Genomic DNA, 144,179 nt, shown 5'->3' with positions numbered 1-144,179 from the left:
AGTACTTGAACATAGGAAACTAGCAAATGTAAGTCCCTTACTATTGTTACATACTTAGGTTTTTATAATCAGTCTGACATTTTAAAGTGTTACTAGTGCTCTTTTATTAATAATGTTAGTTTTATTAATGTACATTTTAAAATTTCAAATGTGTAGCTGCTAGTTTGTTATAATAATTACAGGGAATTTAACAGAGCTATCTGTACCAGGCATTGTCCCAGGTATTTCACATGTATTATTTTATTTAACACTCATGACAATCCTGTGAGGGAGGTACTGTTTTCTCCCCATTTTACACATGAGTGTACTAAAGCTTGGGGAGCTCAGTAACTTGCCTCAGGTTTGGTAAATAGATTGGTAAGTAACAGAGGCAGTTAGACCTATCAGACATCAAAATTCAGGCTCTGAACCTGGAGACTGTCCTTTTTCCTCAGTATGCCAGACAGTGGATAATATTTATTAATTTGCTTATGTAAAGTGTCACTTAATCTTCTGAATAACCCTGAGAAGTAGGTCTTATCCTCTTTTAGCAGACTAGAAAACCAAAACTTAGTGGAGTTAAATAATGATACTAAGAAACTGAGGCTAGCAAGTGACAGAAACAGAATCTCGTGATAATGACCCCAAACCTGTATTTTTTAACCATTTCACAGAGATTTTAATACACTTTATTTGTTTGTTTGAATGATAAATTTAGTTTATTTTTTGCTTAATCTTTAAAGCTTTCTTGTTTCCTTTTTTCTTGTTTTTGTTTTCTTTGCTCTTTCATACTCTAGTATATAAAAGGTATATTCCTTTTTTTAATTTTGTTAACAGTTACCTTAAATTTTCCCAAAGTTATCTTTGGATCAACATTCTTCAACTTCTCAGACTAAAAGAATAAAAAGGTATGTTTTTAATCTCCTCCTCTATGGGGATACTCTATACCCCCCTGCTATTTCAGCACTCGGTTCTCAATCTTTATTATAATAATCTAATAATATAGTCTAATTTATATTTTTATTATACTCGTATTTATTAATTTGGGATTAAATATATTAATTATTAATAACAACGATACTAAATATTAAGTTTATTAAAATAAATTATTATTTTTGCACAAAACATATTTTCAAAAAACTAATTTAACACATGTATTCAGTTATACAGAAGATTTACAACAACTCTTTACGTGTCTCATTAAGCTAGTTCCAGCTACACAACAGTCATCTTTTAGATATTATTCTTAACATGAGCTCTGAGCTTCATCTTTGAGCAATCATATCGTAACTCTAGGTCCAGGGCCATCTGATTTTTATACTCTTGTAGATTTCTTTTATCTCTGGCCAGATATTTATAAGATTGCTTTTCCTTGACATTTAGTTCCATGTTTCTTTCTTTTTTTTTTTTTTTTCTGGAAAGTTTGAAAAAGGGTTTCTCTTAAATCATTTTTCCAGGATCATAATGGAATCTTTCAATATGCCTACACTAGTCTTTTTAGCTCATCTACAAGAATTATATTTATTTCTTTTGTTCCACTATTCCTCTCATGAACATAAAGTATCCATTTGTTGAATCTTTATTCCTTGTCTTCTAAATATTATCTTCTTGCCATCATTTTTATCAAATTTATTTTTTATTTCTACATTCTGAGAGAGTGTATCTTCAGTGATTTGATTTTCTGTAATGCTAAATCATCACTTTTCCCCTCCAATGCTGACTTTAATTCTATTTAATTTTTAGTGTACTTGCAATCCTTTTTAATGTAAGCTCTCTCCATTTTCATTTCACCCTTTTGTCTTTTCACCACTGCCTTTTCCCCTTTAAAGTTTTGGTTGCTATTCCACAGAAACTGTGCAGGGAGGCATAGTTTATTCTAAATCTCACAATAGATAGTTTTTAGAGGTGTGGCTTTCCTCAAAGATTTCACAAGTCTATTCTCTTCCTTTATTCTATGTCCTTTTGCCATTAGCTCCGTGTTGGTCGTGGGTTTGATTCTCACTCTTTCTTCATCGTTGGTAAGAAAATATTGTTTGCCCTTGACCAAGTTCTTGGAACGCAAAAGCAGTTACCAAATTCCAGCCCAACTCTAAGTCTCTTGCTGCTACTCGCGTGGAGCACTCTCTGTTCTACTGAGGTAGTGTTCCCTGCTACATCTGCCTGGTACTCTGGTTCTCTGGTTCTCTGGGTTGATGAAGACAAGTTACAATTTACAGAACACACTGCCAGGCCTTTTCACCTTCCTGCCATCTTCCTGGAGACCATATCTCTCAGCATGCCTGGCCACCAGCAGATACCCTGAACTTCTTTACCATTAGTTTCTAAGAGTGGCTCTCTCTGGCCTTTCATAGGAAGTTGATAAGGGAAGGGGAGGGGAAAAAAAGGACCTGCTGCCTCAAAAATCAGCAGCCAGGCAGCAGACCAATGGCTCTGAAATTTTAGTTACATCAGAATCACCTACAGGTCAAATTCCTAGAATCAGAGTGGAAGGTGCTTGCCAGAGGCTGTGGGGAAAGGAAAATGAGGAGTTCCTAGTCAGTAGGCATAAAGTCTCAGTTAAGCAAGATGAATAAGCTCTGGAGATCTCCTCTACAGCGGTGTCCCTTCAGTGAACAATAGTGTACTGAACACTTAATATTTTGTGAAAAGGGTAGATCTCCCATTAAGTGTCCTTACCATAATAAAATAAAATTTAATAAAGGTAAAAGAAAATAACACCAGAAAAAAAGAAAGAAAGAAAAGGTAGGTTCCTGGGTTAGGAGATAGAGAAGTGGGGAAGAGGAAAAGGAAGCAAAGAGATTACTAAAAAACAGGGGCTTGGAGAAAAGAAAAAGAACTTAAAGAGGACCAGAAGTGACAAAATTCCTCCTAGTTAACTTTGAAGATGTGGACAATAGCGTGCCCTAAAAGTAGGAAACTCAGACCCCACACCCACCCTTAAAAGGAGCCACAGGATGAAGCAAATGGGTTATATATAGACTCTTTTCTAGAATACCTTCCAAAAACACACTGTCTACCACACTGAATACTGTGGAGTACTGGTTCTCCACTCTAGCAGCAATTAGAGTTATCTAAGGATTTTTTTAAAATGAACATACAAAAAAGAAACCCACTTGATTTCCAAGACCACGATTCAACGCCAATATTGTTTAGAAATTTTTCAAGTGATTTTAATGTGAAGTCATGGTTTAGAGCTAGTAATGAGAAATTTAGGAAAAACCAAATCTGAAATCAGGAACTTTTTGATTATTCTTTTGTATGTTTAAGTGAATAGGAAGTTCTTTTGGGAATTAACTGTACCATTGTCTCCAACAATAAAGATTATGTTTAAATTAGGAAGTTAGTTGGAACATTTCTCCACAGGCCATTTTTCAGGCATTGTATGGTGGGTTCATATCTATAAATCAGGGTAGTCTCTCCTTACTCTCTGAGTTCACCAGCTCAGAGCTGATTGCTGGTCATTTGTAAAGCTTCCTGGAGCATGCCTTCTGGACAAGTTATAAGTATAGCATTATTGTCTCTCTTGTTCTACCACATAATGGAGTGTACATTTAATGATGTGTAAACAGAGTAGCTGAAATGTAAATGCTAATTTACAGAAGCAAAACTCATTTTGTTTTCCTCTTCTTAACACTTGCATGTCTACAATAATAACAAAGCTTAAGGTGATGGGTGGAGATTCGATACTGTACTAAGAAAGCTCTTTTGCTATTGTAAATTTTAAACAGGTGAGGTTGCAGAATGCTAGAACGACTGTCTAAAAGATCCTTAAAAATGTCATAAAACTATCGAAGAACATATATGTAGGGTATATAAATAACTTCTTTAAATCAAAAAGAAAAAACTCAATAGAAAAAATGTCCAAGTGATTGAAACACATCCTTCTGAATAACAAATAGATACTCAACTCCACTAGCCTGCAAGGAAATGAAAGTTCAAAACACAGTGAGGTACCTATACACTTCAACAAGGATGATTAAAATTAAATATACAAGCAATATCAAATGTTACAACTTATTCTCATGCACTGCTAGTGGGGGTGCAAGCTGATACAACCACTCTGTAAAACTGTTAGAAAACGAAACATACATACCATCTATGATCTGGTAATAGCCTCCCCTGTGACACAGCAATATGAAATCCCTCTAATCCAACAATTTCACTCCTAAGAATTTCTCCAGCAGAAAACTTTGTTTTGACATGAACAAGAATGGTCATAGCCACACTCCTCACAATAGCAAAAACCTGGAAATGACCCAAATATCCATCCAGAGTAGGATAGATGAATGTATTGTGTGTATACATATAATGGAATATTATTACAACAATAAAGAACTAGTTACAAACTTCATATAATAATGTAGGTAAATCTTAAAAACAAAATAATGAGTGAAAGAAACCGTATACAAAAAATCAGATATACCGTATGATTTCAGTTATATGAAGTTCAAAAACAGGCAAAACTAGTCTACAATGTCAGGATAGTGCTTGCCTAGGGTAAGCAGGTGGCATTGTGACGACGAGAAAGTAAAAGGGATTTCTGAGGTATGGCCATGTTCAATTTCTTGATGTAGGGGTAGTTGTGTTAATTGAACTTGTTTTGTAATAAGCAAGTTGTACACTAACAATTAATATATTCTATTCTACACATATTATTCTGCAATAAATAGATTTTTTTAAGTAAAATGAAATTCAGGACAAATTTATTTCATAACTGAATTATGAAAGGCTAATTCATTTACAGTGCAGAGATCAGGGATAGGGGGTAACTTCTCTTGATAAATTAAAACAGTCTAAAAGTTTCTAAAACTGGAGTCCTAATTACTTTATTTAACCAACTTTGGTCAATATTTAATATCAATGTATTTAGACAACCCTGTAAACTAGGCGCTAGGGTTTTCCTTAGGTCAGAGATGAGAAACCAAGGTAAAATAAGGTAAAATAACTTGCTCAGGACCAGGAGTGGTGGACTGGGTGTTAAATCCAGGAAGTCTGGCTTGGGATGTTGAGTGGGAGACATTTTAATGACTTCATCAATGGTTCTCAAGTGCTTTAGTTAGAACCCCTTTACACTCTTAAAAACCACTGAAGATGTTAAAGAGTTTTTGTCTATGCATGTTTATCAGCATTTACAATATTAAAATTAAAGCAGAAAAAATTTGAGTCTAAGTGCTCACAACTGCACATTTCATTAATCCTCAAAAAAAGGTGATGTCATCACACATCATGTAGCCTCCAGAAAATCCCGCTGTATCCACCGTGTACATGGGAGAGAATTAGAATGAAAAAGTCAGATAATGTCCTGGTATTATCATGGAAAAGAGGTTTTATTTCACATACTCTGGGAGATGATCCACTATTCTATACTGGGCTACCTCGCTATTAGTGAGAAGAAAGTCAACATCTAGTGACCAGAAAGATTCCACATGCTGTTTATCACACCCACAATTTAGATTTCACAATATAAAATTAAGTCCATATTTTTAGAAATGCAAGACAGAATCAGAAAATATGTACTTGAATTTTAACACTACCATTTGCTAGTGAGGTAGCATTGGGAAAATTATTTCATCTCTCTGAGCCTCTGTTCCTTCAACTATACACATTTAATTCTAACAACAGTTATAGGAGCTAGAATTAAATGGTATACAAGTAAGTAAAAATGTCCACCACAGTGTCCAACACACAGTAGAAGCTCCATAAACATTAGTGAAATTTCGATGGGTCATTTTACTCCCATGTGGAATGAACAAAGAAAAATAAAACTGTAAGCAAGAGCCTATCTGATTGCAATTCTTTCAACTTTTTTACCTGGTTTTATGTGTCCTAGAAAGCAATAGCTCTAAAGAACTACTTTTTTTTTTTTTTTTTTTTTTTTTTTTGGTTCTTCCACCTTTGCTGAAATTTATCCAACACTCTTACTAGTAAACTTAAGTTGCCATCTCAATGCTGGAAACCCCAGGTGTCTCCAATTATCTGAAAGACTATAATGGAATTCTCTAAGCAAGTCTCCTGTACTTTATTTTTTTAATCCATAACTACATGTTTTAAGCATAATTAGAAAGATGTATGCATAAGATGGGAAGGTAATATATAATATTGTGGAACCAAATAAACAGTGAAAAGTCTTGGAACTCATTTATTTAAATTATGACTGGGCAAACTTTTTTGTAAAGGACCAGAAAGTAAATTTTTTAGGCTTTGTGGGCCATATCACCTGTTGCAATTACTTAAGTATGCCATAGCACAAAAGCAGCTATAGACATATGTAAATAAATGGGCACAGCTGGGTTCTAATAAAACTTTATTTACAAAAATGGTGGTGGCCCACACTTGGCCCACAGGTTCTAATTTGCTGACCCCTGCTTTAAATGATAAAGCCAAAAGTAAAATGATTTTTATAAAGTAATGATAATAAAATATATGACAATCATACATATTTTATATCTTATACTAAATAATTATCTCTGGACTCTTTGGGGCTTATTTTTTAATGATCTGATAAAATATCCAGACAATTTAATTCAAAACAACTTGGGACTCACATGTTGGAGCGCCTTTCTTCCAGCCTTGGACTCATTAAGGACTTGTTTCTCCTTGACCTAAACTCAGACAACGCCACAAGGAAAAGACACCGTATTTCTATTCATCTTCTAGTTTTATCACAGCTGTACCATTCCTGTCAGCAAAACTCCAGGGCTGTCAGCATTTTCATTATAATGCTAGCATCTCAGGAGGTTATAAATCTGCCTAGGATAGCCTGAGCTAAAACTTGGCATGACAGTTTCCAAACCAAATTTTTCTCAAAAATGAACAAGCTGGCTCAACAAAAAAATAAGTTCATATTGAAAGCTAGGTCAAAAATTATCTCTGTAAAGTTCAGAACAAGTTTTGGTTGTGAAGATTCTCCCATAACTCAACTTAACAAACTTTTATTGAGTTCCTCCCATAGCTACCCTCTGTCATTTTATCTGCCCCACTTTAAGTACTTCCCTTGGGGAACTGCATCTCCCCTAATCCATATCAGCCTCTAATGGAGCTGTCAATCAAGGGGATTTGCCTTACCCTCCCCCCCAGAAAGGTTCACATGACTGCAGTGAGCCAATCAGATGATTTCACCTTCCTAGATACAGAATTATTTCAAGGACAGTTTGGGACTGTTTCCTCTTTCAAGGTTATTACAAATTCTAGGAACAAGAGAACCACTCTTCTTTCTTACTATTGTAAAGTGGCCACATGAACCCTGAGCTTCTGTACGGGAAAAATTTGAGGGACTCTGGGACATCACATTGATGATATCCACTAGGCAGGTGGATCCAGGATGAAGCTATGGATTTGGGAGTCATTAGTGTGCTTCAAAAAACAGTATGAAGCAACTTCTTGGATCCCCCAATTCTTTGGAACATAGTTTAAGATAACTAAAAAGTCAAAGGTAAAAAAAACTCAACAAATATACTCCTATTATTTGCTTCATTCTGGGCTAGTTGCTAGGGATATACATAGGAATGAGAATGTTGTATAGTACTAATAAGGGGATACAAACTCAATGCACTTATTGTTGAGTACTCCCGGTCCCTTAAGATTTAGGTAATATGATGTTCAGTCCCTATAGCATGACCCATGGAAGTTCAAGGCTCTCCTGAAAATTTCAGTGGGGTCCCAGAGCCCAACAGTCTCTTTTAATACAGAAAACCTCCTCATCAGAACTGGGAGTCTCATACATTTTTACATCCCAAGCATTGAACACTGTAGATCCCAGTTATTCTAACCTGAAAAAGTACAGTGCACACATTTAGTCAACCGACATTTATCAAGAGCCTACTATGTGAAAGAAATTGGAGATTTGAAGATCAAAGAAAATATATTTGCTGATCACCAAGGATTTACTGTCTAGAATGGGAGACAGGTTATAAACATATATTTATAGCTGACTGTTCTAATAGAGCTCTGAACTAGTCTTCATAAAACAAGAAAAAAGGGGGGGAGCACTAAGCTTTTCTTGACAATGTCAGAGAAATATTATTTTCCAGAAATTAATGAGTTACCAGTCTGTAGTCAGTGCTATGATGGGCAGTGTGAAGGCTACGAAAGAAGTAATATGCTCTATTTTTGTCCCTGATGAGTATATCATCCCCATTTGTCCGCAGAGTGATAACATTTTCTGCAAGGCTATAGAGAGTGTTGCAACTCAATGAAAAGGGCATTAATGATGCCAAAGATGAGGTAAGCTTTCTGGGGGAGGAGACGTCTTCAGTTGTATATTGAAATTTTGTTTTGATTTGGACAGGAGTTGAATGTGAAACAACTGGCTTCCCAGATGAAGGAAAGAAGTAGAGGAAGATAGAACAAGAAAAATACAGCCAGTGTATGCCTGCAAAAGTAAAGACATTAATCTTTCTGTAGTGAAAGGAATCAATAGACAATAATGAAGAAGAGTGTGAACATAGCTAGCTGAAGTCACAGCTTGTGAGTTGGACAGATGAGATAAGATTTAATGCATGCAACTTTGTAAATGAAGCATTCCATGCAACAACATACCTCAGGGGAGAATTCTGTAATTCCAACTTGGGATACACTTTGTGGTAAAACATTGATATTAAGTGAATGCAGCACATTCTGAGATGGCAGAGCATCAGGAATTGCTTTTTTCCAGTTATTGGGAGACAAAATGATCCAACACTGTTCTTCTTTCCACAGTAAAGGCCAGTTATGTGTTTTTTTTAATAAATATTTTAAACCACTTGGAGAAATATTTTTACCTTCCTCTAGAAATATGAAAGAAGATCAGAATCCCAGAATCCTGAGAAGTATCTTTGATATCACATTTATTAATTAATCCCTTTCACACCTAAAATCACCCTTCCAAAGCCTGAAATCTTCAATGACAGTCTTTCAATTAGTTGGCACCCTAAGATTTATAACTTTATAGTTCATTGGAATCTTTTTTATTTTTAATTCCATATTGTGGTTTTGAAGTATATTGTTCAGATGTTCCCTGGGTAATTATGTTTTAAAAAGCACTTTAAAATCAAATGAATTGAATAAAACCTGATGTAACAGTATAAAGCATTAATGTATATAAATTGGAGCTATATGAACCTGTACATATTCTTCACTTTCAAGAGTTAGGAAGCATTGCCATGTCATTCTGTATTCAATGGTATAATTTTGACACTTTGGGTTCTTGAAGTCAACAAGTATATAAAAATCCACTGAAGAGATCCTAAAAACAATATAAGTAAAGTCCCCCCAACTTTCTGATTCTATTTTCTAAGGTTTTTAATGAGATTTTCATGTGGAAATCCATTACAGTTCTCCTAAAATTTCTGTATGTCATATTTTCCCCTTACTGTTCTCATCTGAAAAAGCTTGCTAACTTTTTTAAAGGAAATTTAATTGGGTTTATTTTGTTTCCAAGACTGTGTGACTTTTACTCCAAATCTGATCATCTTCTAGGTAGATTCAAATTGATTTTTCTGTCCTCTTTAACTTTTCCTGCTGGACATGACAAGCTGACATCTCCAGATGTCTCTGGCTGACATCTCCATTATTTTCACACGATTTACAACACTTAAGATTCTAAATGATCTGTTCAAAAATTAGATTTTTCTTCTTTACAAGCAAAATTTTTCACATAGCCTGGAGCCCAAATAAACAAATCCCTCTGGGAGGCTGTTTTTTCCTTAGTTCTACCATTTAAGACAATTCAACCGATATGCTTACAAAAATAAACCAGGTGCCATGAACAAATGAAAGATTCTTCATATTATAAAATCAATAATGCAAACACAATGAAAAATGGCAAATTACAGGGTCCCAGTGATGGAAAAAAATAAAAAACAATGAGGCCTGTGGCAAAATCAATTCTCCTGCCCCATCCGAGTGGAACAACTGCTGCTGAGAGCTGGTTTATCATTTCTATGCAAGCATATCCAGCATTCCCAGATTTTCTCATTTTTCAAAAAATGATGCAATTCAGTGGTTTATAAAAAATCTCTTGATTTATTTTTGTTTTGACAACCACGTCAGAGATGCTACTGTTGCCACCCAATAGCCACACACTGTACCATTTCCCTTCCCAAAGATTGGAAAAGCAAGGTACTTACTTTCCCAGACTTCCTGCTTCCAGAAATGGCCATGTGATCAGTTCTGGATTTTGAGGTGTACAGAAAAAGTGTTCTGGAAAGCTTTTTTCCTGTCCTGATAAAAGAAGAGAAGAATGTGAAAAGAAATCGTATTTACTGTTCTGGCTATTACCCAACCTTTTTCTCAGTTATGGTCACTTATGTGATGTGATGCCAAAAGGTGTAGCAGACATTTTACAACCATGAGGAAAAGGACAAGAGAATCATGGAGATGCCAACCTAGAGCTCTGTCTTAGTCTGCTCAGACTCCCATAACAAAATACTATAGACTGTGTAGCTTAACAGAAATTTATTTCTCACCATTCTGGAGGCTAGAAAGTCCAAGATCAAGGTTCCAGAGAGGTGGTTTCATTCTGAGCCCTCTTTTCTTGGCTTGATGGTGACTGTCATCTTGCTGTGTGCTCACATGACCTCTTCTTTGTGTGCATGCCAGAGAGAGAGAGAGGATAACCTCTCTGATGTCTCTTCTTATAAGGGCACTAATCCATTATGAGGGCGCCAACCTCGTGATCTCATCTTACCCTAATTATTCCCAAAGGTCTCATCACCAAATACCACCATGTTGGGGGTTAGGGCTTTATCATATGAATTTGGGAGAAACACAAACAGTTAGTTCATATCAAGTTCTGACACCATTGAGTCTCTGATAGAACTCTGGAAACATCTACCTCCACTCTGTGTTATAGGAGATAATAAAGTACATTTATTATTTAAGCCACTATTAAGTAGGTAGTTGGTAAACACAGCCAAATATATATATATATATTCTTAACTGATATTTTTTAAATTTTAGTTAAATATTGTATAGAATTTGTTTATAATCCATTGTCTTAACAGCAATCAAGAATGTCTTCACTATTAACTAGGATTTTTATTTAAGGATTCAAAGTCTGACATCCTCCAAAAAGGCCTGCCACAAACTCCATGACTCTTCATGTCCAGCCTTCTATTATACTTAATGTCAGCATCACCTGCTTAGAACTTGTTTGGTAATTGTGTTATGGGCGGGTAATTATAAGACGTTGGACAGTGAGTTCCTTTATACCAATTCCTTTGGGAAGGAGACATGAGTTACAATGAATGAAGAATCTTTAACTACAATGTCCAGTTTAAGTGAATGGCTCCCTAACTTTGAGGGAGAAAGGTACACCCCTGTGAGAATCTAATAAAAGATTTGGGATTTTTCCTTAGAAAAAAATACACTTACATGCCTCATCACCCTGAGTCCTGAGTATACTTCCAAGAGTTTTATAGACACCCTAAATCATTCTCTGGATGCCCAAATTAAGAACCAATTATTTCAAGGCTGATTTAGAAAGTGATTTATTAAAGTCAGACCTAAAAATTGCGATAGGGGGACTGACAGCAGAATCAGAAATGACTGCTTTTGGAATAAGGAATAACCATCCTCTGTAAAGAAGAGGCCCTTTGGCCATTTAAGATGAGCTTTAGATCTTTATGAAGACCTGTTATCTGTCTTTGGATACAAATACAGCCTCCAAAGGCAAATCTTACATTACTTGACCCTCTCCACCTAGATGATAACATTATACATGGCACAACTAGGCAGAAATAAGCCAACATGAGATGGCATTTAGCGAAAAGGTAGGGGAGAGGGCTCTTGGTTTGACCCAATCTGGGCACCAGACTCTTGACATATAATAATCACTGGGCAATGTCTCCAATAAGCCTCTATCTAGAAGGATTCTTTAACCTGGACTCTAAGTAAAATTTTAATGTTACCAATTTATCACAACTAGTTTTTTCTCTGAATCTCTAGGCCTAAAATGTGTACTTCTATGTCGATTTGTCTTAAATAAATAGCAAGAATTTTATCCTAGCGTTGGTAAAGCAAGACTCTGCTCAGTGAAACCAAGGATTCTGATGGGCAAAGTTCCAAACTCATCTTGGCACAGCTGACCAGGCGAACAGTATGCAATTTGGTGATAATTTGAGCATTTTCTTTTTTGAAAGCATATGATTCACAACAGTGTTTATCTAGTTTTATCTCTCTTGAATCTCAAATACTTTTTCAAAGTAAGGAATATTTTGCAGCCTTATTAAAAAATGGGAAAGCTGGTCACTTAAGTTCATATATATATATAAACTTACATTAGTCCTAAAATTTCCTGAAGGAAAAACATGTAAATTCAGAAATGTCTTCAAATATCTGGACACCACTTCTGCTTGAGTTTACCAAGTTTTACTCTAAGTATTTTGAGTTTGGCTAGTGGTGAGCAATTGCCTCTTTCAGATAAAGCCAAAAAAAAAAAAAAAAATCTGGATATTGTTACCCAATGAAGGGAATAGCTTCAGTGAAACTTTCTAAATAGGAGGGCACCTTAATCATAGCATCCACTTTCTGTGGCTTTTGCTGAGAAAAGAAACTTCAAAAAAAAATTACTACATCAATTTGGTTTAAGTTGTTTTTTACACTAAGTGTTAAAGACCTTTTGGAGTCATGTATAAACCAATGAGCACAAGAGAAAATGCTGAGTGACCCAGAGGAAAACTATGCACTTTTTTCTTTTTCTTATGTCTTTCAGTTGTTTGGAAGCAAAAAGAAAAAAATAGTTTTAAAAATAATTTGTTAAAGCCATACAATTTAACATGATATGTCAGATATAATGTAGAACGTTTCCAGTAAATTTCTCATAGACCTTGGGCATCCAATAGTAATGCCTTCAGACAAGCTCAGTCCTCATCTGATTTGTCCTGAGGACACACAGAAGTTTTAGAAAAGGAGAGTGGAAACCTAGAGTTTGAGATATCCTCAGTTGGAATAGCAGTTAATGACATTCTGTGAGCTTTTCACTACGAAAGCCAGTAAAAATCCTCAGATTTACCCAACAATGGGTTCAAGTGAAGACAACATTGATAAAAAACATTTCAAGAAATTTTGCTCTGTATTTTCATTTCTGCTCTGTGAATTATTATTATCCATGCTTGTCATTGTTTCCCCAGAATCTAAATCGTTTTCTCATAACATGTATTGGCTGGTTTATAAAACCTAAAATCCATTAGATTTTGCTCTATAACAAACCATGGCAAAATGCAGTGGTTTGAAACAACCCTTTATTGTGAATCTCTAGTCTGCAGTCATCTAGATGGTTTGACTGATCTGAGCCAGGCTGGTCTGGTCTTGGCTAAGCTCTTTCATATATCTCAGCCTTTGCCTAGGAAATTGGAATGACTGCACTCTGGTCCACACAGCATCTCATCCTACATCTGGCTCTCCCGGCCTGTGCCCATGGTAGCTGGGAGGGTTCCAGGAGAAAGAGGGAAAGCACATAAGGTCCCTTGAGGCCAGGCCCTTAACTCACACACAGTCACTTTGCGATATTCTATCTGCCAAGGAAAGTCACAAACCCAGACCACGTTCAATTTGAAGAAACAGACTTTGCTTCTCCATGGCTGAAGCTGCAAAGTCTCCTTTTGCAAAGGGAAGGCAAAGAGGGAGAGGTGACAAATGGTAATTATTTTCTGCAGTCTGCCACAGACATAGGCAATCCTTCTAAGCAAGAATGTCTCTCTGTATGGAGTTTAATTTAGAACGAGAAGAAGAATTCTTTCCAATATCAAAGGGTCTTCACAAATCTAAGCACATTAGATAAAGCTAGGCTTTCATTTACCCACATCACTAGTTTTTCCCTCTGAGCTCTATTGCCAGACACTCCCACTCCCATCAAACAATCTTTCAGTTCGTACCCAGGAAGGAGAGTTTGGAGGACAGTGTTTGTTGAAAAGTAATTTAGGCAGCCTCCAGCCTGGAATGCATTCACTGAACTGGAAGATTCGGGAGCTACAAAAATAAATGCTTGACGGACAAATGAATACTTGGCTCCTTCTAACGGAGGGGGCTAGAGAGCAGAGGAACTGGCAGAAAAGGTCAGTACAGGAACAGAGGCACCAGAGACTATTTCCCAAGGTACCACCCACATCACAGAGGGCTCACAAAGGTACTACCAAGTCCCTGGAGGTTTGAAGCCCTCGGAGCCAAAGGAGGAGGAGAGAGAAGGCTCCTGACAAAAGGAAGCACAATATCAGTAAAAACCAAAGACAGAAAAATGGGGGGGACAAAAACCTAAGAGACAATAGAAATCTGAAAGACCCAAAATAAAATGCCTTGAGTTTTAACAAAGTTCAAAAGTAATAGTCTATCTGGAAAATAAATCGCTTACATGTATGCCAATTTCCCTGATGACATGTATATAATATCTGGATAAATAACAGCACAAATAAATAGATCATTGACCTTTAAAGGGTTTGCTTCCAAGCTGTGGATTATCCAGTCCTCTTGTTTTTTTCTCATTCTATTTCCTTTAGCCTAGGGTACTTTTTCAGGTAAATGGAGATGTACAAAAATGTAATAATGGAAGGTGATAGAGGATCATAAAAACTATGGACTGCTACATAACAGAAACTTTATAAATATTAAATAGTACCATTGTAACAGCCCAGAGAGAAAGGTATCATTGTGTCCTTTTGACAAGTTCAGAACTTCAGAATTAAAACAGTAAACTAAATTTCACAGGATCTCACGTCTTAGATGTACTGAATTCACATCCACTTCTGCCTAACTTCAAAGGCCAGTCGGTCATCATGGTTCCTGAGAACCCTGTGTCCAGTTAAAGGTTTTTGAGTATTGAACATCTCAGACCAGGGTGATCAGTTGAGCTGCCAAAATTAATTCATGTCCTGAGTTAATAATAGATCCTAGGTTTGAAACAGCTCTGTTGCCTTTTGCTCTGGGACTTTCCCAGTCCCAAAGGGAAAACTTTAGTGAGTTCACTTATTTATTCATTTCCCTATTGCTTTTTGAGCAGCTGCTTTGTTCCAGGTTGTGTTCCAGGTTGTGTGCAAAGGACACAGTGTGAATAACACAGAGTTCCCGGCCCTGGTGGAACTTACTATCCAGTAGTCACAAGATAAACGCTGGATTTGGAGGAAGCCTGAAACATAAGGCAAAGGAAAGTTTGGGGATTCAATCACTCACATTAGTCTTACTTTTCCCTTCTCTCGTTTCATTGATGTTTTGCTCTTTCTTATTCTAGTCACCCCATTCACAGAGCTTCATCACTGCAGCACTTTCTCCAGTATTATTCAATGACCCAAAAAGAACTGATTGAACTCCTGCTCCCCACGTTTGGGACTTTTTTCTATAATTAAAGTATTGAAAAACACAGAAGACAACAGCTCTGAAGCTTTTAAAAAGTCCTGAGTACATTGACTATCGTCACAGCAATCACCAAATCCCTCTAGTATGGTAGTAAAACTCTCTGTCAGGAATTTTCCCCATACGGTGCTTACTGAAATATCTCCTTTTGCAGAAGTAGTTTGATGTCTGCTTTTCCTTAGGACTGTGCCAAAATGTCAGCTGGAAGTTATGCTAGGGTAGTATGTCCAGAAAGCAAAGCTTGAGACCAAGGCTGGGGTATAGATGGTTTTATGGGCAGTAGGTTGTCCCAGAAAGCGGAGTGAGAGAATGGGGAAGGCAAGGCAGGAGAGTGAGAAAAGACAATAGAACTGCATGCTAGTGTGCTGGGTACCTCTGCAGGCAGCTGGAGCTTACTGCTGCTGAGGAGCCCCTGTAGAACTATGTGGACCAGACTGGTCTCACCAGGGCACAAGAAGCCTAGGACATGAATGCACTGACTCCCACCAGCCTTGAAGGCAGGACTGCTCCTATCAGATATTAACATCCCTACACTTCCAGGTCATCTCTGTGTAAGGCTAAACAGCCTTCTTTGGATTCAGGAAAGGTCCTCTTAAAGCAGCAAGAGTTCTATTGCCAGGCACTCCACACTTCATGAAGAATGCTGGTAACTCAATGGAACTTTGGCTAACAGGGTGCAGGGCAGTGCATCATAAGCATTTGCTAGAAGTAATGTTACTGGTTGGAAAGATAGATAAATACTATCTGGCACCTTGTAGTTTACAAAGCGCTCTTCACATATATCATTTTATTTCGTTCTCATAGTGGCCATAGTATGAGATAGTGCTGCTATTATTATTACAATGTCCTCATGAAGGTCTTTTTATTTTTTCACTTTCAGATAATTTTTACTTTTCAATTACAGTTGCCATATAGTATAATATTGGTTTCAGCTGTACACCTCAGTGATTAGACATTACATAACTTATTAAAAGATCATCCCAATAAATCTTGCACCCATCTGACACCACACATAGTCATTAGAATAGTATTGGCTATATTCCCTGTACTGTACTTTACACCCCCATGACTATTCTGTAACAACAAATTTGTTAATCCATTCACCTTTTCCACCCATCCCCTCAACCCCATCTCATCTGGCAACCATCAAAATGTTCTCTCTATGAGTCTGTTTCTGTTCTGCTTGTTCATTTATTTTGTTTAGATTTAATTGTTGATACACATTTATTGCCATTTTGTTGTCCATAATTTTGAACTTTTTCTTAACTAAGTCCCTTTAAATTTCATATAAAAATAGTTTGGTGGTATAGAACTCCTTTAGCTTTTTCTTATCTGGGAAGCTCTGTATCTATCCTTCGATTCTAAATGAGAACTTTACTGGGTAGAGTAATTTGGGTTGTAGGTCCTTGCTTTTCATCACTTGGAAAATTTCTTGCCAATCCCTTCTAGCCTGCAATTTGTGTTGAGAAATCAGATTACAGTACTATGGGAGCTCCCTTGTAGGTAACTAACTGCTTTTCTCTTGCTGCTTTTGAGATTTACTCTTTGATTTTAAGCTTTGATGTTTTAATTATGATGTCTCTTGGTGTGGGCCTCTTTGGGTTCATCTTGTTTAGGACTCTCTGTGCTTCTTGGACTTGTATGTCTATCCTCTTCACCAAGTTAGGAAAGTTTCCCATCATTAATTTTTCAAACAGGTTTTCAATTTCTTGCTCTCTCCTCCTTCTAGAACCTCCATGATGCAAATATTGGTACACTTGAAGTTGTCCCAGAGGCCCCTTACACTATCCTCTTTTTTTTTTTTTTTTTACTTTTATTTGTTTGTTTTTGCTCTTCTGATTGGGTGTTTTGTTTTGTTTTGTTTTTCCTTGCATTTCAAAGTGCTGAATTGATTCTTGGTTTTATCCACTCTATTGTTGATTCTTCATAAATTATTCTTCATTTAAGTTAGAGTATCCTTTATTTGTGACTGGTCCTTTTTTATGCTACTGAGGTTCTCACTAAGTTCATTGAGCATCCTTATAACCAGTGTTTTAAATTCTGCACCTGATAGATCGCTTGTCTCCATTTTATTTAGTTATTTTTCTGGAGTTTTGTTCTATTCTTTCATTTAGGACATGTTTCTTTGTCTCCTCATTTTGTCAGCTCCCCTGTGTTTGATTCTATGTATTGGGTAGAGCTGCTACATCTCCCTGGCTTGATAAGTGGCCTAATACAATAGATGCCCTGTAGGGTCAAGTGGCACAGCCTCCCCTGTCACCTAAGCTGGGCACACAAGGTATTCCCCCTCTTGTGAGCTGAGTACACCCTCCTCTTGTAGTTGAATCTTGATTGTTAATGGTACATCAGTGGGAGGGATTTATCTCCAGCCTGATCAGCTGCAAGGACTTACTATGACCACAGACCACCAACTTCCAACCACTGTGGAAAATGAGCTATGCAAGGACCTACCCCTACAGAGCAGGACTTACTTCAATGGGGCTCTTGTGCCCACTGAGTCTGCCCCTTGAGTGTGTTGCTTATGGAGGTGATTCAATGATGATGCTTTGACATGGTCTGAAGCTGGCCACTGGCTGTGCTGACTCTGGGGCCTCCCAGGAGATGCAGAACAACATCAGCCATCTCCTATGTTCCATACAGGGCTGCCTAACATGAGCCGCAACGGGATCTGTAGATGGCTGTTACTTGTACTGGGTTTAGAGGTGCTCAGGGGAAGCCAAGCTATGAACCAGGGCTAGCTACTGCTAGTGCCAGGCCTGAAGTCACTTAGCAAGAGGTGTGGACCATGCTGAGGCCAAATGCTGCTTGTCTGAGAGATTTTGGGGAGATATGAATTATGAGCCAAGACAGGACTTTCATATGGAAAAGCCACTGGAAATAGCTTGGGTGGGTCCAAACTTGGGTGGTGAAGGGCCTCATGGAATCACCAGGGTGGGGCAAACAATACGAGTGAGGTTGATGGAGCCTCTCAGATATGGTGCCCACCTGCTGGCTCTGTACGGGGACAGCTCATCTAAGTAATAATGGCTTTCTGCCAGCACTTTCCTCTGGAGAAAGCTTCCCCAGCCCCAGCTCTTGCCTGATGCCAGACAATTCCGTTCCTCCCTGTATGTCCCTGGTGCCTTCAAGATGCTGCCCTTGTGCTGGAGCTCAAAGGGAGTGAGTCCGAGTAAGTCTATGCATAGATCTTTTAAGAGGAACTGCCTGGGACTCTAGAAGCCTCTGTCTCACTCAGCCTCAATCCATGCTGAATTTTATAGCCAGAAGTTATGGGGACTTCTCTTCCTGGCACTGGAACCCTGGGATGGGGACCTGCTATGGGACTGGGACCCCTCACTCCTCATGTAGGACCTCTGCTACCAAAATATGCCTCCCAATTTTATCTGACATGCATGGGTGTGGGACTAGCCTTATCTGGCATCTCCACCCCTCCTACCAGTCTCAATGTGGAGTCTTCTTTAAATCCCTAGTTGTAGGACTTCCATTCAGCCAAATTTCAGGCAATTCTGAACAATAGTTGTTCTGCAGTTTAGTTGTAATTTTGATGTGCTTGTGATAAATTCTGATAAGAGAAGTTGACAAAGGTAAGACTATCTCATCTGAGAGTTCCAGTCTGCTTCTTTAAGTTAGAATTGACTTAATCAAAATGTCTTCATTTGAATAATAAATACACCCTACACCTTCTGACTTTGAAATGCTAAACAAGGTTTTTAATTTTCAAATTATTTCAGAACTTCAAATGCCAGGCCTCATAATTTATATTTTTCTTATCTTCCAATACATAAACCAGAACTATAGAGTCCAAGAAATAATTAACAAGTTCCAGCTTATCTTAAAATAGCCCCCAATATAGCTCATATGGCAATTTCAGCAATATGAATGTTTATCATTCATGCCAAAAATCCTCCATAGAAATCTGTTGCTGAAAACATTATGTGGTGACATTCCCATCTGTGGAGATGCTTGTTTTTCTCTGTTTCATGCCAGAGTATTTAATACCATCATCATAATAAATTGCTGTTTTTTCTGCCCTCTTCATACAATTATTCGTGTTAGTACCTGAAAAAAATCTTGAGACCTTAAGAATAACTCTAGCAAGAACATTAATAGAATCACTCCCACATTTAATTCTTCTGATCTTTGCTTTTTCAAAAAGTAGGCAGCTAACTATATCTTTTATAAAATGTCACTGTGCATTTTAAAATATTTCACATGTTATTGTTATCCTTTGCCTTATCTGTAGCCAAGTCTTACTCAGCAAAGTTTGTACTTTGGTAATACAAACAATCACAATTTCATTTGCTTTGCCTATTGACAAATAGACACAGATGCGCTATGACACTCTGACACATCTAGTCATTGAAAATAGAGAAGATGAATTAATTAACCTACAGAATGTGAATTTATTGCAAAAAGCAGTAAAATTTCAGTAAAATTGCTGGGGGGAAAGTCATATACAGTCTCTAGGCCTGTCTACCTGCCATAAAAATAAAATAAAATTATTCCTGGTTCTTCTTAATAATAAAATATATTTGTTACTATTCTAAATTCTTTCTATCAAATGGTTTAGATTTCCACCAAAAGAGAAATATATCCATGCCACAATTTTCAATTTCTTGCATTTAATTACTTCCTATTGCTCCCCTTTGATGTATTTTGCAAGCCACATCAGAGCCAAAGAGCCTCCTACCAACTTCCTCTCAAAATTTATAAAAGGGTTTACAGTCTCTTCATCCTTTGATATCAGAAAGGTTCAGTCTACAAAACCAGGAGGATTAATGGGCCACTTATTAAGAAATTATTCATAACTAAGTTCTAAGTCAACACACCAAGTCTGACAGGTTTGTACTTGCCTCTAATATATTTGCCCATCTTCATATAAATGTTTCACCATGTAACCAAGAAAATAACTTGTTAAAATGTTCAAAGGACTAACTGGTTTTTATTTTAGACCAAGCTAATGAGAAACAGCCATTTTTCCACAATATGCATGAAAACTTCAACCATTGCTTGAAAAAAGGCACATTTGGATCCTCTGGTGTACCACAAATCTTTCTGGGACAAAGAAGCTTCCAATACTGTTGTTAAGAATCGTTTTTCACAAAAAAAGTATGAAACAGAAGTTATTCCCCAATCATTGCAAAAACAAGGATTGGAATTGCCCTCCAGAGAGTATAGCAATGGGTCACCAGTCTGTATTCTTCGTGTGATCATAAGATATTCTTCTTGAAACCACCTATTCTAGTCAGAAATTACACTTTCTACAATCATATTTCTAATACTTTCTAAGAAATTAAAATTTCTGGCAAGAAAAAACATATAGAACCCCATTAGTAGAGTCAAAAACTTCCCTATTGAGAAGCTCTATGGAGGAGATGGACAACCATTTAAAGGATTAAAAATGATTTTGCAGGTCAAATTTTATGAAAGCAGATACTGAGACCGAGCTTGGGGTGTAAGATGTTTATGGAGGCTCAATACATGCGAAGGGAAGGAAAAAGAGAAAGCACAAATGGGTAGAGGGAGAAGTTAAGCTAAGATGTAAGCCAAACAAAGCCTAGGCTGACTGGGTATGAAGCTTCAGGGCAAGAATAGTCCTTCAGAGTTTTTCTGCTTCAAACAGAAATCATCAGGCCTTCCCTACTTCACTCAGCACTGGGGGGCCAGGTCTCCAGGGGAAGGGTATGACCTGGGTGAATGGAAGGAGATGTGAAGGGGTATAACTCTCTGCAGCTGAGGCAGACCTTAAAGAGCTAAGAGCTGACCATACTGTCAGGAAATAAGTTCTTCCTTAAAGGCTCCATGGCAGATCTCCATGTCTACCATGGGTGGCAAATGATGAGCAGATCTGCTTTATAACGATTACCCCAGAGGGAAGGACTGTTGCAATAGTGCAGGTGAGAGCTGATAAGTTTTGCTCTTCCTTCTTCCCTTCTCCACAGTTTTACTTTTTCCTACTTGAAATCAGGGAAAACTGGGCAGAGGAGCATGCTGGTGGAATGAAGACACGATGTGCCAACTTTGCTTTTAATGTTTTTCTCCCACACACCCACACACCTCTTATTAAATTGTACTTGCATCATTTTCTGTGGTTCATCTGGCACCGTACATACATGATTGCATTAGTTTGATCCTCCCAGTGAATCTACATAACTAGATTATAACAGAAACAAGCCAGATTGCATTGGCTTGCTGCTCCCACCCGCATGGTGTAAGACCCCAGGGCATGGTCCAGTCTGCATACACTCATGGTCCCTCAGAGTAGCCTCACGTGTCTTCAGAAACAAACCCTTCCTCTCACCGCCTCCACCAGGCACCACTCCCTCGTTGACTATCACTCTCTTCTTGCCTTCCTTTGTCTTTTTCCTCCTTTAAACTTCCCATTTCTATAGCATCAGACAGTTTTAAAGCAGGGAAGTAGCCTACCCAACTTTTCCTGCCTTAAGTTGTTTCTTTTGTGTCTCCTCCATGGTCTCTAATACTAGCCAGGAAAGTGTAATGCATCTATAGGAATTGCATGGATTGGCTGTATTTCTTCTAATAAGGAACCAGTGTGAACCTCTTACTACCAGGCAAGGGTGTCCCCAGAGGAACGTCCTCTGCTTGTGAGGCTGTTGTCCCCAAGCATAGCTTCCACCTTGCAGCTCTGAAAGGGCTGGTTCAGGAGACATCACTGGTGGCTCCATATAAGATGACATTCCCTTAGAAGACACTAAATGGACCTCCTTTCACTGGTGGTTGCCAGAGAAGGGGGAAGGGGTTTGGGGAACGGGGTGAAAGAGGTGGAGGGATTAAGAAATACAAACTGGCAGTTAAAAAAATTGTCATGAGGATATAAAGTAGAGCATAGGGAATGTAGTCAGTAAAACTGAGATAACTGTGGTTGGTGTCAGATGGGTACTAGATTTATGAGGGGCAACACTTTATAAAGTATATGATTGTCTAATCACTGTACTGTATACCTGAAACTGACACAAAATAATATTGAAAAGTAAACAATAATTGAAAAATGAAAATAAATAATAAATAAAGGGACCTCCTTCAGATCTCCTGGGAAGAGGTATTAGAAGGGAAATGAGTGTGTTCCCTGTTGTATTAGGACCTCCAGCTCCCAAGAGAATCTTTGCCTGACTCCAACAAGGGGTTAGGGATGCACAATTACTCCAAAGAGTAACTATTACTAAAGCACAAAGAACAGAGACGTGTGCCTATCACAGTGTAGTATGTTTGACTATTATATTAGTTAGGGTTCTCCAGATTAACAGAACCAATAGGACACTGGAGAGAGACTTTTAAGGAATAAATGCATGTAATTGTGGAGGCTGGCAAGTCCAAAATCAACATGATAGGCTGTTAAGCTGGAAACCCAGGGGAGAATGGCAATTTGAGTTTAAAATCAGTCTGCTGGCAGAATTTCCTTCTCATTGGGGGAAGTCATTTTTTGCCTTAATGCACACAACTGATTTGGATGAGACACACTCATGTTGTGAAAGATAATCTGCTTTAGTCAAAGTCTATTGATGTAAATAATAATCTTATCTTTAAAAATACTTCACAGAAACATCTAGAATAATGTTTGACCAAATCTGGGTACAGTGGCCTAGCCAAGTTGATACACAAAATTAACCATCACTACTACTGAGATATAAAAGATATACCAAAATAATCCCATTCATATTTTTACTTTAATTTTCATAGGTAGAAAGTCAATGTAAAAGTTATCATGTTTCCATACAAAGTTGTGCTTCGTTTTTTGTTTTTTGTTTTTAGTCATTATATCAAGTTAGAGTCCTTAAATGCAAGCAACAGAAACTGATTCTGCTTGTCTTAATCAAAAGATAATTTATTGAAAGGGCATAAAGAGATGACAGAAACTTGAAAGACTAGGCCTACAAAATGGAAGGGAGCCAAGGTAGCTGCAGAGGTTAGACAACCAGAAGACCACAGCCATTGCAAGACAATGCAACTGCCCACCCCTAAATGTAGCTGCCCGACCACTGGGCGCTGTCACCACTAACCATGAATATTTAATTATTTAGTGTTGATATCATTACCTCTGTGCCATTCAACAGAGATCTAAAGTCACAGGGAAACATTAGCTTGCCCAAGCCTGAGTCATATGTGTAATCTAGCCTCAACTACAAGTGGAGAAAATATTGAAACTTCTTGGCTTCCCTGATGGGCGGTAGCATCCTGCATTCAACAAGATTGACAGCATAGTATATTCCCACAAAATGAGAAGAAAGTTCAGAGTATTATTGCCAAAAAGTAAAAAATAAATATGAAACCAGAAGCACCAGGTCTACTTACCTAATCTATTCTCAATTTGTATGCCTCCTCTTTTCTATTCTGAAAAGGCTCTAGGAGAGCATGGAGATTCCAAAGGGATTCCAATTGGGTGGCTGTGAGCCAGCACACCTGTCTCTCATTTCTGTTCCTCTATTGCTACCCATTCTTAATAAGCGTCTTGGGTAAATGTCTCCCAATATTCTAATTCCTCAGTCATGAATATTATCTAGAAACATTTTCTATCCATGGGTGGAAACAAAATGACTTTTTTCTATGTCTTGATAGCCATCTCTATATCATATAAACAGAAGGATTCACCTTACCAGGTATACTTACTTTTAAATAGGGGTTTTTATTTTAATTAACAGTACTGAATGTTCCCCAATATGTCAGGAACAGTGCTAGAGAGTTTCACATTGAAAGTTAGCTCCTAAAAAAACCCAAAGGAAGTGTTGAAGGGAAGTGAAAAACAAACTTCACCAAAACGTACAGGATTCCCTAGCTGTGGGAGGCTTGACTGGACGGTTTGCTGATTGACGGAGCTAACAGGGTCCCCAGGTAGACCTGACTATTCAACCTATAATCGCTACTCTCTCATGACCACTCTATTTCTGTTCTCGTATCTCACTCAGAATTTTTATTTATTTTAAGGTCAAAAAAATTGTATGTATTTTTCAATGGAGTCAACTTATTCAAAAATATAAGTTTATAAGTTTCTTTTATGGTATGGTTAGAAGTTGTTCCTTTAGCTTGTGAAAACACAACAAAAAAATATTGCATTTGTATTAGCACTATTTTGGATGTCACTCAGTTTTTAAATCAGCCAACTTTTATTTTAGAGGTTCAAGAATAAAAATTTTAAAATGGATTGTTGTTAACTTGAAAATTGTAGAAATTATATCACTTTTACTTATTAAGTAGATTTTTTTTTAATTCAGTCCAAGGTAAACACAGAGATCTCTAGTTCTTTTTGCTAATGATTGCTATAATTAAACAAGATCTTATACTTAGTACTGATACAGGTAAGCCTGGGTCTTTTAAATTCTGTATTTGATTATTTTATACTCAGAAAACTCAATATGGAATTAAAACATTTTTGAGAAAAGTTCTCTCTAGATGTGATGTATTTTAACTACCATTTTAAATAGTTGGTTTGCATAAGGAAATGTAAGGTGATTTATCTAAGTTAAAAATTAGCTAAATTGTTGAATGATTTGGGATTTAAAAAATTCCTATGCCTATTAAATTATGGAGGAAGTTGGGCACAGTGTGATAATTACTAGCAGTTCTATTTCCTCTACCTTTTAACTGGTTGTAAAGGGGAAAAATCTATAATTGATTTTTGTGTACTATGTTGCAAAAAAAGTTTCATCCCCAGATCATATTGCTTAGCTCTAGGCTAGAGTTAATTGGCAGTGAATGCAGAAATATTATTTGCTGGAAATTAACTCTCATTTAGATGTTTCTCTGAATACTTCCTGACTTTGGAGGTGAAAGAAACTTTCAAACAGACCCTCTACGACCCTTAACAGTCAAGGGGATTATTTAAAAGAGCCCATCTGCTTGTATAGTCCAATGAGAGAAAGTCAGAATTTCTTTATATTTGGTGCCACAGTGTCCCATAGACTAAGCAAGATGATGAAATATTTACTAAACCATGAAATGCTAGGAGGGAAGGAAGGAAGGAAGGAAGGAAGGAAGGAAGGAAGGAAGGAAGGAAGGAAGGAAGGGAGGGAGGGAGGGAGGGAGGGAGGAAGGAAGGAAGGAAGGAAGGAAGGAAGGGAGGGAGGAATAGTCTGAGGAATCTACTAGACTGTCTTCACACTGTTACCTTTGTGCTCAAGTCTTCCACTGAAGCTAGAGGTGACAAGAGCTGAAATACTGTCACCAGTATGTCCCTCTTCCTCACTTGGAAGTCATGTCTTCTTTTAAATTGACCTAAGCCAGATTATCTGTTCAACAGTTGTTCAAGACTTTGCATGTAAATACCAATAGTTTCCACTTTTTAAAGATAGGTGAAGACTTTCTGTTTCCTTTCTCCCATCCTCTCTGCCAGATTGTAGGTTTCAATGAAAGTAAATCTTAGGCCAGATTCCACCACTCATACAAATATTGGTTAATAAGTACAAACAATAACAACAAACAAATTCACGCAACTTGTGTAGTCATATTAAAGTTACCCAAACATTTTTAACTATCTGACTCTGGTCACAAGTCAGCACTGCATTTGCCAATACGATCTGCTCAGCTCCCTTTTTCCTTCTCCTAAGATAATGAACAATGTCCCAGTTAGTGGTTGCTCTGTCATACAGAGTCTCAGAGTTGTAACAATCAAGAGCAGACCCTCAAGAGCAGGACATATATAATGAGTAAAAAATAAACCTTTGTTGTTTTAAGCTACTGAGATTATAGGGGTTACTTGTTACTGCATCATAACCTAGCTATCTTGACTGATACACAGTTGTTATCGTAAACTCAGAGGTCCCATATTTGTCCTTTTGTCATTCCTGCAGGTATTTTAAATGAACGCTGCACTCTAAAATAAATGCAATAACATTATTACAGTATGGTCAACTAATCTTCTAAACTCATATCCAACTGAGGGAGGGCCAGAAGTGGGGATGAGTTAAATATTATATCTAGAGAACTATTCTGAAGTTAAGTGGATAAGTTCACCAGGTTTTGACTCATTGATGCAATGAAAAGATGCCTATACAATCATTTTTGCCAACCACATTATCTTAAAAACCATTCGCTCAATCAATGAAAAAGTATTTCTAACATTCCTTATGCTAAATAGTGAACCCTGTCATGCAGTCTCAAAAAGCCATTGCCATTTCTGAAGTTTGGATTTCCAATTAGGGTATCTTCAAATATAAATTAACCTCTTTTAAGGTATAAATTAAAGTTAATCTACATGTACACATAAATAAAAACCCATAGTGAAGTATTATAAAACTCCAAGGACACACCTCCTACCATGATCCTCAACCCCCCTTTAGAATGCCTACTTATATCTAAAGGGTTAATTCAGATGCTCTACCAGCTTCTTGGAGGCACTGGAACTCCAGGTGTACTATCTTGATACCATAGGGTAGGATACCAGGTATCAGAAACAAGCTGCTTTAAAAACAGGTATTGTAAAACATGTTAAATATGACCTCTGGGACAGTCAAAAAAAGTCTTTACCTTGCGTCCTAGTCCCTACCAGTGTCATTGGTTGGGATCTCTTCCAGGTCTCAGTGGATCTTCTAGATGTGAGGGAAGATGGTTTCTTTGCTCAACACCCTCCCATCCCTACTCTAGTCAGTGCTGCAATCAGTCATGCTTACTTCTTGCCAAAGTTAGCCTGTGCATCTGGGTTTGCACCTTTAAATTTACTCACTTTATTTTCCAAGTATCAATGGATATTTTTAAACAGATAATTATTGTTTAAACAGGACTCTTTTCAAAAGGATGGACAAGATGGAGATGAATCTAAGGGGTAGCAGAATACTCTAGGGCTATTTACAGTGGAGAGTTTCTACCATCCATAAGCCTAAAGGGCTGGGGAAGGCAGAGGATATAGGAAACGAGAGACAAGACTCTGGGAGAGGGTGCTTGACAAGAGCTGTACTCTATGCTAGAACGATCCAACCAACTTGCAACAGCCCCATAGGAAGAAGGCTGTAAGGAGGAAGATAACTAGCTTTATTCTTCAGTATCCTGCTGCTATGTCCTGTTGGCAAATCCAATCAGAAACAAGAGGGCATGGGAGCCCAGTGATGTAATCCAGACAGGTGAGCATCCCAGAGGAAAGAAGGGGAAAGGCATCTGGAGAGGTAAATGCAAAATATCCAGCTACTTCACAGGAAATAGGCTTGCCCCAGGAGGCCAAACTAAAACCCACCCATCACTGCAATCAAGGTAACAGACAACTCCAACACTTCCTAAAGTTTTCTCGTGTCCCTTGTGTTTTGTTTTCTGGTTTTGTGAGAATAACACTTAAGATGAGATCTACCCTCTTAACAAGTTTATCAGAGCATAATATAGTATTGTTGACTGGAGGCAGCTCAGATTTTCTCTTAAGCAAGTATATATGCCAAGGATATTAAGAGATGGTATACTGCCAGCAGACCAAACAGCATTCTGTCTGCTTAAAAAAAAAAAAGATTTAACTAGTTTATTTATTAATTTAAAAAGAGAGGAAGGGAGGAAAGACAGAGAGGGAGAGAAATGTCGATGAGGAGAGAAACATCAATTGGTTACCTCTTGCACACACCCCAGTCAATTTTACCAAGCAGTGATACTTTCTAATTTATTTATTTATTTTTTTTAAAAAAGAGTATGTTTATTAAAATAGGCTATTTACAAAGATGTGAACAAAGGCTTAGGGTAACCATGCTATCTCCCTGGGGTAGTAATAATGGAAGAACTGTGACCATCCCACAGCCAAAAGGCAAGGGAAAGGAGCAGTTAGTAGAACCCAAAAGAAGAAATTCACACAGAGGTCACCTTCAGTGGGCAGACATGGAAACACAGCCAGCTTGACTTGACCCTGCTCCGCGTCCGATACTTTCTAATTTAAATTGATTGTTTCAAAACTACTATCAATAATCAAGCTTTCTATCAGAACTAAAATATAAATAATATATTTTTCAAATTTTATTTAAGAAATTAAACTTATTTAATTCAATATCATTATTTCTACATGTATTGCATCATCTTGTCAGCAAGATATTCATTCTATAGATAAAAGAATCTCAACTTACAGTCCAAATCATGTTAATAATTTATTAAAAATTAATTGCCTGTTTTGAATTTAAGTAGATATTTCTCCAAAGAAAATATTATAATAGCCAATAAGCATATAAAAAGATGCTCAACATCATTAGTCCTTAAGAAAATGAAATTAAAACCACAGCGAGATACCACTTCATATCCTTTAGGAAGAATAACAGTATGGGCAAAAAAAATAACAAGTGTAGATAAAGGCAACTCTTGTGCATTGTTAGTAGAAATATAAAACAGCACAGGTACTATGGAAAACAGTTTTACAGTTCTTCAAAAAGTTAAACACAGAATTACCATATGATCTGGCATGCCACTTCCAGGTGTATACACAAAAGAATTAAAAGCAGAGATTCAAACAGATATGTACAACAATGTTCACTGCAGCATTATTCACAACAGCCAAAAGGTAGAGAAAACCCAGTGTCCATCAACACACGAATAAACAAAATATGATATATACATACAGTAGAATACTTCTCAGCCTTAAAAAGGAGTGAAATTCTGATAAATGCTACAATATGGATGAACTTTGAAAACATTATGCTAAGTGAAATAAGCTGACACAAAAGAACATATTGTGTGACTCCACTTAGATGTGTGGTTTAGTCAGTCTGGACTTTTTTTTAACAAAATACCATAGACTGAGTGGCTTAAACAACAGAAATGTATTTCTTATAGCTCTGAAAGTTGAGAAGTCTGAGATCAGGGTGCCTGCATGGTTGCACTCAGGTGAGAACCCTCTTCCTGGTTTGCAGACTGCCAACTCCTTACTTCTTGCTATGTTCTCACATGATGGAAAGAGAGATCATCCCTCTCATGTCTCTTCTTATAAGGACACTAATCCCATCCATGAAGATTCCATCCTCATGGCCTAATTACCTACCCAAGGCCCTACCTCCAAATGCCATCCCATTGGAGATTAGGACTTCAACTTATGGACTTGGGGAAGATAAAATCATTCAGTCCATAGCTGTGTGGTACCTAGAATAGTCAAATTCATCAAGACTTAAAGTAGAACAGAGGTTACCAGGAGCTGGGGGTAGAGGGGAAGAGGAAGTTGCTGCTTAATGGGTATAGAGTTTCTATTGGGGATAATTTTTAAATTCTAGAAATAGACAGTGGCAATGGCTGCACAACATTATGAACATAGTTAATGCCACTGAAGTGATGAAACAAGAGTGGTTACATTGGTAAAATTTTGTGTTATGTATATTTTATCACAATGAAAAAAACTCACTGATGTTTAGATCCTCTAGATCACTGCTGCCCACCCACTCCCAGTTAGTGCTAATAACAGAGAGATATTAAACATATACAATTAAACAGTTTTCTGAGTTGTGAAAGAATATACAAAATTGTCATAACAGTCATTACATTATGTTGTCACAGGTATTATACTGTATAATAACATAGAGTTTAAATAACAAGATAAGTCATGGAAAACTGTATTAGTCCTTTCATTGATGAAAGATGTCTAAAAGCCCACAAGCTTAAGAAGCGGGGAAGGACATTATTGAACCATTCAAAGAAAGTCTACAAATCTGACCTCAAGAGACCCATAGGAATTTTAAGATGACTTTAAATCTCAGCACAAACTATTATATGGCTGAAATCATGCAACACTTCATAAACACGACAGCATCTAGTAGAACCCACATCCCTCTTCTAGTCCAACAGAAAAACAAAACGGTAAACCTTAGTCACGCTCCACAGTTTACCTGCAATGGGAACTCTAAGAAGAAGACGTTTTCACTTAGTCTAATTAGACCCCTTCGAAAAAGCTTCAGCTAAAAATGTGCCAGAAAAAGTGCATATATGTCAGTTTCCAGTTCCCTGTGTTGACTTCAAGAGCAGCAGTGCTCCATTCCATTAAGGTACTGGAAAGCTCTACCTGAATCATGCTGGGTTTACAAAACCACAGTGCTCGGACCAAGATCACACTTTCTTTGAGTTGCTTGAGCTACAGTTTAGTTCAGCAGCCTACATTTTGATGGGAATGACCAATGATTGGATTGATCTGAAAAAAGCAAAACTGACTTAGGTGATCAATGCTCAACCTTCCAGTTCTCCCACAGTTCTAGCATATTTTAAGTCTATTATTGCAAAATTGCTAAAAGAGACAGCTCTTCCAATCTAAAGACTATTAATTTGAAACTATGAATACCCACAGTTGTAAGTTTATGATGATTGTCTACTTCTTTGTTTAATAAGATATTAACAATTGTCAATTAAGCTTTAATGATAGTATTAAAATGCAGACCAGGATAATTCATATGCTTTTTCATGGCTTGGAAATAGAACTTTTGTTCTCGAGAACAAAATCTATTAAAACAAACTTCAAGCATAAATTGACTACAGAACAAAATCCATTAGCACAGTCTCTGTGTATAAATCAAAACAGAGTAACTTGCATGGAACTGATAATAATTAACTCACACTTGCATAAGGCGTTAAAATTTACAAAGTGTTTTAACACACATTTCTTCAATTCATCCTCATTAACACGTTGTTTTATGTACTGTAAGCTGAATATTCAAATTTCTCTTTATACAATCTAAAACAAAACGTAATGCAAATAGTAGTGACTCTAAGAGTGAACTGAGAACTGCTCTGAATTTATAAAAGAAATTGTCTCACAATTATTTTCTTAAAAAAAAAGCAACAATTTTCTTTAGAAACAAATTATAATGTTTAAATGATTCTTGGGCCTAAATTACATTTTTGGGCCACTCAACAACATTACATTATATAGGTAAAGTTTAAACACAAAATTAGAAATGAATAGTAGCTATAAGACTAATCAACCATAACCACATAAAGACAAACAAATAAGGCTGAATATCTGCTTTTCAAAATAAATGTGAATTAACCTTAAACTATTTTTAAAAGGATTTTAGTTCTTAAATTAGTTTGCTCTCCTTATGTTTGTTTTTGAGGACTGTGTGTCTCAAACATATAAAGTGATAATTAAAATATTTAAAAGAATATTTAAAATATGACACACTCAAAATTGAGATAAGCAAGTCCAACGGGCAAGCAGAAATGTACAATAATTAGCAAAGCATCAGAAGAGCCTATGATTCTCTGCATACATAAGTAAGCAGAGGATTCTGGGAATTTTTCTCCATTTGAGGGACAGGTTGGCTTTGGATTTCTATACTTCTGGAAAAGAGAAACAATAGATGCCAACCTTCGCCTGTGGCTGCTAATTAAAGAGGCAGATGAACGCTCACACCATGATACAACAAGATCATAAGCCAAGCCACCCCCTGACTTGATGACTGATTCTGCAACAGCCTCATCAGTAATTAATAAGGGACAAGAGCCGAAACCACCAATATGAGACATGGTTCTGGGTCAAGGCCCTGGGGGTGGTCAGGTGGGAGGTAGGTGAATTTAACTTCGAAATTGCTAAGCAGGGGAAAATGACTATAGAGAAAGATATAACCTTCAATATACAATGACCATGCAAACACTTAAGACCAAAATACATAAGTGAAAATGCAGCTAAAAGATTCTGTAAGTCAGAACATAATTTATGCCAGACAAATTGCCTGGTATGCTCGAGAGGTAAATAAAGGAATAATACTTATAAAAATAAACAAAAAAACATAAATCCAAAGCAATTAATAATAAAATAAGACCAGATGATGGGAAATAAAATTTTGTAAAATTCAACTTATATGTACTAAAATTAGAACATGGTAAGTAGACAAGATGAAGTTCCAGTTGGACCCAAACGGAAAAAGGAATTAATAAATTGAAAGGCAGTATAAAGAATTCACTCAGAATGTAGCAAAGAGAGACAAAGGTATTTTAAAGATACCTATATCTATATGGATAAAAAGAAAAAGAGAGTGAAAGTGAGAGATGAGAGACTCAAATACCTAATAGTAACACCACAAGAATAGAATAGAAAACATGGTGGGAAGTGACATTCTCAAAGACAACTGTTCAGATGTTGCAGAATCGATGATATAAACAAGAATATGCCAATAAATTTTTAAAGCTTGATAAATTGAATACTTTTCAAGAACAACATGCAAATACAAAAAATTGGCACACAAAAAAATAGAATACCTGAATAAATAGCCATTGAAAAAAATGAATTACTTTTTTAAAACCTTTACCAAAAGATGACCCTAATCCTCCACAATTTTATAGGCACATTTATTCTATCATCAAGGAACAGATCAATTCTCTCACACAACATGTTAGGTAAACAAAAAGACATTATCATGCTTTAGTAATTAAAACAGTATGGTACTCATACAGGAATAGAAAAAAGTACCAATGAAACAAACGAAAGCTCAAGAACAGAGATGTCTGCTTATTGACACTTGGTATATGACAGAGATGTCCCAATAAATCAGTAGAGAAATGGTGGGCTAATTAATAAATGTTCTAAGATAATAACCATTAAAAAAAACTAGTTCTCCATATGTGAGAAATAAGTCTCCTATTTTGTGCCATACCTAAAATACATTTCAGGTGCATTAAATATCACAATGAAAAAATAACTTTAAATTTAAAACCTGCAAAAGTTCATACAGGGTAACATTTTCATGATGTTGAGTAGAGTCTAAATTAATGATCAAATTTATTTTAAAATCTGCCAAGTTAAAACTTCAAGGTGTCTGTGTCTGAAACAGCATCACTTAAAAAAAGTTAAAACATGACATCGAGTGGAAGAAGAATTTAAAAGGTCAATACCTAGAATATCAAAGGAAGTCCTTTAATCAGTAAGAAAGAAACCACCCAGTGGCAAAGGATATGAACAATTGGTAGAGAATCACATATTTGAAAGGAAGCTCAGGCTCACTGATAGTGAGGGTCGTAAAAATTAAAACAGCAACAAGAGGCCACTCCATAGCAGAAAGTAACAAGTCTGATAATACCAGATATTGGAGGACAAGAGAAAATACACAAATTCTCATACACACTGCTGATAGAAGGGAATATCGGTCGGCAGCCATCCGTCTCGAGAGACGATGGTGTAGCTTCTTAAGAGTCTATCTGCACCGCCGAGAATGGCTGTGCAGTCCGACTCGGGAGTGACATGGTATCTGTCTCCTCCCGTGTTGAATCGACATCTTGCGATGACGCTGGAGTGTCCTCTCCAGTGAAGCTGAAGCTACAGAGCCTGGGCAGGGTGATATGGAGGGTCTGCTGTTGCCCATGCAGCAGACCCCCCCTCTCTTCGCAGCTGAAGGGCCCAAGGGAAAGACGGAGTCAATACAGCTTGGCTTCAGGTGCGCCGCAGGAGTTGCCGGTGTTGACTACAACGTCAAACCGCCTTAGGGACTCCGGCTCCGGATTTTCTGTCGGGGTTTACTCCCTTAGCCTTGCAATGACTAACAAACAAAAGCAAAAATCTTGGCAGCACTTAGTAAAACTGAAGATATGATTGCCTTATCAAGTATCCCTAGATATGTGCGTTGACATTTCTTGCACATATGCACAAGAAGACACAGAAAGCATGTAGATGTGCATACACACATATGTGTACATGAGCTTTTCAACCCATTCCACCCTTGGTCCCTGAATGTCAGCTGTTCCGTACGTACAAACATGGATGTTCATTGCAAAATGCCTTATAATAGTAAAAATCAAAACAGAAACCATCTAGATATTGAATATTGGAAAAGCGACAATTTGCCATTGTTCAATAATAATATGGAATACTATAGAGCAAGAGCAATTTAAATGAATGAACAAGAACTAAGTATTGTAATATATAAATCTGGAAAATAAAGGTGAGAGAAAGAAGTCTAGCTGAAGAAATACACATACAGTTTAATTTCGTATTTTTTTCAATAATTTTTATCAGAAAACTCCAAAACAAAGCTAATTGTCTAAAAGCTGGCTGATTAAAAGAGAACAGAATTCTTAGGTTCACAAATAATAGCAATAAAAATTGTTCGAACTTTCAGGGCAAGTGTTATTTTTAAATAAAAATAAACAACATTCGATGATAAATTAATAGAGTCTGTGCTCGGTGAAAAATGACTGTGCATCGACTAGAAAATGCTGAGGTGAGGCACAAAGTGACAAACTATTTTCTTAGAAATTAATTAAATCTGTTCAGCCAACTATAAAAAACTGACATGTCGCTATATAATTTCAAGGTTTGATATTCTAGTCCTTCAATAAAAATCATCCTTTGTTTTTTAAAATGTGTTCCAACACCTGTGGAGCTGCAGAAAGAACACCTAATAGCCATCACTAGCCAGATCCTGGGTCTGCCACGTGCCAGCCTTTGCCTCACCTAAGTCCCATCCAGGTACAAGGGGCTCTTCAAGCCCTGAGGCCTGTGTCAGTTCTAACCAAGGTTTCTTGTATATTAACAGTCCAAGAAACCATTGTCCAGTGGGCTCTAAGCTTCATCTTACTGCCCTAAGCAATCTGGCTTTCCAAACTACTCCATACTTGGTCCCTAACGCTCAACTGTTCCATATACACATTACAGCCCTACCTGCCCCATGAGCAGGTGCGTCACATGCTGGCGTGGTTAGCTATTTCTCTAGCCCTACTCTCCTAACCACAAAGGCTCTGAGCCTTCTTATTCCAAGGTGATTCTTCACCCCAAGACTGACGCTATATGGAGGCTCTTCCAGGACTGGGCATTCTCCCCTGGTTTCAGTATAAACTTTTATTTTTTTTGCTGTAGCCTGGTCCTCTGTTTCAAATACTTCCCATTGTCTTAAGTAAACTTCCCTTCCTTGCCTCCACCCTTTGGACACCCTAATCCAGTCCTTCCCATAGTATAGCCCCTTAGCAGGCAAGCCAAGCTGTGGGTACAGTTCGTATGGTGGTACCAGGGGAGAGAGGAAAATGGAGGACTCTCCTTTTCCCCCAAAATTCAGCTCATCACCCCAGCCTCAAACTTGTAATTAAGTTTCCATTCCGGTTTCCTTATTCGCTTTCCAATTTCCCTTTCTGGAGGAAAAGCCCTACTTTGCAAAATTAATAACAACTGCTGCTTAAATCTATTGAGGTTGAGTCAGGAAAACGGAAGCTACTTTGTATATTTCAGGTAGAAGTATTTTAATACCAGGATTTAGAGGTTTACACACCTGTTGGAAGAGCGAGGGAAGAGAGGATTGGGAAGAAGAGACAAAAAGTTTCCTCTTTGTTCGGCCTGAAGCACTGATGGAGGTGACTCTTTGCAGCTTACCGGAAAGCGCTGGGGATCTTGCCGTCCATGTTACCAGCTGCAACTGCCTCCAAAGAATGGGATCTTCTCTGAGTTTCCGAATTTAACCCAAGCGTTTCTCTTCAAAACACCCTAACCCAGACCTAAGCAGAAACGGTGAGCCTGGGAAATGCAGGCCCCAGCTTCTTCCCCAGCACATGGAGACCTTGCAAGGTGGTAGTATAGATGCAGATTTGACAGCAGACAAACCAGTACACTAACCCTTTACCGAAGGCTTGGAACATACCAGGCAGTGTGCTAAATTATATCATCTAGTCCTCATAATAAATTGTGACATGGGCACGCTCCATTAACAAAAGGAGAAACAAAATGCAAAAAGGTGAAGAAATACACCCAAGGTTGTACAGCTAAAAAAAAAAAAAAAAAAAAAAAAATTAATTAAAATTTGAACCTAAGTCACCAGACTATAAAATCTCCTCATTTAACCACCATGCTGTATTTCCATGAACCCTATCCTTTTGGTTAAGATCCTTCAAATAAACTCATCCCTGATAGAATTCTCCACCACTAGTTGAATTTACATCTTAGGCCTCTGGTTGGGGTCCTATTTCATATGATAAACCTTCTAGAAACAAGGTGGTACTTCCCAGTTGACCCAGTTTTTTGGCCGACTGAAGTTTTCTAGAACAAAGACTTTCTAGGACCAAGAAATGCAAACCAGGTAAGACATGCATTGGCCACCTCTTTTGGCCACTGAAAGTTAGACTGTGGGCTACTTCTCTCAAGACCAACTCTCATTTCCATCCAAGTTCATCTAGACCTAGGCTTGCTCCTTTCCTCACTTTCTACCCTGACCCACTAGCCCAAGTTCCCAGCATCCTTCAGGGTTGAACTGTGCATGTTATAATACTCCAGGACTCCAGCAAGCCAATTCTGTCACTCTTCTTTGTCTCTAACAGGAATTCTTGAAGCTCTCGACCACAAATGTACTGGGAACACACTTCCCAATTTAAGTTAGATAACAGGCCTAAAATGGCACAAAAATTTTCAGTAGCTATTATTGCCTACAGAATAATATAGACACTCTCAAGGCATTCACAGCCATTACCAGTGGCTCAAACCTACCTCTTTAATTTTACAGCCCACTGTTTTCCTGAATATTGCTCATGTCAAAATTCATCTAGTTACCATTTCTCTAAAAGAACCAGTGTGAACCTGCCTCTATACCTGTATTCAAGCTGCTCTTTCCACTGAGAATTCTTTTTTTTAATTCCTCATTTACCCCTCAATAAATTACAGCCCGATTCTCATGGGACATCTCAAATGGTACCTAACAAAAATTATACTTGTCAAAAACAAACACCACACCATGCTTGTATCCTGGTTATTGAGGTGAGCATGTTATATTTTCTATCAAACTAAAAATCATTGAGGGCAAGGTGTATTTATCTTAATGATGTCCCCTACTCACATATTTAAAGATACCTCTAGGGGTCTAAACTATGAAAAATGATCAACAAAAAAATTTTCAAATTTAATTTAGAAGTTGAAGGAAAGTCAATAAAACTGTTACCTAACAAATTAGGACATTTCTATTTTTCCCAGATTGGAAAAGACATAGTTTATACAATAGATTTTGTATTTTATACAATAATTTCTAGCTATATTAAACAGAGACTTCAAATGATGTAAATATAAGGAAATTGAATAAGATACTACCAAAGGGAAAATTCATGAGGGGAAATAAAATCTAGTCTCCAATTACCAATGGATTTTAACTATTGTCCTATTCCAAGGTTGGAGACCCATGAGGAGTCAATACAGGTTACAGATTCTGACCATTTATCTGATTATTTTCCATTTGTAAGAGTTATTTTCAGTCCATTAAAACATTCATTCAAACCTTTGGGGTTTCCCCTTCCTCCCTTCCTAAAAGTATTTCCTTCCATATGTTAAATGAGTAACAGAGGCTTCTGTTGGATCCTGCCAAAACATACTAATGGCTGAGGCTAGAGCAAATAGCATCTCCTGCATCACGGAAATACATGACTATCAAACATCTAGAGAGAATAATAGCCTAATAATATAGGATGTTTTGAAGACTGGAGACACTGGGAAGCCTTAAGGCCCAGACACTAAAGGTTTATGGTAGAAATCTTTGCTTTCAACTGAAGGAGAAAATTTAGACTGGAGGCATAAATGTATCTCCAGCCCAGTAGAAGTAGACACCAATTGGGATGAGGTTAATAAAATGAAAGCCTGAAGAGGGCTTGGTCAGAGATAGGAAAACTGAATATTAAGATTTCTACCACATTAGAGGCAATTATCTGTAAACCAAGAGGTAAAGATAGAAGCTACAGAACTTAAGCTAGCAGTAGCCATGCATAATCCAAAGGTCTGGAAGCCAAACCTTGAACATAGAGGTGATAAGAGTCTTAGGTGTCAGGGATCAGGAACAAGCCAAGCATTTGAAACACAATAAGGTCAAACCAGAGGTAAGAAACACAATAGGACTTCAATGGCCAATGTAGATATAAACATAAAATTATGAATGTCTTATTGGCTGAAATATTGGTATCAAGAATAAGAATGCAAGCATATGATTTGTGAAACCAACAGGACATATATCTGTACCTGATACTCTCTTAGTTCTCTATGCATTTTACCTATTGTGAATTATTCTAAGTTCACAGATAAATGAAGAAAGTAATTAAACTAGCTGGAGCCCAGGACCATTCTAGATACAGATGAGTTCTGTTGGCAGCAGAAAGAGGAGTAGACGAACTGGGTTTGGCACAGGGTATATTCCAAAGATGGTCAACACAATATCTCCCATCAAATATGCTGTTCTGCAATGTGACCTTGCCATTTCCCCCACCAAGAAGTGAAGTCCCATTATCCTACCTGAACTTGGCCTAAGTGACTTGCTTGACCTATAAAAGATGGCAGAGAAGTGACACTCTGGGACTTTCAAGACAGGATCATAAGTCTTACAGCTTCCCTCTGGGCCTCTGAGAAGTCACACCTGGGTTGCTCCCTCTGCAAACTGCTGCTACGCTGAGGGCACTTAGGAGGGTGGCCCCAGCAAAGCTCTCAGCACTCAGCATCCATTGCAGCTGTGTGCCATTCCAATTCAACTGAACCTTCAGATAAATGCAACCTCAGCCTCTGTTTGACTTCAATTGCTTGAGAAGACCTCAGGCTAAGCCCAGGCCACCCACAAAACTGTGAGATAATAATAAATTGATGTTTTAAGCCATGTGTTTTGAGTGCAGCTTGTTATATAGCAGTAGATAATCAGTACCTGGAGTTACAGGAATGATTTTGAAAATTACTTCTATCTATAGCTAGTAATGGTGGGCTGTGTCATTTATATCACCACCTGTAGCAGTTGCAGAAATTCACTCAGGTCACCGCGCCCCAGTTTTTTTGGATGTTCAATAAAAAGTTTGGTGGAGGAAGAATTTCCAGTTTAAAACAAGATTAGGGGTTTTCTGGGGGGAGTTGATTTGCAGTGACCCCATAATACCTATTGCCTGGAACTGAGATTTGGCTAGAACTTGAAACTATTTAACACGGGAATCAGTCTACATGAAAAGGCTGGATGGAGACGTAAATCAGACCTTTCTCCAATAATTAATACCAGTGACCATGCTGCTTGTTACGCTGTTGCATCTCCTCCTCAATTATTACAGGTGCCCACCTGTCCCACTCACCTCCAGTCCTTCAATTGTTCAGCCCCTGTGAATGCAGGGACACTGCACAGAACAAAGGAATTCTCAGTTTACAGTCAATTCTCAATTATCTAAGGCGTATGGAAGTACGGTTCAATCCAATAGAGCTATGCTTAAATGTTGGCTTCATTGACATTTGGGCACATCTGGAAATTCGATCTGTTTAATTATGATTCTGCTAACATCACAACTAAGGTCTTGAAATCTAAATATTGAATCAGAATTACCTGTCATGAAAGTTTGGGCTAGATGATGGGAGGAAAAAAGCAAACATTTATAGGTTGTCTTTTGTGTATACATTGCTTGAAACACATTATCTGATTTAATCCCCGCAGATACTCTATCAGGTATTCTTCTCTTTATTTTACAGAAAAAAAATATTAAGGCTCCAAGTTCAACTTAAATTTGCTCCCTTCCCCTATTTTGCTGCTTAACATTAGAATTAGGGGTATAGATTCTAGAATCAAATGCTTTTGGAATTAATCCTCTGTTTTTAGCATGATTTGTTTCTATTAGAATTGGTTTTCTTATGTAGAGTTCTCCTCTGTTCCTTCATAAAGCACTTTCTCTATAATTTAGTTTTCTGAAAAGTTATATTTTTCTTAAATGACCTAGCGTCTACATTCTCTAACTCACAACTTCACCTAACTGCTAAACACCTACTCACTAAACACCTACCCTTAGAGGTAAAACAGGCAACCATTTAACTCAAAGAGTAGCAGCAGCATGCACTAAAACAGAGTGGGAAATAGAAAGAACACAAATCATTGTAAAAGGTACAGTGACCACATCACCTAGAAATGTTCAACATTTGCTCCTTGTTCTCAAAGCTACAATTCTACCTGTCATAGTGTCCTGAGTTTTGCTTGGAAAACATGGTCACCCTCTGTATAAAGGGGGAAAATAGTCTTAGCATAACGGTAGCGACTATGAGGGGCCCTTTGGTGGCACCGATTAAAGCATGCATGCCATCAGTACACCCTTTTGTCAAATATGGGCTTTCAATGTAGATACACAGTAATTTGCCAATTTTACTTCATATTTTACATGCAGCACAGGATGGAAATATAATTGTTTGCACTGCAACTTGTAATTTCTACCTATTAAAAATCTTAGCGGTTATGAGTTCTCTATTAACTAAGGGACCTTAACCCCAGGCAGATGGTTCTAATTCTCTTTCAGTAGTGTTTTGTTGGCCTGGTTGCCAACTGGCAGCTGGAATTAAACAAAGAATCAAGTTGCATTCTACAGTGTGACAATCTTATGGGAACACTAAGAGGTAAATAAAAAATTAGTCTACAGCCTCTCAGATAATGAAATCATAAAAGCACTTGCAGGCATCACGTAAGATGCAGCAACAGAATGCAGAGTGTTGTAAATCAGAGAGCACGCAGACTATGCTGAAGATTAAGTAATGACATTGCACAAATTAACTTCAGCAATCATCCTTGAGGAATACATTTTACTAGAGTAATATCAATCTCAGCACAGGGGGAGAAAAACATAACAGCCAAGATCAAAACAGAATCTACAGCAAACAGAAGTTCTAAAATGTAAGGGAAAGGAAGATAATATTAGACCTAATCTCTTAATCTAAAGGGAACTTAGATTAAAAGAAATTAAATCTATCTTCAACTGATAACTACTCAGCTAGAATTGTATGGCAACCCACAGAAACCAATTAAAAAAACAAGTAAAAATAGAAAATTATTTGATATGGCAATAAAATAAATATGGAAAAAGTAAAATGTTTGAAAAATTAGGGAAAGCCATGTAGAAAATAATATTCCCTGAAGAAAATTATGAAGGACATGTTTAGCTAGATGCATGATAGATTGAGCTGATAGGGGTTCACCTTCCCATTAAAAACTGTAAAAGTTCCAAACGTGGGTGAAAATAGCTCTACCTGAGCAGCCTGGAATGATTTGGACCCAAATATAGGCTCTAGGGGATGACTAGCCTGAATAGGTTTCAGAATGGGAAGAGCGATGCTAAAACTAGGACTCCTGCAGAGAACCAGAAACAAGTCCCAGGCATCTAGTCTGCATAATAGAAACTAGAAAAACTACTTCTGCGGAAGGCAAAGTGTCAAGGAAACTTACCTTCTGGGTGGGAAAAAAGAATGTCTGAAAGAAATTTAAAAACTCAAGCTTGCCCTACATGCAAAGATAGAGTCAAGAGATAATAATATGTGAGACACAAGAACAGAATGGTAATGTTCTGAATAATTAAGTGAAAATGGCAAATTATGAGATTGTCTATAGTTATCTGCACAATATTACATACACAACCATATATAATAGATAACACATAATATATAACATTGTCTATATATTATAAATATACACAGTTTTTAAAATACTCATCAGATATACACAAAAATATCAACAGTGGCTTTTTCTGGGTAGGAGAGTTACGGGAGATTTTTATTTTGTATATATATGTTATTCTCTGCTTTTCAGTTTCCATAATAAATTAAACTGCATTTTTATAATCAGAAAACAATTATTTTAAAATTAAAATGCAACTTCTCCAATGAGGGAGGCATTCTCTCTGTTCATCTTGCCTGTGTGAATGATGATTCAAATAGGTTTTAATCACATCAGAGGAGGTTACCAACGTAGTGGAGTCTTGGGTGGCTGGAAGGGAACTGTCTTCTTTACAAATTTGCAAAGACTTTTAAAACAGTCCTTCCCAAAGCAAAACACAACCGCACATTTCTAATAAGAGCAATTTGCTTTTGATGATGAGTTTCTACCAAAATAATTGAGACATTATTCAGAATCTTCAAAAGCAAAAGCACAAACGATAATAACAGCAAAACACATTAAATAAAAAGGATGAAATACAAAACTAAACAAGGTCATCTCATCAAAATCAAGAAATCGATGTTGAAAATGTCTCGGCTCTCATTAAAGGCATTTATTTTTTTAATAATAGTTTTGATTTGAGGATGCTAATACCAAAATGACTTTATTTTCCTCTCTTAATGGTCCTATTATGAATTATCATGTTTGGGTAGCTCCAAGATGCTCATTTGATTGTCTGCTAAGAAGAGTGTGACTGGTGAGAGAGAGAGAACCTGTATTATTTACAATAATCAAAAGAAATAAAATAGACTATATGCTTATAATTAATAACTATATATATATATACTTTTTTTTTTTTTCCTATGATCATGGTATAAGCTAAGTTAGGTTTAAGCAAGTTCTGGCCCTCTCTTCCGGCTCTTCTCTCCTTCCCAAATGTTTCTCCCACTGCATGCTAAAGTGGCCAGAATACACCCTGAGGTCTTGAAGGCATTTACTTTATCAAGAGGCTTTCATTATTTAAAAGCAAACACTCCCTGAGCTAAATTCAGTTCAGCCCTTGACAAGCTGCAATCATCTGAGAGTAAGAAATGACCAGCAAGAACACACCAGACGAGGGGACTGTTTGCCAAAGACATTTGGGAAGCAAAAGGAGAATAAAAGGATTAAAAAGCAAGCACTGCTAGCTACCCATGTACACAGGATGAATATAATCATCAAATGCTAGGGGAGCGGGCTGTGAAGGGATGATGTATTTTTCCAGTCAAGGAAGAATCCCCTTTATCCCACTCACAACCTGAGAGGAGCGGTTCCTCTTTCAACCACAAGGTGGGGCTCTCTTTATGCTCTCCAAGATAAGATTCCATACTAGGAGCTGAAACAGTGGGGGGCTTGTATAGAAACACCACGTATAAACCATGCTCCTCTTGTCAATTCAGTTTTAAATAGAACTCACTGCTATGAGCCACTCAACCCAAGTATAAAGACTTCTGTCCAAGGAAAACGCTTCGTTACTGATGTGGCATCTCTATGGGCAAAGTCCCTGGCTGCCTACCCCTTGGTTCAAATCTGCTCATCTTAGTCTTCCTTTTTCCGTTCAAAAGCATGTTCACATTATCCTCTTGTGGCATTAACACATGAAAATGAACAACAAGAAGTTTCTCCAGTAAGCTGTTTCCCCAGCAAGATCATTTTGATACTTTTTTCTTCTGTACCTCATATCCAAAGGAGAGAAAAATTTGAGACATGGGATGTGGGGCTGTATAAATATATAGCATATTATTTAAATGCTTCAGTTTTCAGAGAAGCTGAGAGATAAATGGCATGTCTATAATTATCCCTCCACTATCGATAAGCTTGAAGTTACTGTCTGTTCTCAAAGGTAGAGAAAATTTAAAAAGTTTTTTTTATTACATTTCTGAAGTTGCATATTCAGTTATTTGCTGTATCATGGAATCCTAGATACAGAAGGTATCTTGATCTTATTTGTATGAGTGAAAGTTTTCAGTTAATCTATTTTATTGGGATATAAGAAGACCACCAAGAAAAGCCAGACCACTAAGAAAATCCAGACTCTTTGAGGGTCACAAAAACTTTCTGCTAAAATTACAAGCCACTGATGTTATGATACTAGATTCAGCTTACCTTCCTATCAATTACTTTCTTTCCAACAACATTTCCTATCAATGTATTTATATTTATTCACTCAACAGACATTCATTCATTAAACAGAATGAGGTGTGGGCATAGTGCCAGCCACAAGAAAGAAATAAGGCATGGTTCTGGGTCTCCACAAAAGAATTCACAAGCAGACAGATAGAGACACACAACAAAGCATCTCAATAAAATATCATGTGTCTAATAGTATTGAACATAGGCTGCTTGGGGGAATCACAGAAAAGGGAAAGCCCAACTTAGCATGGAAGAAGAGTTCAAGAAATATTTCTCAGATGAAACAGCTTCTGAGTTATCTTAAACAATGAGCAGAAGTTACCTCTACCCACTGTAAATATATTCAAATCCAACAGCTCTCAGCAAAGCCACCTCTACCAACCAAGTCGAGCATCCATCTGCCTGGATTTTTGGCAATAGCCTCCTAACTGGTATCCCTGCTGCAAACCCTTGCTCCTACAGCAGCCAGAGCAAGCCTCTTGATGTCACCCTTCCAATGGCTTTCCTACATTTTGAAACCACAGTGTCTATATGATATGGTATCTAGCTTCCTACTGAGCCTCATTTCCTATTAGGGTTCCCCTGGCTAACTGTTCTCCATCTACACTTACACCCTTGACAATCTTCAAATACACCAAGAAATATACTTTAAGGCCTCTGTACTTGCTGTTCTCTCTGCCTAGAAATATTCTAATGTCTTATTCACTTCATTTGGGTCTCTGCTCAAATGTCACCTCCTTGGAGAGGAAGCCCTCCATGACCATGACCATGACCATATCATCAAAAATAATACTTTCTATTCCCCTACTAGGCTTCCTTTTTCTTTGTATTATCTAACATTATATGTACATATCCATTGTGTATCTTCTCTCTAGAATGTATGTCCTATGGCAGCAACATTTTACTTAGTTCACTGCTGTATCCCCAGCACCTGCAGCAACTCCTGTACTCAGTAGGCACTGGATAGACATTTGGTAAATAAATAATTCAATTGTATAGCACCACGATTCCAAAAACAAAAACAAACAAACAAACAAAACACAAAAACAGTGGATTCGGAAGTTGTTTACATGACAGGCCCATTCTCTTAAGCTCAATAGTTTGTCCTAGTGGAGCTAAATAGTTTGTTCCAGCTAACAACGTGAAACCAAACTAAAAAAGACCACTTTCAAAGTGAGTATCAATGGGATGAGGTGTTAATTTTATGAAAATCTTTGGAAAAAGTATTGTCAAAAATCAGAGCTGCAATACTAAAACTTTCAAATCCTACAAGTTCTAAGTGATTGCAAGGCCTATGTCCACTTGGGGACAGATGTTCAGCCACCCCAGTTTGATGTCACACCCTAAAGAACGGGTTTTGTGATGGACAAGAGTTCCTAGAGAAACTATACCGACCATCCTCTGTAAGAAGGTATGAAGAACTTTCAACACACAGAGGCAAGAGTTTTTAAAATGGCAACCAAGGTGCCATTCTGTATTCAGAGGTTGTGGGTTGTGGGAACTATACTGTATTTTTTTTTAAATTTGTTGTCCACTTTCAAACATTCAATTTTATATCAAAATCCGTATTTTCTATTATCTCTTAAAAATATGAAAGCTTTAGTAACATATAGCAGTCAGCTGAAGTCAATTACTTTGCTCCTTTCAGATGGGGTAGGCACTCTGCAGCTTGCCATCATGCTTAACATGACTTCTTTATTCCCTCAAGTGGGTTCTCTCATTTATTTGACCTGGATGGGCCATGTAGATATTTACTTCATGATTCCTGGCCTTAAACTTGATTGGTTACTTGTCCCAGAGTCAAAAAGTTCATAAGAGGCAGAAATAATGGCCATGAAGAACTACCAGCTATTAAAATGACACAAGCCATTGTAGAAATGTAGAGCTCAAAGAGACCCAGTTGGCTTCATTATTACACGTGAGGGAACAGAGGTCCAGGTGAGTCAAACATTGAACAGAACAAAGATTGGATCTTCTGATGCCTAACACGGGTCTTATACCTCCCACCAAGTGGCTACTGAAACAGGTATTTGCAGGTTGGCAAACATTGCCATGAACCCTGATCAGTGTCATGGCTACTCAGTGGCCCCATCCCTAATGTTGTGAAAGCATTTTTAAAACCTGAATATTAAGAAACAATAGCATTTCTAAGTATCTAAGGGCAATTAAGAAAAATCCATGGAATAAAATTCTCATGAGTCAAGGACAGGATCTGGGGAACTAAAGTTGGCCTGGATCAGGGATGAGAAAATTCTTCTGGTAAAAGGCCAGGGAGTAAATATTTTAAGTTTTGTGAGCCATATGGTCTCTATGGCAATGACTCAACTCTGCTGTCGCAGGAGAAAAGCAGCCCCAGACAACATATAAATAAATAGATGTTATGCCATTCCAATAAAACTTTATTTATGGACACTGAAAGTTGAATTTTGTATAATTTTTATGTCATGAAATAATAATCTTCTTTGAATTTCTTTTGAACCACTTAAAAGTGGGGAAATAATTCTTAGCTCACAGACCTTAGTAAGACAGACAGATAGGCAGGATTTGGCCTGTGGGCCACAGTTTGCCTAACGCTGGCCTGGGTCATAAGGGTGGATGGATAATAAAAGCAGCCATTCCTGCTTGTCTTGGTGTCCCTGGGTTTCATTCAGTTTGAATATAAGAGCTCTTCTCCAGCCAGATCGGCCTGACTTTTTAATAGCAGTGTTTGAGTTGGATTACAGAATTAACTTTCTACCGTTGACTCATATTCTCTTGTTCTGTCTTCATAATGATCCTGTAAGTTTTTTTTTTATAATCTGTAACAAAAAAATGAACAAATCTGAAATATAATATATATTTTTGTACAAATTATAATGACAATAACAGGAGAAAAATTCACTCAAAATATCTACCACAGGAAAAGAATATCTGACATTTGCTTTATAGTCCTCTGCTCTTTTTTTCATATGTATGCAAAGTTTTACTGAATTGGCATCATAGTGTGAATTAAAAGGTATATTTCAGTTTTTCAAATAATGATCTCTGCATTACACTGTTTTACTAAATAGGCCTCCTGATGAATATTTAAGATTCTGTGTAATACACCATTATTCACTTAATCTTTTCTCATTTGTTGGAAATTGAGGAAGTTTACAATTATTTGCCATGATCAATAATGATGTAATGACTGTCCTTATTCACTTTACTTTTATGAGTATTTCCTTAGGAAATTCCCAAAAAGTGAAATTAACAAATAAGAGAATAATACTACTACTTGCCTATTAATAGGCTTCAGAAATTTCTTTCAAAAAAGTTACACCAAAGCCACCAGTAATGCATGGATATACCAAAGCAGAGTTGTCATTAGCACAGAGTTAAAAGAATGAGCCACAGAGCAACTCAACTCTGTCACTGAGTGTGAATTTAGAAAAGTCACTTCTGCTTTGTTTTAATTTCCCCATCTGTCAAGAAAGGAAGATAATCTATGCTTTCTCTGAAGATCAAAAAAGATAATCTATGTAAAAGTGAGCCATACTGAGCAATTTCCAAAACTAACAAAGATGTCATGATAATAACGTTGATGATGACAATGATGACGATGATGACAGTGACAATGAAGGTGATGATGATATGCTGAGCTTCAGTTTATTTGCAAAGAACAGAGGTTCAGATCTCTAAGTGGCTTACCCAATGCCACATAATTGGGAAATAGCACTTCAGACACTAATTCATGCTTTTTGTTGTTTGTCTTTGATGGCACCCAAGGATCTTTTTGGGCTTTGAACATACAAATAGTTTTGATTTGCTGCTCATTCTCAATATAATCATGTGCAGATTGACTTTGAAGTCCCAGGTATCTGCCAATCTGTTCCTCCTGGATCTGAGGACAATATTTGACCATCTCTAACCTGCTGCATAAATCCAGAGGTGACACATTTTTTTCTTTATATTTTTAAAGTTAAACAAGTAACAGATGATATTATACAACATAATATTTGTGTCTTCAGGCCCTCATATCAGCCTAGTTGCCAAACTTGCCACAACGGCCCCTTTCCCTTCTGACAGTATTTAGCTTGCTATTTAAAGTAGGAGTAGACATGAGTTAATTTATATTCACAATCTTTTATCCACACTCTGATACTTCAAGGTTAATGAAATCAGTGCTCCTGAAACTGAGAATTAATATCCAAGAAGAATTCATATCTGAACAAATTTATTACTTCCTTCTCTTTATTTCTTCTTTTATAAAGTCAGTATCCCTAATAAAGGTCAAAATTATAGAGCCAATAGCAATCACAGGAATTTTGATGAAACCTATTATCTTTGTCTATATTCTATAATTTCTTCTGAATGTGCTAAAAATTATGTCCCTGATATTTACAAAATTTACACTCCATGCTTTGTACTCAACAAAAATTGGCTACTTAATTTAGAAAAAAACGACAGACTTTGGCAACCAGGATGTTTGGGTTTTCATTAATTCATATCTGCAGTCACTGTGTCAGCATTAATTAAGAATCTACTATGTATAGAGTACAAAACTTCTTCTAACTAGTCATTTCAAATACTGTATCAAGGCGTCTGGGTTCACTACCTTTATAAATACCTCTAACAGATGTTTGCTATAACTTCCAAAATACTGCAGAGAAATTCCAAAGAAATGGAAACGCTATTATATATAGGTCTTATTGGTCTCATTCTTAAATAAATAAGTATAGGATTGTATTCCTCTTCTGCACCACTCTGAGAATTTACTACACTGGATTTAGAAAAGTTTACAAGTATAAAATAAAGAGAACTAAGTCAGGTCTACTTGTTGACTTAAAAACATAATTAGAAATAAAACATGACTTTGAAAACACAAAAAATTTCGTTTATGCTCAATTAATTTGTTTGTTAAAATAAAACTAACTTAGCCAAGGTGGCATCATTTCTGTAGAAGAAAGGATTTGCAAGCAGTTCTGAAAAGCTATATTAACTACCAAGCTTTTGGCACCATCCTGTGGCCATTTAGATTCATCCATGAAAAACTAAAGTAAGTTCTGCATAGCCAGTGTATTCTCGCAACTCCACAAAAGTCATAGCCAATATCTGAAAATAAACGGCACACACTCAAGAGTGTTTCAATCAAATCCGTTTTCTGTCTGACAGAGGATAAAACATTATTATAACCAAATTATTGTCTGACTTATAAACTTAGTCAGCCTATTTTGAAACCAATTATTGTCAAGCCCTATAGAATTTCCTGGCTAGCTGGCCCCTTATAATTTTCTGTCTTTCCCTACCACCAACACCCTTGTCCAGCCACTTATGTCTGACTTGCAGCTGATCTGTCTCCAAGTGTCCTGAGTCAATTTGCCTGCATACACTTCCGATTCCCCTCAATTCATTCTCCACTCTGCTGCCACAGTAATTTGTATTAATACAAAACTGATCACGTTGTTTCTAAGCCCTGCCTAAAACCCTTCATTAATGTCCCACGTCTCCTTAAAAAATACCGCAATGCTAACATAGCAAGCCACACAGCACTGTCCAGTACGGGAGCCTCCAGTCACAGGTGATTATTGAGGACTTGGATGTGGCTCATGCCAGTTAGACGTGCTGTTACTGTAAAATACACCCCAGACTTTGAAGGCTTAAACATATAAAAGGATGTCAATTATCTCATTAATAATTTCATAGGCATTACATGTTGAAATGATAATACTTGGGATACAAAGAGTTAAACACAATATATTATTCAATTTATTTTCACCTGTTTCTTTTTACTTTTATAATGTGAACCGAGAACCTGGAGATACAATGAAGGAAACAGGAAAAGTTCCTTTCCTTATGGAGCTTACCGACTCTTAGGGGAAATGTATGAGATAAACAACATACATCAAGTGTAACAGAGAGACACATTCTAGGGAGATGGGGGACATGAGGCACCAGGGGGCTGAATTTTAGGGATGCAATTTTAGGCAAGGCATCACTGAGGAGGTGATTTGTAAGTCCTGGAGAAAGTGAGGGAAAACACCCAGAGGAAAATCATTACAAGCAGAGAAAATAGCAAGGGCAAAGGCTGAAGCAAGAGCAGTCCTTGTTGACTTAAGCAATAGCAAAGAGGTCAGAGTGTCTTAAGCTCCGTGAACAGGGCAGAAGGGGAGAAGTGGAGGCCAGAGAAATGAAAAGAGCCAGATCATTGAGATTCTTACAGCATAGGACATTAGCTGAGGGAGATGGGAAACTGCCAGAGATCTTAAATACCACATTGATGCTGATACAGAAATTTTTATCTCCAGCCCCAACTCTTTCCTGACTCAAACTTGTATACCCAACCATTTACAATCTTCCCTTGGTTGTCTAAAAGCTCTTTCAGACATTACCTATTTAAAGCTCATTCCTGATATGGCATCCCCAAGACCGGCTCCTCTTCCAGGAGGCCTTGCCTTGCTAGATTACAGCCACGTAAACACATTTAGTACCTAAATAAAAGTAATTTGCAGTAAAAGACTTCCAATTTCAGCTTCAATATGTACAATGATTGGAAGTTGTCACTCCCATCTTACCTCAAGAAAAACCTGAACAAACTGAAAATCAATGACTTTTCTTGGAACCATTAGAGAACTGATACAGAAGGGCAAATAGCACCCTGAAATCTAGAGAGGCAGGTGTGTACAGAGTTAAAGCCACAGTCTACTTACCTGGAGCAGAAGCCACGAGTCAAAAACTGGTAGCTACGGATTCCACATGGTTACTACAATTAGATTGTGAATTTGGCTCCCAGGCACCTGGCAGGTGTCAAAGGCTTTTGCAAGTAAGAAATGAAACGCAGAAGTAAAACATTTACACAAGCCTTGAAACCTAAAAGGCAGGCTGGACTACACATAAAAATGAAGAACTTCTGTACATCAAAAGGAAAATAAAGTTCAAAGACAGCTAGGAAATTGGAAGGAATTATTTGCAGAATAGGTAACAAGAGGCCAGTTTTTGTAAACAGCACCCACTAGTCATTTTTAAGACAACCCAGTATATTGAAGTGTAAGCAGGCACTTTGAAAGAAATATGTATATTGGAGAATGTCTGGTAGAATGAGAAACAACATTTTAAGAGGTAAGTAACATTCAGTGTTAATAGGGATATGAAGAAAAAGGCACTATAAAACAGCATTGATTGGTAGATATATATATATATATATATTGGTAAACATTTCTTGGAGGAAACTTTGACATTATTTGCCAAAATTTTAAATATGTAGGCTTTTTGAGCCAGAAATTATACTTCTAGAAATGTATTTAGAGGGTATATAAAAGTAACTGTATGAGCAAGTTCTTGTAAAATTTTTTCCAATACAGAAAAGTTGGAAACAATCTAATCTTCACCATTAGGAGCTGATATGGATAGGGTGTACATTCAGTCAGGTTCTATGCAATTGATAAAAGCACTGTTATAACTCATCTCTTGTCTTAGAAGAACCTTCATGGTTTATACTTAAATAACAAAAGCATGATAAATATTGAGAGTCTTACCTCAAAATAAAGTATCCTATTTATTTATTCAAGACTCTTTGTTTAAGCCCCACAATACAGTTTTACAGTTTTCTTCCAAATGTTTTTTTTTACCTTTTTTATTAGTTTATTTACGGATATTTTATGGGTTTTGATGCAAATATGAACGGATATATTCTTTCATTATACTTTCTATATAAATTTCTAATAGCTTATATAAAACAATGTTTTTATATAAAATATCTGTTCAGTTTTGTATATTAATTCATAATTAGACACCTTATTTTTTTTAGTAGCTTGATAGCTATATTTACCCATCTATTTCTTATGTTTCCTTCTCCAGACTCCAAGAGAAGCTGTTCAATATAAATGCAGTTCAGGGGAATTTTACTACTAAATGCCTGAAAAAAAACAGTAGGGAACCATAAATTGCAGATATTTAGAAATAAAACAGTTTTACAAAATCAAGTAAGTAACTATGTTGCCTCTGAACTAAAGTTGCAACAATCTTTCTCTGTCAAGAAAGTGGTGTTCACGTTTTTTTTTTTTTTTTTTTTTTTTTAGGCAAGTAGCTTATTTTCCAAATGAAACTTTGGGCAGAAACACAAAATGTAACAGTGAGTTCCTCTGATTGATGCGGTGTGGCAGGGGCTGGGGGCAGGAGCTGCGGCGTCCTGGGTAAAAGAGAAAACCTTCAAATCCCTGAGACTTCCTCAAAACAATGCGCTGAGCACAGTCTGCAAAGCCCCACAGCTTCCTGCTCTTCCTCCCCTTTCATTCCCAAGAACTGTGCTTAAAATGATTTTGTTCCCCAGTCCCATACTGCTCTCTAAAATTTATGTTTCTCTTCCATCACATAAATTAATCTTTTTCAATGCATGGGGTCCCCAAGACAAGTTTTGGGCATATATATGGGATATTTGCTCACAGTCCCAATGGAATGTTCCATGATCATCTTTTTCTGGAATTGGATTTGGCTTCAAGGAACCAGAAAACAAAACAAACAAACAAAAATATGCATGATGATTCTTCATTTTAAAAGATATTTAACCAATTCTTAAGAATTCCTACCAGTTGCATCACAATGGTTAAAATTCCATTTTTTTAACCAATTTATCAACGTACCAACTTATCAAAAGTACGTCCACAGTTGCTTGAGGAGAGAGAGCCTCTGCACAAGTCAGGAAAATAAAATAAAATCAAAACTGGAAAGGAAGCAAGAAACTTTTCAAACTGTCTAGACCGGGAATAGTGCTCTACAGCAGCAGGCTTCCACAGGAAACCGTGCCTTTTACAAATCATTCTTCAGGCTCGATTTACATAATTGGCTGTGCTGAGAGGTCAGCTGTCTGGCAAGCACTCATAAACTTGGCTCCTCTGGTCCTGTGTTAGGCAGAGCGGCCAGCTGTGCTTTGAAACTTCTCTTACTAGCCTAGCCTGCTTCTAAGTGTGCTTGCACAGAATCCCATCTGGTGGTATACAGGGTAATTTTAATCGCAGGCCCCCATTTGGTAAGCAGATGAGATAATGCATCAGAAGTTTTCCACATGACAAAATAGCATCTCCTAGCATTATACTTTTTGATTAACTGACTAGGCTAAACGACTTTGTTTTTGAGAAAAAGCCTTTCGGTTGACATTTTGTCTTATGGCAGAAGGAGCTGTCATGCTCTGAGAGATCACACTGACCAGAAGGCTTTCATGAAAGTAAACTCTGTCAGCTGTCAGAGACTCTATAGTAAGTACAGTATGGCACAGGGGTTAAATGAGTATCTTGGAAAACTGCTCTGCCACGATTGGAAGAAAGAGAATAAATACACAGTTGAGGAAAATTATAGCTATCCAGTCTCACATTATTTAATCAGCTTAGCCAAGACTGAATACACTAATCATTTCACCCTTAACATGTCCTGCTTTCACTTCTCTTTCTTGAAAATTTATTGTACTCCAATCCCCAGGCCCAGTTTTCTGTCCAGGTTTAGGTCTGGTCTTATAAGCTACAGGACGCGATATAACCAAATGGTGCATATGTCATGTCAGTTACAGCGATGTCCATTTCTTTCTGTCCACAAAACTCTCCCATCGATTCTGAATACACTGCACCCTTGTTTTATGCAGCAAATATTATTGATAAAAAAATCTGATATCATTCTGATTTTCTTGCCTATGTAGGTAATCCATTTTTTAAATCACTGGTAGCCTTTAGGACTTTCTTTTTATCCCTGGTGTTTTGGGGTTTTACTACCATGTGTGAGGTCTGTTGTCTTGGTTCGTTTTTTGCATGTGCACTTCTGATGGCTCCAGCACCATTCATTGAGAAGATTATCCCTTTTCTATTGAATTGTCTTTGTTCCATTGTCACAGATCCGTGAGGATCTATTTCTGAGTCCTATTCTGTTCATTACTCCACATCAACTGATGTGTTTATTCTTTCACTAACATGTTACCAGTTTGCCCTGTAAAAAAGGCTTTACCAATATGTATACTCTGGCCAGCACTGCTTTACACTGACCTTTTCCCCACATTCTCATCAACACAATGTTATCTGTGTTGTAAAATTTTTTCAATCTACTATACTCACTCCCCCAAATATCTTTCTTTTTATTAAATGCCTCTTATCCTTTAATATATTGGGTAGTATTTTTAATGATTTACAAGTAGTGTTTTCGTATCCAGGACATTGACCTTTTGTTACTGATGTTGCTGGTAGTTCCCTTCAGCTTCCTAATTATCTTTAACTCTTTTGTTGTATAGAATTTCTTCATTTTTATGTAGTCACCCTGTCTTTTAGTTTTTATGACTTGTGTAAACATTTTACATCAGAGTTGCATTTCTAACTTAGAAAAAAAGTCTTGGACACCTGCCAGGTGCCTAAGAGTCAAATTCTCCGTTTAATTGTGGCAACATGTGAAACCTGTGGTTTACATATTTCATTTGAAAGTTTTGCTTTCTCATCTCAACATTCTAGTTTTCTCAGTGTTATCTAATATCCAGTTTAGCTAACATATTTAATGCCACCTCAATAAAAGTTTGTGTCTTACAGGAAACATATTCCAGAATGAAAAATAAGTGGGTAAAAATAACATACGTTCCATTCTTAAGTATATACCCAGAAGAATTGAAACCAGGTGTTCAAACACAAACTTGTACACAAATGTTCATAGCAGTACTATTCATGAGAGCCAAAAGGTGGAAAGAACCCAAATGTTCAGGAAATTGTGAATAAACAAAATGTGGTATATCATACATTGGAATAGTAGTCATTTGTTACTAGGAATGAAATACTAACACATGCTACAACCTAATGAACCTTGAAAACATTGTAAAGAAAGCCAGACACAGAAGTTCACATCTTTTATGACACCATTTATATGAAATATTGAGAATAAGTAAAACCATAGTGACAGAAAACAGATTAGTAGTCGCCAGGGACTGTGGGAACAGAATAATGGAGACTGGACATGTAATATGAGGTTTCCTTATGGGATGATCAAAATGTTTTGGAACTAGATTGAGGACAACATTTGGTTGTACAACATTTGTGAATATATTAAATGTCACTGAACTGTATACTTTAAATGGTTAAGTTTATAGTACATAATTTTTACCTGTTTTTTAAAGCACAAATGTATCAATAAACATTTCTTTCTATGGTAGGGATCTTAGCCCCTACCTACTGCAAATGATTGCTATAGTATTTACGTGATATGTAGTAAGTTAAAGCGTCATCCAAATATATCATAATCATGATTATTTTCCTTCCTGGGACAGATTTTTGCCTTCCTTTCAAAGCCTCTCAGCTGTGGTTTGTCATTTGTAAATCTGTTAGGCCAGCAAATAGCTTGATTTTCACTACTGCTCTGCTTGAATTTCAATCTAAGGAAGGTCATGGTTAAAATTCTAGCCCATCTCTGTCTTTGCTCCAATTGGGACCAGGCAGCTGGTGTTCCTGCTGAGTGGGTTACCAACTACATGGGCCTAAAAGAGCACAATCGTGAACCCCTTTCTTAAGGGCAGAATTCACTTCAGTGTTCCACCAGAGAGTGCTGCTCTTTCATTTTCTTATTAAAAATTAAATTTTTCTGAGCACCAGCTATATGCTAGTCACTATTTCAGGTACTTGGGGGTACATTCACCAACTAACCAAAGATGCCAGCCCTTGTGGAGCTTACCTTCTGTAAAGGTAGAGAGAGAAATAAATAATAAACCTACTAAATAAGTGAATTTTATAGTATGTTATAAGGTGATGAAATATTATGGAAAATAGCAAAGGTAAGGAGCAAGAAGAGTGTAAGAGAGTGACATTTTTAATAGGTGATCAGGCTAAGCCCCTTTGTAAGAGCCGCATGTAAATGTAGATATTATGGAAAGAACAGTTAGGCCTCTTAAAATCTAACACTCATGGAAAGGTGCTTCAGGCAGACCTTCGGCACATGTCCTAAGGCAGGAGCCTATTAGAACCTCAAGCAAGGAGACCAGTGTAGTGTAAAGGAGAGAAGATGGAAATGAGGTCAGAAAGGTAGAGGGGAGAACAGATCACATTTTGTCCTTTCAGGCAATTGTAAGGACTTTGATTCTTAAAATGAGGGCAATGAGGGCAATGAGGAGCCATGGCAAGCTTCTGAGCAGAGGCCTTGACTGTATCCTATTTGCCTTCTCATTGTCTCAGGGGGATTTCCCTCAATGACTGGCTCAGCATGTCACCTCCCGAATCAGATGCTTCTTGTGCACATTTCAGAATCTTCTTAACCTCACCTCCTACATTAGCCATTGCTGCAGTTGTTAATTCTTTTGAAAGCTTTGAACTTCTTTGTGCTGGAGCAAATGAATCACACCTATAGCTCTTGCTTTCTGCCTGGGGATTCCTTTGAAGCTAACCTATGTTATCTTCAAAATTGCCTGGAATTCATGCAGTCTTGATCCAGACTACAGGGGAGTTTACATCAAGGAGGCCATCCTTGACCATGGGGTTCAGAAGTCAATGAGTAAATGTGCCCTTCTTGAATCCTCCACAAGAAAAGTTCTTAGATGCATTTCATAAGTCTTCTCACAAAGTTTCTCTAGACCCAACATGAGATGCCCCTAGGACTGGGCCAACTCAATGATGCAACCTTGTATTGACTTTCTTTGTTTCTTATTTCATTCCTTCATCCTGTACCTCTGCTCCTTGGAATCATATTCCCAAATAAACCACTTCACATAAACTTATATCTCAAATTCTGCTTTAGGGGAAATCCAGCCTAAGACACCACTCTACATTTTCAAATTGTGACTTTATTCCTTCAGAGCGGAGCCTGCTAGAACATGGTACCTGCATTGAATCTCACAAATTACCACCTCATCTGGCCTAGATTGACAGCCAGTTCTACTCTGGCTGCCCATCAGCTCCTTCCAGTTCCCAGTTACCTTCCACTCCCTCCTGGCCTCCTCAGTTCCCTATAGCTAGAATCGGAAAATGAACCTGAAAAATTGATGGCCAACAGATTGTGAAAGACAGGGATGCCATGGGCAGAATGTATAGGTACAAGAGATTTACTGGATTTTTTAATCAGGGGAGTGATATGACCACATTTTAGAAAAATAACAAATAGCAATGTAGAGGGTATATAGGAGGAAGAAAGTCTGAAGCCATGAAGATAAGAAACAAAGAAAGTTAAGAAATATTCGTTGATGATTGTTGTTTCCTCTTCAAAATAGGTCACCTGACAGTAAGGCTGGGTATATGGGTAGAGCCAGTGCCTGGGGGATTGGTAGATATGCCCCTCTATGAGGTCCATCTGTGGAGGGTTGGGTTGACCTGGGCTGAGGACTGGCATGGTAGGTGTAGCAGAAGGATCAACAGATGAGAGAACTTGATATGAGGAATGTGGTTGAAGGGATAGATCATGGGACTCAGGTTTAATAGGAAAGGCAAACATGCCAGAAGGCAGAACTGGTAGTCAGAAAGAATCAGTCAAAAAGGCATGGGTTGGAGCAAATGACATGATAATATACATGGAAAACCCTATAGGCTCTGTGAAAAAACTACTCGACCTAACAAGTGAATTTGGCAAAATAGCAGGATACAAAATCAATATTCAGAAATCAAAGGCATTTCTATACACCAAGAATAAAATATCAGAGCTAAAAACTAGAAAAGAATCCCATTTACTATAGCAACAAGAAAAATAAAGTACCTAGGAATAAATTTAACCGAAGAGGTAAAAAAGACCTGTACTCGGAAAACTACATAACCCTGAAGAAAGAAAGTAAGGAAGATACAAATAAATGGAAGCATATACCATGTTCATGGACAGGAAGAATCAACATCATTAAAATGTCCATACTACCCAAAGCAATTTATAGATTCAATGCAATCCCTATTAAAATATCAGCAACGTATTTCACAGACCTAGAACAAATACTTCAAAAATTTATATGGAACCAAAAAAGAGCCTGAATAGCCACAGCAATCTTGAGACAGAAGAACGCAATAGGAGGAATCACAATACCTGATACCAAACTATACTACAAGGCCACTGTAATCAAACAGCCTGGTACTGGCATAAGAACAGACATATAGATCAATGGAACAGAATAGAGAGCCCAGAAATAAACCCAGGCCTCTATAGTCAACTAACATTTGACAAAGGGGGAAGAAACATAAAATGGAATGAGAAGAACCTCTTCAACAAATGGTGCTGGGAGAACTGGACAGGGAAGTGCAAAAAAATGAAACTAGACCACCAACTTACGCCACACACCAGAATAAACTCAAGATGGTTCAAAGACTTAAATGTAAGGTGTGACACCATAAAAAATCCTAAGGAAAACATAGGCAGGAAAATTTCAGATATCCTACGTAACAATATTTTCACTGATACATCTCCTAAGGCAAGGGAAATAAAGGAAAAAATAAACAAATGGGACTACATCAAACTAAAGAGCTTCTGCTCAACAAAAGAAAACATCAGCAAGATGAAGAGGGAACCAACGATATGGGAAAGCATATTTGCCAATGATACATCAGATAAGGAATTGATCTCCAAAATATATAAAGAACTTACATATCTCAACACAAAGAAGACAGAGAGCCAATGGGAAAGGACCTGAACAAACACTTCTCCAAGGAGGACATACAGAGGGTCCATAGGCATATGAAAGAATGCTCAACATCACTAGCCCTCAGAGAGATGCAAATAAAAACCACAATGAGATACCGCTTTAGAGAATGGCCATCATCAACCAATCAACAAACAACAAGTGCTGGCGAGGATGTGAAGAAAAGGGAACCCTAGTGCACTGTTGGTGGGAATGCAGACTGGTGCAGTCACTATGGAAAACAGTATGGAATTTCCTCAAAAAACTAAAAATGGAATTGACTTTTGAACCAATGATTCCACTGCTAGGATTATACCTGAAGAATCCCGAAACACCAATTCAAAAGAACTTATGCACCCCTATGTTCATAGCAGCGCTGTTTACAATAGCCAAGTGCTGGAAACAACCCAAGTGCCCATCTGTATGAGTGGATCAAAGAACTGTGGTACATTTACACAATGAAATACTATGCAGCAGAAAGAAAGAAGGAACTCCTGCCATTTGCGACAACATGGATGGAACTAGAGAGAATTATGCTTAGCGAAATAAGCCAGGCAATGAAAGAAAAATACCATATGCTATCACCCAATACAGGAGACTAATGAACAACACAAACAAATGAAAAAAAATGAACAAGAAACAGAGTAACAGTTATCAGGGGGGAGGGAGGGAAGGGGATATGTAGGGGAAGGGTTTAGCAAAGGAACTAATATGAATAACCCATGAACATGGACAATTGGGTTGGGATGGACTGTGGGAGAAGAGGTGGCTGGGTGGGGGGTAGCAATGAGGAAAAAAGTGGGACAATTGCAATAGAAAAACAATAAAAATAAAAATTAATAAAAAATAAATTTTTTTTTTAAAGTCATGGGTTGGAGAAGGGGAAAGGAAGTGAAACTTTAAGATATCCATCTTACTCCTTTATTACAATTCTGAGTGGAAGGCTTGATATTTAATACATGGATACTAATCACTCAAGTAAGGTTTGGGGATTATCTGTGGATTTCAAGGATAATTGGACTAAACATGCAATGAAATTCAATCCTGCCTAATTTATGAGAACTAATTATCTCATTTTAAAGTCTAAAGTCAGAAAGGACAAAAACTTTCTATTAATTCAGCATAAATATTAATATGGGCCCATGGCACAGGGCTAGAAAAAAGAAGTTAGAGTCATGTGCCTAAATCTATATAAAATAATACACAATGTGGTCAGAAACTACAGGGTTGACAAGACTGATTAAAAATATGAGTAAATTAAACAATCTTTTAAGCCAACTTAAAAAATAAATTTGATTTATCAATTTGCTCATTTTCCTTGTCCTTAGTAATGTAACTTCTCCATCTTATTTCTGTTACTGAACACACCATTATTCATATTCCTTTTTTCCATTGAAAATATTTTCATCTATATGAAAAATAAATAGCCAAGGTAAATACAAAAAGCCAAGATAGAAATAAAGTCTAGAAACAGCTAAGGAGGTTTTATTTGTTTGTTTTGTTCTTTTACTTTTATTTAATTATAATGGATGTACATTATCACTTCAGCTAATTATACTTATTATTTTGAAAAAATCCAGAAAAATATATCAAGACTTCAAAAATGGCAAATAAATATATGTTCCAATAAATAATAAATAGCTAAATCACAATGTATCAGTTTTCTGTTACTATATTAATACTGTGTAGCAAACAACTACAAATTCTCACTCACATACAAAAACAAGCATTTAGTGTTCACATATCTGTGGGTTGACTGATGATCTTGCTGGGTTAACTCAAGCATCTGTGGGTTGGGTGGGTGGGTGTCTCTGATTTGTCAGAGCTTTATTGAGTCAGCTTAACTGGATAATTCTGCTTTCACTGTCCTGAAAACAGCAGACTAGCTAGGAATATCCTTCTCAGGGCAATGGCAGAAGCTCAATGTCAAAAACGCTTTTCAAACCTCTGCTTGTATTATATTCCTAACATCCCATTGGCCAAAACAAATCATCTGAGCCTAGGGGTGGAACATGACATCCTGCTCACAGTGAGACAGTGCTGAAAAGTTATATGGCAAAGGACACAGAACAATGAGTGATGAGGCCATTGGTGGAGTTCACTATACCCAATCCTAACAATTTACCCAAGGAAATACTTTAACATGATAGAAAACAAGAATGTTCAACATACAGATTATAGTAAGACATGTAAATATCTATGAATAGGAGCTTTTTAAGCACATCATGATATTAGAAAATGAAAATATATGCAACTACTACAGTTGATGTCAATTCCTTTCTTCTGTAATTAAAAGATACCAATTACATATTGTGAAGTGAGGAGGAAAAAAAGCAACTTACAAAACAGAATAAGTGATATGAACTCACTTGTGTAAAATACATACATACGTATGCATGAGAAACACTTGAAACAATATAATCTGTAGTTTTCTTTGAATTGTAGAGTTTCGGCTGCTTGTTTCTTTCTCTGTATTACTTGAATTTTTTATAACGTACAAGTATTACTTTTACAGAAGCAATAAAGTACTTGGAAAAAGTAATGGGTAAAAAACTTATCTTTAGGATTAAATAAAGGGAAAAATGGGCCTTTCCTCTTAACTTAATTCCTGACTCATTATCAAGAATTAGACTGGAAGTCCTAGTTTTTATCCACAGCAAAGTCAGTAAATATTTCTTCAAAAACAAATTTTATTTTCTTACTAAACTGTATGAGAAACACAAATATGCTTGCTATGTTATGCTTTATACTTTTTTTGTATGTCTTGTTTCATAATAAATATTTTTGAAAATTTTTAAGCCAAACTTGTTTTGCAACACCATGTATTTCTATTACAAAAGCAATTTTTTATTAGTGCTGAGTTTCTCAATGTCCAATAAGGAAGATGTTTAAACTTAAGATTATTTGTAATCATTTTCTGGAAGTCTCTAAGAAATAATCACTCTTTTAATAAAGCAATCATTTATTGAGTTCTTACCATAAACAATGCACTATATCAAGGGCCGCAGGAGGGTTCGGGGGTTGTTGTTGTTTTTAATGTACATGACAAAGAGTCTATCCTCAAAGAGCCAAAAGCTTCATATTTTGAAGAATATTCTCTAAGCAGGAAATGTTATGAAGAATTTCTGCCTCTAAGAGTATCTAAATGTCAAAACGACATTTCATGGAGAAGATCCATTTCATCTGTGGGACTCTCCTGTTCTCATATTAAACGCGAGTGGTTTGAAACAACTACAGTGTTGCTTTGAGCTCATGCTTCTAGTGGCTTGAAACTTTGCTCCCAAAACTGTAGAAAGTCAATAGCCATCTTTGATTGTGCCCCCAAAACAAGAGTCCTGGCCACAGAGTACCAGAAAGAATGTATAGTAAAGAAAAAAATGAAAACAGTGATAATTAACCAGCAAGCTTGATACTTAACCCCAAATTGGCCAGTGTACCAAGGTGACTATTCCTTAAAACTGCTTAAAAGTTCATGAGGATGATTTGTTGTCAAACAAGTCTAATGTATATACTTTCATCTTGGCTTAGTAGGATCATGCACACAGATTTAGCTGCCACATTTTTTCACTCATTGTCCTCCATTTTCTACCAAGAGCAGTGATTCCAGCTTTCTGTGTGTTAACATGTGCTGCAACAGCTTGGTATCATTATCAAGCAATTTATTGCAGCCAGACTTTCTATAGATTGATGAATTGGTGATACATCCATTTTAGTTTGTGAATAGCAAATATGTGTTTCTTTACTCTAAACTCCTGTAGTTCATTTTTCAATACAATTGCACTTATATGTTGATTTACAATTTAAATTATTTTCTCTCAGGTCTTGCCTTCCCTCATTGACTGTATATTCCTTCAAGGCAAGAACAGCATCTATTAATTATTAATAAGCTTTAGAATGCCTACTGCGCTGTCTGGTAAAGAGTAAGCTCTCAATAAATGGTTTCTAAATTCTAATTCTCCTTTTATCTCTGAGCAATAAAAAAGGAATCTGATGAGATAAAATTGAAAGAACACTGAACTTTACAGACATGTAGTGGACACTGTTGGCTATCAACCCCACAGTGGCCTCCCAATACTGTCATCTTTTACAGAGAACCCTGGCTCCAAGGAGAAACTAAAAATACCAGATAGTTACTCTTGTAGCCTTCCTTGCAGCTAGAAAATTAACCAAGTTCTTGACAATGAAATATATGAAGCCATCTTCAAAGAATTCTTTCTTTGAAAGATGTAGCTCCTGGTTAAAGAGCGAGGAGAAGGAAAGAATGTAAAAGAGGGGGTGGGGAGACATGCAGAGAGAGAGAAAGAGAGGGAGAGGAAGTCAGGGGAGAAGGAGGGAGGGGGAAGGGAGAAGCAGAGGGGAGAGACTGGCAGGGATGGAGGAAAGAAGGAAAAAGAGAAGAAAGAGAGGGGAAGGGAGGAGAAAAGAGAGAGAGGGTGTCTCTCCCTGCTTCGGATTGATGCTGTCTGAGGAGATGGGACATTTGGAGCTGCCAGTCATCCTGTGGTCTGGAGAGAAAGGTCCAGAGAATTAAAGAGACAGCAACCTAGCTCCCTGAACTAACCTAGAACCACTTGCTTCCAGTTTTCTTTATCTGTGAGGTTCTTAAACATCTTTTTTGTTTAAGCCACTATTAGCCAGGCACCCTGTCATGCAAATCCCAAAGCAACCTTTGTGATATAGAAGACTTATATTTCAGTCACAGATCTGCCACTTACTCTCTGTATGACCTTAGAAAAACTTCTTAATATCTCTGATTCTCCACTTCTCCATCGTGGCCTTCCTCACAGGGATGGTATAATGAACGGAGAAACATTGAAGATAGTAAATGGCTATGAAAATTAATTTAATTACAAGTCAAAGCTACAAAAAGCCTCCCGTCTTTCAATTATTGTTGACAGATCATGTTCTCATGTTTCAAAATCAACAAGTTAAAAAAAGCATACCATACAGACAAATTTAAAACTTTTGAAGAACAGATACAATTAAGTTTCTCATATGTCTAAATCACCCTGGGGAACACAATTTTCATTGAGTTAGAGCTGACATTTGTTTTTTACTAACTTTTGGCATCTGAATACAGAAACGACCTAGTTTTTTTTCTATCATGTCAACTTTTTAAGGTACAGGATACCCTCCCTTTGCCCTCAAAATCATACAGAATGTACATGCAAAGGAAAATAAAGAAAAAATTACCTGTTTATTTAGAGTTACTTTATTCATATAAGGATTATATATTGTTACTGTAAGTCAAATTGTGTACAAGTAGTAAAGTTCTGCTACCAAACATATGTATTAAGGTATTTTATCTTTTTGAACAACAGGCTAGGAAATGCCAAAAGGAGATACTTGAAACAGTCTCCTTCAGTTGGCAAAGCTTTCACAAATTGCTTCATGACACCCAGTTTTATGTGCAGAGGTGGGAATATAATGTTCTTTCTGTCAACAAGTGGCTCATGTAGAATGTTTGGATCACCAGGTTTGAGGTCAGATCTTGGAGGCCAATTTAACTCCACCCAATGCTTCTCATGAGCTCTGCTGTCCCACATACACAGAAAACAGGGATACTTGGTGTATCCACGTCACTGACCAAGAAGGAAGCAGACCATTTGAAGGTCAACACAGATGATCCAATTGTGCTTGTGATATTGCAACAGATCAATGACTCTCTTTATGTCTTCATATTCTTCACAAAAACAAACTTAACACCTGACTGGGACTGCACCAAATACATGCCATTGTGGAGGAGGACACGCTTCAAGCTCTGCTTTGAGCTATCAATGAAGAGTCGCCATTCAGTTGCGTTATAGATTGGAATTCCCAATTCCTCCATTAAACCATGTATGTTATGGCAATACACAAAGCCACTGTCACTTCGAAAGTACTACAGAAATGTGCCTTTTCTTGATTGAAAGTAGAATGCCTTCACTCCTTTTTCAAGCAAGTTTTTCTCATGCAATCTTGATGCTAGGAGTTCTGAAGCCTTTTTGGATAGTCCCAAATCTCATACCAAATCATTCAACTCATGCTCATCAAATCCTTTATGACTGAGTTATCTCAATTTCAAAATCTTCATCGTTGCTGTCACTTAGTTCTTCATCATATTCCTGTTTTCCAAAAGAGGGTAGTTCAATGAAAACTGGCACTGGGATATCAGCTGAACGAAGCACTGGGTGTATAACTGATGGTAGACTAGGATACTCTATTTTACATTTATTTTTCTTCTTATATCCTGACATTTTCACTGTTCAAAAGTAACAGTCACTTGAATGATCTCTGGGCTCTCACCAAACCATAGGTATACCAAATGGCAATTTATCACATGTTCCCTTTGTCCACATCCGTAAACTCTCGACACACTGCTTGCACACCTTGTGAGGGGCCCAAGACTTATCTTGACCACCAAGTTTTACTTTAAAATATGCAAAATAGGCTTGCCTGACAAATGCGCTGATGTTTGTCCTTTGACTGGGAATGGTGAAACTGCCACAGATATAATAAAATGAATCAGGGTTGTTTAGGCACTTATAATGAGGAATAGCAGAGGCAGACATGATCTGAAGGAAAGGAAATAAGTACATATGTAAATTGAAAAAATTATTTCTGCTAACTCCTTGTATACAGACAAGAACTCAGACTACACTTCAGAATACGATTCACTATATAGAATGGCACACAACCTCTCATCACACTATCTCATGTGTAACTGAATAGACAAATATGAACATGTCTCTGGTCTCCAAGGTCATCCCCCACCCCTCCTCACTTAAGGGAGGTTTGCTCTCAGCCAATAGGAGAGCACTAGTGCTTTCCTTGATCCAGGCTTGATCCAGCCTAGAGTGGTCGCATTAAGATAAGCTCTACATACAGAAAAAAACTTGGCGTGATAGAAGAAAACTAACTGCAGTTTTGAAATCAGCATGCCTATTTAAGTCTAAAACAGCTGAAAATTTGAACTCAACAGGAATTATGTTAAAAATTGTTCCCCTGTGTTATCTTCCTTTCAAAGAGAACTCCCACAGCCTCGTTTGACCAATTCCAAGAATTCGTTTTTTTATGCAATGCTACATCATGATTTCAAGTAATTTTATTCTTCTTAAAAATTTTGAAAATTGACCACGAGACATTTTTCTAGAAAACATTTGTAACAAATCTAGACTAATTACAGGATAAATCCAAAGGCTGTTTTCTATGACAGGCTGTAAATGAACTTACTGTGGGTAATGGCCCAGTCACTTACCATAGCATATAATTATTCAGCATTTACAGCTAAGGACTCTCTGTGCTTTTGACAAATGAAACCATGCAAATGCTATACAAGACTTGAGGCAGAGCAAATGGTTCTAGGAAAGCATAAATGCTTTATTTTCAGGTTGCCTAGTCTACAATTTAGGATGATTTGGTCTTCTAAGTTGCACACATTTGTGCACGTGAACACTAGCCTGTTTAAATTCAAACAAGCACCCTCTAGTGTGGCTCAGTGGACTGGGCATCATCCTGCAAAGCAAAAGGTCACGGGTTTGATGCCCAGTCAGGGCACATGCCTGGGTTGTGGGCCAGCTGGGGGCATGCGAGAGGCAACCAATCCATGCTTCTCGCCCTCTCTTTCTCTTTCCCCTCCCCCTCGCTAAAAAGAAAGAAAGAAAATATCAAAAAAAAAAAAAAAATTCAAACAAGCAGAGGCATATTACCCAAAAATCCCAATTAATTCCTTTTCCCATTATCCTGAACAGCTATTTCACAACTTCACCATTTTCCTTAGGTTTGCTACTTGTGCATGCCACCTTCTTCTGTCATTTTTCCGTGGACAACTCTAATCTTCCTTCATAGAGAAATGGAAGCACTCTATTTTCCTAAATCGGTTTCCTCCTTCAGACTTTGACCTTTATCCATCCTTTTTGACCCTCTGCCTAAGTCTAGTTCTAGTCACCTCCCACCATTTTCAGAATTTGCTCTATTAATTCACAGCCCCTTGTATATTTAACGTTTCTTTTCCATGTCAGCATATAAATGCATTCAAATTTCTGTTAATTGAAAACCATATACATCCAGTTATTGCTACTGCTGGCTTTCTTTGCATCCATTTTAAGCAATCTACCCTCTTTACTCCATTAAAACTGCCCTAAGATCATCAGACACCTTTTCTTGGAAAATACAATGGAGACTGTTCTATCTTTATGCTATTGTTTCTCAGCAACACTTAAGAGTTGAAAATCTTTCTACCACTCACTTCGTGACACCAATGACTCTACTGATTTCTTCTGTTTTGCCTGCTTTTAACAATCCCTTTGTAGCTTTTCCCCCCTTTGCCTGTTATTTAAATGTTGTTGCTTCTGAAGTTTCAATCACCTACCTCCTTGGTTTTCCAGGTGTAGTCCATGGACCAGTAGCATCTCGGAGTTTGATGGATATTCAGAATCTTGGGCTTCACCCCAGAATTTCTGGTAATTAATGTGCACGTTCAGGTTCGAGAAGTGTTGCTTTCTACTTGCCTCTTCTCATTCTACACATTTTCCCTGGGGGATTTGATCCAGTCATGACTTTTATCCCTACCCATAGACTAAGGACTCTCAGATGTGCACCTCCAGCCCAGGTGTCTCTCCTGAGCTTCATCTACATATATAAAATTTTCCACTGGACATCTCTATTGTTTGCACAGTAAGCATAACAAATTGAGTATATCTCACGAGCATATTTGATTCTACCTGTTCATGGAAGGGGGAGCTCATGGCAGAGGAATAATCATAAAAGACCTCATGTTCAAGTTGGGGTTGAACTTGACCTGAGCTTACAAGGCTGGGGAGGACTGGATTCAGATAAAGGGAAAGTGATGTGAGCATGAAGCACATTTTGTCTTAATAATTGATATGTAACTCTTTTTCACAAGGCATTAACTGTTTGGGGGTTCTTCAGCTGGTGTGTGAATTTAATCTAGATCTCTTGGTCTCTATCCTTTTCAAATTTCACTCATTGAACAGCTACTTATTGAGTCCTCACTGTATTTCAGGCACTATTTTAGATGCTGGAGATAGTGCAATGAACAAAACAAAAAAATACTGCACTAACATTCTTAAGAGAAATATTTGTTTTCTCCCCCTTAATGAGTCACTTAAAAACAGATTGTTATGCAAGTCAAATCCTTTTGTGATCACCTCTCTTTCAAGCTCCAAGGCTCAGGAAGAACCTGCAAAACATCACAGGAAATACTTGAAGGCAAAGGCTTTATATGGGTAAAACTTACAAGCAAGGCCTGATTCCTTCATGTTCCCATTATCCCTACAAAAAGGTTTGATTAGCCCCAAAATGACTGATGCATTTATTCAGTGCTTATATATACCCTGACATGACAAAGAATAATAACACCTCTGCCCTTCAACGGGGACATAAGGTAGTGTGGATGAAACAGTGCAAATCCACACCCACGTCTGAGAAACTTTTCCCAAGTAGGTTAATAGGTTTATCAGTGCAGAGAAAAACACTATGAAACATTCTGTTACATCTCTTATTTTATGAAGACTTCACTTGTGATAAATTCTCCATTGTTTTGATAAACTAATTAAAACCATCACCAAATCTCAACTGCCATAGTAACACATGCTCACTAATGTGAACGTTAGTTTGCTAGAGTACACTTATAAGTAGAAAAAATATTGGTAACAAAACACTACACCACAGAAAAATTTACAGTGGAATTATAGATGAATGGCAAGAGTGAAAACTTCTCCTGACACTTTAATAAACTGATATTTCCCTCAAACCCCAAAGATCACAACCTTGATTATGTTTGATAATTGTGAAGATTTAAACTGTAAGTCGCCCGACTTATCTCTTTACATTTCACTTTTTATATTATATTTTAGTGCTGATAAAACAAAACAGGGGAGGAAAAAGTAGAACTTCGATATAAAACCTCTTACCTCTATATTTGATTTTAATCCCGTTATTATAGAAATATACAATAGTGCCAGTAGCTTTCTTTATCTTAGATTGATTTTATTAGCTGTCACATTAGCTGCCATTGTAAAATTATTGTGCCTCCTGAAGACTAAAATTTTAGACAAAGATCACTGACAAATTTATTTATGGTTCACTGATTCCTCGAAGAAAATAGATTTTCTACCCCACTAAAATTAATTACCATTGTTACAGAAATTGGAATGCATCCGACAGCTTGAACAGAAAACAATATGTGCTTTGCATTCCTTTCATTGTCTCAGTAATCACATCCTCCAAAATCAATTCGTGTTCTATAATCTTTCTGAAGAAATAACTACCGACGCTAAATGCTTACTGTGGAAAAGTCATGGGATTTGTATATCCCTCAGTCACAAAAATTTCATGAACTGTGGCAATAATACATCCAAAACCCTTCCTAGGGCCTCCTGATGGAAGGAGTAAGCTTCCTTGCCCCTTGACTTTGGAAACCCATGTGCTTTGCTTTGGCCAGTGAAACAGGCCACCTGAAAACCTTCAAATGTACTTACACATTAATCTTATGCTATTGCGCTTAGGTCTTTGCCACAAGCAAAGCATACCTTGGGTAGACGCTGCCTCCTTGGTGTGGAGCAAAGCAGCCCAGACAACTCACAGGGGAACGAGCCAAAAACAAATGTTTACAGTCATATGCAATTGAAATTGTGTGATTTTTACACAGCAGACATTGACTGAATTATTGATAAACTGAATTAGAAGAGGAGAAGAAGAAGGCAAGAAGGAGAATAGAAATTTTGAAGGCAGGAAACCAGCGAAGAGGTGATGGAGTCACCATCTTAATCCAGGTTTATTCAACACATGGATTTTCTGGAGAGAAATCATTCAGGGTGTTTGTTTCTTCACTGAGCATTACAAGCATTAATCCAAGCACATCTTGTTTACTGCATGCATGTGTGTTTGTATGTGTGTGTGCGCACGTGTGTGTGTGTGTGTAAATACATTTGTTTAATAGTAGGTGCTGATTGTAGCTAACCATTAGGAGGAACTTTGCATTATTTTTGTAACTATAACACGGGTGTTTACTCAAGAACTGCCCCCCATCCCCCCTGTCTGTGAAATGGAGATTAACATTCTGAGATGCCTCAAAGGGTTTTGTTTTCTAGGGTTTTTGGCCTTCCTTTCTTTCCAAAGAATAATGGAAAAAAATAATTGAAAGCATTTAAGAAGCACAAAGTGATATAAACACTAAATAATAATTACTTGTGATAATTGAAATGAGAATTGCTTTGCCAAGAATCTTGAGTTGGATTATAGCCTCATTATTTGTGAAGAATAGCTAATAAGAATCTTCATTAAAATTTCTAATTTTCTACTGACTGATTCTTTACCAGATCAATATTATTAGCAAATCTGTATTAACTGTCAAGAAACAGAATGATATTCAGGGCAACCAGCTTAATTTTGTTCTGGGACATGGTTGACCAAGCTAGTCAGAAGTCACATAGATGTTGCAGTTAGATAAAGAAAAAAAAATCTTTTTCTGTGATAGATTAAGCTTTACAAAGATACTGGGCTGGGGCCTCTAGTTAGTTAATTGGAAGGTTAACTGATGTGCTATCTGTACTCCGTCGTCGTCGTCGGCAGCCGTCCGTCTCAAGAGATGATGGTGTAGCTTCTTAAGAGTCTATGTGCACCGCCGAGAATGGCTGTGCAGTCCGACTCGGGAGTGACACGGTATCTGTCTCCTCCCGTGTTAAATTGACATCTTGCGATGACGCTGGAGTGTCCTCTCCAGTGAAGCTGAAGCTACAGAGCCTGGGCAGGGTGATCTGTACTACTACAATTCCAAAAGACTTATTGCTGATTTACTTATGAACGCTAGTGACAATAATCACCATAATAACAGCTCTGACTTACTTAACAACTACTATGCACCAGGCCTTTTAAACATATTATCATATCCCCAATACCTATTAGGCACTGTTCCTTATATAATACATAATAGCTGCCAATAAATGCTTAATGAATAAATACTTATAAGGTAAGTATTGTTAACTCCTTACAGATTAGAAAAACAGGAGCAAAGACTTACTTTAGTAAGTGATGAAGCCAGAATTTAAAGAAGCTTTTTCTGAATCCAAAGTCTAGTCTCTTTTTATTGAGTCTCACTCCTTTCCAGCGTAGACGCAAAGAACAGAATGTAAACCAAGAGAATCTTTCCTCTTTAAACATTTCTGGCCTAAACCAGGGTAGCGAAGTTACCTGCTGCAACCTGAGTTCAGCTGGGTCCAGCCATCCCGTGCAAGGTAAGGTGGAGGGTCATGGACCATATATGCTCCTCTCTAATTCCCCGGAGGCTATGCCCTCTAGAAATCAGTTTGAAGCAAAGTATCCTGGTGCTTCCAAGCAGAGCCCACCCAGTAGGGCTCCCAGCTTCATCCCTTCCCAAGTCCTTCTAATCAGTCTGCACCCTGCAAAAGTACTGACCTGCGCTTGTTCTTTCTATTCTGTGAAGTTGCCCATTACTCAGCTCCGGGAAAAGACATGGGAAAACTGTAGCTTCCAGAGTCCCTTAATCTTCCTGTATAATTTTCCTCTTATCTGCTTGACTGCCCAGCACACTGCCCTCATCGCCTTAGCTCACGATATTCCTCTCCAGTGTTTGCTATAGTAGCATGAGCTTAAAATTGGGAGCCAGAAATCCCGGCTCTGCCATTTATGAACTGACTTTAAGAATGTTTCAAAATTATTGCAAGCCTTGGTTTCTTCATCAATAAAGTGAGGAAGAACTGAAACAGAAAAACGAAACAAAAAATAAAAATAAAAGAATAAAAAACAGTGTACTTTAATTCAGGTCTTTGAAATTTCATGGAAGCTTTCATTAATCCAGAAACTTCAGATAGAATATCGTGACAAGTGTGGGTGGAAGGAGAGTAATTTTGTATAGCAAGACCTTTCTCTATGACCTGAAGATCATATGCCCTGGGAGGCCGCCAGATCCACCTCCTCCTACATCAGCCCTGAATCATAGCTCTTAAAGAGACAGAAGCAATCAAACTTCAGTGAGGGCAAGGATTTTTATCTGATTCATTGATATAGACTAAGGACCCAGCATAGAGTCAGTGCTCAGTAAATATTTGTTGAATGAATGAAGAGAGAAATTGCCATAAATAACCAAACTTAGAGCCATTCCACCCACTGGGGAACTAATGAACCTAGCAGTTTAAACCGGGTATCTGATGGATTTGAGTGGCAGTTCTGGTTCTGTACCCTGCTATGTGAGCTTGGGTAGAAGCCAAACTTTCCTAGGCCTGACTTTCACCACCTGAAAGTGGAAATAATAACAGCACCTATCTTCTTAAGGTTGTTTTAAGGATTCAATGAGATAATACATGGGAAACACTAAACGCAGTACCTAGCACATAGACAGATTGCCTAGGAGGAAGAAAGGCAAAAGGTATTGGAAAGGTGTGGCCACCTGAGTCAGAAGCCTTTGGGTTCACAGAATGCATCTGTGTTCTCTTGTCAGGTATAAGTGACAGCAGTTCAGTCACTCACTCAATACATGGGTTTTAGGCGCCTCCTACGTGCCAGGCATTGACTTAGACAAATGGGCTGGGTGCTTCCACGAACAGAACAAAGAACCCAACCATCAGAAAACTTACCTTCTACCGGGAACAAATAGAAAGCAAGCAGCAGACATTATAAATAATTACATTATAAAGCCTGTTAGAAGGTGAGTCGTCGGCAGCCGTCCGTCTCGAGAGACGATGGTGTAGCTTCTTAAGAGTCTATCTGCACCGCCGAGAATGGCTGTGCAGTCCGACTCGGGAGTGACATCGTATCTGTCTCCTCCCGTGTTGAATCGACATCTTGCGATGACGCTGAAGCTACAGAGCCTGGGCAGGGTGATATGGAGGGTCTGCTGTTGCCCATGCAGCAGACCCCCCCTCTCTTCGCAGCTGAAGGGTCCAAGGGAAAGACGGAGTCAATACAGCTTGGCTTCAGGTGCGCCGCAGGAGTTGCCGGTGTTGACTACAACGTCAAACCGCCTTAGGGACTCCGGCTCCGGATTTTCTGTCGGGGTTTACTCCCTTAGCCTTTCCCCTGAAGAGGTATGCCGCAAGGCAGCGGAGGTTTTTTGGAGTCAGAGTTTTCCTTCTCTGATGTGCCCTGACTGGAAGATCGAACCAGCGACACTTAGCTCGCAGGCCGACGCTCAATCCACTGAGCTAAACCAGCCAGGGCCAGAAGGTGAGTAAAGCCTTGGGAAATTAACAAGTAGAGCTGAGAGAGAGCAATTGGGGCAGTGTTGAGGTGGGGGGCAGAATGCAGTGTTTAATTAGAATGATCAAGCTAGGGGTTCTTTAAAAGGCGGCATTCGAACAAGTACTAGAAGGAGGTGAGGGAATTGGTCATGTAGCTCCCTGGGGAGAGAGCACTGGAGGCAAAGGGAACAGCAGTCAGAGCGAAGGCCCTCCGGAGGAATATGACAGATACATGAAGGTCTGCAAAGAGATGACCAGGATTAGAGTAAAGTGAGCAGAAGTGAGTGCGGGTTATTTAGAGCATTATAGGGCTTCCATACTTACTCTGAATAGTACAGGAACAATAGGAGGATTTTAAGTAGAGGAGTCACACAGGCTTGGGTTTTAAAAAGGTTATTCTGGCTACTGGGTTGAGAACAGGTTGCAGGGAAGCCAGTGCAAAGGCGCAGAGAGGCCTGTTCAGAGGTTAGTGCAGTGATGTAGGAGGGAGATGGCAGTGACATGGACCAACGTGGCAGGAACCTGGAAGATGGTTAGGTGAATAGATCCCAGATGTATTTTAAGGTGATTAGAAGAGTGAGAAGCCAGGGTTTGCCCGCAGTAAAGGTCTGCTAATCTGCCATCTATTTATAGTTGCCATGATGCCCAATTAGTAAAGATAAATTTGAATAATTCCACAATACTGTTCTGCATAGACTTTTCTCCTGTTCAAAAGGCATCTCCTCCAATGCTGACTTTCATTCATAATTAGCAAACTATAAAACTCAGTTTATCTGCTAACACCAAAAACTATAGTTGTTATGTGCTGCTTCGTGAAGGCACATACCACCCCAGAAGGGTGTATGTTCATGTGAACTTGGATCAAGTCAAGTCTCCAGTTTTAACCATCAATTTCTAGGCAACACAATGGGTAGAGGAAATGTTAAAAGACACCATAGAGTTGCAGCCAGCAAAATACAGATGGGGAAAATTCTATGGGACAAATGACCTATTTCTTTAACAGAAAAATTGCAAAGGGAAAAGAGAGGAAAGAGGACTGATTGCTTTAGATTAAAAATGACTTCAGAGCTACCGCTGCAAATGTGTTTACATCATTTTGATCCTCTCTTTATATAAATCCATTTTATGTATTTATTTTTATTGGAGTGACATTAGTTAATAAAATTATGTAGGTTTCAGGGGTACAATCCTATAATACATTATCTGTATATTGTATTGTATGTTCACCACCAAAAGTCAAGTCTCCTTCCATCACCATTTATCCCTCTTTTACCCTCTCCTTCCTCCCCTCACCTCCCTTTCCTTCTGGCAGCCACCTTACTTTTGCCTGTCTATGAGGGTTTGTTTTGTGTTTTTTGTTTTTTTGCTTAATCTCTTCACCTTTTTCATCCAGCATCCTCTTATCCCTCCCTTCTGACCGCTGTCAGTCTGTTCTCTGTGTCTACAAATCTGTTTCTATTTTATTTGTTAGTTTATTTTGTTCATTAGGTTCCACATATAAGTGAAACTATATCCATTTTTTAAATTTATGAGACATTTGAGAAAATGCAAACACCAATCAGATATTTGATATTAACATATTATTGTTCATGGTTTTTAGGTATGAAAATAGATCATGACTTTGTTTTTAAAAGAGACAGTCTCCCTGTGTTTTAGAACAGGAGTTGGCAAACATTTTCTATAAAGGGTCAGATAGTAAATATTTTAAGCTTGTGGACCATATGATCCATCACAACTACTCCATGCCATCACTGCAGGGCAAAAGCAACCATACGTAATAAGTAAATGAATGGGCACAGCTCTTACTGAGGAAGAAAGACTTTTCCTCTACTCTCTTAGATTCAGTTATTGAGGGCCCGGACACTGTTCTCCAATGCCTTTAGCTCAAAATAATTGTTATGCCACGGTGGCATAGTCTGGACCCCTTCACTGTGTTTGAATATAACTTTATTTGTAAAACAGACATTGGTCCATAATTTGCTACTTCTATTTTAGAGACACATACTAGATTATTTAACAATGAAATAACATGATGTCTGAACTCTGTTTTAAAATATAAAGTTAGAGTAAGGGAAGTTATTGGCATTTAGATAACACAAGGTTGGCCATGAATGGATAACTGCTGATGATGAGTACTTGCGGGTTTATTATACTTTTCTATTTTTTAGTCTGTTTGCAGTTTTTCATCATAAAATGGTTTTGAGTGTTTCTTCTTGTGATTGATTTCTAGTTTCATAGTATTGTGGTTAGAGATGATGCTTGATATGATATCCATCTTCTTAAATTTACTGAAAATTGTTTGTGTCCTAACATATGGTCTATCATAGAAAACGTTCCATGTGTACTTGAAAAGGGTGTATATTCTGCTGATTAGGGGTGAAAAACTCTGAAGATATCGATTAAATCCATTTGATATTGTGTGTCACTGTCTCCTTGTTGATTTTCTGTCTGGAAGAGCTATCCATTGAAGTCAATGGGTGTTAAAATCCCTGACTACGACTGTATTTCTGTCAATCTCTCCCTGTATGTCCATCAAGATTTGCTTCACATAGTTAGGTATTCCTATGTTGGGGGCATAGATGTTTACTAGGGTTACATCCTCTTGTTGGATTGGCCCTTTATCATTTTGCAGTGTCCTTCTTTGTCTCTTCCTATACCCTTGGTTTTAAAGTCTATTTTGTCAGATATAAGTACTGTTAACCCAGTTATTTTTTTCTTTTCTATTTGCATGAAATATCTTTTTCCAGCCCTTTACTTTTACTTTTAGTTGGGTCTCTTCGAGGCAGCATGTATATGGGTCTTGTTTTCTTATCCATTCTGCTACCCTATATATTTTGGTTGGAGCACTTAAGCCATTTACATTTAAAGTAATTATTGATAGATATGTATGTGGTGCCATTTTCTTGTTAGACTATTTTCCTCCATTTGTTTGTTTTTTCCCCTCCTTTTCTCCTTCTTATTAAAATAAGCCCCTTAACATTTGTTGCAGTACTGGTTTGGTGTTAACAAACTCCTTTAGCTTTTTCCTGTCTGGGAAGTTGCTTATTTCTCCTTCATTTTTAAATGATCACCTTGCTGGGTAAAGTAGCCTTGGTTGTAGGTCCTTGCTTTTCATCACCTTGAATATTTCACACCACTCCCTTCTGGCCTGAAATGTTTCTGATGAGTAATCAGCTGATGTTACCAAACAGCAAGCTGGGGTTCTGCTGCCCACTGCTATCCTCAAGGCAAAATTCCAGAGGCAAAGGTTTAGTGATAAAGGAAAGGAGTCTTTATTCAAAATCAGTCACTTGAGTCTATCAAGTCACAGCTTTAATCATTTAAACCTATCAATTAAGGCTAAACTCTAATACCTCAGTACTCCAATCATTCCCCTATTAGTTTCTATAGGGTTTGTTTGCAAACTAAAACAACATAATACAGAAAAGCTACACAATTCTGGAAGAATGGCAGGCTTCTCCCTCAGAGCCTATTCTCTCTAGAACACTCAAAGAATAAAACTGTCACCTTTTGCTAGGCCAGCTCAATCCTGAAATGTGCCTGGAGTTCCTTCTTATCTAAAATACCATCTGTTGGGAAATGCAGGCCATCTGTTGGGAAATGCAGGCAGCTGGAAGCACCATCTTCCAAGAGCCCAAGAGCAAGATAGAGCCTGAGAAAGAGCCAGGTCAGGAGCCAGAAAAGCCTGTGAGCCAAAGATAGTCCTCTTTTTATTTCCATTGGCTCTAGAGGCATTCAGCTTCTCAGTCAATCCTGTTCTAGACTGCTTCCCATTGCCACGGCAAACTCCTCTCATGGCCCTTCCTACTTCTCCCCAGTGATCTGAATCAGATCTCTCTGTATCAATGACAGTCTAATTGGTGATCCCTTGTAGGTAACTACCTGCTTTCTCTTGCAGCTTTTAGGATTCTCTCATCCTTAAGCCTTGTCATTTTAATTATGATGTGTCTTGGTATAGGCCTCTTTGTGTCCAAGTTGTTTGGATCTCTCTGAGCTTCCTGGACTTGTGAATCTTTCCAGATTAAGGAAGTTTTTGTTCATTATTTCTTCAAATAGGTTCTCAATCCCTTGCTCGCTCTCTTCTCCTTCTGGTATTCCCATGATGAGGATGTTGTTATGCTTCATGTTGCCCTAAATGTTTCTTAGGCTCTCCTCATTTTTTTTTCAATTCTTTTTTCTTTGTGCTACTCTGGCTGGATGTTTTTTCCTACCTTGTCTTTCAAATCACTGATGCAATCTTTTGCTTCATCTAACCTGCTGTTTATTGCTTCCATTGTATTTATTTCAGATGTTGCATTCTTTATTTCTGACTGCTCCTTTTTTATGGTGTCTATATATTTTTTCATGCTTTTGAGTACCCTTATAATCATTACTCTAAACTCTCTACCTGATAAATTTCTTGCCTCCATTTGGTCTAGTTCTTCTTCTGGAGTATTCTCTTGTTCTTTCATTTGGGGTCTGTTTCTTTGTCTTCCCATTTTGGCTGCTTTTTGTATTTTCCTTGGAGGGGACTGCTCTGCTTGAGCAAGATGGCTTGTACAGTATGATACAGTATGATGAATGACTCAGCACAGAGACCTTGGCAGCTGTTCCCTCAGTTCTCTCCTCAGAGCCACCAACCCCAGATTCTTTTCAAGCATCTCTAGTCCACTCTGCCCTCCCTCTGCCAGAGCCCAGTGTAAGTGGCCACAAATAAAATTTTGTGCATTGGCCCTTTAAGAGACTCTTTGAGTCTCCAGACATCACTACTTGGCAGACAGAAACCTTGCTGCTTTTCATAGCTGGATGTTATCTTGGTTCCTTTCTGGCTCTGGTTCTGTAGGCTGGAGAGCCCAGCTTGAGGTTTAGACGCCATAATTCTCAGGGGAAACCCCCTGGCTGCTAAAATATCCCTCCAGCACTTCATCTGCTGCCCGTGGGAGCCCCGCCAGCTCTCTTGCATCTCTGCACTCCCTACCAGTCACATTGTGGTGAACTGGTTTCTTCTGTCTGTGGCTATAAGGCGTCTCTCCAGCTAGTGTTCAGTTGGTTATTCAGGATGATTTCTCTACAATTTAGTTGTAATTCCAGATTGATCCTGGGAGGAGGGTAGTGTAGCTTCTACTTACTCCTCCACCATCTTGGATTTCATCATCATAAAATGTAAAGAAGCAAAAACAAAAAGCAAACATAATACAATAAAACTTAAGATATTGAATTACTCACTATTATTGAACACATTATATTGCAGGTGCTATGCTAATCACTTTGCATGTATTAACTCATTTAATCCTCAAGAACCCTAAGAAGTATTATTACTTTCCTCATTTTACAGATGAGCAACTCAAGGTACAAAGAGGCAAAATAAATTGTGAAGATCACAGAACTCATAACAAGTAAGAACCAGTATTTGAACCCAGGCAGACTGGTTTCAGAACCAATTCTTTTAAAATACTATACAAGATGCTTATGGATTTGGAGAATTCTCTGTTCTCTGCTAACAATGACTTTTCTAGTTAATATGCTGCTCCAGTAATGTCTTGTCTTGGAGATTACCTCCTGGATCTTTGCATTCTACATTATTGTTCACTCATCTTTCTGAACTGCAGTATGATAACTAAGCTCAGTTATTAAAATCATCTAAATCCTTCTGTATCTCAATGCATTTTTTATTCAACCTTCTCTCTCTTGCTTTCAACTAAAAAAAAAAAAAAACTTGAGGAGAAAAAAAGACATAATGTCTTATATAAAACATGAGCATTTGAGTCCTGTTAATCTCAAGTATACAATTGTAACCAGACAGACACAGATTCAGGTCAGGAGCCCATATTTTTACCCATCACTGTGTACAAAGGATTTCACATCAGCAGTATTAGCATAATTTTTAAACAGACATCAAAAAACAAAACTACAGGCTGCAAGGAACCTGGAGAAGTCATCTAATCCACCCCTACTCCCCGCTGCTAGGAAGGGGTAGACCTGAGCCATCTAAGAGAGGCAGATTAGAAGGAATTTCATAAGCTTCTTTGTTAATACATAGTTCTATTTTTCACACCACTAATTTTTGGGGAAATTCCTACAGTCTTGATATGATGCCTTTTATCTTGACAAAGCCTTTTGCCATTTAATAACAGGCTATAAGGATGAAATAATAATTAATAATAATAATAAATCAATATAGATTAGAGATATAAAAACAATAAAACTCTAAACCCATCAAGTTTTTCAAACTTAGCAACCAAGCTCCTAGAGAATTTATTAATATGGAAGAGACCATGCTCATCTCATGACAAAATAGCCACTCTGTACAAGAATTACACTTAGTGTATTGTTCAACCTTATTTGAGGCTCAAAACCATTTTTGCCTAGGTAATGCTATTTGACTCTATTTACCAGTAAGAAAACTGAGGCTCAGTGAGTGTGACTTAAACCTAGGTCAACCAAGTCCTAGACCTCCCATTCTTTCTACCATCTCTCTCTAGACAGCAAAGAGATCTTCGGGTGGGTTATTCACCCCCCAAGCTGTTTTGAATAAGGCTTGGCTGGCTGGAATTAACCAGTGAAATGAAAAAGGAAATTCTCATGAGCTGTTTGTTAAAGTTAGGCTGGACCAAACTGTCAACACAGATTTCAGTTACTTTGAGGTTATAAAATGTTATTAGCCAGCATGAGGGGAATGGAGAATAGGCTGACTTATATTCTTCTGCCTTGCCTTAATTGTTTAAAATGAGCATGTATCAAATACCATCTGACAGTAAATGAAAAATATACCATCAGTGTTTTTACCTATAAATTAATAGGTCCTTTCTGATGAATTTTTAAATTATAAATAAAAATGTACATATATTAAGCCTGGATAGACTACATTATTTATACTTAGAAAATGGTCATTCTGATTTCCAAGTGGGATTTGGTTATCAGACTTTATACATTCTAATATAATATGTCAGTACCTGCATAAACAAAACAAGTCACATCTTTATTCTTTTTCAAACAAAAAGAGATGGTTAAAAAACTTTGCATCATTCCTTCTCCCAACTCAGAAAGGAGTTAGCTCTGTCCCTCTCTAGAGGAGCTCCCTTGGTAAGAAAGGAACCTCAATCCTTGCTCTTTGGCAGCTGGTATATTTACGAGGTTAATAGCCTACTCTCTGGAATAAGAGGACACCCTTGAGTCCCTGTTCTGCCAGTGTGTAACTTTGGACCAGCTTTTTAACTTTACTAAACTTAAAATTCCTCATCCATAAAATGGGATAACTAAATTACATAGCTGTTATTATAATTATTGTACTTATTCCAGTACCAAAATCCAGTTTTCCAATATTAGACAGCAAAATTTCTGGATACTCTACTGACACAGAATATTAGCTAGTTAAACCTTTCAGGGAACCCTTCCTTGAAGAGTGAGAGCAGTTTCCAAACTACAGCTCATTCAGTGAATCTGATCTTTTCTCCTTGGTCCCAAAGATCAAAACTGAGTCTTGAGTAACAAGACAGAGAAAAAAACATTGCAGCCTCCAATAATTATGGCTATGAGGTGTATCCCCTGTACTTCTCTTGATGGTAATAACAACTCTTCTGGTTTTGTAAGACCATAGATGAGCTGCTCTTCCCAGCTGTCTCCTTGAAACAGAGATATTTTCAGTCACTGTTGGAACTAAAATTTTTCCATGTGGCATTGTCTGCATTTGCATGTGCACATGTATGTGTATACATGTGTGTGGGCCACACACTTTGCTGTGTTCTGGGAGTACAGTTTTTTTTCTGATGAAACTTACATTCTAACAGAGTGATTAAAAGGCCCAGAAGAAATATTTTTAAAGGACATAGTGTCTGATAGTGATAGGAGATATGAAGAAATAAAACAGGGATCCTGGCTGAACAGAGATTAGGAGAAAGAGAAGCAGCTATTTTAGACTGAGTGGCTAGGGAAGGCTTTTCCCAAGAAGAGGCTTTTATGCTGAAACCTGAGGAATAAGAGGAAGCCAGTTTGCACATAAATTAAAAATAGCATTCCAGAACAAGAGCCAGGATACCGGCAGCCATGAGCATGGTGTATATAGGAAGACAAAGAACATCAACGTGTCTTGGATGCCAGCAGTCTGAGGTGAGATCAGGCAGGGAGGCCAGGATCAGATCACAAAGCGACACACAGGCCTTGATAAGGTATTTGAATTTCATCCTATATCAAGTGAAATGCCATTGGAAGCTTTTCAGCAGGGAAATGATGTGATGTGCTTCATATCATTAAAAAAAAAAAAAAAAAGATCAATTTGGCAACTAGGACAAGAACGAAGGGTGCCTGGAAAGTATTGGAGATTGGAAGCAGGAAAATGAAAAAGCTGGCTCTTGTTCAGGAGAGAAATGGCAACAGTGGTGGAGGTGAAGAGCAGTGACCACTCAGGGCACATTTTGGAGATATAATCAGCTGGAATTATTGAAGGACTCGGTGTGGGAAAGAGAAAGGAGGAATCAGGGTGACTGGAACTACTCTTGTGGTCTGAGCAACCAGGTAGTTGGTGGAGCAATTTTCTGAAATTCAGTCATTTGTTCATCCAACAAATAGTTATTAAAGCCCTATTTTGTGCCAAGTACTGTTTTAGGCACCAGGAAACACAGCAGTGAAATAATCAGCAAAAATCCCTACTCTGGTGGAATTTATATTCTAGGAAGGGATAGAGAATACAGAAGATGAAGGGAGAAGCAAAGGATTTGGGAAGGAAAATGGGGGGAATTGATGACCAGATCCTGCTGATTCTGTCTCCTAAATATTTCCTGCAGTTGTTCAAGTTGAAATTGATGGCAGATGTATTAAGCCACACCAGGGTGCTAAGTTAATTAAACAAGGATGCAGTTAGACTGAGGTGCCTCTAATGAGGTGGCATCTACATAAGCAAACCAAAGCAATCAGTAATTGCTGGCTGTAGCTTAGATTTCTCCACAAAAGTCTCTTCCCAAACTGCTATCAGTGGAGTGCTCCCAACCCCTCGTGGTTTGGGGCGGGCCAATTCAAAACAATAAATGCTCAAATAAACTCTTAAAATTCTTAATATGGCTCAGCTTATCTTTTAACAAGGAGTAGACTTTAAAGACATTGGTGAGTGAAAATCTTTCCAATGTGCAGAGCTGCAAACAATGCATATGGTCACCCACTTTGTATGGAAGACAGAGCCTAAGAAGTAAGAATATATAAAGATTCCTGGACAGTGGTCAAAGGGCTGGCCTTAAGTCAAGGGTCCGGAAAGAAAGAGTGGGAGGCCAGAGATAAGAATATCTGGAGTAAAGACATGCAGATGGACGTACAGACACTTCATGAAGAGTAAAGGCTTTGTATCACACATTTACACCAGCCAGAAAACATCTACTATGGTAGAGACTGAAAAACTGTGTAACAAAATGATTCTGCCAATGAACATATCCAGCCTTTGTCATTGGCCACCCAGAATGGCACATAAGGCATATAAATGAAGTAGTCACAGTGGCAGAAATGGAGGCTACTGACGGGCCCAGGGATATGGATTCCCACTTACCAAGGTGGATTTAGCTATTGCAGCCTCCATTTACTTCGCGCAGCCTAGCTACTATTGCTCTGAATGTCCAACCTAGCTCAGAAAGAAGTACCTGTGGTACATCCTCATAGGTATAGATACCTATATGAGGTATGGGTTTGCCTTTCCCTCCCACAGATCCACTCTCTGAAGGTTTATGGAATACCTAGTCCACAGGCATGGACTCCATTACCACAGAGCACTGGGTATTGGCTCTAAAACTCGAAAAGCTCCAGGGTGAAATCTGAAACTGGTCCCAGAACACAGAGGGCAGAGAGAGACCTGGGAAAGAGGTAGACCACTCTAGATTTGTGGGTTGCAGTTTTAACAAGCCAGGGAACTTACAGGCGAGGCTTGCCTCCATTGGCCACAAGATGAATAGATCTCCACACCTGCTCTCCAGAATCTTAAAAGTTTATATAGAGGCCTTAATAGGGTTCAGTCTTGTATTCAGTCTAGATGGTCTCAACAACACAGTACTGTCTCAAGGCTCCATCTTTGAAAACGGACCCCATTGTGGGAATAGTGAGCATAGCCTACATTCCAAGGAGAAGGGAGAGGGTGAGGAGCCCAGATGGAGCTCTTAGTCAATTGATGGTTAACATCCTTGGGCTCTCACAATGTTACATGCCCCATCTTTTCCAATGTGCCCTCAATGATCAAGAAGGGGTTTCATTAACATGGAGGTGACTCATTTGGTGGCTATCTGGATGCACTGGAGGCAACAATACAGATACTTGCAAGAGAAAACACAGATAAGGATAATGATTCCCAAAATATGTAACAATCTTCTCCGCCAAAAGCCCCATGATAGAATCCACTGATATATTACATCCTCTAGGCTGGGGTTCAGATCACTCAGGGCCTTCACTTGTGTCCTTATGCAATTTAATAAAAATGACACCTAAGCAGACTCATCATATATGAACACACATCCTGTTTGGATAATGCACAGGTGCCTCCTTGCAACGCAGTCATAATGTCCAAGGCCATTTGGGAAGACAACTTTCTCATTAGGAACATTTCAATCTTCAGTAAGGACAGATTTTGGTGCTATTATTTAAGGCTTACTAGGTGAATGCAGTAACGGTTTCTATCGGTGTTATAATGTCCTCCCGGTCAATGGAGGGAACAAAGTCAATGGCAAAATGATTGTAGGAGCAGCAAACAGAATGTGTCCATCTGGCCTTGAGGAAAGGGAGGTTAGCAGCTTTAGGAAATTGATCTGGTTGTGCATACCATACATGGTGGTAAGGGGAGGCAGAACTATCAGATGTGAGGAGGTAGACTGGACACAGAATATGCCAGACCAGGAACCCCACCTTCTCCCTTCTTTCAATGGAGTACTTTCCATTTCAGACTCTCAGGAATGAAGGTGTGGGTGACACTTCCAGAGAAGCCACCAAAGTCTGCCAAGATAATAGCTGAGCATGAAGGGAATTTAAGATGAAAAGTGGGTTAGAGAGAGGATCAGTATCCGTATGAGCATGAAACTTACAGCAGTATTAGGGTCTATTACTTGTCCAACTAACTATCCTCATCAAAATTTTCCTTCAGAAAGAGAGGCCCACAGGAACAAGGAAGATGCTGCCTGCTGAACTTGCCTGGAGAAATAGATCTCTCTGGTGCAAAGGATGGGTTAGAGCAACCATGAAAAATGCACAGCTCAGATCTCCTGCTGTGCCCAGGCAGCTCCCAGCCCCTGACCAACCACAGTGGGGGTGTTACAGAAACAGGGGAGTCCAAAAATCCCCAGAGTTTGCTGCTGGGGGATGGGGAGAAGTAAGCAGCTTTTCAAATGCTTCCACATGCCTGAGGCTGGTGGCTAGTGTCTTTCTTATGCAAATTGCTTTAATGCATCCAAAGCCTCAGGCAGATGGGAGGAGTCTTGAACCAGGGGATGGTATGGAAAGCACACAGAGCCTACGTAAGGTTCTGTGAATGGTCAGAACTGTTTGCAACGCCCACTGCGTCAGATGACGCAGTCAGGGATATATAAGCAGCTGCAGACATTTTAGCTGAGACGCTCTCTGAGACTCTCGCTCTCTGACTCGGACTCTCACTCGCGCTCTGGCTCTGGCGCTCTGACTCTCTCTCACTCGCGCGCTCGCGCTCGCTCTCGCTCTCTCGCTCTCTCGTGTGCTCCCTCCACGTGGCTTGGTGGGGGGGCCTTCTCCATGTGGCTTGGTGAAGGGGCCTTCTCCATGTGGCTTGGAGAAGGGGTCTCCAGGCTGCGTTAAGAGGCTCTCGCCATGCGGTTTTGAGAAGGAAAGGAGATCCGCACAGTTTGCAGGAAGAAGACAGTTTGCAAGGAGGCTGAGAATCCAGGTGGTCCTGCATTGAGAGCTGGAGGGCACCACAGCACAGAAAGGACCTCCCCAATCAGATTGAATGATTGGCAGCTGCTGGTAAAGCTGAACTGTGTTGGGAAAGTAGGGAAACAGTTTCTCTGACTTCCCTAAAACTAGCCTGGTTTGGAAGTGGGGGAGGCAAGGATATGTGTTTGTGGGTATTTTAAAGAGCATAAGACTTAACAACAGAAATCTGCAAATAACTAAATCTATATAACTGTTAAATAAACAATTCTTTTTCTTTTCACCAAACTCTGGTATTGAGAGTTATAATTTTGGCGGCGGGCAATCGGGCCCCTAACTAAAGAGCCCGTGGGTTTGTTTTCAACTGGAGCAGCCCAGGGGTTCTGTAACAGGGGTGCTAGAGCAGGCCCATTCCTGAGAGTAGTGGAATTCCTTTCAGGAGAGGTTGTAGAACAAGAACTCCTATCAGCCTGGAAAAAACTTTCTTAAAATGGCACTTCAGTCTGAAACCCTTCTACCCAATCCTGTTTCTTTCCTGTTGCCCCTCCTTACAAGTAACAGATTCTTAGAACTCTGACTGTTTACTACTGCCTTGGGCAGCAGCCCCACCCCTCTCTGGGAAGGCTCAGGCTTTGGCAGGCTGCTGTTTTAATCTCCAGCCCTTGGCACTTCCTGGCTCACCCCCCTCATGGGGCCTCTCTGGGGAAGTGCAGATTGTTCCATTAGTTCTTGAATCCCTTCCTCTACTCCCCAGCAATCTGGCCTGGCCACCCCTTTACAACCCCATCCTGGGGGGATACTTGGATCGAAGAATATTCATATACTCTTGGTTGTAGACCATAGGAAATCATTCTCATATTTCTAACAGTTCTTTTAGTATTCCCAATAACATGTGTATGTATATGTACACACACAAACATATACACATGTACATATCCATATAAATATATATACCATATATATATATATAGATAGGGTGGGTCAAACATAGGTTTACAGTTGTGAATACATGAGTTTATTCTTGTATTATATATTATTATATTATTTTCCATATGAACTGTAAACCCACTTTTGCCCTATCGTATGTGTGTATGTGTGTGTGTGTGTGTGTAGTGTAATTATAGCCCTGTACATTTGTGATTTTTTTAGGAAGGATTCTTTACTTTAGAAGCTATCACAGCCCTAATAAATTTTTAAAATTCTTGTCCTCTCTTCAAAGGCAATACATATTGTAGGCCAAAGTCACAAGCCCTCTGCTGGGGGGCCTGCAAGCAGGCTCCCCTGCCCAGGTGTCCTGTGACCTCAGCTTGCAAGAAGTTGCAAGCAAGTCTTGCTGACGCCAGCGGCTGCAGGCGGCTCCTGGTGGCTGAGTCACGGAATCCAGGGAACAAAGAGGGCCGAAGACCTAAGCCTCCTTTCCCACAGTGATAACATCGGATGTGGAACAGACCCTTGGACCTTTGTAATTTACAGTTTTGCTCTGTAGCCCTATAGGTAAATGTTTATCCCTCTTAGTGGAATCACGTAAGCCTTTTAGTTCTGTAGCTCTATAGGTTAATGTTTATTCCTTTTAGTGGGAAGAATGTTTGTTACCATGTAAGCCTTTTTAGTTTCTATTTAGTTTTACTTAAAAAATTTTTTTTTCTGCAACACAATAAAACGAACGGAGGGCTGTGAACAACTGCTGATGGCCTGAGTGAGCCACAGTCCTCCGTGCGTAGCTGGCCACTCATCCTGCTTGCTGGAACTATCTCTGCATCAATTTCCACAAATATTCACGCAACAACATATTTAAAAAATAATAGTGAAAGTAATATAAAGTAAACTTAGTAGACATTAGAGGAAAAGTGAAAACCAGAATATCTATGTTGATAAGAGAATTTTTTAAGTCAGCAATAAAAAAGAAATTAATTACTGACACACTCAATGGTATGGATAAATCTCAAAAACATTGAGTGAAAGAAGCCAGATATCAAAGAGTATATTCTCTGTGACTCCATTTATATATAATCCAAGAAAAGACAAATCTTACCTATAGTGAAAGAAAGCTCTACAGTGACTGTCCAGAGCCGGGGAGATTGGCAACCGAGGGGCACAGGAAATTTCTGCAGTGATGAACATGGTCTATATTTTGATTGAGGTTGTGGTTACACGTGTGTGCACGTCTCTTAAAACTCATTTAACTGTACACTTAAAATGGATGCATTTTATTGTATACAAATTATGCTGTAGTAAAGTTGATTTTAAAAATCACATGATTTTCAACTTCAGAAGAATCTTGGGTCAAATTATCCTGCATTACCCAGGCCACCAACTTTCCTAACCTAGATTTTGCAATATCCTTCTGATTGGATTCCCTTAGAGGAATCAAGCTTTCCTCCAATCTATTCTTCACTCTGCAGTTAGTGACAGTTCTAAAATAAAACGTGATTGTTACTCGCAATAACTCCCATTCTTCTTCGCATCTATCAGTCAGGGTTCGATTACAGAAACAGAACCACTAAGGTAGATATAGGTATAAAAGAGATGCGTACTATAGGAATGTGATCTTACATAATAATGAGAATTGGTTAAAGAGTCTCAGTAAGGCTATTATGTCAATCTATTATTTTCTGACGCTAGAGGTAGTTTGAAGTCCACAGGGCAGGCAGTTGTGAAGATGGATGTAAAGTTCTACTGACAAACTGAAACTCACAATCACAAGAATAAACTGAAACCTGTCAGTTCCTGCTGCTTCTGTCTTGGTGGCATGGGGAAGAAGCTAGGGTCCTTCATTATCATGGAGCTAAACACATACCTGGCCCAGGAGTCAGGGAAACTGAGGATTAGGAGCAGGTGAAGTAGCTGTGGCTCAGCCACTGCCTCACTTGAAGGAGGGGAGCCAGCAAAGCCACAACCTATGTGAACTACAAATGGCTGCAGCTTTATTTCCGCTTTCAAAATCTCTCACAAGGTTCTCTTATGCCAGCCCTATCCAAAAAAATAAAAATAAAGTAAAAAGAATTCTGAGGAATGTAGTTTAGTATGGCCAAGTTGAAACATTACAAAACCATCCTAACACTCCAAACCTTCCCATTACTCTTACTGCCTTAAGAAAATGTGTAAGGTTCCTTGTGACCTGACCTCCACCAGAGTTTCTGGGTTTACCTCCTACTTTCCCCCTATCAGGCTATATGCATCTGAGTATAAATATTCTAACTTTTCTAACCTTTCCACATGCTACATTCCTCCTGGTAAGAATAATCTTCCTTCCTCAACTTTCTTCCCCCTTAACCTGGCTGAGACCTACTCACCCTGATGGCCTCAGCTTCTTTTAGGAAACTTCCCTTGACACATCACTTTATCATTGGTGGCCAGTACAAAACCAGATTCAGGGTTAGTACCCAACAAATTTCAGTTGAACAAATCAACATGTGCCAAATGAGAAAAACCTGATCGTTGAATGAATGTGGCTGGAGTCTTGGACTTTTAAAGGACAAAGTGCTATAGTCAAGATCAGTGGGCAGGCAATATATTCAGCCCATTAAAATGTGGGGAAGTCTATTCACTTCTGCAGAAATACACAGCCTATTCAACAACTTACCCACTCTATCCCTTTGATATGTAAACTCCCATTGCAACATAAACTTCCTTGGTCTGAGTTCTCCAGAGAACAGACCCTAAAACAAGGTGATTGCATTGAAACATGACTCCTGGAAGCAGGATTAAAAATCAGGGAGTGGGGACAGGGAAGGAAATAAGGCCAGTAAAGTGGGTATTATTGAGCTGGTTAATACTGAGTACTAAAGTTTTATAGCACTGAAAACCCTTTGAGAAACTGCATAGAACCTTAGATACCCCTCAAAAAGGAGACTGAGACACTTAACTACAACTCCCATCCCTCAGTAGTTGCCTCAAGGGAACTTATCCCCATTCCCATCCCAACACTTCCAGCCAAGATGAATGTGATCCACTGGCTTTAGAGAAAGCCTCAAGGTGGAAAAGTACTAGCAGCATGTGTGGTGAAATGCTGGAAGCAAACACAAGAACTATTTACCATAGCTGCGGGAAAGTTAAGAGGCGGACCACAGTGGTGTGGCTCGGATCACCAAGTTCTGATCCACTTCCTAACAACCCTTTTCTCCATCACGGAGCACTGCCATCAATACAGAAAGAATAAGAAATGCCAAACTACTTTTACTTCCTTCTTTCAGAGAACTGATAGCTCGGAAGTTTAGGAAAATTCCACTAATTTACTGAATCTCAGGATAGATAATATGAAGAAAAGAGAGCTAGATAAGTAAGGGGTAAATAGATCACTGCTGGCTGATTGCTTTACTCAAAGAATGTTGATCAATGATACAAAATTTGCTGTATTTGTATTCCTTTCCTATATACGGTATTGTAGGGAATGGTATGCCTGGAGTTGCACCATACCCTACCTAGCACAAAGCAACTACTCATCAAATGTTTAGGAGACAAGAGCAGGTGAAATGTCATAAAGAATTGTTTGATCAAGGATATAAGAAAAATACAGATTTTTTTTTTTTTTTTTTACCAAGACTGAGAAATTCTGATACAGATAAAGGGTATCTGGGTGCTGATATGCAAGTATATGCATTTATATAAACACAGTATTTCTCCACTTAAGATAGTCTGTACATAACATTTAAAAAAACCAATGTTTAATTACAAATGATTTGTCTTACATGCCAGCAATACAAAGTGTTGCATTAGTACCACCAAAACCAAAGGAATTGGTGAGTCCAATATGTCTTTTCTCAGTTTTCCATTCCTGTGCCTTTAGTGGAACATAATTGAGATCAAATTCTGGTTCTGTACAATCCAGGTTTAAAGTAGGTGGTAGTTTTCGATAATAACAAGCCAGAGCAGTAAATGCTGCCTCAACCGCCCCTGCAGCTCCCAGCAGATGTCCCGTGGCTCCCTTAGTTGAGGATATGGCAAGGGTATGTGCATGGTCTTTGAAAAGACGTTTGATGGCTTTGTTTTCAGCAGCATCTCCTAATGGTGTGGAGGTAGCATGTGCGTTGACATAGGATATCTCTTCAGGCTGTACATTTGCATTGTTTACAGCAGCAGTCATACATCTAATAAAATAACAAAAGAAATTGATCAGAACTAAGTTTAATTTTAACATGGGATTCATTCTCTGTATGGCTTATGTGAAAGAAGTATCCAAGTACACTGGATGAAAATAATCCTTTGTCTAATAACAGAACCCCATCTTGGATCACCATGTGAGTTAGAATGCTATCTGCTTGGGAATAATGACTCACCCTCTTTACCTTGGACTGATGTATCACTAAGAGATAAACTTATAAGCCTATGGATTTTGTAATCTCTAAGAAGTATATTTCCATTTATCTGAAATGACTTTTTCCCTTGGGGGAAAAAAACCCATTGATTCAAGTCTAGAATAACTTTTCTTTCAGGAACTTTTATCAATGGGATGTGTGTGCCTGTGGGCATGCATGGATGTGTGTATGTGTGTAGATTTAAACTGTAGAGAAAAATTTTACAACTGCATTTTAATTTTTCTCTCACATTTAAATGTAAAACTTGGCATATGTCCCAATAATCTAAAAATGTCTGCACCATTTATTCAGTGCTTCAAATAACCTTTCAAAATCCACTTTATTTAGACTGTATGAATTTTAAATAAATAAAGTTCAAAGCCAAGCCAAACACAAACAAACAAATCCAAAATTAAAACATTTTTCTGGAAGAACCATAGAAAATCTCATGTATGTCAACACCTTTTTTAGTTCTGATCTCTGGGCTGCACATATTTCCTTAAGAGGAAGCTCAGAATATAATACAAAGTTTGCTGAAATGTTTCACCTAAACATAACCATTTCTTTAACTAGCTGGCTACTTCACATTTCTAGCACTAGCAACTACTCACTAAAACTCAAAAGTATAATTCAGGGATGGTAAACTACAGCCCTGGCCAGATGCCTGTTTTTGTAAATAGTTCCACTGGAACACACCCATTCACTTATATACTATGTGTGGATGATTTCACACTAGAAGGCAGAGGTGAGTTGTTGTGACAGAGATCCTATGGCCCCAAAAGCCGAAAATATTTACTATCTGTCCTTTTATAGAAAGGTTTGCCAACTCTTGGCTAATTTAACTGGTTATAATATGATTTAAGCTGGCTAACCTATTAGCTAACACATTAACAGGGATTTTTTTAAAACTTAACTATTTCTTCTACAAAACCTAGTAGCAACTTGCTTTTCAAAGTGTGGTCCTCAGACCAACAGAATGAACATCACCTGGGAGCTTGTCAAAAAAACAGCAGCTCAAGCACCACCCTAGACCTATAGAATCAGACACTGCATTTTAATAAGATTCCTGGGTGCTTAAAGGTTGGAAAGTCCTAAATGTAATAACAGCAGAACCCTATTGAGATGGGGCACAGACTAGACACCTCTAGGGGAAAGGGATGACTTTGCTGTCCCAGTCTGATGAAGGGCCAGAGTGGAGGAATGTGGCAGGGAACAGCCTGAGAGCTGTTAAGTACAACTGAAAGTATGAAAAGTTAGCGAAGGCACACATGGCCTTCTTCACAACTTTTGGCCTTAACTAAAATCTAATTTTTGTAAGGATTTTCAAATGCTCCCAAATACTTGAAACATGTTAAAGCAAAAAACTCAAAAACACTTTGTTTAGTCTAAAATGGAACAGAGATACCATACACTGAGACCAGATAGTACAAGTTCCTCTAATTTGATATTCCAATAAAATGTCTTATTTGAATAAAAATTTTGAATGAAAAGAAAAAACAAACAGACTTTACCGTAAGGCACCTTCTCCTTCAGGGTCAGGGGCGGTTATGTGACCAGCGTCACCTGACAGTCCATAGCCCAAAACTTCTGCATAGATCCGGGCTCCTCGTTGAACAGCATGTTCATGCTCTTCCAGCACCAGCACAGCTGCACCTTCTCCCATTACAAAACCATCTCTCTTTGGATGAAATGGTCGACATGCCGACTTAGGGTCAGAGTTTGTGCTCAGAGCACGGGCTCTGGAAAATCCAGCAAGCGATAAAGGGCTAATGCAGGAATCTGTACCTCCAGCCACCATCACATCAGCATCACCATGGGCTATAAATCTAAAAGAGTCTCCCACAGCATGAGCTCCTGTGGTACAGGCTGTAGATACTGCATGATTGGGGCCCCTGAGTTTATATCGAATGCTGACCTGGCCTGCTGCCATATTGATCAGAATCTTAGGAACAAAGAATGGGCTGACTTTATTGTAACCTTTTGTCTGAAACATCAAAGCAGTTTCAGAAACAACTTCAAGAGGAATCATTCCCATGCCAATTGCAACACCAGTACTCACTTGGTCAGCTTCTGATTGAGGATGCCAGCCAGAATCTTTCATGGCTAACTCTGCAGCCCCAATGGCCATAATGGTAGACGAAGACATGGACTTGATATCTGATTTGGACACAAAGTTTTGTTCATTGAACTGACCTTCATCACAACCTCTTGGCACATAAGCAGCAACACTGCAAGGGATACTCTTATATTCTTCGCCAATCAGTGAAACAATTCCACTCTCTCCTCGGATCAGACGATCCCAAACCAGTTGAGTTCCAACACCAAGCGGAGTCACTAAGCCAATGCCTGTAATGACAACCCTCCTGCGCAATCTGGATGCTGGCACAGTTCCGAAAAACTTCCTTTTATTTCTTGTTAATCGGTGGCATAATCCTGAATATAGAAGATAAGGGTCTGTAATTTTTAGGATATTCTGCAAGCAGTTTGAAAACATGGTTGAGACTCAGATGATCAGAAACACACTCCAGTAACAGACCACAAACGCTCAGGAAGTAGTGTTGTTTAAATAGCTTAAAGGTGTAAGAAACAATAGCCGAGGTGTTCTTTCAGGTGCTTGGTGTGAGCTGTTAATGAGCACAGGGAAAATAATGTTACGTCATTTTAGCTTATAGGTATCATCATCAAACCACCTATTTGGACTTAACTCCCTTTTTGGACTGCTGTTTAGTACCCTCACACATTCCAAGACAAAGAGGTGAAATGATGATTCAATCCATTCACCAAAGAGGAATCATACATTGAAAAAATAGAAAGGCACTACGAGCCTGATATGAGCTGCAGGAAGGTTTTTATTTTTTTTCCTTCTCAGGATTACCAAGGCCTTATTCTAAATAGCATTTCTAGTGTCAGTGGCACGAAACACATTTCAGGGCTTATTCTTCGAGGTGGGAGTAAGTAGACTTCATTAATCTTCAAAGCGTGTAGATAGCCAGGGTTCCGGGAACCCCCAAAACCCTGGGCGGAGGAAAGAGGTGTGGCCAATCCCCCGCACCGCCTCTCAAGCACTATCACACACACCCGAAGGAAACGGGAGACAGGAAAAGCCAGACCCCAGGTCATCAGACTCCCCTCTCCCGATCTAATCCCGACCCGATTTGGCGGTGGAGGGGAGGAATAACAAGGCTAGTTAGCAGCCAAAATACCTTCACCATCCCCGTGGCCACTCGCGCAGCCGCCGTCCTCCGCGACAATGCTCGTGTGCGCACGCGCACACGCAGGTCCGCACATGCGCGTGCACACGCAGGCCCTGTGACCGGGTCCGCTTCAGCCGGTGTCCATGCCCCGCGTCACCTTGGCGGAGGTCGGACAGTGGGGGGAGCCGGCGTCCGGGTGCCCTGGCAGAATCTCCTTTCCTGCAGCCTTATGGGTTCGACGTTAATCAAGAACGCGCACCTAACGGGATAAGATGGCATTTTTGCCCATCACAAGGGGAATTTGTTTTTTGTGAAATAACAATGCCTACGTACTCTCTCGTGGGAGAAGGAACCATCATATTCTACTGGAATCCTAGGAAAGAGGGAAACGACTATAGCCTTAAAGTTATTAATGTACCTCCCAGAATTATTTATAATAGTGAAGAACTAATCAAAATGTCCAACAGCAGGAAAAGGGTTGTGTATTGTGTGGGTACATCTAAATGCTGTGCCGCTATTAAAAATAATTTTATAAATGAATATTAATGTGCAAAAATGTTGAAATTATGTCAGGAGATACAAGTTACCAAAAGTGTATATACTTTTTTTAGTTTTTTTAAAGGTCTGTAAGGATGTAAAATAATCGTGATGTTATCCTCCACCCTTTTTTTGTTTAGCCTGAGTCACTATATTTCGGCAATGAATAATGCTTGAACAATAATAGTTATTTTTACTTTTTAAAAATTGTTGCTGAATCTGGAGCAGTGCTCAAAATACGTAACCCAATGTCTGACAAAAATAGACAACAGAAGAATGCATAAGTTTATTTCTAAAGGTCTGAAAAATTCAATATCTTTATTTGCTCAGAGCTTCCTAGAAAATCTGAATGGAAAATATAATATGAAAATACTTTTAAAAGGCAAAAAATCAGCAAGGTGGCATTTAGATAACCATCTCTATTGCTCACATGCTCTCACAGTTGTGAGCTCTGTATCCTTTTTTTCTTTAAATAAAGGATTGATTATATAATCAGCATCTGAATGTTCCATTTTGCTTTTTTCTGGTCAATGTCTCTTGAAGTGATTGCTTCCAACTAGAGTGCTCAGCCTTCTTTCCCAGCTCCAGAGAATTTGGGTCAAGTTTAGCTTTCCTGGTTAGTACTGGATTTAAATGAGTTTCAATATATACTTTGTCTAAAATAGTTCTGTGAAGCCCAGTATGGCCTTACGTCACCCTTGATCCAAGGCCCATTCAGTCTCTTCTTAGCATGACCTTCATTCAATGACAAGTTACTTTAAGATAAACACATGTAGTTATAAAGTAACTTAAAACTTGATAAGTACCCAAACTTGTTCTCTTTTCATTGTAATATATTTTAAAATCATAGTGTGAAAAGATCTACAATATTGTCTCTAAAGACAAAGTCATATGAAATGTATAGTTTTAATGTGGTTTTGTTTTTATTTTGTATTACGAAATTCTCTTGGATAAGAAATGACAAATCAAAATCTTGTTGAAAAGTAAAACCATGCACCAAAAAAAAAAAGTCAAACTACAAACAGTAATTTCATTTTTAATTCCTCTGATCTTTCCTTTCATTTGGAAAAGGGTAGGAAATTTTATATCTTAACAGCTGTGTGGTTTAGTACCATATTCCTTGCTATATAACACCATTGTGTTTTCTTGCATAAAAATCTTCAAAAGTACTACACTTACTATAGCCTCCTGTTCAGACTACCTTGTAATCTAATTTCAAACTATCTTTCCAGATATAGCTCCCATTCTCTATTAAGTAGAATTCTACCCAGCAAAACTGAGCTTCTATCTTTGGATTGACTTTAGCTTTTCTGTTTTCATCCTTGTATCTTTGATTATACTTTCTTTTCTTTAACATTCATTTTCCACCTACCTTGTGCTAGAAGTTGGCAGACAAAAATGAGTAGGACATGATCTTGCCTTCAAGTAGTTTATAGTCTAATAGAGGGCAACAGCCATGGAAGTGTATGTGCAAACTACTAAATTGGGTGCTATCATAGAAGAATATAATAGAATTATTATGGTATAACAACACAAAGGGAACAAGTAGATCAAGGCTACCTTTTAACTTCAGAAAAGGCTTCAAAAAAAAGTGATCCTTGAGCTGCATCTTGAAAATAAGTAAATGCATGTCTAGTAAATTGGGTGGGAAAGGGCATTCTGACAGGTGGAGTAGAACAAAGGCCTGGAGACATGGCTATCTGTCACAAACTACTAGGAGTTCCATATGGTCAATGTTGGATTTGAGTCACGGGACAAAGCAATAGTAAAAGCATGAGAGTAAAGTAGGGGCCAATCACAAAAAACGTTGGGTGTCATGCTGAAGATTTTGAATTAGAGCTTGTGAGTCAGAGATGATAGACCAACAGTCCTGGTCTAATCTGGACTGCAATCTGTTATTGAATCTACATTCCTCGAGGAAAGATGTGGTAAAATTATTTCCTTCACCAGGGTCTCCGCTACTCCATTTTGTCTTGAACAGAACCACTTTGTATATTGAAGTTACTTGCTTGGTTCCTGACACCATTTGACCTTAAGAGTGTGGGCAAGGGGTAGCTATAGGTAACTTAACAGAAGAAAAACATGACAAAAAGTATGCTTTAGAAAGATCACTGTTGCAGCAATGTGCAAGGTGCATTTGAGGGATGTGGGAATGCACATGGGAATAGACTTAAGACTGAACAATAGATAATGAAGACCTGAAGGAAGGCAATGGCAGAGATGCAGGAGATGTTGAGGAGAAAAAACTGATAGGATGTTGTCCCTGATTAAGTGTTGGGGGTTCTCCCACAGCTAGGACATCCTCCCCTTCCTCACCACCTTAACCTCCAAATTTAAGGGTATGTACTACTCAAATTCTTCCTCTTCCATAAAACTGTGGCCCACAACAAAATTTTCCTTCCTCTCGGCTAGTTCTCCAATTTTATTGTGCATCAAAATCACTGGAAGGGCTTGTTGCTACACATATTGCTGGGCTTCACCTTTAAAGATGGGGCTTGAGAATCTGTCCTTCTGACAAATTCCCTTGTGCTGCTGGTGCTGCTGGTCTAGATACTGCTGTGAACTCATTATGACTTCCATGCAGCGGGCCCTCACTTATCTCCTTTAGGGCTTCATTGCCTACCACAGTGCTTGGCATTTAGTAGCCAGTTTATAAAAATTTGTTGAATGAATTAATGAACTCATGCCCTTACATTGGCTTGTATGCAGGCACTGCTTTGTTCATTTCTTACTAAATAATTTTGTTTTTCTTTTCAAAATAACTTTTTTTGTTTCAACTAAAGGGCTATCTGTATGTAAGGTATTATTATTTTTGTCTTTCCTACTAGATTAAAAGTCTCATGTCATGTATTTCCAACTGCTTTGCACACAACAGGTGCTCAACAAAAAATTGTTAGTTAATCACCTAACTCAATCACACATAGCTGAATCACCATACCAATTCCTGTATGGCTTCAACCCCTCCCTTGCTGATGGTCTTTACTGAGTTCAGCATCTCCTTTTTTATGACAAAACCAAATATGGGGAAAATGGGTTAATTTTTTTTTTCCTATTCTATTCTAAAGATAGTGTGCTTTAAAGCTAGAATCCTTGGTGGGGGGGGGGCATTATTTTGGAGCAAAAAAAAAAAGTCAAGTAAAAGAATGGAAGTTCAAAGCTGAATTAATACTAGAACATTTGTTAGTTGTTTGAAGCAATGGTGGGTATAAAGAGATTAAGGGTAGCTTAATATTTTCAATTTTAGTTCTAAAAGAAACTAAAAAAATCAAAATATTTTCAACCTGACTTAAGTGGAAGAAGCAGATGGGGAAAGCAATGAGTCAAGGTCCCTTATAAAAAATTACCTTAATAGCTTCCCCAATGGTAGTGTCCAAGAGAGAACGTAATTATTCAAGAACTTTAACCAAGTACTGGTAAAGAGTAATTTGGATGGATTTAAATTTCAGGTGATCTAAAAAATAAAATAAAATGCTGGCCTACTCTTGAATGATGATTTCTATGATTTTATAAACTGTATGTTATCATCACGGTATTAAGTCTATGACATTGGTTTTCACACTGTGGTTGCATGTTCCCCACAAAAGTACTATACGGCTATTATCTCTGTCAAGGGGATGGCTATGTTGAAGGCATTCTGTCCCTCATACACACACACACACACACTCCTGTTCTGTATACAAATACACTGGGTTTCCTCCTATGATTTTATTTTTTTAAGTGTTGCAATTTTTTAATCATAAAAGCTATATAGTATCTAATAACCTTATACAATTATTATTAGGATTAATAAATGTGTTAATGGGAAAAAAAGAAAAATTAAGAGGAATATAATTTGTGGTAGAAATAGCTAGGTATAACCTCAGGACCCAACCTTTCATCTTTTATGGAGTAGTGGGTGGTACTTTTCTAGCCAGAGACTACATTTCCCAGCCTGCTCTCCTATTATCTGGATGAGGCTTCATTTTTGCCAACAACATGCTAGAGAAAACGTTGTATGTCATTTCTGGGCCCATGTGCTTAAGCAGGTCTTCTTTTTGCTCAAATGTTAACTAAATATAGAAGTCTCTATAAATCTCTCTATGGCAGAAATTCATAAATTACAGGTCAAATCCAGCAGGATACCTGTTTTTGTAAATAGTTTCATTGGAACACAGTTAAGTATTGTCTATGGAACTACAACTGCAGAGACAGAGTTAAATAGTTGAATCAGAGACCCTATTGGCACAAAACTTTAAACACTTACTATCTGGCCCTTTACAGAAAATATTTGTTGACCTCTATTCTATGAGGTGGAAAGAATCTGGGTCCCTGAATAATGGAGGAAAGCTGCCCTCTGACTAATAACACCTGCATTATTAATCTATTATGTGAGCAAGAAAAACGTTTCTCTTGTGTTAAGTCACTGAAAATTTTAGTTACAGCAGCTACCAACATACTATCAGGTAAATACACTATTCTTGGAAGTTGGTCCAAAAACCTATATATTTAGCTGTGACCTGTGTGCCTCAGTTGTTTGGGCATTGTTCTGCAAAGCAAAAGGTCACTGGTTTGATTCCTGGTCAGGGCACATGCCTGGGTTGCGGGGTCGGTCCCCAGTCAGGGAGCAAATGGGAGGCAACCTATCAATGTTTCTCTCCCTCTCTCCCTTTCTTTTCCTCTAAGAATAAATAATTTTTTAAAAACCCACTACATGTTTATTAAAAACGTCTCATGAAAAACTGACAGATGAACTGTAACTGGAGTAGATGGCATAGCGGAGGGCCTTGCTCATAGATACTGGAAGAACATTTCAAAGCAAACAAAAGGTAAATATCAAGAATAGTTAAAGAAGTTACTTAGGCAAGTAACGTCTCAAAAAAACATAAGGTCAAGACAAATATTTGTTGAGGATAAGAAAGGAATTTCATTGGTAAAGTACATTTTCAAGGGCATGGTAAGGAGAGAATAGATTATAGAGGTTAGGATTCATCTTCTAAAAGGAATGACACTGGTCACAGGATCAAACAAAACAAAGTCACAAAATAATACTTAACCTTACTATGTGGGATGTATATTTTTATTCTTTCCTCTCCACGCATTCTATTCCATTTTGTCCTTACTGTGTATGTGTTTTACGCTGGTCACACCACTAGGTAAACTGAGTTCACAAAACACCATATTGCAACCCGCGGTTTGAAAAACTTCTTTGAAGAGCGATCACGTTATTTGAGCTGGGACTTACGCAAGACATTTTCAAGCATTCATCTAATTCTAGAAATACTTCACATACCAGAAACCCAGCGGCGTTTTACAGCCACTCGGTTGTTCTTGAAGTCTTGCTCCTTCCTTCTGGAGTCTTTCTCCACTTCTACCCAGGGAGGCCTGACCATCTTCGAGAAGAAAGCTGTAAGACTGTTTTATTTGGGGGAGGTGAAGGGTGGGAATATAGGGGGTTTCTCCACCTCTGTGGCTGGATCAATTTACGTCGGGAAGAACCCCATCCCCGGCCCTGACCACCAGGCACCCCGTCAGTCCTCCAAAGTAACCCCCCCCCGCCCCCACCACACTGACCAACAAGCACCCCACCCTTTCATTCAAAGCCCGCGGGCCAGGATAACCAGACCCCTGCCCATCCAGGTCAGAAACTCGGATTCTCCCGGAACCACCCCGCCCACCCAGCCGAGGAGCCTGCCCCTCAAGAACGGGAGCCCCGGGTCCTCCGCCCAAGCCCCACCCCTGCCATTACGCGCCTGCGGCCCCACGCAACCCCTCACCCCGGTCAAGGGCCCCAGACCCTCCCGACCAAGCCCCGCCCCTCGCGACAGACCCCCCCCCCTGCCCCTCCCACCAGGCCCCCGCCTCCCCCCACACGGGTCAAGCCTCCTGCCCTTCCCGCCCAAGACCCGCCCCTCCCATTAGGTCCTCACCACCCACTCCAGGCGAGTCTCCCGCCCCTCACGAATAGCCCCCCGCCCTTCCCGGCTCGCCGCAGGGGCGGCCGCGCGCTGAGGCGCCTGCTCAGTGCGGGACGCGGTACACGAGGGGCGGTGACGGCCCCGGGCGCTCAAGCATGGCGGCGGCGGCGCTGGGCAGCTCCACGGACTCCGTGTCCCCGGCAGTGGCCGAGCTCTGCCAGAACTCGCCGGAGACCTTTCTGGAGGCCTCCAAGCTGTTGCTCACCTACGCGGACAACATCCTGAGGTGCCAGCCGCCGGGTCGGCTGGGCTGGGGGGCGGGCGGGGCGCGGCGCCTGCCCGGCCTGGGTTTGGGGGCGCCTGGCCGGGGCCCGGGAGGGCGGCGAGACCGGGAGGCTAGGGACCTGGCTCTGCCTCTGGCTCAGCGTCGCAGCCCGCGGGTCCGCGGCCTGGAGATCCGGCCAGGCCCCACCCCCTCCCGAGAAAGAGGAAGTTAGTTTCTTTGAACTGTGACTTGGCACCTGACTGAGGTTGGGGTGCTGCGGCCGAACCGGAGGGCCCAGGGCTAGGGGCAGGGCGCGGGAGGTGTGAAGGCGTACCCCCGAACCCCCGCCTCTCATCCGCTTGCTGAACAGTTTTACGTGATTGGACATGAACGGAACAGCCTTTCATCCCCATTGCCTGGATTTTTACTGAACAGGGAGCCCTCAAATTGCTATACGCTTGTCAGAAGTTAGGCACTGACAGAATATTTTCTTCTTATCATTTTGTGCATACCCTAATATTAAGCATAATACTGAAATGGTGTGGGGTTTTTTAAACCTTTTTATGGCCTTTTCTGCTCATTTTTGTTGATTGAAACATTTTTAACCGTATTACTTTAAAGTGACAATTTTCATATTAATATCTGGATTTCACTTTCAAAATGACTCCTTCAATAGGAATTTGTGAAGATAATCTCTTTGGATAAAAGTCCTTTATTTCATTCTCCCGTGAGCAGAAGTACAGCTCTAGGTCTCTAAGGGACCTTGCAGATTTGGAGAATTGGGAGGCAAGTTTGACTATTCATTTAGAAACATAACTACCTCAACGTTTGGATCAAATTATGTGGTGTCTCCAGGGGGGACATGATGTGTTGGGAGGAAAATGAAACTGAGGTTAAAGGAGCTCCAGGTGCCAGGTGCCTGAGCCTGTCGCCTCCTTTATCAGGTCAGGATGACTATCTGGGTTCCCGGTGCTCCCTCACTCCCTCGACTCTTGGTGCACCTGATCTTTTAAGTGGTGGGTATATGGACGTGAAGTCCAAAAGGAAATCCCTCTGAGTTTCGGGTTATAGATTTCATGTGTTATAGACATTAGTTACAAGGGCAGTATTTTAACCATGGCAGTTATAGCAGGGTTCATATAGGTAACATGAATGATTTAACAGTAAATTGAAGGGGAAACATAGTGAGTCCTTATGTGCCAGGTGTTACCAGGGGTGCAGCAATTGTGACCTATGTGGGGACCGCCTTCCTCTGTGACCACTTCTCAGTTCATTGTCACCCTAAGTGGTTTAACAGCTCTTCCGAGTGCAGGGGTGCCAGTGGACCCTGCATGAATGAACTTGAAGGCTGGGTTCTCCAGAGCCCATCAGCTGGGACCTCCCACTGGGAAAGCCACCAAGCTATTTAAACCCCACTTTTCAGAAAAGGGAGGTGGCCTTGTAACGAGGATATACTTCTCTGTTCAGTGCAGTGAAACCAAAAAGTGCTAAGTTCAGGGTGTGTTAAGGAAGGAAATCCTTTGCATACAAGTAATACCTTGGCATCATAATCATCATCATGGATGTTTACCAAGCTCATAGAAGAAACCTGGTATGCTGTCAGTTCATGTCACAGGCTTTAGCTGGCTTGTGTTTCTGATCTTAAAAAGTGTTTATCTAAAAAGGGAATTAGGAGTTTGGAACTCATGTAACTGGAGATGGTATGAAAAACTCTTTTGTAGTCTGTCTTAAGTAATAGTATTAGTCCCTGTCCTCATATTCTTAGAATTTAAACTCCTTCAGGTGTGGGGAGGAGGGGACCATCTTTGCCTTCCTCATTCAAGTCCAGTGACTTGCTAACCTCTGAACAGAAAAGCTTCAAATTCCTTTTTTATATCTAGCCACACTACATTACAGATCTGCTATTATAACTTATTTGAGAGTTTAGAACACTAAGGTTTTTTTGTTCCTTTTGCTGTTTGGGGAAATTGTTAGTGTCAGAGATGTAGTCCCCTCTATCGCAGTTCACTTATCGCGGCCTCACTGTATTGCGGGATTTTTAAAAATATTATATTTATTTAATGCGGATTTTTCGCTATATCATGGGATTTTGCGGTACTTGTATACGTATGTTGTTAAAGTTATGTAGGTTTAAGAGTGTAGAATATGTTTATACATAAGTGTTTATAAAAGTGGAAAAGGTTAAGGGAGTGGGAGAGGTTAATAAGGGACTGGGAATGGTTTATAAGTGTGTAGGAAGGGTTTATAAAGCCTTAAAATATATAAAAATGCTAAAATGTAAGGTTCCTACTTCACGCATTTTCACCTATCACAGGGGGGAGGGTCTAGAATGTAATACCCGCGATAAGTGAGGGGATACTGTATTCCTAATGCTAATAGTGTCCTGTCTCAGGGTATGACATAGTATTTCAGAGAATGAGAGCTGAAATGAGACTTTCATTAGCAGTTTTGTTTTTTTTTTAACAATGGTATTTGTCACTACACACAAGTGAAAATAATACTTCAGGTGAAATTTTAAATTTCTGTTTTGTTTGATGTTTATCCTATCCCCCCAACTAAGAGTCATAAGCTAATGAAATTGCAGAATAAAATATATGCTAATTTGCATGAAAAATAGGCCATGAATTTGAAACTTTTACCTTTTTTCAGTTCACTGACTTTTAGATAAAAATCTTCCATTCATTCTTTTCAAAAATTCTGATTTTCCACTAATTTCCTTTACAAATTTAATGCAGTTGTTGGTTTTGAATAGCACTATATATGATTGGGAAGGCCCTAGAACAGGAAGTGGTTTTTGCTTTCAAAGAAAATAAATATGGCCCTGGCTGGTGTGCCTCAGTGGTTGGGCATTGTCCTGCAAATTGAAAGGTCCTAAGTTCAATTCCTGATCTGGATTGTGGGTTTGGTCCCCAGTCAAGGCACTTACAGAAGGCAACCAATCAATGTTTCTCTCCCTCTCTTTCTCGCTCCTTCCCCTCTGTCGAAAATCAAAATTAAGATAAAATAATTTTTTGTTAAAGAAATATGCCTGGGGGAAAGAGGAAGCAAAATAGTCAAAGTGTAAAATCTAAAGAACAATTCCAAGACAAATGTTTAATCACATACATGTTTATGTGGGGGATAGCGCAGGGACCTAACATGGAACAGTTTTTTGTTATTTTTGTTTGTTTGTTTTAATTATCCTCCTCTGACTACATTCTCATTGATTTTAGAGAGAGGGGAAGGAAGCAAAATAGAGAGGGAGAGAAAGAAACATCGATGTGAGAAAGATCAATTAGTTGCCCCATGCATGCTCCCCCCCTCCCCCGCCGACTGGGGACTGAACCTGCAATCTAGGCAGGTGCCCTGCTTGGGAATTGAACTTGCCACCTTTCTGTTTACTGGAAGATGCTCCAACCAACTGAGCCACACCCACCAGGGCCTAACATGGAACAGTTTTGAAAAAAGAGGTTTGAAAAGATGGGTCTGGTTGATGGAGTGGCGTAGAACGTATATGTGACATGATAGGCAAGACAAAGTGATTATAGTTTCTAAAGTGAAAGAAAAGCATACGAAGGAGCTTTGTGTAAAATAAGGCATGGATTTCATTTGTGAAGCTATTTAAGTAATCGTAAGCATAAGTGAGGATAGAATGGAGAAAGCAGTATTATAGGCAGGGATTGGCAATTCTTGATGACTAAGTGCAAGGAGAACTGGTAATGGGAGGAGACAACCGAAATAACTTCAGAGTTCTAATCTAGGTTATTATTGACACTTGGAGACATGGAGAGAGGGTTGGGGAATTCGTTGGCACCTTGCATGGCGGAGAACATGTAAGCTTTGTAATGAGCTCAGTCAACCATTTCCTAAATGTGTGATTATAGGCAATTTATGTAAACTCTCAGGGCTTCAGTTTTTTAATTTTTAAAAGGAAAGTAAAAAGCATAGAATTGTTGCCAAAGGTAGAAATAAAGGACCTGCCATGTTTTACCTATTGTTGTTATTGTTCATTTTTTCATGTTAAACTAGCTAGATTACATGAATGTTTCCCTTGTCCACTACAGAGAATGGTATAGTTAAGAGCCAGAGATGGTTCCCAGATGGTTCTAAGGCAGATAAATGTTGTTGAAAATTTACGTGTATCTCAGAATAACAGATTTTTCAGAAGTAATTTGAAAAATGACCTACAAAGCAACTTTTGTAATTAGTAATAAAAATACAAGGTTATAGGATGTGCTCATGTACTAAGTTTCCATTTATGTGAACTTTTTCTGGGATTTCTGCATTCCAAAGAGGGAGAGGGCTAGTCAGTGATCAGCTATATTTACTTCTCAGTGTTTCTGAAATAGAAACATTTAAGTTTTTCTTTTTTCTGAAATGCTATCACTTTAGCATGAGACCTATTGTTAACATCTCTTGAAATCTTAAAATTTAGTAGATCATGAACTTTTATAAGGAGAAAAGCATGGTTTTTCCCTACCATTGCAATTGTGAAAACAAAGACTTTTTTATTCTCATAAATTAAACAATTTGACAGATATCAGGGGTGAGACAACTCTGAAGACACCAAAATATGTTCAAAGTTGTGGCTGAGTGAAGTATAGGAAATTTTGCTGCCCTTTCACCCCCCCCAAAAGTTATGTAAAATGCAAAATAGTTGTTAACAAGCAAGATAAATATTACAACTTGCAGAAATAGTTAATGATCAACAGAGATGGGGGAAAACACCTCAAAGAGCAAAAAACATCTGAGAAAAGTCTGCAGAGAAAGTTAAATTAATGGAATAGATCAAGTAAAAATTAAGGTGATTCTTCCGGCTACTGTAGACACTGCAGGATTATGGGTCGTAGTAATGAGCTCAAGAATACTGGACACCCTGGGATGATACTTAAAGCCGGAGATCCTGGAAGTGTTTGTCTGACACTTTTCCAAGGGAGGAAATGGAATCTGATGGAGCTGAGGTCTGATGATGGCGCTGTAGCCAAGTTCTGTAAGCCTTTGAGGGCCTCAGGGGTGTACTTTTGGCATCGTGTTAATCTCCACGGGACTGGTCAGTGCTCTTGGTGGTCCCTGGGATCTGTCTCTTGCCTCAGCAGGGTTTGGACGGAACAGAGCCAAGGACGCCCCTTTTTCCAGCCTCCGACCACCCTCCAACCTCTTTTTTAGTCACCACCTTTGGAACCACCTCAGCCATCCTCAGCCTCTGAGACCGGCCAACGCCATTTTTTGACCTTAACTCCTCATTGCCGAGCAACCATGAGCTGTCACGTACGTCAGAATTACTCTAGTAGGGTGGAGGCTGCTGTCAACCCCTGGGCCAACCTGCATCTGCGGGTCTCCTACACCTACCTTCCCCTGGGCTTCTATTTCAACCTGGACAGTGTGGCTCTACAGGGCGTGAGCCACTTCTTTCGCACTTTGGTGGAGAAGAAGCGCGAGGGCGCCGAGCATCGCTTAAAGCTGCAAAATCAGCGCAGTGGCCGCATTCTTTTCCAGGATATGCTGCAACCTTCCCAAGATGAGTAGGGTAAAATTCAGGACTCCATGGAAGCCGCCTTCGCCTTGGAGAAGAATCTGAACCAGGCCCTTTAGGATCTGCAGGCCCTGGGCTCTACCCGCACACACCCTCAGCTCTGTAACTTCCTGGAGAACCACTTCCTAGAAGAGGTGAAACTCATCAGGAGATGAGCAACCAGTGACTAACCTCTGCAAGCTCGCTGGCCCCAAGGCTGGGCTGGGCTAGTATCTCTTTGAAAGGCTCACCCTCGAGCACAACTAGGAGCCTTTGGAATCCAGAGGCCTTTGATGGGCCCCTATGCATTTCCCTGGTATCTGGCTTTTGCCTGATCCTCTCTCTGCAATCATTAGGCATCCTTTTAACTATCCTGGAGCCCTCTCCCATGCATACCAAATGGAAACAATAAAGCTTTTTGCAGCAAAATAAATAGGAAGATGAAATTTGGGTAACGACATTTTTGTAATTTTTGTTTGTTTGCAATTTGCTTATAGTGAGAAAAACAGATAAATGAGGTCCATCTATGTTGTAAAAAGATTGAAAACTGCTCACTGGAAACTAAAAGGAAAATCTAAACTATACAAAGCCTATTGGGGAAAAGCTTTATATCAACAGTTACTATGAAACATGTATAAAAATAAAAAGCTATATCAGAACAGTAGTGCAGGAGGGAAGAAAACCTAGAAAATTAAACCCAGTGAAAGAGTTTGCTCATGTAGAAACCTGAAGCACTTTGGAAAAAGTATATTAAAATAGCTGAAGTAGTATTGCACCAGTAGAATATATCATCCTGGTGGTACTGATGTGTTTATTACGCTGTGGAATGTGATGAATATCATGAAAGGATGCCTCATTTATCAGTAGCTTCCTTTGATAAATCTAGGATTGTTTTATAGTTTAATGCTTTTTGGTTACATGGTAAAAAAGGGAGGCACGCTTGTGATACAGTGGGGCCTAGAAGCCAAGGATGCTAATAAACGTGCTGTGCCCAAGGCAACCCCGAAAACAAAGCCCCAAATGTCAGTAATGCCAAGGTTCAGAAACTCTGCTCTAATACACAGAATGAAAGAGTAGAATGTATCTTTTTCTTTGTGTTTGTTTCTCAACTATCTGTAATTCTCAGATGAACTGGGGTGAATAACCATGTTTTTGCTTTTAATTTTCAGTCTCTGTGGACCCGTAGCTTTGTAAAATACAATGAAAATTTAATGGCAACATCAAATTGTTATAAAAATTGCTGAATACTCTCAATTTCTTTTCTTCTCATGAATCGGTAACAAAGTGTAGATTAGCACCAATCTGTTTGGATGTTTGAGAATTATAGATCTTTTGTCTCTGAATATTCTATAATAAACTTGTATAATTTTTTAAAATATTTTATTTATTTTTAGAGAGAGGGGAAGGGAAGGAAAGAGAGGGAAAGAAACATCTATATGAAAGAGAAACATCAATCTATTGCTTCTGTTATGCTCCCAGACTGGGGATCAAACCTGCAACCCAGGCCCATGCCCCAGCCGGTGGGGTGGAACCAGGGACCTCACTGATTTCGGGACAGCGCCCAGCCAGCTGAACCACACCAATCAGGGCAAACTTGTATAATTTTTGAAATTAAGTAAAAGAGGTGTAAAAAAGATCCACATAGGCAGTAGGGAATTGCTTGATGGAAAAGAAATATGAAATTTGGTGAGACTTTCACAATTTAAAATCCTTTTTTGTTTTTGTTATATTATAAGACCTAGAGAATGTGTATAGTTAGGGCAAGGATGGTTAATCAGTTGCTTGTGTTCTCACCACCACCACCACCAATTTCATACCCTAGGCGAATGACCTCAGCACTCTTTCCTGTCGACCCCTGACACAGCCTCAGAATCCTTCTTAATATAATGCTAACAGAAGCCACCACTGTTTGAAGAGATTTGGTATCATAGGAAAACTACTTATCTTCTGAATGTCTTTAGACTATAATGCTGTGATTACCTTACCTCTGTACTTCTGTTTTTGTTTTGTTTTTTTTCTACAGCCTTTCTGATTTATCAAGGTTATTAAAAACCTCCAATCAAAGCTTTTCATGTCCTGGTCTCATCACATGTATACTATTCTAAATCTTATAGTAAAATAAATTTATATTTTCATTTTATTTTATTACCATATTTACTGTGACAAAAATATATCTGGAGCTGAAGCAGAACTTTCAATAAATACAATCACTGGTCTAGGGAGGAAAGAAAATCAAGTGACTATAAAGGTGTACCTAGGTTCATGTTTGTCAGAAGTAAAGACTTTGAGGAACTGTGATCCATTTTGTAGCTTCTTAGTTTTTTTTATTCACTTATTTCACAAATGTTTATTAGCCACCACCTATGTGTTATGCACCATTCTTGACGATTGAGGTCCATCAGAAAGAAAGAGGCAAAATCTTCTCTCCCCCGTCTGGAGCTGACATGGATTTTTTTCTAAGCAACTTAAAAACTCATAAAGGTTTCTAGCTTTAATAGCACAGGATTAAAATGTTACATGGATTTCGTTATGGCAGCATTAATATTTTCAGCTGTGAAATTAAATAGTGAGGTTGTAGTAATTGTATAGTGAGAAAAGAATCACACAATCAAGGCACTTTTCCAGACTGGGCTCCCCCTTTTTTTAAAGTTGGAATTGATCCTGCCTGTGGGAGTAGAGCTAGTATAAAATTTGAAGAGGAAAGCAAAACCATTGTGAAAAATATTAACTGTTACATATAACATATAATCAAACATTTTTGTTTTGTTTTTTTGTTTTTTTATCAGAAACCCTAATGATGAAAAATATAGATCTATCCGGATTGGAAACACAGCGTTTTCTACTAGACTCTTGCCCGTTAGAGGAGCCGTTGAATGTTTATTTGAAATGGGCTTTGAAGAGGTATGTCTGTTCAAGGTTTCTTATCTTACCACTTACAGTTTATGGAATACTGAAAAAGTTGAACCAGGTTATGGAGACTCAGTAGTCAGTAGCAGTCAGAATTGACAGGGCTGTAGAAATTGCTAAAGAGACATGCTGAGTTGCTATGTGATATACCTGCTTTCTGCCTGTCAGCTGTGTCCCCAGATTCTATTCCAGGCCCTTGGGATATAGCAGCGAACTAGGTAGATACACATCTGCTCTAACTGAAGCTTGTGTTCTAGTAGGTTAGACAGGCAGTAGACTTGAAGACAAAGATGGATGCAAAGAAGAAAATAAGATATGGTGAAGCAATAAAAATCAACTCTATTGGTGGGCAGCTACATAGAATGGGTCAGGGACTGCCTCTGAGGAGATAACTCTTGAACTGGGGCCCATGTGACAAGAAACAGTTCAGGTACCCAGAGCTCTCTGGTAAGATATTTCAGGCCAAAGGAGTCATGTGTGCAAAGGACTTCTAGTGGGAGTAGTTTCGACACACAAAATAGTTATACAGAAGAGGCCAGGGTATGGAGTTTTGAGAACTGTGATAAAAACTTAGACTTTATTTTAAGTGAGATGGGAAGCCATTGGGAGGATTTTAGCAAAGAACACAATTTAAAGATTATGCTAGCTGTTGTAAAGATAATATTCTGGGATGGGGACCAGGGTTAAGGCAAGGAGCCCAGTTAGAAAGCTTATTATATTAGTCTAAATGAGAAATGGGAGTGATTTGTGTAAGTTCCAGGAGGACAGGGCCTTCTGTCATTTTGTTCCTTGCGTTGCTAGCTCCTGGAATAGTGCTTGTGCATTCAGGCACTCAGTAAACATTTGTTGAATTAGAGTCTGGTAACAGTGGAGACTGGGGAGAAGTGGAGGGATCCAAATTCCTTTTTGAAGCAGTAAAGGACTTGCTGTTGAATTGGATATGGGTTATAAGGGAAAAGGAGTCAGGATGACTTGTAGGTTTTGGCTCGAGAAGCTAAGTGAATAGAAATACCATTAATTGAGAATGAGAAATCTTGGAAAGTAACAGATAGCAGGGGATAAAGCACTGCCTATTTTGCATAATTATAACTGACATACTATTAAATATTCAAGTAGAAATGACAGGTAGTTGGATATGAAAGTCTATAACTGAAAAGGAGAGGTTAGGCTGGAGGTGTATATTACGGCGTCATTTGAACACAGAGATTGCAAAACTATAGAAGGGGAAAATTGAGACCAATGCTGAATTTGTTCAAGGAAACGCAGATTTTTGAGTCAAATGACAGAAAAATTGAATGACAGCTAGAGACTGGACTAATTTCTCATTGTTGAAGTGTCGAACATTTAGTGGAATCAGGTTTGCCTTCATTCAGCAAATAATTTGAGTGCCAGGTGGGGTGATCAATCTTTAGTTTGTCTGGGACCGTTCTGGCTTCAACACTGAACATCCCACATTCCAGAAAACACCTCAGTCTCAGGCAAACCAGGTTGCTCATGCCAGTGCCAAGTAACAAGCCAGATTGAGACGTGTAGTGGAGTCACAATTTCAGAAAAGATCAACATGTGATAAGACTAAATTAAAGTTTCTGACTGGCTTTGGACTTCACACCTCAGGACCTGTCTGAAGGAAATGTTTTCAGTGTGGCTAAGATGCAGGAGGAACCTATGGAGCTGAAATTAAACTCTACCCCCAAAAGAAACTGGGTATACTTTGAGATAAAATAGGAATCTAAGACCTATTGTGAAATTTTCAATTGTTTATTAAGATCCTGGGCACTTTCTGAAAAGGGGATTAGGGAAGACTGAGATCTGAATGGGTACGTGACCCATCAGGCTAGCTTAGTGGAGCAGTTCTCACCAGGAACTATACCCACCCTCCACCTATGCCCCCATCCTGACCCCAGTGAGGATGAAGCATTGGAGCAGGGCAGTTTGGGTCGTCTTGGTGACTGAAAGATACTAATCACCAGCATTTCGTGGGCAGGTTTGCTTAATCTCTAACAATGAGAATTATCTGAGCAAAAATGCATTGAGTATCATAGCTTTGTTCAATACTAGAATTCTCATTGATATCTTAAAATGTTGCTGGATCTAGTTCATTAAGCCTGTAATTATTTTCCTTTAATGGAAATAATAGTGCTGTTGATTAAACTTTTTTGGTACAGACACTTTGGCCATAATCATATATTCTTGAAAAGAATGGAGGGAAGGAAGCAAGAGCAGCATCTCTGTCTTATGGGGTGGCTGTGGGCGGGGTGTGTGTGTGTGTGTGTGTGTGTGTGTGTGTGCGCGCGCGCTCACTGACTTACGGTCTGAGACATAGTTCCAAATACTTGTCATGTTATTTCTCCATCACTGTCCATGGTGTTAACTGTCTTTCTAGTGTTCCTCCACTAGTAACAGTACAAGATCAGAAGCCTCCATATTTGGCTTTAAACCAGATGTCTGGTTTCACTTCCCAGACTCATCATAGATGTAAGGTGGTTCCTTCTAATGTAGGAAAAATCATTGTGCTCCAGTTTGTGCCAGCTACTGTACAAACCCGTGGTTTTCGGTCTCTGTTCAATCTAAGATGGAGTCGGTTGTAGCCTAACGATTAAGATCGTGCAGTTTAAATCCTTCCTCTGACAATTCTGTAGCATAAAGCAGGTTATTTAACTTCTCTGACCTTTGTATTTTTATATAAAAAGTGGGAATTAACCTAATGCCTATCTTTCAGGCTGGTTGTGAGAATTACTTGAGATAATGTATGTAAAGTGCTTAGCACATGGCTAGAACACATAAACAGAATAAGTGGAAATAGTCTTTTACACTGTTATGAGTAATGAATGGAGCTTGCTGGTCTCTTTCAGCTTTTTAAAAAGAATTCGTGTGAAATTGATTTTTATGTCATTATCGAGTAATATCTTGGTCAGTTGGTTCCTGTAGGCCTGCCATCACCAGGAAAATAAGGTTATTCTCAATTGTGGAGTTTAATTTAAATGCTTCCAATCTACAAGTCTATCTACTGCACTGTGTAACAAATACTTTCTCATTTGCAGTTGGTAGAATTACTGTTGTAATACTGCTGCTTCTCAACACGTTGAAAATTGATTGAGTATATTTTCATTTAGCTTTTTTTCTTGTTTTGGAATTTACTATTTTTCATGTGAGTTTTAGAATGTTTATTGTATCTCAAAGCATTCTGATTATTTTATGGATATATATTAAGTGAATCACTGCATAAAGGACTGAATTTTTATTTTTTGGTATTTTATTTTGTTTGGAACAAAGATGTGTGCTCTTAATAGACTAGTGTATATCAACTCTTATTCTCTAGCCCTGGGACAAATGTTACTGTTAACAATCCATAGTTTGGAACTGACCATCAGGCTGTACTTTCTGTTATCTTGCTGGAATTGGTGAAGCCTATATACAGACTTCTAATCATGTAGCTATTCTCTAAAGACTTGGGTTTGAAAGATTAACAAGCTGTTACCTCACTTCTTGGTTTTATGTGACCAGTGATCATTTTGTGTGGCTGTACTGTCTCTCTCATATCATTATTTTATGGGGAATTCCATAGAGAATAGTACTACCATATACTATTGCAGAGAAGATGGGAATGTGCATATTGGCAGCTCTTATGAGGCTTTCTGACTTATTATTCCTAAAATATAAATATTTTTCTAAAGGTTCTTTGAATTAATAAAATAGATTTAGCATTATATGCTAACAAGAAGACAAACTTTCTTAATTTTATGGTTTATGTTAGGTATTACCTTTGTATATTTTTAAAGTACCATATGATAAGAAAACGACTATTATTATACATTATATATTCTATAGTATTGGTTTTATTTATGTACATATAGATAGATATAAAAAAGAATGATTGTCAGTATACAGCAAAGGTTTAAATTTTTTCTAATTCTATAAATTCTAGGGAGAAACACATCTTATCTTTCCTAAAAAAGCTTCAGTGGAACAGCTGCAAAAAATTCGTGACCTCATTGCCATAGAGAGAAGTAGCAGATTGGATGGATCAAGTAAGAGCCACAAAGTAGAATTATCTCAGCAACCCGCAGCCAGTACCAGTTCCCAGCTTCCAACAGCACAGTCTTCAAATCCTGATGGCTTAACCCAGCATGCAGGGAACAGTGAAGGACAGTCATCAAATCCACCATCTGCACCAACGGTAATGTTAGAATTAAGCCTTCTTTAACTGTTTTTTTATAAAGTGTTGAAACAGCAAAAGTTTTGAAGTATGTTATGACTTATTCCTAGATTAATACCCCAGCTATTCTTGGTTCTTATAATTCTAATACATCTAAATTTTCCCAGCTCTAAAAAACTGTCAAATTTGTAACGAAAGTGGGGGAAACAGCTGTTTTTTATTTATACTTTTAAATCTTGACTTGTGGTTTATTGCTTCTGAGGCTAAGTTTTGTTTATTATTTATAAATGTACCTGTACTTAAATGCCTAGGTACTTAAATCAGTTACACAAATTAGCACATAATCTAAAAGTAGTGAACTTGCTAGACAGTGGTATAGCCATCAAATAAGATTTCCTCTACTGCATTGATACTTCTGATATAAATTTCACACCTGCCACTATTCACCATGGGAATTATTAATTCTAGCAACCTAACCATTATCATTGCCTTAATTCAGTAAAAAATTCAGCTTCTTTGGATTTAAGGTAAACAATGCATTAATTTGATGATAGTGGTACTAGAAGTTAATGAAATTTAGTTATTAGCATATACAGACATATACCTCTGAAGAACTGAAATCAAACTACTGTTGTCTTACAGGCATTCTTAGTACACCTAAGCGATCTCATTCAATAGGAAATTGTCCTGTTTACAAAAATCCCTTTGATATAAGATCTTAAGTATTCCTCTCCTCAATTTTCACTATCAGAAAAATGTTCATGATTTTTCTATAGTAACTTATCAGTAGCCAAGTTAAACTCATATTCTTATTTTAATTTTAGTAAAACAACATGTCATTATTGTCCATATAGCAGAACTTTATACAGAGTCAATTATTAAATCGTGGATTCAGTCCCCCATTGGAACACATGCTGGAGGCAACCAATCCATGTTTCTCTCACATTGATGTTTCTCTCTCTCTCCCTTCCTCTGTCTCTTGCTGGAATATATATACTTACTTACTTATTTATTTAAACATGGTAAGAGCTGGCAGAAGAGGCAGTTACTGTTCTCTTTTTCTAATTCTTGTTGCATGGTTTCTAAACATCTTTTCATGGAGGATTAACTCTTGTAAGACGTATTTCTTTATGTGTTAATTGACTTAGGTTAACCTTTCAGTCATTAAAATATTTCCTAATTTGCTTCATAGCTAATGTTCATTTATAAAAATAAGTACAGCAAGTGTTTATTAATACTTCTGAGAAGTTGTTAATCGATAGTATTGGATCACCTAGTAATGATGCTAAGTGGCTATAGACATCAGATAAGGTAGCATATGTGAAAAGAAAGCTGTGAGAACTGTAGAGGACTTTAAAGGTTTGCTCTTGGAAATAATAATTCTTTCTATAATATGAGTTGTTTTATTCAGTACAGAGGTATCACAGAGTAAAAGAAAAGTGGGACTAAACTCTAATGTGACAGAACAGTAACTCTCCCTAGCCAGTCCATTCTTTAGATCAGTGACTTCCACTCTTTTTTGATTGTATACCTAAACCAGTAATAAACTGTTGTGTACATAACCTCATAAATGTCTATTTACTTATAAATGATATACTTCTATACTAATATGTTATGTACTTTATACAACAATCTCGTACAAAATTGAAGAGTGAAATGAAAGTGAATCTAGGATGCACTGCAGTGGATTCTTTTGTGCCCTTTCTTGAGCATGTGTGTTCCTCCTTGGGACAACAGAGGGTTTCATCAGTTTGGCAGTTAAGGTTGATACAAAAACAGAAGAATATTTAACCTCCTCCTTGGTTTTAGCACCTCTTCTTTTGAATTTTCTAACGAAAGTGTTAGAATATATTTTTTAAGATGATCTACTTTATCTTTTGAATCTTAGTATTATGGTGTAAAGTGCACAGTTCTAATTAGTCTTACTGAAAAGCATATGATGCATGAAAACATTTTATTTTACAAAATAGCTATTTCCTGGAATAAGTAGTACAGTATTTTGTTAGTGTTCTGGCTTAGGAAATCCATTCACATTATTTAACTTCCCTTTTTTTCAATTCCTAACCTGGCAATTCAGATATCATTAGAGGATTTTTTTTTTAACTGTTAATTACCAGAAAGTCTCTGGGCACTACACTAAAAATAAAATTCCGTTCTACTGCCAAAACAAAACAGATTTACAGTTTAGAAGAAAGTAAACTGTCTTTCACAAAGACAAATGCTGTGTTAGTAAGTTAGTGTATATCAACTCTTTATTTCTCTAGTCCTTGAGACAGTATATTTTTCTGTGTTCCTTAAGAGAGTTGAGAGAAATTTGAATTAAAATGTGTTTTTTATAGCCGACTCTTGGTTGTACATGGATCTCTGGCTTATACATTTTTTAAAAGTATTTCGTTATTTAAGTTTTTGTCACCACTAGTTGCTGTACTATAATATTTGACAATTGTATTCTCCTGTCTTGCTGACATTAAATGGGGATACTAAGAATTAAAATGGACCAATGGCAACCAGCAGGAGAGAGATTAAGGAAGCATTTTTCCTATAAACTAGAAAAATCCTGAGCACTGATGAGCTTTATATTTTTCGGCAGCCGTCCGTCTCGAGAGACGATGGTGTAGCTTCTTAAGAGTCTATCTGCACCGCCGAGAATGGCTGTGCAGTCCGACTCGGGAGTGACACGGTATCTGTCTCCTCCCGTGTTGAATCGACATCTTACGATGACGCTGGAGTGTCCTCTCCAGTGAAGCTGAAGCTACAGAGCCTGGGCAGGGTGATATGGAGGGTCTGCTGTTGCCCATGCAGCAGACCCATGATGAGCTTTATAACTTTTATAATATTTCTTTGGTTAAAACTGTATCAAGAAAATTTTTGAAATATAGAATAAGGTGCTTGTCATTAATGTGAAGCTAGTAAGTTTCTCTTTAAAATAAAAAGTACTAGAATATATTGGTGTTCAATAAATGGTGATGGTTATTAGAAATTTATTTTGCTACCTTTTCTGGATATTTTGTGTAAATGGAATTACATAATATGCAGCCTTTTGCTTCTGACTTCTTTCACTTTGTATGCTTTAGAAGTTTATTCATATTATAGGGTGTTTTGGTATTTTATTCCTTTTCACTGCTGAGTAGTATTCTGTGCTGGACATTTGGGTTGTTTTCCTATTATGAGTAGCGCCTCTATGAACATTTACATCCAGGGCCTGTGTAGAGATGTTTTCATTTCTCTTGGGTAAATTCCTAGGAGTGGAACCACTTGGTTGTATGGTAAGTTTATGTTTAAAGTTTTAAGAACTTACCAAGCCGTTTTCCAAAATTACTGCACCATTTTATATTCTCACCAGCAATGTGTGAAGGTTCCAGTTTTTTGATATCTTCACCCACATTTATTTTTGTCTTTTTTATTATAACCAGTTTTTTTTTGGTTTTTCAATTACAGTTGTCCCCTTTTCTCCCAATTTCTCTCCCCCACCTAACCCACCCCCTCTCCCACAATCATATCCCTCCCCGTTGTCCATGTCCATGTATTATAACCAGTTTTAATGGATGTTAAGTAGTATCTTATTGTGGATTTAATTTGCATTTCCCTAATGACCCAACTGATTTTTAAATTTGCTGGTTATAACAGTGAGGGTTTAGTGTTCTTATAGAAATAACTTCCTGTTAACTCTGTATATTTCTATACTTTGCCTTCCAAAAGCATATTCAAAACAGCAAAGATAGTATTTCAAAGACATGGAACTTCATAATGTTAGAAGCATTATGTTCCCAATTTTTCTACTTTATCTTGGGTGAAAACATGATTCTGAAGTATGATTTGCTTAAAATATGCATTTTGGCGGTTATTACACAGCTAGTCCAAATGTATGCTTTTATGTGGCACATAACTACTTTGAGACTGCATGAAATTGTTAAGGATTTTTTATCAACTCTTCTGTCATTGTAGGAATTTTTTCCCATTGTGTATATGGGTATGTTTGTATTTATTTAAAATAATTTTTTTTTTGAATAGAAAATTCTTAAATAAACAACTTAAGAACTAAAGGAACAACAAAAACAAAGCCCAGAGTGAGTAGAAGGAAAGAAAAATCAAGGTCAGAGCAGAATTAAATGACATAGTGACTCAAAAAACAATTCAAAGGATCAATGAATCCAGAAGCTGGTTCTCTGAAAAGATTAACAAAATTGACAAACTGTTCATCAGACTCATCAAGAAAAGAAGAGAGAGGGCCCCAATAAATAAAATCAGAAACAAAAGAGAAGTTAAAATAATTTTTATTTGAGATTATTTCATTGCAATTATAAAAGCAATATAGTTTTGTTAGATCATGATAAATAAAATGAGTTAATTTTTAAGCTAATTTAGTCTTGCTAAGACATCCTCTTAGTCTGGATCCAAATGCGATCTTTAAAAGAAGAAATCTCCTCTGGACATAAGATTTCAATGTACAATTTTTTGTTTGTGAACCTACTATTTTAAAAGGTAAAATACACCTACATACCTTTCAATAGGGAAGTATATAAATTACTAGACACATCCTTAAATCAGCATTTTTAGCATCCATTTAAAAGATGATGGGGTCTGTTTTGACACAGTTAATTATTATGTGGGAAAAAAGGTAAACTCAGAATTCTGAAGTTAAATCCACATATGTTGTGTGTATTAATATAATTCAATTTTTCATAGGACAAATGAACAGATATACATGTATTTTTAACAAGTCTGGAAAGCTGTACACAGACGTTTTAGACATAATTTCTTCTGAATGGTGAAATTATAGGTGATTTTATATTTTTTATACCAATTCAGTGTTTTTTGAAATAGTTTTTGTCAACATTTATTACTTTTACAAATAGAAAAGGAGTTTTTGGTAAGAAATAAGTTTATTGAGCCCTGACTGGTGTGGCTCAGTGGGTTGAGAGCTGGCCTGCTAACTGAAAAGTGGCCATTTTTGATTCCCAGTCAGGGCACATGCCTGGATTGTGGGCTGGGTTGAGGGCCAGGTCCCCATTTGGGGGCATGTGGGAAGCAACAGATCAATGTATCTCTTGTACATTGATGTTTTTCTTCCTCTCTTTCTCCCTCCCCTGCCCTTTCTCTAAAAATCAATAAATAAAATCTTTTTAAAAAAGAAAAAAGTTTGTTGAAGTCAAAAGTTAATTAAAATTATCATTAAAAATTGATACCGAACTTTTGTGTTTAAAGAGAAGTTCTAAATTCAAGTCACAAAAGTGCAAAGGATTGCATAAAGGTGGAAAGAGGGCTTGTGGAATTGGTTCTTCACTAGAGAAGTGAATTCGCTCATCCAGCTTCCACTGGTTATATGATTTGACAAAACATACACATCGTACATTTTTCTTATAAAGTGTCTTAAATACCTCTCGCATTAGAAACCAAAGTAATTGGAATCAAGTATGATTAGTGAAGGTAAAAATCTTTTTTATCTAAAAGATACAGATTTCACATATTAAACCTCCATTTTTTATTCCAAATAACTTTAACTCTCAAGCCATTAACTGCAGCCTGTGTACATGGTTGCCCAGCTGCTGTGATAGCAATGCAATCAGCAAACTTCTATTTTTATGACTGACTGTTTTCTGGAGTTGTGCCAATGAATATGTAAAGAAATAAGGCAAGAAAATAAACTTTATTGTTCAAGATCATTTGAATGCCATTTAAAACCATAATCATGAGGTAACTTCCAGACTGAAAGTAAATATTGAAAATAAAAATTCCCTGGATGTTTCTTCCCTCTCAGTAAATGAAAATCTGCATTTAAAGGGAAAAAAAAAAGATGCCCCTGTAAAAGCCTCATTTTTATAAGAATTCTTTCAAATAAAAAGAGACTTTTTAAAAAAAAATATTTCTATAACAATTCCAGTAAAGGAGCATATTTCTCCCTGCTGTGAATACCCTGGATTTCTTATCACCAAATCAGTCAGGTTTCTTTAGTCATCTGTTGCACTCATCCCTTATGTTAATTGGGGAATGTGTGTGCTCTTAATAAAGGCCAGTTCCTTTCCTGTGCCTTTATCCTTTCTCTTCTGTTCCCTCTGGAATCTCACATGGAATGTGCCCGGTCTTGAGTCTCCTCTTATCTTGGGGATTCTTCTCAGTGGCATTTAAACCTTGCTTTAAGGCCAGTTTTCATCTAGGGTCGGACCATTGACATCAGAATAACTGGACGTACAGGTTCCTGGACATACCCCAGACCAGCTGAACCAGAAACAGAGAGGGAGAATTTGGGACTTGCATTTTGCACAAGCAGATTAATGTTTAAGAACCTTTCTCTAAGCTCTTTTATTTTAGAAGTAGAGCACCACACAAATATCCCTGGATTCTGCATGTCCTGTATTTCTCATTTCCTCTTTGCAGCAAGTTTTAGGAAGAGTTCCCTGTGCTCATCACTGCATCTCATATACTCCCTAGCAGGTCTTCCTGTTGTCTGTCCTGTCAGTAAAATGTTTTTGAGCATATCATTCACTGTATTTGTTTATAAATTATATACATATACTTTTATGCCAGTATACTGTGTACATTATAAATAATGTAAAGAGGAGGTTAAAAGTGAGTAATGTTTATGTTTTTTAAATTGTATTGGCTATTGCTTAATGAATGTGGATATAAATCTATATATTAAATATGCTTGATAATTTTGAATTTGGGGGACTATCTTTGTCAGATCTCAGTGGATTGTGATTTTCTTTGCCTTAAAATATAGCTGTTGCAGGTTTCATACTAAAACAGTAAAAAATGTGTTAGCCCTGCAATTTTCTTGTTTACATGTGCTTGTGTTATTAGTGTCTGTATCAATGCCTAGCAGTCTTTATAATCTTTTTTTAGGCCAAGCTGAGGGTTAGTTTAGTTAAAACTACAAAATATGATCTGTAAGTCCTCTTAACCAGGCACATTTAAACTGCAGAACTTGGTAACATTATGAGAGTCGAACCCCCGCTGCTCCTTTCCGCCCTGGGGAAGCTTCTCCAGCCGGAGATGGAGCCCTGTTAATCCAAACATTAAATATTGTTATCGCAGTGCTTTACTTTTTGTACAGAAAATAATGTAAGTACAAGTTCTAAAATTTTCTGTTCACGTTCCAGTGGACCATATGGTCAGCTCCTTGGGGTGCACTTAGCCCACTGGGGCACCACTTACACAACTTTGTCTCCTACAGCTTGTTGTCCCTATTGAACACTTAGAAAACCTCTTGTGATCATCAACAAGCTTCATGCTGCTAAATGTAGTGGACTTTTTTACAGTTCATTTTTATCTGACCATATGTAGTTTTAAGCTCAGTTGTTCATTTTCTGGTTTTTCTCCAAGTAGTTCAACTTTTGACCTCGTTGCTCATATAGAAAATCTGTGGATCACTCCTGTGTGTGTTTCTACTTTTCTGTCTGCCCCCTGGCCCAACAGTTCAGTCCCTAAGACTTGTTGATTGTATCTCCTAAGTTCTTTTTTATATCCGTTCACTTTTTTACCTCCCTCCCCTGCTAAGCCACCAGCTCACTCGCTCACGAGTTCTGCAGTTACACACACACTGGGTCTGCTCATACCTGCTTCTCCACACTGCAGCTGGGTTGATATATGGAAAACACAAATCTGATTGTTCTTACTCCCTTGCTTATGTCTCTCATAATTTCCCATTACAATGGAAAGAGTTGAGAAAACTAGCTTCTTATCAACCCAACTTCATTCTCAGACTTCTCTACCATTTTCCCCTTAGATCTCTATGCTGCAGTGCTCTCTGATGCTTCACATTATACTAAGCACATCCCCTATTCACATGCTCCCCAGCTACCTACACGCTGTTCCTTTTGACAGGAATGGTCTTTTTCTTTCACTGCTTACTAGCTGCTTCTAATCTTTTATATCTTACCACAAATATCATATAGTCATTCTAGGGTCAGAACCCTGTTGAAAAGCCTCACTATCCTCATTATTTATATACTTTATAACTCTTATCATACCTATTGTTTATACCATTATACCCCCAGTACCTAGCAAATAATAAAAGATCATTATATATTTGAATAAATGGACATTGTTATATCAGTATTTGTTTCTGTATTCGTAGACTACTTTGAGGAGAATGCCCTTATCTATTTTGGTCTCCATTATTTTTGACGTAATGTGATGGTTCTGTCATTCCTGTTAAATGCCTTCCCTGCCGTAGACTATAAAGTGGTCATGTGTGTCTTGTGCACACATCCCCAGTGCTTAATATAGTACCTGACATTGAAATATTTGGCTATGCTTTTATTTTTTTAACTCATTTGTCCACCTTTTAATACAAACATTTAACTCATTCATATTTACTTTCATAACTAACATGTTAGAACCTCTGACATTTTATTTTGTATTTTCTATATTCTTGTTTTCTTGGCTTTTTTTTTTTTCCTAATTTTGTGTAAGTGGGCTGTGCCAGAAGTAACTATTCTTAGCTTGTACACTTCTCTTTCCCTTTAGGAATCTAAGCATCCCCCAGCACTGTTCAGAGGCACGTTCTTTGTTGACAAACAGTGTCGGGGTGAGGGGTACAAAGTGTCTAGGGGTCCTTCTGCAGGGCTCATCCAGTCTCCCTGATGCTTCCTCCAAAGCCTCTTCCTGCTCTGTGGATTCTGCGGCTCCTTTGCCAACTTTTTTTTTTAATTTTTATAACCACTCCCTCTGGAGGGCATATTGCCGTAATTTCTTCCTTTAATTCATTTGTATCTGTCTTTCCTCTTTAAGAGTACTTTTCCTTTGCTAATGCTGAACAGAATTTTAAAAAATTATATTACTTACAGGAATTTGAAGTGAAGAGGGCTGTCACATGTGTCTTGATCCAAGCTTGTGGTCAAGAATTTATCATACCCCTGTTTAAATATGTTCTCAGTTATATACTCAGAGAGGAAAAAAGTAGATATGTGTTAGACTGTGACACAGATACAGCTATCTCCTAATACTAATTTTGTAAATGTTTTGAGCATAATTATTTCAGTATATCCATACATTCCTCTTTATGAAATCATAGAGCCAGTGTTTTTTTATTATATGTTATTTTTGTAGCATATGGGAGAAAACTAATTTCAATTTTTTTTCCTATTAGGTTATTGCTGATTCAATCATTCTAAAAGTTCTTCAGACCAACCTTCAGCATGTGCTGATCTATGAGAATCCTGCTCTCCAGGAGAAAGCATTGGCTTGTATCCCAGTCCAAGAACTAAAAAAGAGATCACAAGAAAAGTTATCTCAAGCTAGAAAATTGGATAAAGGTAGGGGCTTTACATAACCATTCATTGCCAAAAATGCATCATTGCTAAATAAACAGAAACACAAAATGATTCTTTTTGCTGAATATGTCGTAAATATTTAACCTATTTCTATTTGGATTTTTAAGGAATATAATAACAGCATAACTTTATTGCAGGTACCTAATGGACACATTCGTTAACACTTTTTTTTTAACTTTTTTTACCCCAGTATGTAGTCATAGTTTAATCATTATCATTGGTAGGTAAATATTTGTAGGTATAGTGGAACTTGAACTGATGGAATATATGATGGCATTATTAGTGAATTTTACTATGAATCTGACAGAAACCATATTCACAATTCATGTGATTGGTTCACTTTGGTTAATAAAGAGACATTATTTACTGATTAAGAATGTAGATTTTGAAGCCAACTGCCTGGATATAAATTCAGCTCTGCCACTTACTGTGCATCATTGAGCAAGTAATTGACTCTCTGTGCCTCACTTTCTTTGAAAATAGAAATGATAATTTTAAGAAAATATTACATGTAAGTGACCAAACAATGCCTTCCATATGCATCTACCAATAATTATGTTGTTATCATTAATGGGCTTAGGATTTTAGTTGTTAAATTATTCCAACTTCAGCATTTTACTTTGAGTTTCTATGCAATTGTTTCTTATCTGGCAGTTCAAAGGATTCTGAGGAGAAAAATGATGGCAGTAATTTATTCTAAAAGTTCATATATATATTAATTAATATCATTAGTAGGAAAACTTCCATATTATACAGGAAAAGTTAAATTCTCCCTTGCGCATCAGTCCTTCTCTTCCATAGATAACAGCCATTATTTAGTCATATCTTTTTCTGTGCATTTACATTCATTTACAGTTATCTGTAAAAATAGTTTAAGTTGTGTCGGTTTACATAATATTTATCATCCCATATCTCTTCAGCTCGTTGGTGTTTTTTATTTACTATTATGCCCTAAAGATCCTTTTAACTCTCTCTGGCATTCTATAGTACGCATATACTGTTATTTGTACAGTTCCCTATTGGAGGACGTTGAGATTTTTTACCATTTTTCTCTATGCTAAATGCTGTGCAGTGAATATTCTTGTAAAGCACGCCTCCTGGTTTACATGTACGCATGTTTCCCTGGGATAGATGTAAGTGTCACGAGTGTGTGATATATTTGTTATAATGGATCCTGCCAGACAAACTGACTTCCAGTTTATACCAGAGGTGTCTGAGGGTATTGGTTTCCACTTAATGAAATTACTGAACTTTTTTAAAGGACTTTCTAAATTTTTCTGATTGTTTTGTTAGTATTCTCACTGATCTGTAGAAGTTTTTCATATATTCTAGGTACTCTTCTTTGTTAGACATGTTATTCTCCCCCCCCCAATGTTCTCTGTTTAATTTCATTTAGTGTATATTTTGATATACAAAATTATAAATTTTATAAGAAATTTTTTAATTATTTTACAATGTTTGTCTTGGTTAAGGCCATAAACATTCATAAACAAAAGTCATAAACTTTCTTGTAATTCTATTTCCTATTACTTTCATAGTATTTCCTCTCTTTATAATATTATATATATACACACATATTAGGATGAATAAAGTAAGTAGGGATGTTACTTTGATAGCTACCTATCCCAATATCATTTATTGAACAGTCCATCCTCTTAGGACTACTTTGAAAGACTAACTTTATTAAATATGGTTTATCACTTAGAAATCTGTCTTTCAGGACTGTTTTGGTTTATTGATCTATTGTTGGTTCTTCACCAATACCACAATATTTTAATCATTAGAATTTTGTAATGTGTTTCGATATGTAATAGGCAAATTTATCTCATGGTTCTTATTTGAAGTTATGTTGCCTATTTTGTGCATTTTTGCTTCCTGCATGAATTTTGCATTTAGCTTGTCAAATTTTATGAAAAATTATTTTATAATTTTAATTGGGATTGCATTGAGTTTGATTAAATTTTTGGAGACTTAACAACTTTAGAGTATTGAGTTTTCTCATCCAGGAAAATAATGTTTCTGGACTTTTAATTTTCTCTGTATTTTTTTCTATAGTTTTTTATCTTGAAATATATCAAACATAAATACAAGAATAAAGTATAATATATCAGAAACCCATGACCAGCATCAGACTTTATTAGATCTTACAATTATGTCGAACATTTCCTTCATCAATTTTTAATAATAAAATATCAAGTATAGAGATGAGAACTCACTGTATAGGTCTCCTAGATTTTTTTCCCCCTTTTCCTTTCCTTCCTTTCAGAGATACCATAGCCTTGAATATGGTCATAAAAAATCTTTTTCTTTGATGAAGTAGATATAATACTATATGTCATGTTTACATGTTGGGGTCATTATACACAGTGTAGACCTTGTCGTGTTTCTATGTGTTTTGTGGAGCGTATCCATGGATGAATTAGGTGCATGTTGAAGCACTGATGGAAAAGCTAATAAGAATTTTTTAAATGTCTGGGATTTTGTGATTGTTCCATATTTACTTACATATATACCTGATACCAAATTTAATATAGTAATTTTAAAGTGTTTTTCCAAATCAGATTTTTTTCTTACTTCCTGTATGTTTTGGGATCAAGTCCAAATTGACTGTAGTTCCCTGAAAGAGTGTTGTGTTCAGCTCAGGTTAATGCATAATGTCATTTCAAGGGTACAAAGTGGTAAATGTCCTACTGTTCGAAATGTGCAGTGTATTGTTACTATACTTCAGCCTCGTTCACAGTGTACTGACATTTCCTTCTTGCATCAATATTTTGTGCAAACATTTTCATCATCTTATATTTTTATATATTTTAGCTCATATTTGAGAATGAAATACGTGGATACTTTTCATTTTTGTCAGTGTTAGCTCTTACTTGGTTCTGTTTTAATTTCTCAGGTACTAATTTAAGTGATGAGGATTTTCTTTTGCTGGAGCTTTTACACTGGTTTAAGGAAGAATTTTTTCAATGGGTGGATGACATTTCGTGCAGCAAATGTGGTGGCAAGACTAAGTCTAGAGGTGAAGGATTATTTCCCAATGCTGATGAGCTAAAGTGGGGTGCAAACAGAGTAGAAGATCATTATTGTGATGCATGCCAGTTCAGCAGTCGATTCCCGAGGTGGGTATCCACTGGACAATCAAGTCAGAGTAATCACTATATGGAATGGGTAGGAGAAAATTTTTGTTAAATGCATTTTTTAATTTTAATTTTAATTATTAGGACAGAGAACAGTAAGCTATGGCTAACAAGCTAAATTCAGCCCACATCCTATTTTTATAAATAAAATTTTATTAGAACACATCCACACTGATTCATTTATTGTATGGTTTATAACTATTTTCATGTTACAGTGGCAAAGTTGAATACTGGCAACAGAGATCACATGGCCTGCAAAGTCTAAAATATTTACTCTGTGTCTTTTTATAGGAAAAGTTTTTTGACTCTTGCTCTTGAATAGAAATTGAGTATAGTCCTAGCACATTTAATATTGTTAATCTTCTATTGTTCTTTTAACATATAAATTTTAATGTTCTGATAACTAAAAATACTTTATAGAATATAAAAATAATACTAATAACATTAATAATACTGATAATTGTGATAGTAAATACAATGCTGTACTAAAATAATCATCAGATGGTAATATGGAAAGCAAAATGTAGTACCATCAAATATATATACACACACACATACACACGCACACACATATATACTGTTTTGTTTTGTTTTTTCAGCTACAGAAGTTTGTTTTAATTGGGTGCCTCCACTGCCCAACCTAACCTTTTCTCATACCTCTAAATTTTAAAGTAGGGATATTTGAAATTTGAATTTTTTTTTCTATTAATTTATAAGCTACTTATCAGATTTTCTTAATTGGCAATACTCGTAAAGTTTGGATGTATCATCAGGCAAGAAAAGATATCATGTGTTTGAAATAACTAATTTTGTGGACTTAGGGACTAAGTTCTGTCCTAATGGGGAACCATCCCTGTGATATACAGACTATAGGATAAACAAAATCCAATATTCAATAATTAACTAGAATTTGTACAAGTTATTTCTTCATTCAGCATACATTTCCACAGGCACTTGGCAAAGATTTGAAGATAAGATATATGTAATTAAATTTTTCTCCTCATAAATTCTTTCTAGGCAATTGAATGTAAACTGATAATGCAGTATAGTGGGACACACACAGGCTAACAAAGATATTTATGTAGTGCATTTCCGCTCAGCTGAGACACTTTTCCTGCTTAGCTTTATCAGCTCAAAATTCTTCTCAACACAAGTGCAAAATTTGCTGTTCTACAGTTTTGTGATAATTTTATAATTGGAGACAGCAAACATCTTTTCAAAGACAACTTCCAAATTAGCAAGCACCACACATTAAGTAATTATTTCAATCAGAATGACCATTAGAGACAAAAATAGTATTTTAGGTAAAATTGAATTCAGCTAAGCTTTAAGAGCTTTATTGAGTGGTGTGTTCAAGTTGTCTACCTTTTAAATACAATGAGCTAATTATACTACTTGTTAGGGTAATATTAATGCTCAAAGCAGATTTCCTGGACAATCTCTGCCTGGGCAAATCCTGCCTGTCCTTCAAGGCCAGCTCAAATACAAGCTGTATTCCCCAATTACTCTCCCATAGTACTAATCTGACCTGTTGTATGGTCTGTAACCCTTTCTGTGTATTAAAGTGAGTTGTGTTAATTCCTTCACCCTCTTAGGACTTAAACTCCTTGAAGGTTGTACGTACCACTGTTTAATCGTTTTTACCGAAGATTCTAGAACACTGCCTCATACATTCTAGGCTCTTTAATTATTACGAATATGAAATTAGAAATATTACTGTTCAGCACAGAGGTAATATAAATTCTTTAAAATTCTTAATTTTGATAATGAATCAAAGCTCTTTTGTTTGTTTGTTTTTTATTTAAAACCAGGTATAATAACCCTGAGAAACTTTTGGAAACAAGATGTGGACGGTGTGGTGAATGGGCCAACTGTTTTACACTGTGCTGCCGAGCCTTAGGGTTTGAAGCTCGCTACATTTGGGATTCCACAGGTACAGAACTGGTACAGGCAGAGAGTAGTAGGGCTCTGCAGATTTAAGGATTGGGATTTACAGTCTGGGCTAGTTACTTTCTGACTGTTACTTTCTGGCCTTGTCAGTCTGATCTTCCATTTATTTGCCTTTTGTGAAATAAGAGTAATACCAGCCTAATGGGTTTCTTGTGGGGATCACAAGATTTTTGTAGTATACCCAGCATTTTGCCTAGTGCTTTGCACTATAAATATTCTTTTATTAATAATTTACCATGACGTTTTTATTGATGATGTTTTTATGTGGATAATGACATAATGTTCTGTAGAAATAATGTGCCATAGAAATCGTCACTTTTGTAGAGATTAGCATAAAAGATTTAGTAGTCTTAAATCTTAATATACAAATATACATGTAAAATTTATATTGTCCTTACTTAGAAATGACTCATGTCATTTACATGTTAAAAAGTTGTTTTCCTTATTCTCAGGATTTTATTTGTGTTTTCATTTTTTTTTTTTAATAATAAAATGAAACCTTCACTTAATAGTTATTGTTCTCTTACATTCAAATATAGAACATCAGTAACCAGAGATCCTCTGTTAGACCGTCTTCTGGTCCTGGGTCTTAAAGCTCGAGAGAGACTGCATTTTCAAAAGTGGCATTGACGTCTTCATATTAGCAAACTGATCCCTATGTTTTTTATGCTACTGTTCACCTTTTAAAGTCATGACTCACATTATTTTTAATTGAACCTAAAACTGGCTCCACAAACATTTTCAAGGATTTCAAAGAGACAGAGAAAACAAGTGTTCTACAGTATTGTGTTCCACAAAATGTTCAGTCCCATTAACTAAAATTTAGAATATTACAAATAACTTTATTGCGTGATTCTTATCTTAGGAGTTGGTATATAGTTATCGGAGGTCATTCTGGTTTTATAAACTTAACTTATTTTCCCGTTTTCCCTGTTGCTTCCTGGTCTCTCACTGGGGTAGACCACGTCTGGACAGAGGTCTACTCCCCTTCTCAGCAGCGCTGGCTGCACTGCGATGCCTGTGAAGGTGCCTGTGACAAGCCACTCCTCTACGAAATCGGGTGGGGCAAGAAGCTTTCCTATGTCCTAGCATTTTCTAAAGATGAGGTAGGTCATGAGAGGAAAACTTTTTTTTTATAAGAATAAAATACAATTTTGACAGCTTTTGAAAGTATAATTGCATACGAAAGGTGGCATATATTTAAAGTGTACTATTTATTAAATTGTGTCATTTATCTACACCTATGAAATTACCTTTACAAAACCAAGGTAGTGAACATACACACTATCCCTGGAAGTTTCCATAAGTTCCTTCCTTATCCCTGCTTCTTGTCCCTGTCCAAGCAACCCCAGGTCTGCTTTCTGTCACTGTAGTTCAATCTGCATTTCTAGTTTTATGTAAATAGAATCATGATATACAGATGGTTTTACTTACTACCATCAACTTAACGATGGTTATATATACAATTTTTCGCCTTTATATTGGTGCAAAAGCAATGCACATTCAGTACTTCAGATTTTGAATTTTGATCTTTTTCTGAACTAGTGATATGCGGTAGCATACTCAGGTTGCTGGGCAGTGGCAATGACCAGCAACTCCCAGTAAACTGTTCAATCACAGGGTAAATAACAACCAGCACTCTACAATGTACTAGTATTAAGTGTGTTTCCAGCTTATGATACTTTTAAATTTACAAAAGATTTATGGGGATGTAGCCCCGTCACAAGTCAAGGAACGTCTATATCCTTTTGGTGGGGTGAGGATGGGAGAGTCTGGTTTCTTTTACTCAGTATAATTAGTTTGAGAATCATCCATGTGTTTTCATGTATCAGTGGTTTATTCTCTTTATTGCTGAGTAGTATCTCATTGTATGTTTGTACCATAATTTGTTTATCCATTCACCTGTTGACATATTTGGGTGCTTTCCTGTTTTTTATTATTTCAAATAAAGCTGTAACATACATTCAACACAAGTCTTTATTTGGGCAAATGCTTTTTTTCCTTTGATACGTTCCTAGGAGTAGGATGGTTAGAACATATAGTAGGTTTATGTTTAACATTTTAAGAAACTGCTATACTATTTTCCAAAGTGATTGTGCATTTTACACTCTCACCAGAAGTATGTGAGAGTTCCAAGTTTCTCCATATCCTTGCTAACTAACATTTATTATGGTCTCATTCTTTAATTTTAGCCTTTTTTCTAGAGGTGTGGTGGTATCTCGTTGCTTTCATTTGCATTTCTTGAATGACAAATAATACTAAGCATCTTATTATGTGCCTATTTGCCATCCATGTGCCCTCTCTGCCCCTTTTTTTATGGCTTTTTTTTTCCTTGTCCATGGCTTTTCATTCTCTCAATGACTTTGAAGAAATTGATGTTCAGTTTATCAATTTGTTCTTTTATGGATCATGCTCTTTGATGTCGTATCTAAGAAATTTTTGCCCAAGACATGATGACTTCCTCCTTTGTTTTGTTTTAGAAGTTTTATACTTTTAATTTTATACTTTGAGTTAATTTTGTATATACTCCAAATTATGGATTGAAATTAATTGTTTTGCATGTGGATAACGAATTGTTCTAGCACTTTTGTTGAAAAGACTATCTTTTCTCCATTGAACTGTTTTTGTACCTTTGTCAAAAATCAGTTCTATAATATAAATTTTAAACAATAAAAATGGAAAAAGGTTTTATTTGTTGAATTTTGTGAAATTTATAGATAAGTTTTAAAAAGCCTGAATATTGTGAAAGTTTCATTTTATCAGTCTCTTTCTTAGAAGTGTGCCTGTCAGAAAATGAATAAAAAGTACATTCTCCTCTGTTTTTCCGCAGCTCTTTAAACTTTAAACAAAGCATAGCATTTAAAATTTTATATTTAAGAATTACATTTTAGTTATTTAAGGTTGATAGCTGTAATTTGTGTTCTGTAATTTGAGGTGGTTGATGTCACCTGGCGATATTCTTGTAAACATGAAGAGGTAATCTCCAGAAGAACTCAGATTAAGGAAGAGTTGCTTCGAGAAACTATTAATGAGCTTAATAAGCAGGTAGGTGATGGCCATTTGTCATTTTTGAGAGGACAGTTGAAATTTTTTATATAATCAAGAGCCAGTTTTTAACCCATTGAAATTTTTAATGTAGCATGATTTTGCAAGCAAAAATGTTTTTATATGTTAAATGTCTTTTTGTTCATTAAAAACTTTCAGGATCTACTTAAAAACTACTTTTTTTACATTACATTGTATGTCTCTTAAAGTTCAGTGAAACAAAATATCAGTATATGTAATACTTGACAAAAAGTATATTGTTTTATTTATCCAAGTAACTGTATCTTGAATATAAATACATATATACACTTATTCAAGTATGGAAATTTCTGAAACAAGGCACAAGAAATTATTAACAATGACTACTTCCAAGAAGACCTGGGAGTTTTAACAAAGGAAGAGTCAGTTTTTAATTTATACCCCTTTGGTAATATTGAAACTTTTTTACTGTGTACTTGTATTTTCTTTTATAATTTAAAAAACAAACAATTTTGCTGCAGGAAGCCAGAATATGGGCAGGTCACCTTAATGCAGTCAGTGATTGAGGTTCACAGTGAGCTTTCAGTCCATTGGATTTCACCTTCCTTCTGATGCGTAGCCCTTCAGAGATTCTGAGCTGAAAACCTGCAGAGTTGACTGGAGCCTCTCCCCTTAGAAGGCTCTGAACTCCAATTATTTACTTGCCAGCACTTCGTTTGTGCTAAAAACTCTGCTTTGGTTTTGAGCACATTAGCCTCCGGTTTGTGCTTGGTTTCTCAACCTCTCCTCCCCATTTCAGTTAATAAGCAGCAAATGGCTGGAAGGGAAAAGAGGTGCGGTATTGGTTCACCTCCATTTATTTCTTCAGTTCTGGCTACGTAGGTAGTTTTCTGTTACATTCAAACAGGTGTTTGTGTATATTTTACCCCTTTTCTAGCTTTTCTCAGCAGGACAGAGTCTGACACAAGCTAGTTTATCGTGGCCATAAACAGTTTCCTGCCTTTATTTTAAACCAAGGACAGTAGGGTCATGGAGAGTTGGATATGGTATTAGAATAAGTTTTATAAAATTATTTTGAATTTTCTAGTGTCCATTTCATTTTCCAAATAATTATACATGTGAAAATAAAGTTCCTTACTTCTTTCAAGATTCCCTTAGAATACAAATGTTTTAAGTATATTCTTACTCAGAGATGGACCTCTACATTTTTCTAATCTTAATGACTTCCTTTTAAAACATGAATTGCAGAGGCAGATATCTTTGACAGAAAACAGAAGAAAAGAACTTCTCCAGAGGATAATTGTGGAGCTTGTTGAATTTATTTCTCCCAAAACTCCTAAACCTGGAGAACTTGGTGGAAGAATTTCTGGGTCAGTGGCTTGGAGAGTAGCCCGAGGTGAAATGGGTCTAGAGGTATTTAATTCATTATAGAATGATAATCTTTCCCACTTCTTATACTGTGCTCTTTACTATTGAAAAATGCATTGGCCATGACCTTTCAATTAACTTTTCAGCATAATTACTAAAAAATTTAAACAGAACCAATAATTGATTGACATAGTCTAATCACATACAAGAAATAATCTTGCCCTGGCTGGGTTGTTCAGTTGATTAGAGCTTTGTCCCTTATACCAAAAGGTTTTGGGTTCTATTCCAGGTCAGGGCATACACCTAGGTTGTGGGTTTGATTCTGGACAGAGCTTGTAAAGGAGGCAACCAACTGATAGATGTTTCTCTTTCACATTGATCTCTCTCTCTCTCTCTGTGTGTGTGTCTCCCCGCGTCCCTCTCCCTGCCCCCTCCATTTCTTCTACCCCCCCACTTCCTCTTTCTCTCCCCTCTCCACCTCCTCCCTCGAAAAACAACAGACATATCCTTGGGTGAGGATTTTTTAAGAATTAATCTAATCACATAGAGTTAACAAAACATTTTAAAATGGAAGTTTTCTGATTACCTATGTAAATTTTGAGTATAGTATGAATTTTACTAAAGTACATACAGAAAAATGCACAAATTATAAGTGTACAGCTAAACAAATTTTCACAAATTGAGTACCCATGTAACCACCAATCAGAATAAGAAATAGACCATCAGAAGCTCAGAAACAACTTTGAGTTTCCTTTTAGTCACTGCCTTCTACCCCCAGAGTAACCATTATTATGGTTTCTTATTAGTTTTGCCTGTTAATTATGCTTTAACCCTTTTGTGAATGGTTTATTTATCACATTAGTGAATTCATATGTGTTGCTGTATGTTTGTGGTATGCTTATTCTCATTGTTTTATTGATGGATACTTGGGTTGTTTCTAGGTTTTGGCTCTTAAAAATTGTGCTGCTGTGAACATTGATATACATGTTTTCAGTGAATATATTTACACATTTCATTTGGATATATACTAGGTACATAGTTGGAACTGCAAGGTAATAGAGTAAGAGTATGATGAGCTTTAGTAGACACAGCCAGAGTTTTCTAAAGTGGTGCCAGTTTATACTCTCAGAAGCAGTATATGAGATTTTTCCACATCTTTCCATATAATTGGTATTCTTTTTCTTTTTAGGAGTTCTGGTAGTATGTATGATTAGTATGTTGGGATTTTAATTTGCATTGTGGTGATAACTAATGAAGTTGAATGGCTATTCTTTAAATTTTGGGATATCCTCTTTTGTGAAGTGCTTGTTTAAGTTTTTCAAAATAAGATTTTTTTAATGCATTTAAAAGAGTTCTGTTTTACCTTCTTTTTCCCATGTGAAAATTTTACACTGGGAAAATAATAGAATTTGGGTAATTCAACTAATGAAAGTATTTTTTGTTATTTACTTGCATATATCTGATATTGGCTAGAAATTATTATTGCTGGTGTGATCACTGGTGTCAGAGTTATTTTGACTAGTGTCCCAAAATTGAATAATGAACAATGGAAATATAATGTCTATAATTAGAGGCTAGGTGAAAAGCTCTGTAATAGACATTAAGAAAATACAATAGACTGTCCCTTGTCCTTAGGAAGTTTAAAGTTGGCTCACTAGAAAGTATTTTATATAAAGGTCTAAGATGATATGTAATGAAAAATGCTTGAAAGGAAAATAACCCATAATAGTATCAATATCAACAGTTCTAACGAATTAAAGTTTTACATCTACTTTTTCTAAATTTATCATTGTTGCAGCTCATTTCTCCAGAAACGAAATATGTCCAGAAGAAGTGGATTATTCCCAGTAACTTTGTTTTTAATTTATCCCAGCATCTTTAACAAGCAGTTGGAAGTGTTGGTTCAGCCATAGAATTAGAAGATCTAAATTCAACAAATAATTCAAATCACTGCTGATGCAATGCAAGTTACAAGTATAAATCTAAATGAAGCCATTTTAAAAGAGCTAATTTAATTCACAGCTGTGATCAATTTAAAACATTGATATTATTTAGGTCTCCATTTCTTTCTCTTTTTTTGGATGCTGTGCTTCCTCTTGTATGGCATATAAGTTTGAACTTTAAAAAATATGAATTAGGTCATATACTCAGATTGTTTCCCCTTTTGAAATTTTTTTAAAATTTCTCAATTACTGGAGACCATATTAGGGCCATGGATTTGAAATGTCATTTTCCTCTTTAGAAATAGGCGTTTATTTTAAAAGTAAATTGAAAAACATCAGTCCTAAAAAATGGAACTATACCTTGAAATGAGTTGGAAAAAGAAGAAAACATTGGTGATATCACTTCCAGAAAGAATAGTTTTATCTTAGATTTAAAAGATTTTATGAAATATTAATGTTATTCCAGATTGTACAGTTTCATGCATAGTATGTTCAGTAACATTTTTTTTCCCTTTCACAATTAGTTATCCTTTGTACAATAGTAGATAATGCTGCTTTAAATTTTATTTCCATTTGGTGGATATCCACTCTGAAGGATCTTTGCGTTATATGCTTGTTTTGAAGTATAATACACTAACTTATAATACCAATTTCTAAAAATAATGAACTGGTTTTTTTTTTTACCTATATGGCAGTAATCTTCACAGGTTCTACTAGGATATGATCTTATAATACACTTAATGTTACTATTTTGTAGCTCTGACAGTGATTGTGTGATGTGTGTTTGCACACACACACACAAATAATTTTTTTTTGTTCTGTCTCTAAGATATGTATTCTTATTGATTCTTATACATTTAAAGTTTTTATATTGTTTAATAACTAGTACCATATGTGTAACAAAAAAAGTATTGTGTACTATCCTGATTGATTAGTAAACACTAGAGCAAGATATTAATACAGACTACAGCAGTGGTTCATCAAAGGTTCATGATTTTGCTTTCCAAGAGACATTTGGCAACATCTGGAGATGTTTTGGTTGTCACACATGAAAGGAGGGATGCCACTGACATCAAATGAGCAGAGGTCCAGAATGCTGTTAAATGACTTGCAATGCACAGGGCAGCCCTCTAGAAGAAAGAACTATCTGACCCAGAATGCTACTATGCATGTCTGGGGGACAGGGACCATTGCATCAGTGACACATAAAGATGGGATAAATACATCATTGTTCTCAAACTTTAGATTCACTCAGTGATTTTAGGATTTCTAGAGACTGTTTTACATTAAAACAAACATGAACTTATTTGGGGGTAGAATGCACAATTTGCCTGGAACTGGAAGGTAAAACATGAGCTTTTATACACATAGAGACAATTGTTTCAAAATCCCAGACATTCTTCCACCTTAAGGTATCAGGAAAGGATACTCTGAAGTGGCTTTAGGTTGAGGATTGAAGGATGAAAAAGAATCAAATATGTAGGAAGTAGAAAGAACAACATTCCAGACAGTGGTAACAGCATGTGTCAAGGCCCTGAGGCAGAAACGAGCAGGGTGGGGGGGCTTTTTGTGGAACTAAAGGAAAAGGAATGTGGTGGGAGCATAGAGACAAAGGGGGAGAATAACATGAGATCTGTTTGGAGTAGGCAGGGGACAGATTGTGTAGGGACTTATAAACCTTGGTAAAGGTGCAGTTTACAGTGGAAATCAGCTCAGTGAGTTAAAGCAAGGAAATGACATTGCAATTTACATTTCTAAAAAAACTTAATTTTATTACTGTGTGGAGCATGCACAAAAAAGGTAAAACTTGAAAGCTGGGAGTCAGTTTTAGGAGACAATAGTAGTAGTCCAATTAGGAGGTGGTTATGGTGGAAATGAAGAAAAATAAATGAATTTAGATGAAGTCAGAGCTATTGTTTATACTTCTCATTTTCTGTCTTGTAGCAGTCTGTGCTATATCAGCATTATACAGATCACGTTTAATCTATAAAATATTTTCCAGATTTTTCAATGGCACCAGTTTTTCATCTCCTTTTTTTATTGCTTGATTTTAGAGAGAGAGGGAGAGGAAGGGGGAGAGAAACATCCATTTGTTGTTCCACTTATTTATGCATTCATTGGTTGCTCCTTGTATGTACCCTGACCAGAAATCTAACCCACAACCTTGACTATTGGGGCAGTGCTCTAACCAACCAAGCTACCTGTCCAGGGGGCCAATTCTTCATTTTCAGCTTGAAGAAATCTCTTACCATTATACATAGAATTCTCTCTCTTTCTCCCTTACTCCATCCTTTCCTCTACCCCTCCCTCTCATTCCCCTTTCCTCCCTCCCATCCTCCCCTCTCCGCTCATATTTATAGATAAATACATATGTATTTCACTATCTTGGAAAACTAATTCTGCTTTTTTTTTTTTTAAGAAAAAGGAAACCTTGTTCGTTCCCTCTGAAAATGAGAAGATTTCTAAACAGCTTCACCTTTGTTACAATATTGTGAAAGATCATTATGTTCGAGTTTCTAATAATAATCAAACCATTTCTGGATGGGAAAATGGTGTGTGGAAAATGGAATCCATATTCAGAAAAGTTGAAAAAGACTGGAACACGGTAACTTAACTGTTTAAAACTTTTGTCATTGTCTAAACAGATATAGATTGGCTTCATTTTTCAGTTGTTCATAATGTGAAAACTGATATGTCAAAGTTACTTTTAGTATTCCTTAAACCTGTAAAAGAAAATTCTGTTCCCAACATTTAATTAAGAGACCATAAGAAATCTTTGCATTAATAACTAGGAAGTATCTGTTTTCATCAAAGAGGCTGAGTTTAATGCTTTCATAGGGAAAAATAATCAGGTATATGATCAATCCATGGAACTAATTTTTGCTTAAATATATGAAGTACATTGTTATTTAATTTCTTCACAGATGTGTATTGATTCCCTACTAAAGACAGACTGTTAGGGAATATAGAATTTAGTTCAAAGTCCCAAGAGCTAATCATTTAATACTTTCATTTCATAGTAATGTGGATGATGGGGCAATGATATTAGTTATTAACGTTCTGTCTTAAAGATTAAAGAAATGGATTGCTGGGCCCTTAGTAGTTCCCATATGCCAACATTCATATTGTTGTCACATGTTATCTGTAACAAATAAGAGGCTTTGCTTTTAATCTGTCCGACATCTTAGACATGCGCCAAAAATAAACTCAAAGCTATTCAAATGATCTCAATAGATCTAACCATAATATTGATAGGTTTTCACAGGAGTTAATGAACTTACTGAGAGATTTTAAAGTTAACTTGCCAGATGTTTGAGTGGGAAGGGAGTTGTTCACTTGTAAGACTTTGGATGAAGAGTGGGTCACAGATTATCAGGCTGCTAGTGTTAGGAGTACTTGCTACTATGTGTTTATTGCTGCGATAGGCATTAATCAGAGTACAGAGACATACAGAAATGAGGTCCCTATTTTTTTTCCAAATCATAAGTTTTTGTTCTAAAACTTACCTTGGTGATCTTTTTGTATTAAACCAAGAATAGCTTATAGCATTATTAAATTAGAGATTTAGGAATTCTCTTCTTTCATTAAAGAAGAACATAAAAAATAAAAGATTAAATTTAAAATTTTAAAATTTGAAAGATATAGCTGTATCTGTAATTGATTATATAGTTGATGAGAGGCACTGAACTTCTTCTTGGAGACTGTCCTTAGCCAGAATATTTTTCTGGACAGAAAGAATAAATAGATATATTTTTTATCCAAGTACTAAACTACTCTAGCATACCATTCTTCCCAACTAGCAGCATGAATGGAGAAAGTAATGGTAGAGGAAATAATGCTGTGTTGTGGAAGGCATGATGTGCTGAGAAACAGGTCTGTTGTGTTGCATGTTTCTTCTCTGTGTTACTCACTCATTGGTTCATCAGCAGACATTTACTGTGTGCCTCTTGTGCTAGGCATTATTGTCAGCTGTATGGATAAAAAGATGAAGGTACAGTTCCTGCTCTCACAGTCTTAACAGGAAACCAAAGCTTAAACAGCCATCTTAACCATGATGAAGAGTGCTATAATAAGGATATCAACACATTGCTATGGAAACACCAAGGAGGGAGTAATTAGCTCTGGCTGTGGGAGTTGGGCAAAGCTCCACGGAGCAGGCAGCACTTGAGCTGGACGCTGAAGGATGAGTAGGTGTTCGGAAAGCAAGGGAGCAGCAGGGAAAGGCATGGAGTACATGGCATGTTCTGGGATTTCTAGATAGAGCTTTGTGGCCAGAGGAGGCGTATTGTATGAGAAAGATGTAAATAATGTAAATGAGATGCAAAGGCGATTAAATGAAAATAGGCCCCTACTCCAGTCATGTTTATGCCTTGATATGCTTTTACAGAGGGCATCTTTTTAGAAGTTGAATGAATCAGTTTTCAGTTATAATATTTAGTGCCAAATGAAGAAAAATATTAGAATCTTAACTACAGCGTAGAGACTAATAACTAGTACTATATTGCCATTAAAACTTGAGTTTTCTCCCTATATCAGTATTTTTAGTTCTGTACTATCATGTCCCCAAGTTAGGGATTGTCTAGTTCCACTAAGTAGAAGCAGCCTATTCCTTTTTTTTTTTTTTTCTTTTTTAAAATATTTTTATTTGCCAATTACAGTCGACATTTAGTATTATTTTATATTGGTTTCAGGTGCACAGCATAGTGGTTAGACAGTTGTATAATTTACGGAGTCATTCCCCCAGTAAGTTTAGTACCCACTTGGCATCACATGTAGTTAATACAATATTATTGACTATTTCCTATGCTGTACTTTACATCCCTGTGACTGTTCTGTGACTGCCAATTTGTACTTAATATTTTCACCTTGACTATGTCTTACCACATCTTCCCTCTATCTCCACCCTGGAATCAAGGTAGATCATATGCAGCCTGCTCAGAGAGGTAGCATCCCAGGAGTGGAGGGACTTACCGCATTGTACTACTTAGCAAGTACATTCTTCAGTGGTGTGTGGATTTGAAAGGAATATAAAAAGCAAGACCAATTTTCTCTTTAGGAGGCAAAAGATAACAGCTTGATAAAAGTGATGTTAGTAGCTTCCCAACTAGTGTCCCTGTGTATTGTCCTGGTCCCTTCCAGTCTGGCCCTTGCCTTATTCTCTGACCTTCCCTTGCACCATACTACCCACCTACTCTGCATTGTGGCTGCCCTGCCCTTCTGCACTCTCCACAGAACCCCTTTTGCTTTCTTTTTTGTTAGATTAATGTATTCTTATCCTTAGAACTGGGCTTAAGCCTATTCCCTCCACGCCCAGCTAACTGAATTCATTTTCCCCTTCATTGACTTGCTGTACCATGTACCTCTCCTTCATGACATTTATTCAACAAATATGTGTAAGAAGTGATTACCTACTTCTCTTGCCTACTAGATTATAAACATTCCCTGGGGAGAGACCTTGTCTTTTCTACCCACTTTTGTGTTCCTCTCAGTATTCATACACCTAAATCATAGTATCTGATATATATAAATGTTTAGTAAAGTTTGGTGAATGTAAGACAGTATGATTGAGTGTATATGGTGTGAAATGCACATCACCTTAAGGCTGTGTAGATCACCTTAGTAACCCTGTCTTCACTCAGACTGTGCCTTGGATGTTCTTACATACTTTGCATTTTTGAGTGACTTTATCATTCTTTTTGTCACTGGAGTCATTTTAGTACTTTCTGATGTATGGCATTATGTCAAGAATTGACTCATTTAATCAATCAACAAACAGGCACATTGTCAGACATTGTGCTTGGCACTTAGGGCATAATGTTGAATTAAGAAGCAAGCCTCAAGATGAGCATAGGCCAGTGCAGGAGAAAGGCACATGGACCAGCTATTCAGATTAGTAAGGTAAGTGCTACAGGATGTGATACTAAGGGAGGGAAGACTGAGGAAGAGCTGTGGTCCCTCCATGAGGGAAGACCTTGCAGAAGAACTAATATCTGAGTGGGCTTTGGAGGAGCAGCCAGAGGGAGAGTTTCTTGGTGTAAAAGGACAGGATGGAGAAGGAGAGGGTGTTTGGGGGCATGAGAAACAGCACATGTAAAAGCACTGAAGAGAGGAACATATGGTGTGTCCAGGGCAGAGTAAGTAGTAGGAAATACTGGGCAGGATAGTGGGAAATGCGAGTAGAGAGGTAAACAGTTGCCACGTCCCAGGGACTTGGATAACCTTGCGATTATGTACTAGGAAACCATGAAAGAGTTCAGGCAAGGAAAGGACGTGATCATGCTAGTGATCCAGAGGCTGCAAACGGGAAAACATCAGAACTGTAGTATATAAAGATTTCAGTGGGAAATTATATTGATTCATGTTTGACGTCACTCATAAAATGGAGTAAGGTTCATAACAACACCAGTTTACCAGCATTAAATTAAAATCTTTTGAAATACGAGTGCTCTGCCGGCTATCTGTAGGCATGACTAACTACAGAGTGTCTGCTGTATGGTGAACTTAGAGTTAATCCTAGCAGCCTAAGCAGAAGATTAATTTTAAGAGCGTACTAACGTCAAATTCCTAAGGGAAGATCTTCTGTAGAATATGAACAATGTGAAGAAGCTGACATGCAAATTGTTCTCAGTCTTGAAAACAGTGGTTACAAACACAACCCAGAGGACATGTGTCATGTGTATATTGTGAGTGGTATAACAGACCTTAAACCACACACACACTCTCATGGTCCCACCCAGAGGTTGTGATATGCCTACATGGCCTTACAGATGCCAGAGAGGCAAGGGTGGGTCAGTGCAGCATACTATATAATAGATTTCGGTCTGTAGGAGGAAAACTCCATGACTTCTGTAATATCACAGCTGCTAATGTAGGGGTAGCAGCACTCATGTCTTAGTGCCACAAATTGAAAAGTGAACATGTAGAGCTATACACAGTGACACTTAGGAATGTAGAGACAACATTCAAAAAGTTGTCTAACATAACTTCAAGAACTTAGGAACCTAAGAGTTACAAAAATACTTTTTTGGGGGGTGGGTCTCAACCAATAAATTGAATATTTGAAAGCTTAAAGTATATTATTCTCCTAAATATATTAAAATTACTCATTCTGTTGGCATTACACATAAACAAGACCACATTTGGAAGTTTTTGTAAATCCTCTTGTTTTGGTGCCTTTCAAATTACCAAACTGAGTATGTGTATTTGGTAACTACCTACCAACTCAAAAATGCTGAATTAAAACAAATTGGTTAAACTGCTGCAGACAGAATATATTAAATGAAAAAGATGATACAGATTTTCAATATAAATAGGATCTGTTTTATCTTCATATACTGTTTCTTTAGGCTGAGACCTTTTATTTGCTTACTGTTTACTCATTTAAGAATTCAATGATGATCCATCTTATCCTTTAACTATTTAGTCTTAAAAGCTGATGCCTTTAGGATTGAAAATAAAAAGTAAGTCTTAGAACAAGTGATTCTCTAAGACATGTTTTATAAATATCATAAACCTCCTATGACAGTTAAAACCACAATTCTGGACCAGAGCCACACTCTATAACTAAGACAGTTTGGGGGGAAAGCCAGAAATTTGAAATTACCCTGACTTCAGCCTATCATATTTTATACCCACACTTTTGGGAGGACATTTGAAACTCCAGAGCCCTGAGAATCCATTACATAGAAGTATATACTGAGGTATGAATTTGAATGTGTGTATGTGTCTTAAGATTACTTTCCCCTAGTCTTTTGGTTCCTTCTAGCCTGCTTTCTTCCTGCTGTTTGGCTCATCTTTTCCAGATAATGTCCTTTACTAGCCACTTCTTTGAAGGCATAATTAAGCTGTGGATAGCCAGTAGTTTAGGGTCAGTGAAACTAAGGACTCCTGGGGAGTGTGGGTGCAAGCCTGAGCCCCGGTTCTCCTTACAAGCAGCTGGAGGAGGAGCATGCAGTAGGAACACGTGCACATTAGGGGATGTCATAGTGAGGTCGCCCTGAACTTCAGTGGAGCAGTTGACAGTCCCATACACCTAGGTTTTCATCCAGAATGACAATTGATTATGTATATCTAGTCTAATGAATTCAAATCATTTTCCTTGGAGGGTGATTGTTTAGTTCTCTTCTAATCTCCAGCTCACTGATTTTAAAAACCTTCAAATTAGAGTAACTGACATATTTAACCTGGAAGAAAAATACTCATAAGTTGCCAAATAGAATGGGGTATCAACAGAATGCTAGCAGTGATTTTTTTTTTTTTACTTGATGACAAAAGATGTGGAGTAGGACATTTTCTTGCAGACATGTTTTATATGGTACTTCAGCTGTTTGCTCCTGAGAAGTAGATTTGACATTTCTAAAAGAATATGTATGTATGTATGTACAAATTTTTTAATACTTACATGCTACTTATTATATCTGCCTCTGAGTTCAGAACTTGTGCCCCCAGAGAGCTATGACTTGGTTAAGTTGGATCATGCATGTACAGCAAAAATAAAAAACTATAATTGAGTAAGGGAATGTTGGCAGTTCAAGGTGGGATACAATTCTGGAGGACCATTAAAGCTAAGAGTTTGGATTTAATGCAAGAGCCAGGTGCTTGCTGTACATTCTCGACCAGGCAACTGACAGGAAGGAAGTGGGATTTTAAAAAACATTAATTAGGCAGTTGCAGAAAGATGAGTGTAAACTCACAACTATGATGATAGGTGCAGTATAAATGAAGAAAGGGCATTTTTTTCTCAAGACTTATATATATATTTTTTTAATGCATAGGTTATTGTGGGAAGTTTGGACATAAGGGATTAATGATTAAAGAGTCAGGTCCTTAGAGGGCTGAGCCTGGGTGAATGCAGTTACCTGTGAAAGGCATGGCTGGGGATGTCAGTTTTCTGGTCATCAGTTTTCACATCGTCCTTTTGAAGAGTGTGGATGAAACTGAGAGGAGATAAGCTGGAAGCAGCCAGTGAGCATGGATGCCTTAAATAGTATAGCTTTAACGTGGTGAGGGCCATTGGTGATGAAGGAACGGGGAGCATACTATTTAGGAGGCAGCCGTGGATATCACCTTTTGTTAAACTATTACTTTGCAGTGGCTGAGGCTTTTTGTTGTTGTGGGTTTTTATTTATTTTTAATTTGTTTGTTTGGATTTGGAAGATATGGCCCATCTCATTCTAGGAAAGTTTATCTGAAAATCCAGACTTTGAAAAGAAGACAAATTAAGAAATAATTACATTTAAGAGGACTCTTCATTTTCAGCAGGATTCATCCTAAAGGTTAAATAGCTGGACTTACTAATTTAAAAAAGAATATGATTTACCGAATGTGGTTAGCATGCAGCCCGTTGGAACTGTACTTGTTGGGCTATCTGTGATCAAATAATATCTTTCTTCTACACAAAAGATACTATAGGAAAAACTAATAAAAATTTTAAAATATTAGTAAAATTTCTTTCAGTGGGAAAACAAATAGGATTTTAATAACCATTTGTACATAGTACCTTGTGACAATAAGACTTTGACCATACATGTTTTCTACTCTATTTCATTATTTCTGACTATTTTTCCCCCTCCTACTTTGTAGGTATATTTAGCCCGAAAGGAAGGATCATCTTCTGCTTGTATTTCCTGGAAGTTTGAGTGTGGGTCAGTTGGCCTAAAAGTAGATAGCATTTCCATTCGAACAAGCAGTCAAACCTTTCAGACTGGAGTAATACAGTGGAAATTGCGATCTGATGCAGCACGAGTAGAACTGTCGGGCGGTAAGCATTGGACTGGAGAATGAATCGTGAAGTGTGTATTTAACACCCTGAAGAGTAATTGTACTTATCTGAGATGTAGTTTTGAGTTTTTCTTACCCAAGAGTAATTCATTCTATTGCAGAAAAAACAAATTTTTAATTAAAACCTGTATAACCTCATTTTAATAGAAAGGCTTATGGAAGACAAAGAATCATTTCTTTGTTTCAAAGGATGCATTTCCTCCATTGAGAATAATTTGTATTTGTATTTATTTTTTAAGAGTTGATTTTTACCTACAAGTAAGGTATATGAAATGCATTACAAAACTATCTCTTAATGTTCTTTAAGTTTCCAAAAGCTAAGTGTTAATTCTTTTTTCCTCCAACAGATAAAATTCTTCGCTCCTATCATGATTTTTCTGGTGCCACTGAAGTTATTTTGGAAGCAGAATTAAGCAGAGGCGATGGTGTTGTTGCTTGGCAACATACTCAGCTGTTTAGACAAAGCTTAAATGACCATGAAGAAAATTGTTTGGAGATAATTATAAAATTCAGTGACCTTTGAGAACCTGAACATTTTAGAAAAGCTGGCAATAATCAAGGATTTACCATGTTTTAAATTAGTCTGTTGGTTCCGTGCATGCTTAGTGGGCAATTTACTACCCTCTGCTAGCATATTTCTTGTGCTGGCTATCCATCATGTAACGCTCATGAAAATATATCTTTGTACTATGAACCATAAAATGAAACTTTGAATTAAAAGCTCCCTTCCATATGTGACTGTAACTCAGAGTAAAGTCTTATTGCCCCAATATGAGGTTTTAATCTAAAAAGTGTAGGTATAGTTTTAAAAGTAAAATGACATTCACGATTAAATGTTCATGATTATGATAAAATCTTAAGCTAAAAATAGTAACTTGATATTTTCTGCTCAGCCATTAATTTCTTCATAAATTAATTCAATCAGGTTTTCTCAGATTTTTAATAACTGTGAAGTATAGTATCTTTTAAGTTATAATGCATGAAAATTTTTATGATTGTAAATACATAGGCATTTAAAAAATAAAGTCAGTTATTTTGCTTTATATCTTTTTAGTATTACTTTGCCCAAATAAAAATCTTTAATAAGTATGCTAAACATCAAAAACTGCTTGAATAGACAAGAATTATGAAAACATTTAATGTTGATTGCATAAATTCAAAAATACATTATAAATTTAGAATATGTAGACATTCAGAAAATGCTTTACTTCTGATTTTACTTTTGAGTATTTTTATCTACCTCATTGAATAAATATGTATCTTGACTTTGAAACTGTGGTACTGTATTATACAGTATTTATATGCTATATCAAGAGTTGTTTATGTGTTCCATATTACTTCCCCAATTAAATTTAGTGAATATTTATTAAGTGTTTGTGTACAAAAGCAGTGGGATAGCACTCTGAAGGAGACAGTGGTGAAAAAGATAGAGTCCCTGTCCTCTAAGTCCCTTTGTGATGTTCTGCAAACTTTTCAACTCTTCATACAGGAAAAGTACATTCTCAGAGATTCTGACCCTGTGCAACTCAGTAAAACATTTATATGTATTATGAAGTATATACTAAGATCTGGCAACAAAGGTCTTATATTTGCTTTTTAATTGTAGTCAAACTTAGTTGAGGATCACTTTCTTGCTGAAAA

At 37.6% G+C, this 144,179-nt stretch overlaps 2 protein-coding genes across 4 annotated transcripts; one reads left to right on the top strand and one right to left on the bottom strand.

Annotated features, from left to right (window-relative positions):
* Positions 1-88,965: 88,965 nt before the first annotated feature.
* Positions 88,966-98,816, bottom strand: OXSM (3-oxoacyl-ACP synthase, mitochondrial). 2 transcript variants are annotated; one of them, XM_090284399.1, is made up of 4 exons: positions 98,618-98,816; positions 92,821-93,070; positions 91,129-92,050; positions 88,966-89,410 (listed from the first exon to the last, which is right to left on the bottom strand). In XM_090284399.1, exons 2-4 carry the CDS (start codon positions 92,903-92,905, stop codon positions 89,008-89,010), a joined length of 1,410 nt encoding a protein of 469 aa, XP_090140525.1. In that variant the 5' UTR covers positions 92,906-93,070; positions 98,618-98,816; the 3' UTR covers positions 88,966-89,007. The 2 variants fall into 2 exon arrangements, with proteins under 2 accessions (XP_090140525.1, XP_090140526.1); XM_090284400.1 differs by lacking the exon at positions 98,618-98,816 and having other exon boundaries at positions 91,129-92,241; positions 92,821-92,878.
* A 452-nt stretch (positions 98,817-99,268) lies between these two features.
* On the top strand, positions 99,269-143,799 carry NGLY1 (N-glycanase 1). Of its 2 annotated transcripts, XM_090283024.1 has the most exons (12): positions 99,273-99,528; positions 107,785-107,899; positions 111,831-112,082; positions 121,153-121,318; positions 124,233-124,455; positions 126,285-126,406; positions 127,384-127,529; positions 129,358-129,468; positions 130,696-130,860; positions 135,178-135,363; positions 142,341-142,518; positions 142,886-143,799. In XM_090283024.1, exons 1-12 carry the CDS (start codon positions 99,398-99,400, stop codon positions 143,059-143,061), a joined length of 1,971 nt encoding a protein of 656 aa, XP_090139150.1. In that variant the 5' UTR covers positions 99,273-99,397; the 3' UTR covers positions 143,062-143,799. The 2 variants fall into 2 exon arrangements, with proteins under 2 accessions (XP_090139151.1, XP_090139150.1); XM_090283025.1 differs by lacking the exon at positions 142,341-142,518 and having other exon boundaries at positions 99,269-99,528; positions 142,886-143,016.
* The last annotated feature ends 380 nt before the right edge of the window (positions 143,800-144,179 follow it).

The sequence above is a fragment of the Furipterus horrens genome, unplaced genomic scaffold, assembly GCF_987537825.1.
Source record: "Furipterus horrens unplaced genomic scaffold, mFurHor1.1.pri manual_scaffold_7, whole genome shotgun sequence".
NCBI lineage: Eukaryota > Metazoa > Chordata > Mammalia > Chiroptera > Furipteridae > Furipterus > Furipterus horrens.
Note: the sequence above shows the minus strand (reverse complement) of the source record. Positions and strands in the feature narration are given on the sequence as shown.

Excerpts from the sequence above, each read along its gene's own strand:
- OXSM (XM_090284399.1), bottom strand. The coding sequence starts at position 92,905 with ATGTGCGGACCTGCGTGTGCGCGTGCGCACACGAGCATTGTCGCGGAG. Across the intron at positions 92,051-92,820 it reads TGGCCACGGGGATGGTGAAG|GATTATGCCACCGATTAACA; the intron begins GTATTTTGGCTG and ends TTCTATATTCAG. Across the intron at positions 89,411-91,128 it reads GAAGGAGAAGGTGCCTTACG|ATGTATGACTGCTGCTGTAA; the intron begins GTAAAGTCTGTT and ends TTATTTTATTAG.
- NGLY1 (XM_090283024.1), top strand. The coding sequence starts at position 99,398 with ATGGCGGCGGCGGCGCTGGGCAGCTCCACGGACTCCGTGTCCCCGGCA. Across the intron at positions 107,900-111,830 it reads TTGAAATGGGCTTTGAAGAG|GGAGAAACACATCTTATCTT; the intron begins GTATGTCTGTTC and ends TATAAATTCTAG. Across the intron at positions 124,456-126,284 it reads TTCAGCAGTCGATTCCCGAG|GTATAATAACCCTGAGAAAC; the intron begins GTGGGTATCCAC and ends ATTTAAAACCAG.